Source organism: Xiphias gladius, chromosome 22 (assembly GCF_016859285.1).
Source record: "Xiphias gladius isolate SHS-SW01 ecotype Sanya breed wild chromosome 22, ASM1685928v1, whole genome shotgun sequence".
In the NCBI taxonomy this organism is placed as follows: Eukaryota; Metazoa; Chordata; class Actinopteri; order Istiophoriformes; family Xiphiidae; genus Xiphias; species Xiphias gladius.
The window spans coordinates 17,492,989-17,614,884 of record NC_053421.1 but is presented as its reverse complement, the minus strand read 5'-3'; the positions used below and the strand labels follow the sequence as shown (position 1 = coordinate 17,614,884).

At 40.9% G+C, this 121,896-nt stretch overlaps 10 protein-coding genes and 1 long non-coding RNA gene across 17 annotated transcripts; 3 read left to right on the top strand and 8 right to left on the bottom strand.

Annotated features, from left to right (window-relative positions):
• Positions 1-4,023: 4,023 nt before the first annotated feature.
• Positions 4,024-19,089, bottom strand: adar (adenosine deaminase RNA specific). Of its 2 annotated transcripts, none has more exons than XM_040117859.1 (16): positions 18,983-19,089; positions 13,849-15,631; positions 13,165-13,490; positions 12,397-12,592; positions 11,539-11,741; positions 10,893-11,028; positions 10,449-10,687; positions 9,943-10,099; positions 9,241-9,409; positions 8,881-8,974; positions 8,638-8,754; positions 8,313-8,440; positions 8,000-8,182; positions 7,721-7,833; positions 7,093-7,220; positions 4,024-6,276 (listed from the first exon to the last, which is right to left on the bottom strand). In XM_040117859.1, the coding sequence occupies exons 2-16, from the start codon at positions 15,499-15,501 to the stop codon at positions 5,952-5,954; spliced, it is 4,167 nt and encodes a 1,388-aa protein (XP_039973793.1). In that variant the 5' UTR covers positions 15,502-15,631; positions 18,983-19,089; the 3' UTR covers positions 4,024-5,951. The 2 variants fall into 2 exon arrangements, with proteins under 2 accessions (XP_039973793.1, XP_039973794.1); XM_040117860.1 differs by lacking the exon at positions 18,983-19,089 and adding an exon at positions 17,075-17,507.
• A 2,294-nt stretch (positions 19,090-21,383) lies between these two features.
• Positions 21,384-29,565, top strand: LOC120784373 (neuronal acetylcholine receptor subunit alpha-7-like). Its single transcript, XM_040118130.1, has 10 exons — positions 21,384-21,623; positions 22,981-23,120; positions 23,558-23,602; positions 24,114-24,223; positions 24,318-24,397; positions 24,663-24,830; positions 25,437-25,631; positions 26,078-26,164; positions 26,292-26,401; positions 27,130-29,565. Exons 1-10 carry the CDS (start codon positions 21,572-21,574, stop codon positions 28,015-28,017), a joined length of 1,875 nt encoding a protein of 624 aa, XP_039974064.1. The 5' UTR covers positions 21,384-21,571; the 3' UTR covers positions 28,018-29,565.
• A 2,079-nt stretch (positions 29,566-31,644) lies between these two features.
• snx27b (sorting nexin 27b) lies at positions 31,645-43,137 on the bottom strand. 2 transcript variants are annotated; one of them, XM_040118592.1, is made up of 13 exons: positions 42,806-43,137; positions 38,304-38,535; positions 37,687-37,879; positions 37,438-37,502; positions 37,245-37,349; positions 37,020-37,098; positions 36,444-36,607; positions 36,235-36,324; positions 35,580-35,729; positions 35,356-35,484; positions 34,484-34,543; positions 34,325-34,387; positions 31,645-34,199 (listed from the first exon to the last, which is right to left on the bottom strand). In XM_040118592.1, exons 1-13 carry the CDS (start codon positions 43,135-43,137, stop codon positions 34,155-34,157), a joined length of 1,707 nt encoding a protein of 568 aa, XP_039974526.1. In that variant the 3' UTR covers positions 31,645-34,154. The 2 variants fall into 2 exon arrangements, with proteins under 2 accessions (XP_039974526.1, XP_039974525.1); XM_040118591.1 differs by having other exon boundaries at positions 34,339-34,387.
• A 9,742-nt stretch (positions 43,138-52,879) lies between these two features.
• LOC120784257 lies at positions 52,880-57,321 on the top strand. Of its 2 annotated transcripts, none has more exons than XR_005706416.1 (4): positions 52,880-53,304; positions 53,859-53,883; positions 56,674-56,807; positions 56,949-57,321. It is a non-coding gene; the product is annotated as an uncharacterized LOC120784257 (long non-coding RNA). The 2 variants fall into 2 exon arrangements; XR_005706415.1 differs by having other exon boundaries at positions 52,880-53,256; positions 56,949-57,320.
• Positions 57,322-59,291: 1,970 nt separating this feature from the next.
• Positions 59,292-62,081, bottom strand: s100w (S100 calcium binding protein W). 2 transcript variants are annotated; one of them, XM_040117875.1, is made up of 4 exons: positions 61,912-62,081; positions 60,459-60,672; positions 59,892-60,040; positions 59,292-59,751 (listed from the first exon to the last, which is right to left on the bottom strand). In XM_040117875.1, exons 3-4 carry the CDS (start codon positions 60,030-60,032, stop codon positions 59,563-59,565), a joined length of 330 nt encoding a protein of 109 aa, XP_039973809.1. In that variant the 5' UTR covers positions 60,033-60,040; positions 60,459-60,672; positions 61,912-62,081; the 3' UTR covers positions 59,292-59,562. The 2 variants fall into 2 exon arrangements, with proteins under 2 accessions (XP_039973809.1, XP_039973810.1); XM_040117876.1 differs by having other exon boundaries at positions 60,459-60,554.
• Positions 62,082-64,523: 2,442 nt separating this feature from the next.
• On the bottom strand, positions 64,524-66,204 carry s100a10b (S100 calcium binding protein A10b). Its single transcript, XM_040117877.1, has 3 exons — positions 66,076-66,204; positions 64,916-65,070; positions 64,524-64,789 (listed from the first exon to the last, which is right to left on the bottom strand). Exons 2-3 carry the CDS (start codon positions 65,051-65,053, stop codon positions 64,631-64,633), a joined length of 297 nt encoding a protein of 98 aa, XP_039973811.1. The 5' UTR covers positions 65,054-65,070; positions 66,076-66,204; the 3' UTR covers positions 64,524-64,630.
• Positions 66,205-67,543: 1,339 nt separating this feature from the next.
• On the bottom strand, positions 67,544-69,785 carry krtcap2 (keratinocyte associated protein 2). Its single transcript, XM_040116885.1, has 5 exons — positions 69,633-69,785; positions 68,916-69,070; positions 68,614-68,677; positions 68,267-68,333; positions 67,544-68,139 (listed from the first exon to the last, which is right to left on the bottom strand). Exons 1-5 carry the CDS (start codon positions 69,634-69,636, stop codon positions 68,019-68,021), a joined length of 411 nt encoding a protein of 136 aa, XP_039972819.1. The 5' UTR covers positions 69,637-69,785; the 3' UTR covers positions 67,544-68,018.
• Positions 69,786-70,566: 781 nt separating this feature from the next.
• tmem107l (transmembrane protein 107 like) lies at positions 70,567-72,974 on the bottom strand. 3 transcript variants are annotated; one of them, XM_040118136.1, is made up of 6 exons: positions 72,676-72,974; positions 72,485-72,584; positions 72,285-72,352; positions 72,107-72,207; positions 71,211-71,307; positions 70,567-71,025 (listed from the first exon to the last, which is right to left on the bottom strand). In XM_040118136.1, the coding sequence occupies exons 2-6, from the start codon at positions 72,569-72,571 to the stop codon at positions 70,956-70,958; spliced, it is 423 nt and encodes a 140-aa protein (XP_039974070.1). In that variant the 5' UTR covers positions 72,572-72,584; positions 72,676-72,974; the 3' UTR covers positions 70,567-70,955. The 3 variants fall into 3 exon arrangements, with proteins under 3 accessions (XP_039974070.1, XP_039974069.1, XP_039974068.1); XM_040118135.1 differs by lacking the exon at positions 71,211-71,307 and adding an exon at positions 71,383-71,479 and having other exon boundaries at positions 72,485-72,974; XM_040118134.1 differs by having other exon boundaries at positions 72,485-72,974.
• Positions 72,975-73,478: 504 nt separating this feature from the next.
• trim46a (tripartite motif containing 46a) lies at positions 73,479-82,900 on the top strand. The gene is made up of 12 exons (XM_040116718.1): positions 73,479-73,719; positions 74,670-74,928; positions 75,577-75,727; positions 76,617-76,815; positions 76,902-77,048; positions 77,137-77,232; positions 77,734-77,987; positions 78,154-78,275; positions 78,378-78,707; positions 79,578-79,807; positions 79,942-80,009; positions 81,006-82,900. Exons 1-12 carry the CDS (start codon positions 73,660-73,662, stop codon positions 81,451-81,453), a joined length of 2,364 nt encoding a protein of 787 aa, XP_039972652.1. The 5' UTR covers positions 73,479-73,659; the 3' UTR covers positions 81,454-82,900.
• A 6,765-nt stretch (positions 82,901-89,665) lies between these two features.
• On the bottom strand, positions 89,666-93,884 carry slc50a1 (solute carrier family 50 member 1). The gene is made up of 6 exons (XM_040117697.1): positions 93,592-93,884; positions 93,268-93,345; positions 93,033-93,156; positions 92,761-92,922; positions 90,768-90,887; positions 89,666-90,664 (listed from the first exon to the last, which is right to left on the bottom strand). The coding sequence occupies exons 1-6, from the start codon at positions 93,657-93,659 to the stop codon at positions 90,554-90,556; spliced, it is 663 nt and encodes a 220-aa protein (XP_039973631.1). The 5' UTR covers positions 93,660-93,884; the 3' UTR covers positions 89,666-90,553.
• A 2,839-nt stretch (positions 93,885-96,723) lies between these two features.
• Positions 96,724-107,540, bottom strand: efna1b (ephrin-A1b). The gene is made up of 4 exons (XM_040117696.1): positions 107,274-107,540; positions 98,394-98,689; positions 98,104-98,292; positions 96,724-97,964 (listed from the first exon to the last, which is right to left on the bottom strand). Exons 1-4 carry the CDS (start codon positions 107,369-107,371, stop codon positions 97,843-97,845), a joined length of 705 nt encoding a protein of 234 aa, XP_039973630.1. The 5' UTR covers positions 107,372-107,540; the 3' UTR covers positions 96,724-97,842.
• Between the last annotated feature and the right edge of the window lie 14,356 nt (positions 107,541-121,896).

Below are 121,896 nucleotides of genomic sequence, written 5' to 3'. Positions count from 1 at the left end.
GAATAATCACTGTTGCCTTTAGCTACACAATTTAAGCAGGGAAATAATACACAGAACAAACACCTGAAATGTTAAATGTCAGTATGACGAAAATCCAAATAACTGGTTCCAATTATTTGTTGTAGTTAAAAATCCATCATAACATGGAAGTGTAGGTGATCAATTTTTCCATAATTCTGACTTTAAACTGACCATAAACTGAAATTGTTTTGTCAATTTCAGCAAAACCTTTTTATTTTATTATATCACTGAAATAAACTGTCTTGTTCCTTAATCTTTGTGTTGCTGCCAATGTGTCCTGTAATGACAATATATAACACTGAAGACACATTTTTACCAAAAAATTCCAAATTATTGGAATGGCTGGTCTTCTACTATTCTACATTTTTGGTGTATATCTTCTTTAGGCTGCTCTCATTGGACAGAATTCATTTACTTTTACTAATCCTCGGATTATGATATCTACCAAGACTAAGAGTCTACAGCCATGCTAGTGGCCCTGTGAGGTTTTAGGTAGGAACGGTGGTGCTTTGAGCTAAATGACAATGACAGAGCTGACATGTGGATGTTAAACAGCTATAGTGTTTATCATTGGTCACCATGTAATTTCAGCATATTGGCATCAAAACATTCCCTACTTAGCACTGAGCACAAAGTAAACTTAGGACAATTGGAATGTCCTTAGTTTTGCAGGAATTCGGTAATAAACCAAATTACTGGATACATTTAAATTTTGACCTGATGGTGCCAAAGTCAGAGGATCACTGAGAATATCTGTACAAAATTTCACAACAATCCATCCAATAGTTGTTGAGATATTTTACTAAGAAACACAAATTTTGACTTGATGGTGGTACTGGGGAAAAGTCTGTAGAGCTCCAACTCAGTTGTCTGCGCACATGGACAGGACCTTGATTAATTTGTGCCAATCAATCAAGGAGATTTTGAGATATTTCACAGGATAAGTGAAAATGTTGACCTGCTGGTGGTGCCACAGGAAAAGTCAGCAGATTACTAAAGTCATCATCCACTGGGCAACGTGAATATTTGTACCAAATTACATGGCAATCCATCCGACCGTTGAGATGTGTCAGTAAAAGCCAAAAACGTCAACGAGCTTGTGGCGCTAGAGGAAAAGTCAGGGGATCACCAAAGTTAGTAGGAGTCAACCTGTGGGGACCATGAATTTCTGATGAACAAAATTTCATGGCAGTCCATTGAAAATAAATGTCAACATATTTTGGTCTGGGCCAAAGGGGTGAACTGACCAACAATCGTTTAGACATTGTTTGGTTTGTAATAATCAAACTGTGCTTGTATTATTCAAGTGTGAGACCTTTATAAAGTATTTTATACTTATAGTATATTATTATACTTAAAGTATATTAGTATTAGTATTAGTTACATAAACACATAAAGTCAAAATATAAGCCAAGAGGCCATTCAACACCTGACGAAATTATTCCTAATTTACCTGCTACAGCAAAATGTGGGTCTATTTGTACACCTCCAGTATTCAGATTGTATAGCTGTACCATGACCTATGATTTTGTACCATAGCTGTAGCTTTGTCAGTTTTAGTGGCACACTAAACCATTACCATTACCACATTACATTATTTTGTAATAAGGCCAGTAAAATGGCAGCACAACAGTGTCATTTTGATACTATGACCAGTAACATGGTACAATCTTTGTGCCAAACTAAAAAATACCATCCATTACCTTCACAGTACCATGGTACTTTTCCAGGTCCCCTCTTTACCTAGCTTCTTCAAGGATCTGAGGCTCCATCCCCACCATCACACCTTTGATTACCATTAAAAATTTGTGTGTGATCTTGTGTTTTTTGTAGCGTAGCTTCTAGGCCATTCCTCTCCCCACTCAGCCTTCATGTATTACCCTCTTCTCCTCTCTCATTTATTTCCATTGGAGAGCATCGATTGGATCGTTTAAGCCCTACGGTCTGGAATAATATTTCACTCTATGCAGCCGTGTTCCCATCTTCCATCCTTCCCTCATTCGTGCTTTTCTCCTCTCCCTCTATCATTAGTCCCACTCTCCGAACATCCAAATACTTGACTGGAGAGACAGTATGAATCCAACTTGATGGGTTAAGATCCTGATTGAAACAGGCCCTCACTACAGACCATTTAGACAACACATGCATGCATTTATATGTATATGCACATGTTTTTGTCACCATTACTTACTTGAGAAGCTATAGTGATATAAATGCAATTATGGTTAGGAGCTGAATAATTTGATCCTAACTATAATTTAATATATGGATATTATGAAAATTCTTTTAACTACTATTTATCTTGCAAAAACATCTGTGAGTTTTTTGTTTTTGTTGGGATTCTTCTGCTCTGGACCCTCCTCCCTTGAATCAGACTGTTTAGGGCCTAACAATGCTGTTTAGGGCATTACAAATAAAGCTATGTATGAGGCACTACACTGATGGGCTGGCAATATTGCTGCCATCATCCCGTCACTTGACTGAAACTAATGCTGCCGAACCGGAGACAAGACTTGGCCTAAAACTGCACTGAACTGATTGAGAATTAGACATTGAATACCACTATTTGTTCCCAGGGAGACATCACACCAAGTGATGGCTCTAAATGGATTGTACAAATTTTCAAAGTGTTAATGCATTACATTATGACACTGCTGAAACAACGTGAAGTATCAGTACTATCCAGTATCATCATTGTACAACACATAACTAACACTTCTCACCGAATACACCAAGAATAGACAAATTCTTCCCTTCCATAATACTCCATTTTGATGCTCATTGTCATAGCTTCATTGGATTTGTATTTTTTCTTTTTGTATATATTGCGCTCCTTACTATTTTACTATTGATCTATTGTTCATTCTGTACATTCCTTAATCTCTCTCTCTATATATATATAGATATATCTATATCTATATATCTATATATCTATATATATATATCTCTATATATCTCTCTCTATATCTATCTCTATATCTATATATCTATCTATATATCTATCTATCTATATATATCTATATATATCTATCTATCTATATATATATATCTATATATATATATACATATACATACTTTATATGCACTTTAACTACAGTTTACACAATCTAATTAGATGCTAAACTATACTTGGTTGTACTGGTACTTGCTGAGTGCAATGACATTAAAGTTGAATCTACTGTATTATAGACTCTTACCAAAAAAAAAAAGTCGTAAACTTAAGATAGTCTATTAAAGATATTAATGTCCTAAACTCTTAATTCTAAAACTTGAGTTGGTCCACACAAGATAGAAGCAAGAGAACATAAACATACTCAGACTTGCACAGAGTGAAAATGAAAGCAAAATACAGTGAGAACCAAAATTTCATAAACTTGTAGATTTGCATAGTATGATGTGCTGGTCTATAGATGAATTAAGTGTTAGCACTGCACAGATTTTGTCTTGCATTCACCATGAATATCAGGTTACCAGGGGCTGATTTCATGCAGCCTTCCTCCATATGCATACACACATGCAAACCAGCCCCTGGGCCTTACGTGAGGACGTTTCCATCTGCTGATCCTTCAGAGCATTGCAATAGGCTGTGCAGCTATTAAGAGCCAGATTCAATCTAAACGCCACCCTAAAGAAAGTAGCCCCTGCTGTTAAAATTTGCATCTTCTACTAACTCAAACTTTTAGCCAAGAAAATCTCTTTCCAGTCATTATTTCTACATAAGTATAATCCATAGATTTATCATGAATGAAGAGTCAGAGCCAGCCAGGGGCGTTTCTGTGCATTACTGGTTGAGAACAACTCAACGGCCGCTCTGCCACAATAAATATCTATAATCCCCTCAGGAATGTTAAAGTCCCAATATCATTCAGAGACCTCATCCCCCAGGCAATGTTTGTACTCTTCTGGAGAAAGAAGCAGGTGATAAAAAAATATAAAATGCAGTAGAACAGAATCAAATGAGTGAATACCACAAACACATCACTACACTGAAACATTGCTACGTGTTTAATTTTTTCAAACCTTCCAAAATCAGTAAAAAAACAGCATACTCCATTAAAATATCAGGAAAAGAACAATTGTAGATGATTTACAAAATATATACATTAAACCTATACATATACATACACACACAGACTATATATAGATATATATATAGATTTTTAGATATATCTATATATATATAGAGATATATATATATACACACACACACACACACACGCACACGCACACACAGCGTTATACTCAAACAATCAAACAGTGGGCTCCAAAAGTCTGAGTCCATTGCTGACAACTGTACATTTTAATGATACATTTTCTTCTATTAATCCTCTTATTCAAATGCACATAGATCAAAAATAATGTCAAGTTTAAAGATGTGCAACAACAAGTACTAAAAACACTGGAACACCCCCCCAACGACATTATGCACTACTTTGAGAAGTAAACGATCTAACCAAACATCTGTGTTAGTTTTTGACAAATGAGTTACTGAAACTAGACTCAGGCTTTTGGACCCCACTATACATCTGTGTTCATGTATTTGTATATACCTGATGTATATGCTGCATCATCAATCTACATGTAACCAAATCAAGAAAAAACTACACTCTCCTTAACAAAACTGTCTTCACAGTCCTCAACAACTGGCAATGCAAGAGAACCTGAAAGCCCTTTTGTATACTGAGATGTAAAAACAAACAATATGCAGGCAGACTGCAGGCAGGACAGTAGAGACTTTCCAAGACTCCCTAGCATGGCCAGCTACTGATGACCTTAATGATAGAAGTGAAGGAAAACAAGGAGAAATACTGAAGTAACACACAAACACGCAATAAGAACAGAAATGTTGCACTTCTTGGAGGCCTTGACATCAGTAATTCTATATAAAAACACAAAAGCACAGAGAAATCGTGGGACTGATCGAAGGGCCACACTGACCTATGCTGTGCCAATGGAAACCATGGCAACAACATGTGGATGGATGGACAGCTGAGGATGTACAGTGAGTTTAAATCTTACAGCTGCTTTAACTCAGAAAGGGGCCTGCTCAAAGTCTTCAGAGTAATTACAGGGGCTAAAGCCTAAAATGCTGGACCATGACTAGTGATTAGTCACTGATTAAAGTAAAAGTTGGCGTTCATCTTCTTATGTACAGAGGAAGATTTTTATGTACACTGTAATATGGGACCATACTGGGCAAATACTACTTTCCAATGCATGTATTTCCATGCAGTAGAATACAGGGAGCAGAAAAAAAATAATAAGCACTTCATGACAAAGGACTTTGACTCAAAGTGAACTTAATTACAATTACAAACACTGCTACAGTGTAGAGTCATGTTAGGTTGAATGTCAGTTAGCAGCACGTGTCACCTACTCAAGCTCTTGTTACAAAATCATAAAACAAGCAGTGGTCTTAATACGCCAAATCATCCCATGCAATTGTCAAAGAACCTGCAATGCCAAGCACTACAATCACAAAGACAAACTGAAATTACAATCTGAAACGAACATTTAGTTATAAACAGTATAAAGGAGCCTGACAAAAACAGTAACTGTCTTGCAAGCTAAGACAACTCAGCTTTGTAGCAGTGTTTGTCATGGTGATTTACCGACTTCAAACTAATTCCTTTTTCATGTAGTGTTTACATTATTTTGAACACCCACTGAATCTATCCTAGCTCTGTCTGCCTACTGTGACCCCAGCTCACCCTTCCAGGATTGCCCTTGCCGTCTCCCTCTCATTTATTCTCACCCTTTCCATCACTCTTCCTCAGCAGCCTTTAACCATGTTCCATCGGAAGATACAGTTCTGGCTGCTGGTTACACATTGTTTGACTGTCTTTCCTTTCTTCACATCTGCCCCTGGCTTGTGCTTCTCTCTCCCCACGTATTTATATTACCCACTTAATAATGCAGCCTGCACTGTTCTACACTTCCTCTTGCTTGTACTCCATCGCTCCTCCGTTTCTACTGCTGCTGTATCCCACAGGGACACTTGCGTCATTGTTCCTGGTTCCCTCCCCTGCCTCAAAGCTCTTCTCTTCCAGCGGTTTGCCGATCCAGGCACCGTAGCCGTGGACGCTGAGAGAGCGGAAGAACTGCTGCTTGGCTAGCTGGAAGGACATTGCTGACATCTTGGCCTGGGCGTAGGAGGGCAGCGAGAGGAGATCTGTGCGGCCACATCGCTGGCACAGAGTGTGGAACAGACAGAATAAGTTGGACTTGGACACACGGGAAACGCCCAGTTTGTTCCTGCAGGGAAGAAAATAGAGGACCCCTTATTTGAGTGTTCCTAAAAAACGTGACACTCATGGAAAACATCATAGTTAGTCTGGTCTGATTATGCAGTGTTTCCCATTTAGCTTACTTCACTGCCTGCTGCTCACTCTTTTGGGTGATTAAATTAAAATTACATGAAGTTTTTGGTCACTTGACAGTTTTTACTTAATAAAACAGAGCACTTGAGATTATCCAAAATAAGAATGCTGCCAAGGGGTTTTCAGTTTGTGTGTGTTTTTTAAATAGTTTGTGCCTAGATTGCCACCTTCCATATTTTATTATCATAGAGTTTAGGATTTATTTGGGACACCAGTGCTAACCCAAATTGGAACTATCATAACTCATTATGATATCTTCAAATAATTTCTCTGGAACCAAATTCCAGGGATGTCTCCTCACAATGATATGGTGTTCGATCAATCCCACAGGATGATCAATAACTCATACTGATACAAAAACAAAATCATATTTCTGAAAAGCATTTTAGAGGCATATTGAGCTACAGGGTAAATCCATTTAAATTTGAAATCTCTGCTCAGGCAAAGAATTGACTTGGAACTGTTGTGGGTTAATACAAAGTTATCGTTAGCCACTAGATAAAGAAAAGAAAAAACAAACAAAAAGACAAAAACAAAACACTGAACAGAAGCATTACACTCCTTAAATAATACGTTTTTTAAGTGGTAAATAATAGACTTTACAAACTGAAGTTACTAAAGTATTACTAAACCATTTATGCTGCTATCAGAAGAGACAGAATTTAGTTTAGTTGCACAGTGTACTACATACCCATCCAGTTTGCCTTTGGTCCCGTCCAACACCTCTACACTGTGCTGGTCTGGAAAGCTCCAGTTCACACTGGATTCCTTGGTCTTGCCCGTGTGACGTGTGGAGTCGTACACACTCACCCTGCCCACCTACAGTCCAACCAGGTGGTGTGCGAGAAGGGAGGGGGAGAGAGGGCATATTTTGTTTAATCAGGCTAATTTAGCCCTTCAGTGTGAGTCAGCAGCTCCAAACAGAGCGTGTAAAATTAGTTGTGTAATGCATGTGTCAGTGTGATGGGCTGCGTCACACTGTGTGTCGATAAGGGATGGTAGTTTGAACCATTTTCACTGGTATGTAACTGAAAGCAATCAAAGTGTTCAGAAACGGGCTAAAACATGGATATATCTGAACTGTGCGTAGCTGCCAGCTTCTGTATTTCTCAGGCATTTTGCCCAGTGGTGCAACAGTCACCTACATGCTCTCCGCTAATTGATAGATGAGCCAAATTTAAAGAAGATGAGCAATGAAGAAACAGTTGTGCGGGCACAAATAGGAGCGTTTGCAGCTTAATTGATGAATTTAGTGAGAATGACCTCAATTTTCTTGATTAATATCCACACGTGACATTGCAAAAAAAATTTGTGGTTACCTCTGGGTGGTTTAGCATGAAGGGAAGAGGAAGACTCTGGGTGAATGCTTCACCATCTCTGGCCAGCCGACAGCAAACAGCACGTGTCAGGTGACCGTGGCTGTACAGATAGCCTAACAGATCAGAACAACAACGACAGCTTGTAAAACAGAAATTTGAGACCAGAAGTAATGTAAAAAGTGGGAATTCATGCAATTTCACGGACGTCAACTCTCATATTTGCCACATTATTTGTTCTCCAACTGGCCATAAAAATGACAATGCAACAGCATGTTTTACCAAGTGTGATGGACTTCAGGTAGATGGGATGCAGGAAATGGGTGAGCAACGCCCCCTGCAGGCCCAGCACATTCCAGCGCAGGATCTTATCACTGCAGCTCATGGTTCGCAGCCTCTCCCCGTGCTGGATGCCATCCCAGGTGGGCACAATGGCACTTGACTCCACTGGGATGGTGCCCTCACCTGGCAGAAACAACACCACACATATACAAAGGTCGCAGCTCTTTCTTACAGCGAGGAATCATTTGCTTCCTTGCAGGTATATACAGTACAATACTTGTGAAGACAGATGTGTGTGAGTTTCATCTCTCACCGTTCTCAACTTTGGTGCGTAGCTTGCCCTGCTTAGCATTCTCAAACAGAGGCTGGTGGCCCTCAACTTCATCCCCAGCCTCACTGCAGGACTTATCAAAAAGAGCCCCATCTCCGCAAGGTGCCGTGCTATGGGTACGATTAAAAGAAGAGACATGAGATATTGAGGTGACACACACCAAAGTGACATGTGGTTTAAAGAAGGAGGACTAAAATTGATCCAAACATGAAACATTGGCGTATGTGACTAACGGACAGGATGGAAATGAAAGATGAGAGATTAGGGGGAGGTGAACAAGGACAAAGAAGACATCTGATACTTCCACCTGATGTAGAGGTGAAAGGTGATGTCAGATTTGACCCGCAGTTTGTTTTTCTCCACTGGCTCAAATATACTGTCGTCTGCGCCATCGTAGTGCTTGAGCAGCTCACTGTACAGAAACCTGAGGGGAAAGGAAATGGCGAGTTAGACTTATAAATAATGTCCCATAGACTGGGACTGGGAAAAGAGCGGGGTATTTTTAGAACTGGGAGAGAAACATTGATAAAAGAGCAAGATCTATTTCTACCGAACAAATCCCCTTCTGGAGATGATTTCAGCGTGACAATCATTAACAGTCTCCCCTTTAAGGCTCAGCTCCTCCCCTTTAACACAGCGGTTTCCTGACAGAAAAAAAACAAAAACAAAAAACAGAAAGCAAGACAAGTTCAATGTCAAAGAAAACAACAATGCAGTGCCTCTCAGTTCTGCAGTGACCTAGTTCTGTTTTAGCTTTCTGACAGTGCATGCCTCTCAGCACAGAAATCCATATAACTAAACATTATGGAAAAAATGCAGAGACAACACATTTTCTTTACAATTCCTTATACTCCCTGTTTTTACCAGCTCTATTGTTTCATACGTTATATGCTAAAGATAATGGATATACCAGTTCCCAGGCTGACAACAGTCCCCAGGCCCTCCCCCCTCCTCATGACGATGGTGGCCAGAATCTTGCGTCCCAGAAGGCTATGCTGGATACGTGTGGTCAAGGCGTTGAAACGCTGGTGACTCAACATTGCTATCTGGTCATGCAAAGTGCTGCCACTCACTGGAAGCTAGAGAGGGGGATGTATACAGGACAGGATAGGCAAAACAGAAAGGAAATAAGTATTATTATATATTTGGCATATATGAAATTTATTTGACTGTGCAATCCAATGACAACTAAAAAAAAAACTATCAAAGAAAATTACATTTTTTGTGTGTGTGGACAATGAACAACATATCTAAGATAGGCCCCCTTAGGAAAAAAAAAAAAAGAAAATTGATTTATTTACTATTAAGCAGCAAATGTGTTGAGTTACATTCTCTGCGTGTTTTTCACTTGGTTATGTTTTAACTTGACTTATCCTATGGACATTTATGTTGTTATTTTGTCAGTGAAACAGTTTTGCTCAAGTGAGGTGGTGGGTCTACATGCAGGCATTTACGTGAGGTGAAGGTCAATCTTGTGGCACAGGTAATCGAGGTAAGCAAAACCGCTTGATAAGCCTCTGCTATTTCTCTTATTCCATTATGTACTGCCTTGTCCCCATGATGAGCCTGATAGCATGATAGAAAATCTGAAAACAGTGAAGAGTCAGCTCACCTCAGCCGGGATAAGCTCCCCAGTGCGAGCTGCCCTCTCAGCTTCTCCAATCAAAACCCGTAGAGCCGCATCTGCTGCTTCCTGTTTTCCCTGCTTCTTGTTGGACGCACAGACTGGAGGAAACCACCGTCCGCCCAGCTTAGCCTGGTAGGTGAACCTGAGCAGGAGAGGAAAAGAGAAAAGCAATGAGAGGAGGATGTGACAGGGGTTTTCTCGATCACTTTTAGAATCAAGGATCCAATGGAAACCATGGTTGGGCCATTAACACAAACATCCACTTGAGTATTTTCCTTAACATGTCAAGTGTAACTAAAACAACAGAGCTCCAGAGAAATTAGGCAAAAAGGCCTTCATTAATGGTCAATAACTTTAAATTATCATATTTTTCCTTAGGCATACAAAGATCATATTTTCCAAAGTACATGGTAACCCGGTCAATAGATGTTTTTCTCAAGTGTGTACATGTTAAACGTGTGTGTGCGTGCATTCATGCAGCTCACACATACTTAGGCTCATGCGGTGGCCCAGACTGCCCCACCAGGCGGATCTCAGCAGCAAAGCCCCGGGCTCTGGCGTACTCCAGAAGACCTGACACTGCGTTGTTGTTCAGGTGGTTGATAAGGTCGCCAACGCCTGCCTCATGTGCTGCTCGCAATTCGTCTGCAGTCAGAGGGGGCAAAGAGGGACATGTAGTCCCAGCACCACCACCATCACTATCACTGGAAGAGCCTAGGGGCAACTGAGGCTGGAAAAGAGAGATGGCAGTGGGGGGAGGAGAAAGAGAGAGAGATGTCAGCAGGGTTAAGCAAAGAGAACAGAACAGTATGATGGAAGTGACAAGATCATTTCTTTCTGCTCGAGTGATCTGTTGTTTCTCTGAAGTCATTCCATTTAATTTTGGGATATAAAAAATGAACAACTCCAGTGATTCTCTGCTTTTCACTCCACACCTTGTTGAGCTGCAATCTCCCTTCAGCCATTAATTCTTTGACAGCTTCCTCTGCTGCCAGCTGGCGTGCTGCCTTCTTGCTTGGAGCTGAGGCCTCAGGAAACAGGCTCTCTCCGACCTTCACCCTGTACATGAACCTGAACACAGGATAGAGACGGTGGAAGGGGTGGAAAGGGAGAAAGGGAGAGAATCATTTTGATTTGTTACTGAGATCAGATATGATGCCACACTTTGTTGAGTTACTCTTCCAGATTCCTGATTTATTACATCTACATAAAGCAGCAGATGTGCCAGGGTCACAATAACACAGCAGGGCCTACAGTGTAGTAGTCATCAAAACAGAAGCATACATCCTTAATAGAAAATTATTTGAGGAAGACAAGTCTGTATTGTATCTCCCAGCCAGCCAGCTGCCTAACAAAATGGATTATGAGCAGAAAGAGTGGTAAAGAGTAATGGACAGAGAAGGCATTGTGTCTTTGTCAGCTGACTACAGTACTGAGGACAGATTCAACAGAAATAGCTGGTTAACAGCTTCCCTGAAGGGGAAATGTATGACCATGGAGGAACTCAATTTAAGAACATGCAGTGTGGGGGAAAACAACATCCAATAGGACAGATTCAGAGGGAGGTGAGGAAGCCAGTACCTTGGGTCATGTGGTGGGCCTGCCTGCCCAGTGATGATGAATTCGATAGGGTTCCCGCTGCGCTGGCTGTACTCCATCAGGACAGACACCGGATTTTTCCCACCAGGCAGAGAGCGGGACAGGGGCTGGCGAGGTCCCTCCACCACCCCTACCTCTTCCACGTTACCCGACCCAAAAATTCCCCCCATGCTTTCAGCTGCCCGCTGGTAGACAGAAAAAAAGAAAAAAAAAAGCCTTTCATTAAAGCTTGTTTTTTGGTGGCTGTATTTTAAACCAAAATACTCTTTCATGAATTCACAGTTCACAAATAATCATATAATTATTACAATTACAATTTTTCTGTATTGAGTGATACTGTATAGTAGTGCTCCCTATTTACTACCGTTGCCCAACAAAATAAAATGAGATCAGCACACCATTCCTGTTCAAGTTCCACCTATTTGTGTTTGTGAGACAAAAATCTGTTCTGGTCTGTGTTTGAATTTACGGGGTACTTGTTTAATTTCAATGAAGTGAGTTATATTATTTATTTTTGTTAGTCACTTGGTAAGTTTATTAGACTTGATATCAGCACACTGTGCTGTTCAAACAGCCTGGTGCAGAATAATGCACAGTGGCAGCAGTTTGAATGACTCTTGTCATGTAGGAGCAGTCGGCAGAGCAAAGTGTCTTTGAACACAACACACCCACACACACACACACACACACACACACACACACACACACACACACACACACACACACACACACACACACACACACACACACACACACACACACACACACACACACACAGTCATGTGTGCGCGCACACACACAAGTTTTGGTATGATTCATACAAATTCATACACAACTTACACTGGCGTCTGGGAGTAGATCCATGACTTGGTCCGTACTGGCAGTATTGCCATCGTCCCCTGTGCTCGCTCCTCCCTGCATCTCCCCGATGAGAATGCGCAGGGTGGCCGCAGCCGCATCCTTTTTTGCAACCTTCTTACTGGAAGCTTCTGCGACAGGAAACAGCCTGCCGTTGAGCATCACTTGCATACGGAATCTGACAGAGGGAGAGAAAATATACAGATGAATATACAGATGAGATACAGTGATCTGTTAATACATGATTAATTGACTAGCTAAAATTCTGAGACTACTGTGTCGCATAAAACCCAGTAATTTCCATTCTTAACTGGCAGCATCTTATGTCTTTATTAAGGCAGGTTTATTTGTAACAGAATTTGAATCAATAGGTTTGTCATCAGGTTCTTTACAGAGAGTAACAAACATATGGGTGGAAAAACAAAAATGTACGTGTGGCAGATAATGAAACAACAAACAGCACTTCAAAGATCCAAGTTATGGAAGATAAACTTAAGCAAGTGATTGCTGTGGCACTAAAAACTAAGGTGGTGGCTCGGCTGTGACTTAATGAATTTAACTGATATAATTACATTGACAAAGACTCTGTATTTAATGTAGATTGGTCAAAACCTGATCCACTTAGTAAGGTCAACTTTAGTTCTGGTGCATCCCTAGTTAAATTTCAACATTGCGGCATGAATGATTCATTTACATTACCCCTTGTATCAACTGAAACTTTACACTAACAGAGTAGATCATATTACAAACCTGGGGTCGTGGGAGGGCCCTGACTGGTCAAGCAGCAGGAACTCGCAGTTCTGGCCCAGATACTGGGCATACTCCATGAGGCCGCTGACGGGGTTCTTCAGCCTCACCTCCTGTAATTTGGCCCACAGGTTCTGGGGAGGTGGGGCAGCCAGTGACACAGCAACAGTTCCCATGGTGTTGGCCTTCTCCGCTGCCAGTTTTTCAGCGTCCGTTTCTCTGCGAATAGCGTTGAGGAATTCTGGGATATCATCAGTGGCCCACTGTCCTTCGCTGGTCTCTTTGTCTTTACATGAGGTAAAGGAGGGGGGCTGAGGGGAGGACCTGGACTGAAAAGGAAAAGTAAAGAGGTGAAAGGGTTAATAAAATCACACAACAACTTCCAAGGCTGATAACCCCAGCTAAATACATACAGTAAAAAGACACTTCACATATTCCACTATTTTTCTTTTAATGCTATATTTCAACATTCTGGGAAATGGTTTGTTTTGGTTTCTTGCAGAGGGATAGATGAGAAGATGGAAAGCTTATTGGAATAAATCTTATAATTTGCTTTTTTAACATATGACTGCCTTGTCAGGTTTAATGTATCTTTCTAGATTAATAAGAAAGTAGTCAGTAGTCTGATTACTTAGTAGCATTAAATAAATACTAAGATACAGAGCTAAACACAGGAATTTCACCTACCGTTTCACTGTGACTTTGCTCCACATTCCATTTGTCTGGAAGTGTTTGTGGCTCGAGGCCTGGTATTGGTGGTAGTGCTGGTGACGTCAGGAGAATGGACCCTCCTCCCTTCGTCTCTCTACTGGCTTCAACCTCCATCTGACAACCCTCAGCTGAGGTGCTCTGTGCGGCTTTGAGGCTCCTCTCCATCCTCTCTCTGCGGCGGCTGGAGAGCTCCCAGGTGGGAGGGTTGACTTCCCCATTCTTAATAACTTCACCTTGCTTCTCCAAAGCATAAAGGGTGGGATTGACATGCTTGGCATTCTTAAAACCAAGATTTTTGGCTATGACGAGAGCAGTTGCCTCCCTTGACTCCAGGAGGTACTGCATAACTAGCTCCTTCTGGTCTGCCATCGTGGGAAGCTGAGGTTCCCGATCAGGGGAGCTGGTAGTGCCGGGATTTTGTTTATCTTCGTGCTTACCTTTTGCTGGTGACTGGGATTCTTCAGAGTCAGATGACTCTAAAGAGGAGCAGTAAGAAGAACTGGATTCTGTGTCAGAGTCCTCTTCTTTGGCCTGTCCGCTGTATCTTGCTGTTTCTGTTTTTAGCTCAACCTTGGCTTCAGGTTTTTGAGGGTGTTCTGACCTGTCACACAGATGGGATGGGGAACTTTGTACTTTTGAGTTTTGATCTTCCTTGCAGAACCTGAGAGGTTCTCTGTATACAGTCCACTCAGGAGGGAGGAGTCCTTGCTTGGAGGCTTTCTGTGAACGTTCCAAAGAGTAGAGGGCCTTGTTCACTATCTTTTTGGGCAGACGCAGTCTTTTGGCTAACAATTTTGCAGATATACTCTCACTTGGCTTCAAAGCAGCCAAAGCCCTGTGTACCTGCTCCTGGATGTCAGGAGTGAGAGTGATGTTAACTTTACTAGAGCTTGAAATTGCTAAGCTGCTCGATGCAGAATGTCTGTCAAACCTCTCTCCTCTGATGGGCCGGTCTCGATGAAGAGACAAACTCTGAAAACTATCACACCAAATGTCTGTCTGGGCGCACCATTGTCTGTTGGAGTACTGGTTGTGGTTTTTACCTTGTAACTGGTCTTGATTCGGGTATCGAGGGCCCTGAGGGCCTCGCGGGGGTGCTACAGTGGGGGGATACGCAAAACCCTGGTCCTGGCTATACCCACCTCTACACCTAGGGCTGCTGTTGGTGTTTGGATATCTACCGTACCCTGAATGGGGCTGATATGAGGAACTGGGTGGCCTGCCGGGTACCACTCCCCCTCCCCCTCCTCGTGGACTGGCTCTGAACTGTGGAGCCTCAGAGCTGTGTCCTCTCAGGAACTCCGCCTGTTGGTACTGAAATAAATTGGGATGAGGACTGGGACTGTGATTCTGATTATGTGAATTGATAAGGGGCACAGGTTTAGGGGCTGCTTTATTGTGGCTCTGTGTGGGTGGAGCGGAGGAAATGAATGAGGGAGCTGGCGGCTGTATGGACACCACGGGAGGGGCAGGGCTGTTGTAGTAACTTGAATATGGGATCTGCTGTGGGCCAGCTCTGGGGTAGAGTTGGGCTGGGCCAGGTCTGTTGTAATTTTCCTTGGCCTGGAGGTGGGTAGGTGGATTTATGTGATAGTGTTCTTTGGAAGGCCCTCCTCTACCTCTGCTCATAGCGCAGGGGATGAGCGTGAAGGGGGCCGGTGCAGCTGGCTGTCCAGCTTCTGTATGAGTGTACGTCCTCTAGCACAAACAGGAGACCCTAATGAAAAGTCAGGGCAGGTCAGTTGCACACTGAGAGCACCTGAAATACAAACAAAGGACAATGTCAGGAGAATATTAATAAACAGAAATACATAACAGTAAGATAACTGAATGGTGAAAAAAAACAAACAAACAAAACAGTCCGGATGGTAAGAGAAATTTCATTCCAGCCAATAACACAAGTTCGGGCCCTGCTGGCAAGCCTTCAACCTTTGAGTGTCCTCGGATAAATCAGTGAATCTATACCTGCTCAAAGGACAGTTTTTAAAGTCACCCTAAAAATCTTGCCTTCCTGAAGTGCAGTATACAGAAAGAGGACAACACAATATGAGGTTATGGATATGAAAAAAACATGAAGATTATATGCAGAGGACAAGCTCTGACACACACAAACACTGTCAACGTTGCTGTGTATATCTTCAGATTATACCTTAGCCAGTCTACAAGGATACTGCCGGGTGACATACTGTCTCCCCAAGTCACACTGAAACTTAATCCCAGGTTAAAAGGATGGTGATTAATAATTCAGACCTTCTTGTGACTATTCTGTTTTATTTCTGGCCTTTCAATTTATTGCTGGATCTTGATCCATGGGGGGGCACACACTGATGCAGAAAAAAAGGACAGTTCCAAGGGCATAAGAACGTAAAGGGCTACCTGTCAGTGATGCGCTGTGGACAGAAAACCATGCAGTTGCTAGGAGACAGTCCTGACTACCATGGTAAATTTTTGCAGAGCTATGTTAATTCCTTCCCTCCAAAAACATACATAGCAAAGACTGGAAATATTCCTTGAGTAGAAATGTAGATCCTGCAAAACAGCAAAGTTCAGAACGCCAATATCCTTCTATGGTACAACAAACATTGATTCAGCCTCAAATGTCATATATGACAACACTCAATAATGTCTATATCAGTGAGACTGACAACAAGGAGACATCCAATACTGAGTCAGGTTTCATCCCCTCTGGCCCAGTCAAATAGAGTTGAGCAGGCCCACATTAACAGAGAACATCATAGTGTTGGTTCATCACAGTAACAGGGGCCGACAGGGCCGACAGGGCCGGCAGCCCAGGGGCCAAACGGGGCTGGAACTGACTCATCTTGACCCTGATGCAAGGCAACAGTTGACAGCCAAAATAACAACTCTGTGTTTTTCAGAATCCACTGTCGTTATGCATCTCTCTGTTTTGAGCCTGGGCAGAGGCAGGAGTTAAAAAAAAAAAAAAAAAAAAAGTGAGTCAACTCTTTTGGATGCTTTAGACTGTCACGTCAAGAAATAGTTTAATACCACAATTTGATATTCAAAGTGACCCCTCCTTCTGTCCCTGAGACCTGTGTGTCCTTTGATTACTTAGCATTGCGGAAACGCAACCCGGTACGTGCCCCAGATCCGGCGCACATATATTCACACGTCCATGCAACACACCACATAAGCTGGTAGCACAAGGCCCAGCGGGCTCGAGGAGTTCTGTGGATCTCACCTACAGCAGTTCAAACGAAAGTGGCAGCGGCGAAAAAAAGCGGGAAGTATAACGTCGCTGCTCCTGCAGCTTCCCAATGATCAGATCAGACTTCAAAAGAAAATCACGAAAAATAAAAAATAATCTTGACATGCAAGACACGTGTCACAGAGCAGGCACGTAAAGTAAGGACGGACCCGGTGGTAGGCTGGAAATCAATAAACCCTCTACTAGGTTAATATCTCTGTTTTTTCCAGCGTCTTCCGCTTTGGATGCGCGAGGCCCTGTCCGCAGCTCTCACGATGTAAAAGCCAGAGAGGTCGCTCGCTTATAAATGCTGTATGCGGTGTTGTAAAGACTGCGTTGCTACGCTGTTACACCAAGGAAGTTTGGGAAAATCCTCAGACTGCCTCGTGTAAGTAAAAGGAAACTGGTCGACGGAGACAAAGCAAGTTTCGATTTCATTTCCGAAGAACGATAGGTTTCTATTCTGGGTCACGTGACCCGCAGAGGCGCACCAAGGGCAGCCAGATTGACACAGAGTCATGTGGGCAGCCGAGTATTTTAAGTACTAAAAAGTAAGGCTCTTCTATGGCCGTCTGTTAATTGTCATTCGTAAAGAGGTCGCTCTGCGGTCCAACTCAAACAATCAATGCGCCTGTGTCGCTGTGAAGCTGCAAGGACATCCTCTCAAATGCACGCTGTATACAGCACACTGGGGCAGAGGAGACACCACATGCTCAGATCCGGTTCTCACATTAAAAATACAACCGAGGAGGGGAAATGATGGAGACTGATAGTAATGTAATACATTTTGAGGGATGCGAATATCACAGCACAAAGTCGAGATCTAGCAACAGGATTGTGATAGGAAGGAAAAGCACGAGAGTACTATAAGGTTAAGGACACTATTAAACACAGGAGTGGCACAGACATATTTGCCTAAAAGAATAACATGAGCCCGTTTCGCACTTGGATCTTGCAGCATTGCTGTATTCAGTCATTACAATGTACACCGTTTACCTTACAAAGCAGTGCAGCAGGAGGCGTGAACCCACACAAAGGTACGGCCACATCAAAGTAAAAGTGATAACCTAGCATTTAAGGTTTAGTAATTACGCCCAATTTCAGCAGAATTATTAGCATAGGTAATTAGGAATAAATTAATTGTAATAAATCAAATCTGCGTTTCATTTCATTAATTTAAAATGAGGAGAATTATGTTTGACAGCCAAACGCTAAGTTGTATTACCAAATACTGGATACATACAGTTAATATTTAGCCATGTAGCACCAGCATATTAAAAAAAAAAATTCAGTTTCACATTTATGTATAATTGTTAACTTCATCTGGACGACACAGAAACATGCTATGATAAAAGTTGGACCGGATAACTAAGTTATTATACAAACAAAAAACCCCGAAACAATCAGAAAACACGTTAACGTTACATCTAGCTATTTGAGACTTTGTATAAACTGATGAAGGGGGTTAATGCAAGTCGGAAGAGATGGATACACTATTACTCATTTCAAAAGGGTAACATTATTTTAGGAGCGAGACCACCCTGGCTTAGCATTAAACTCTTCGCTGTTAACAAGGGAACGGTTGTTCTTTGAGGAAACGTACAGCTCTAACTTAAAAAAAAACAAAAGGGATGGACGAACTTAAAATGTTTAAAAACAGGGGCACACGTACTCAGACTTTGTGTTAAGGTAAAGCCACATTAAAGGACAAGATGTGCCGCTTATCCTCCCTTCTCCAGCTAACGTTAGCCAGCCTGCTAGCTCCGCACTGGCACTGCACCATTTCTAACTACCGCCTGCAGCACAGTCAGTTCACTGTCTGCTAACGCAAAACACACATACTGCTCTTCACCCAAACCACAACAGACGATTTAGAGACCCGTCAAAGCTTTAATCGATTACCTTAACTCGCAGTGTTTCGGCTCTGCAGCCCTTGTTGGTGTGAAATGTTTTTAATGCGATGATAGAAGAACAATCAAAGAACTGGTGCGAGCAGAAGTGACGCGTAACGCTGGCGACTGACATAAACAACTCCACGTCGCATGTGAGTGACGCAGCCGCATCGGCAAGGTTCGGATATACTTATTTGCAGCTGTGTCCTTGACATTTGGTATGCTTAAGTAAACATTTGAGGCACTAGTACTCTCTTTTCATACTGTACTTTTTACTCCACTACATTTATTTGGCAGCTTCAGTTACTTTATAAATTAAGATATTTACATACACAACATATGAAGAGGTTAAAAAATATTATGCTTTATTATAGATTAAACTACCAAACAGTGTATAGTAGTAGAGCTGAAATGATTAGTTGACTGAGAGAAAATTAATTGCCAACCGAAAGCCAAACATTTCATATTTCCAGCTTCTCAAATGTGATGAGTTGTTGGTCTTCTGTTCAAAAATTTTGATTTATTTTTAATAATTTTGAGGTTTGAGCTACTGTTTGGACAAAACAAAACAAGTAATGTTAAGGTGTCTCTTTGGGCTCTTAGTAATTTCTCACCATTTTCTGAATTTTTACAGACCAAACAATCAATTAATGAATTGAGAAAATAATCAGGGGATTAATCCATATTGAAAATAATCATTAGTTGCAGCTTCATATAAAATAGTTATTAATGAGCTCCATCTCAACCAGCTACAACAGTAAAATGAAGCTTAAACACTAATGCAAGAATAATAATAATATAATGTACAATAGTATAACAGTAACAGTCCATTTTTTTGCATTAGGTACTTTTACATTACTTGATACTTGAAGTACATTTTCCTGATTATACTGCATACTTTTACTTAAATAGCATTTTCTGAATTTTCAATGTAGGATTTTCCCTTGTATTTTTTACATTGTGTTATTAGTGCTTTTACTTGAGTAAAAGAGCTGAATACTTTACAGAGGGGTAAGCACTCAGTTTTCAAACTTTCATCATGTTACTGCATTGTGATACATCCATTATTATTCATTTATGTCGCTGAAGCAGGGTTTTCTCGTCAGTATACTTAAACTCAAATTTGCTTAATTGGTTTGACCATAGTAGTTAATATTTTTTTTATAAAAATGTATTTATATACAGCAGTTTGGTCTTTTTGGTGTAATTTCTAAACTACATGTATCCTATTTTCCTATTTTCTATTTTTAATGTGTTTTATTTATCATAGTAATGGTATGATTGCAGTTTTTTATTTTTACTGTGTCTGCTCGTCAGCCATCATTTTATGCTGCTTTTTAAGCACTTACATAAACCTTTATTTTGTTTTGTTTGTCAGATTTTACTTGAGAGAGACCTGACATTGCAGTGGGAGCAGTGATAGTATGTGAGCCCTGTATGCCTTACAAGCCTGCTCTGGCAGTACTGTATTTAACAAAATCAGCCATTCTGACCAATTAGCTCTTCCAGAGTATATGGGCCACACTTGCAGAAGCTCTGTTCCTCTGGGTTCTGAGAGTGTGTCAAATTCTTGGCATTTAATTTTCATTTTGCTAAATAATGCGGGTCTTATGGGTTGCAGCGCAGCAGCTCTGTTTCTGCTTCTTGTTGCTGGGAAAAAAATAAATTCAATTTATATTTTGAAATTTTGCTTTCTTTCACCATCCTTTTTGGTGCAGGCCATGGAATTGTCAGAGAATTTGGGACTCACAAAGAACTGGCCTGTAGTGCATATGAGCTTTTACGAGACCTCAGATTGTCTGGCAAAGTGACGTTTTGCAATTTACCAACATATCCTGTGGGTGTCAGCGTTACTCTGTGAATGTGCTGATGTCTGATTTGTCAGCTTTTAAACACAGCTGGATGGTGAAAAGGGACAGACTGTGATAACTTTGAAATGTTTGACGTTTCAATATCTTTCAACTGATTTAAAATGTTCTAGGTCACTAGAATGCTTACAAGAAAAATGTTTATTTCCCTCCTTCTATCCCCTTTCCAAGCTTTGAGTTAAAGACACCTAGATGACTACCACTATATAATCCCATCACTTGGATGGCTGTCCCTATTCATAAGAGTCCCTTAAAAATGCACAGCCCCTCTAGAGATCCATAAACCCACAAAAAAAAAACAAACAAAAAAAACAGCAAATAAGTCCATGGTAAAATGACAGAGAATGAGTGACTTGCAATGACAGATAAGTGCAGATCAGAAAGTCTGCAGAAAATGATAAGGGCAGAAGAGTGAAGGATGAGTTTGAGCTGTAGGTCTGGGTATGCCCAGCTCTCAGAGGCTGATTGACTCTTAACACACAGCATCTTCCTCTCCAGAGGAGTGTTCGTTTCACTGCGTTTCTCACCCACTCTGTCTCTCCTGCTCTGTCTTCCTCTCCCTTTCTCTTCCTTTCCCTGCTCTGTCACTGCTGGTATCACACACTCTCTCCACTTATTTTCTACAACCCCTCTTTTTCTTATTTCGATCTCTCTCTCCTTCTCTCATCCTCCTTTATCTTCTCTCCCTATTTCTCCCCATTCCACTCTCTGTTAACTCAGTTGAATGCAGTATGTGGCAGGCATTGGCACTTTGGCTGTTGATACTCACGACTCTGCTCCGGGGTGAGTTATTTTCATTGGCGCTTTAAGTGAGACTGTGCTCGAACAAGTGTGTGTTTTCTACGTGTACTGTATATACTACATATACTCTTTAATATCTGTGCAACTGAGCAGTCGGTTCCATATAACTGTGCACACAGCAGCTTACTTGGTCACTGGGAGAGTGTCTGCTGGTGTGCAGCCAGACAGAGAAAACAGATGTATTTTTATGATGAGCAAGCAACAGTATGAAATGTAATCATCTTTACCACAGATTCCAGTTGAGCTGTGCATTTTTTGTTATGTTATAGATAAGACAATATATAGATAGATAGATAGATAGATAGATAGATAGATAGATAGATAGATAGATATGCTGGAAGAAAGAGACGGGTGATTATGAGGCTGTTAGTGGTTTATTTACTATGGCTGGGCCTCATGGACACTAAGGACTATTCCTCTGAGTTATAGGCATACCATCTGTGGAGTCATATTTATATTAATTATGGCCTAGTTAGTGAATATAGATTTGACACCACAAAGTGACTACATTTTTCTTACACCATTTACTGTACTGTTTGAAAAGTTGTAGGTTGTCTGGCATTGTGGAGCTATTTTAAGTGTATAGTATATTTTTTAAAAACTATATCAGTGTGCCTCTTACATCCACCAATGATAGCTCCCCTCCACATCAAAGTGATTGCCTTGTGGAGAATGAATCAAGACTGAATTGAAGCCCTTGGTGGAGTTATAGGGAGAAGAGAGAAAGATACCTGCTTTCGTCGTCGTAAGTGCTGCGTCTGTCTGTCTGGGGTGTTTCAGTGTTTTGATGGCCTCACTATTTCCTGCATGGAATGAAACTGACACTTTTACAGCGGTGGAAAGACTCTGACTGTCTGCTGGTGATCAATCAGAGAAGTAATTGATTAGAAAGGGGCGGGATTTTCTCTCTGCCCTCCTCTCCTTTTTCTTCCTGCCTCCTCTCTTCTCTTTCTCTTGCAGATTTTCACTCTGTGTTCTCTACTTATGTCCTGTGTCATCAACAGCGCTATAGAGTATATCTTTAAAAATCTTTAAAACATTACCTCCAATTATACAGTATCCTGAAAAACCCATCCTCCATCGGAACATGTCTACTCATTCTCTCTGTGTTTCTTCTTTCATGCGTTTCATTTGTGTTTGTTTCTTTCATTCAGTTTCTACACCACTTTTCCCCAGACTCTATATCACCTATTTTCTGCTATTATCCTTCCTGTAGTGCTTTGTCATGGTCTTTCCCGAAAGTAAATGTCACTTTTTCTCTTGCTCTTCTTTTGTTTTTCTCCCATTTTCTACCCTCTCTCTTCCCCTACATTAACCTGCTTCCCCATCCCCTGGTCAGTATCAGTGCAGGGTCCTCACCAGCGCTTTCTGCTCAGGGAGCTGCTGAGGGACTACAACCCCATGGAGAGGCCGGTGGCCAACGACTCCCAGACTCTCACTGTTCAGCTCTCGTTTACTCTAATGCAGGTCATGGATGTGGTACGCATGGCATATAATTGTAGTGTAACAGTAACACAATACACACAAACAACAATTATACACCCAAAGGTTCACATTTTTTCAAGTCTGTATTAATACAATTCTCACATGCCCACATATACATTTAAAGAGTTATTGGTGTCTGTAATTGTTCCTGCTAATACAGTCCCGAGGTACAAATGCATTCTAAAATTCAGCTGAAACTAATGTCAGTGTGAATTAGTCAAATCAAATGGGTAAAAGGGAGGATAAGCGGCACATCTTGTCCTTTAATGAGATTTCCAGAATGGACAGGATGGACAAGTGTGGTAACTTAAAACTCCTTACATGTAAATGAAGGCATGGGTATATTGTCTTGAGACATATTTAAAAAAAATGTGAGTCTATCCTGAAGTAAATAAATTGCCTATCTTCTTATTTGCTTTGTGTTATGCAAGGATGAAAAGAATCAGATCCTCACCACAAATGCCTGGCTGCAGATGGTGAGTATAATGAAAAACAATAATAATGTGATATTGATCTGTGTAGTGAAATCTTTTTGCATGCCCCCCAACCCTATGCAGGAACAGATGCACAGTATCATCCCAGATGCCGGCTGGGTTTCAGCATCATGATAATGGTAACTTCAGCACGGTGATATTTGAAGACATGTAGACTTCAATGCAGATTTGTTCTTCCTTTTCAGGGCCAATGGACAGAGCTACTTATCTCAAGTCAAGTCATTCAGTCCCCTGGTTTAGATAAGAAAATAAATCCCCCAAAAAACCTTGTAATGGTTAAAAAACGAAGAAACCTCAGGAAGAGCAACAGAGGAATCCCTCCTCCTCTCTCCTCTTCCAGGACAGAATGTACAGAATAAACCGAAATAACAATAGTAAAATGACCTAATGGAAAATCAGAATGAAAGTGTGTGTCTAATCTATGTCTGTGTGTACTTTTATTTGAGCCTTTTTTGCTCATATGTAAAACCAGTCTTGTGCTTGTGTCTCCCAGCAGTGGTACGATCACTACCTCCAGTGGAACCAATCAGAGTATCCTGGAGTTAAGAACCTCCGTTTCACTCCAGACCAGGTCTGGACACCTGATATATTGCTTTACAACAGGTAGGTGGCATATAATCAAACACATACACAGGGGGTTCTGCTGAGCTCCAACCCATCATCCCTGACCCATTATCAATGTGTTACTATCCTTCAGTGCTCACGATAAGTTTGATGCCACCTTTAAGACCAATGTGCTGGTTAACTCCAGTGGCTTCTGTGAGTATCTGCCTCCAGGTGAGTTTTTATTAATTACAACTTGTCCTCAAATCCAAACTCCGTCTTCAGTCATTCTGCATACATAGTACGTGCATTACTCATGCTGCAGCAAATTAATTCTAAGAATGTTTACTGCAGTCAAATATTTTCCTCTCCACCTCACCAAACATTTCTAATAAAGTGCCCCCCCCCTCACATTATATCTTGGGATGATTTTACTTGACTTAAATATTACTTTCTTCCTTTTCACTGTGAACTATTTTCTCCTGCTCTGCTCTCCAAGGAATATTTATCAGCACGTGTAACGTGGATGTGAGATGGTTTCCATTCGACATCCAGCGTTGTGAGCTGAAGTTTGGCTCTTGGACATTTGATGGCTGGCTGCTGGACATCCAGATGAAAGAGGCAGATGTATCAGGATACATGCGCAACGGAGAGTGGGACCTACTGGGTAAAACATGCTGTCGAGCTCCTGCATGACAAACTGTGTTGCTTAGTAACTGTGCCATACACTACTGTAACTGTAAAGACCTAAAGAATAATTAGATTTATATTTAGATGTTAGATGTCAGATGTTGATTTTAGAAGAAGTCAGAGTATCCCTTATAAACATTTCATTGAATTAAAATTCAGTGGCAATGTAGTTTTAGCTTTGATGTCTTTATGTGCTTTTAGGCACTTACAGTATACCACAACAACTAATTCCTGCAGAAACAGGCCTTGATTTTTTAATAAGCCAGATCTGTCTTTCTACACTCGGTTTCAGCTCTGTTCAGTAACATCTTTTTATGATGTTGGTTGGTCCTACAGTGTGTCAGACTTTTCTTGATAGGATTTTCATTTCACAAAACTATACAACAACACTTATATATATATATATATATATATATACACACACACACACACACAAACATATTTATTAGCTACAACAAAATACACTTATATTGAGTTCATGAGATTGTTATGTGTTGTTGTCTTGCTTTCTAAACCCTCGGTGGTGTTTTCTGAATTATAATGTCATCTTTGCTGTGTCTGTGTCTGTCCCACATCCTCTAAGAGGTCCCTGGAGGTCGTCATGAGGTTTTCTATGACTGCTGTGCAGAGCCCTACCCCGATGTTACCTTCGTGGTGACATTGCGCAGGAGGACCTTGTTTTATGCTCTCAACCTCCTCATCCCATGTGTTCTCCTCTCCTCCATGACCCTGCTGGTCTTCCTGCTCCCTGCAAACTCTGGGGAGAAGATCAGCCTTGGTGAGGAATAGTAAAAGAACTGAGGAGAAGAACAGGGGTGGGAAACAAGAGATGCATCTACTATAAGACAAAATATATTTCTAGCTGCAAATTCTTTACACTTTCCTTGGGAAAGGATTCACTTATTTCACTTCATTTTCACTATTTAACTTTTCACTCACAACTTTCAATCGGTTATACAGAGTATGTATGCTGTCAGGAGGGCTGAGACGGAGGGAAGCAGGGACAGAGAAAAGACAAAGATAGAAAAGGCAAGAGGGAAGATGAGAGAGTAAAATCAAATGAATTTTCTTAGGAGTGTCAGAAAGATAGATGATTGTGGCAAGAAGTCAAGTGCAGCATACCAAATATACTGTTCCACTAAGCATACTCATGTACTTTCATCTCCTTCTCTCTTCTTTCTTCTCTGCAACCCACAACTCCCTGGTGTCTTGGTCTGCCTCCAGGCATCACGGTTCTGCTTTCTCTGACTGTCTTCATGCTGATGGTTGCAGAGATTATGCCTGCCACTTCAGATTCTGTACCACTAATAGGTCAGGTTTATTTTCTCTCTATGCATACGCGTGTATCTGGGGGTTTGGGGGGTTTTTGGCGGCACTGACATTGTTCATAGCGTACGGATTGTCAGCACCCTCTTGAGTGAAATGTGTTCTGTCACAGGTCAGTACTTTGCCAGCACCATGGTGATTGTAGGGATGTCAGTAGTAGCCACAGTCATCGTCCTCCAGTTCCATCACCACAACCCTAACAGTGGACACATGCCGCGTTGGGTGAGTTACAGCAATGATATATTTAATACTTAATTTAATTTAATTTATGGAGCAATTTTCTGAACAGTATTGAAAACAAAATTCAGAAGTAATTGACAAAATAAATCCAAAACAGACAAACCACAATAGTACAACATACTAAATAAAACCAAAATAAAACCAGACAAACTTACAGTGGTTAAAAACAACTGAATAAAATAGAAAAAAAATAACAGATAGCCAAATTAACTAAAATCAAGTGTGATTTGAGAAGTGAGTTAAAGGAAGACGCAGACTCAGTTAAGCAGATCTTCTCAGGTAGATTGTTCCAGCGTTTCAGGGCTTGACCACCCCTGGTATTGAGCCCTGAGTCTCAGATTACATTAAGGTTTGTAAAGAATTAACATTTTAGTAATATAGCTAGAGGTCTGGCCATGCAATGCTTCAAAAGTTTAAGATTAAATTTCAAAATCAATTCTAAAATGAAGAGGCAGCCAGTGCAGGGAAACTAAAACAGATGCAATATAGCCCCATCTATTCGTTCTAGTATGAGAGTTTTAGTGTCTTTAACACCAAGCACTGGTCAAATCTTTGCAGTGTTCTTAAGCTGTTAAAAACAAGACTGAACAAGCCTAATACCATTTTTATTGTTATTAAATGGGGTTAAAATGTCATACTAAGATTTTAATCTTAAATGTGCATCCGTGTCCTTTAATTTTCTCATCAGTATATGTCTCTTTGTCTGTCAGGTGCACTTGGTTCTGCTGCAGTGGGTTCCTTGGTTCCTGCGAATGAAACGTCCAGGCGAAGGAGCGGAGACTACTCTTTCCAACAGCCAGACGGGCCGTCAGATCAAGACCCTGTCCTCTCCTACCACCACCACTACCAACACGAACATACCCACCCCAGTGCCCTCCATCCTCCCGCAAAGCCTCAACTCCCTTCAGGTCAGCCTTGCCCAGCTCAACCACCCTCTGTCACTCCCACTGCCTCACCGGACCGGCTCCCAGGCTGCCATCCTCCCTACTCCCAGCCTCAGAGATTCCAGCCCCAATGTACACCCCCAGCCTAATGGTCATCTGCCTTACATGAGCCTCCAGACCTTCCAGACTATGGCAGAACTGCAGCCAGTTCAGAGGAGCAGAACCACCAGTCATGGGAGGGTTAACAGTGGACTAGGTGGAGGAGAAGGAGATGGAGCAGCAGCAGGAGGAGGAGGACCAGCTGCAGATACACCAATCCATCACCACCTCCAATCTTCCAAGTTTGGCAACCCCTTACTGGAACCTTCAGCGTCTCCAGACCCTGACCCATCAATCACATCCTCTGGACCCTGTGGTTTAGAAGCGGGGGCTGGAGCAGGGAGATCAGCTGCCACACATATCCACACCAGTCTGATTCAATCTGTGGCAGTGGACAACCAGCTGCAGGCTCTTCTGGTGGAGGTTCAGTTCTTAGTCGAACGTGTTCGTGAGCAGGAACGGCAGCTGAGTTTGGCAGAGCAGTGGCAGTTTGCTGCAGCTGTCATTGACCGCCTGTGCCTGGTGGGATTCAGTGTTTTCAACATCATCTGTACCATCGCTATTCTCATGGCTGCACCCAACTTTGGAGAAGCACTTTCAAAAGATTTTCTCTGAGAGCCTTCGAGAGAGAAGGGTATGTTAAAGGATAATACAGATAAGGATTTGTTGGAAGCACAATTACTGTTAATGACACTGGGACATATAACAGCAAATATTAACTATTCATTAAGCTGGATATGACTGTGGCACATATGGAGAGGACATGATTTAGATATATTATGGTTTATTTGATCGGATATACCAGATCATGCTCACATTTACTGTTCACAGATTCTTTTTTTGCAATGGTTTTCTATGAACGTTTCATTGATATTTGGATGATGGTTTCTGGACTAACTGACAAAACGATCGGCTAAATCCTCGACTAAATAATAAATGAAGGGTTTTGTGAATGAGGATCCTAAAGTAAAATCATCCCAGAACTGATGTGAAAACTGGAGAGCACAACTTTACTAGATTTGTGTACTGCCGTTGGAAATGCAAGATGAAGTTGCTCCGAAGAAAAACCTTACACTGATGTGCTGCATGTAAAATGGTAGAGCTTTTACACACGAGCAGGATTCCTTTAACATTTAACACTCCCAGGGTTTAATTGAAACCAACAAAGTTAGCTGTTTGCTGATCTTGCATTAATTGCAAATGGAGACACTTAGGCGGCTTTCTGATGACAACACAGACCAATTTCTCTGTGCTTTCTTGTAATAGACGGTTTCTCAAATATAAATAATACTGCAATACACACATTTTGTCACCGATGAGGGTTTTACCCTTGGGTGTAGGAGTTTCAATTTAATTTGCAATTTATTTAGTTTTCTCAAGGTTTTCATTTAATAGGATGTCCAAAATCATTGTCATCAATATTTTTCCACATGAATACTCAGTTACAGAAACTGAAAACTGAAAGAGTCATTTTCATTACGCCTGAAAATCATCCATGATGATGTTGGAGATTCATTTTTGCGTCACCTTCAACAGTCATGTTAGCTTCATATCATACTGTAGTGCTTACTATGAAGCAGACAATGCACTAATATCTGGGAAAGTAACCAGCTTACCGTCATAGGGATCTTTTCTATCCATTGTCATTTATCTTCTATAAAACTATACTGTGCAATGCTGATATCTGAAATTAAAAAGGCTGGACCATACAAGGAAGCCGCAGCTGAAAGAAATGCTTCAAAGCTCCAGTTTTTATTTGTAATGTGGAACATTGTTGTCTACCTGTGCAGGCAACGATAAGGTTCAGACTGCAGCGAAAAGAAAAATCATAGGTCATGTCAGCTTTCCAATAATCCTTTTTCACGAGGCTTTTTATCTTACAAACACACACCACTCATCCATCTTCCCACTCATGTATGCAGAAAAAAATAATATGTATGACCCCGGCTTTGAATGTACAGTAAATCATGATATAGATTTTGCAGAAATGTTGGACACTCGAATGCCAATAAGCTGTGACAGACTGAGCTGTAAACATTGTGAAATAAACTGTCCAGTCTTTTGTACTCTCTTGACATGCATTAGATTTGCTATTCGCTGGCAGGCCTCCCCCTCGATCGAAGTTTCAAAAAGGATGCAGAAACAGAGGGCAAGGAGGAGGGACGGAGAAGGAAATGAGCCAGAGAGAGGAAAGGGAAGACTGGGGCAATGAAGCACAGCAATGGAGGGGGGGAAATGAAGAACGAGAGATGGAAGGGAGGACTGTGCAGAGGCACAAGCTGAGAAGGAAAGGATGCAGAATGAAAGCAAGCACAGAAAGAACAAGGCGGTTGCATGGTTGAGAGAAACAGAGGATGGAGGAAAATGTGCTGAGAAAGCCAATAGGGACCAATAAAGTTTTTAACTGAATACTCATTAATGAGAGAGGCAGAGGAGGAGGACGAGGAGGAGTGAATCCCCTCTCCTCCTCGTCTGGGATGCTGCTGATTTCAAACTGTACTTAGACTAGCATTTTGGGGTGACTGGACATATATTCTAAATTGGCAGAGGGTGTCTATCAGAATTTTTTTGATGGATCTTGGCAAACATTCGCATGTAAAATCACTGACTCTGAAATAATGCAAAGACTTTGATGATTGAATTTGGCTAATTGGTATCTTGGCATGACCGTACCCAAACCCTCAGCCCTGGTGCTATTAATTTGGCTTTAAACTTTTTCATTGGAAGTACAATATGTGCCCACAGAGCAGCTCACTACTGAAGCAACTCACTGTGCATTTCAATGTCACACTGAGCTACTTTTGTGTGTAAAGCTGGTGGTGCTGCTGAGAGGTGCAGTACAGCGCAGGTAATAAATCTGAGACACCCTCCTCCTCCAGAAACTCACGCGTCCACCTGCTCTGTGTGGACAGCTCTCGCAGAGCTGTTTGTTCAGAGGTGAGAAGCAAACCGAGTCATACAAGCAGAGAAGGAGAGTGGGATGCAGAAATTGTGTCTTTTGGTATCAGGTGGCCACTGCAATGTGTGGCTGCAGATGACGCACAGATTTGCACACACATCCACAGACACATGTAGCGGAGTCAACAGAAACCTACCCGCATATCAAGTGGCAAAGTAAGGACCCTGCTGCAGACCCAATGCAGTGAACATGCATACCCCTGAAGCTCTCTGTCTCATCAGTTCTCACACACACACACACACACATTTTGCCATTCACTTACACTGCTGCTTGTGCAGTGCTGTCAGTTCTGTATTGGTTTTGCTCATGTGGAAAAAAACAACCGAGGGTGAGAATATAGAAGAAGGGAGTAAAACCTGAAATACTGTACAGTATTTTAATTGAGTTTGGTCGAATAAAAAATGTCAAAAAACTACTGAAATAAAAAATAAGACTATGACTACATAATAATTCTACATTTACTTGGTTCACCCACTCATTCCTGCCCTGTCAGCTTTTCACACTTTGATAGTGAGAAGGAATGGGAACATCCCAGACAAGTCGCCAGCCCATCATAGGTTTTTACACAGACATTCACAGTCCTCCTGACTGCCTGTTTTTGCAGTGTAGGAGGAAACTGTATAAAATCCACTAGTAAAGGTAGAATACCACACATACATACAGCAGGAACAAACTGAGACTGAGCCAATGTAATGCTCCTATCTTATTATTTAACATCTCTAAAGTTGAATTTTGAGATGTCAAAATCTCGATTTTAGCTACCATTCAGCAATACAATCTTTTTTTTGTTTTGATTTGGGGATATTTATATTGTTGTTGTTTTTTTTGTCTCTTTAATCATGCCTCAAGCTACACATCTGCGTGTAATGAAGGTTTGGTATTAAACTGATCAGCGCTGAAGTCTGATCAGGAGCGGTCTTAGTTTTTCAAAATTCAGATGTTCCAAGATTATATCCCACACCACCAACAGTCAATACCTATTAATTACTTGGTGAAGACACTTGATGCAGGTCGATATAAAATGGCTATTTCACTGCCTGTTGGGTAAGTGCCTCCCAGACCTCATTAAAAGATATTGGAGTTGGGGAGAGAAGACGAAGGCAATGAGTAGAGAGGAAAAAAGTAAACAGACACAAAGAGAGAGTGGGAGAATGAGGGTAAAATGACCTTTACAGGATAAATCTCGTGCAGCTCCCACATACCGGTGTTGTCTCGGGTTCCAACACACAATGTTAAATCTGATACCAAGACAACAAAAACTTTGCATCAATAAATTGGTTTATTTAAAAGAATATGTTACAATTTATTACAGTAAGCAACGTAACCAAACACTTTGTCTTAAATTTTACATTTCAACATGTCAAAATAACCTGCAGGTTGTCAATCTCTCTCTTCTTCTGAGCGTGACTCTTTGAAAGCCTGTCCATATCAGATGAAAAACTAAAACACAGAGATGCTGAATTTAAAATTGTATCTTACTAATATAAATAATGCAAGTGACTCCTGACTTTAGTCAGAATGAGAGAGAGAAGGTGAGAGAGGTGAGCCAAAGAGAGCACACACTTGAAGGTGGGCAGATAAGACGATGTCAGACAAATGACTGCTTCAGAAATGGCTCAGTAAACAGACAAGAATCCTGGGAAATATGTTTGGCCTTTAGGATTGCACACAGTCTCTCAATTAAACCTCTTTTATACACCCACCCAGATCTGCTGGGGCTCATTAATCACCCAACATGGCTTTTTAGAACAGCACCATCATCGTAACAAGCTCGCTTAGTAAGAGCCACTGATGTCAATCTACGACTCTTTACTGGCAGATAACAAAAATACTGTTAATATTCTCTTTACGAGCCAAATAGGAGTTAGGGCTGGGTGGTGATTGATTATCATTTATTGACATTCAGTGGCTTCATATCGTGATCACATAACCTTATCATTTTACAAATTTCTGTTGATCAACTTAATGACTCAGAGCAAGTTTCTATTAAAAATTACCTAGAAAATTAGTTTGTGAGGTTTTTGTTTTGCACATATGAAGTTTGGTCTCATGTAATGTATAGCAGTAGAACAAAGGTCTTTGCTTTGCCCATCAATTTGATGATTTTACATGTGATTTTGCATAAATTAACGATATGATACACAGCTTATTGATTTTGGGACATATCCTTATTAACATAATGATAATGATTTCAACCACATGACCCAACCTTAATAGGAGGGCCCATTAATTTAATTTAATTCTAAGAATTACATTAAGTGGGCTTATTTAGAGGGAAAGTTCATTACGTTACACTGCAGCTAGGTGATCAGTGGCTACCAAGCCTTTAGTGAACCTGTGCAGTGATCTTCATATTTATCACGTTGATGGAGAATGCAAGCTGCTCTTCCTGCACAGAAATAGAATCTGGAGTGCATGAGTGGTTTAACAGTACAGGAACGCACCAGCTACAGAGATAAATAGTGCTGGTTGGAAAGGCCATTTGAATTACAGGCCTATTATAAATCCTATGGGAGCTCTCAGAAACAAAGCAATCATGTCCAGCCAGAAAAGCAGGTAGGAAGAGGAGGACCCCTGCTGTTTTGTTGTGGTAATACACACTAAACATAGTGTACACTGCCACCTTACTGGTCAGTGCTCCACATCACTGCTGCCCTACAGTGTCTCAAAACATTTGCATGGAGAGTTAACCTAATGTTTATTCATACATCAAAGTTTGATGCATGGCTCTGCACACTGCACACACCATTTGATGGTGCAGTGCATTATCATACTGTAGTCAGTCAAAAATGAATGCCAACTTAATTAGGATAACACTTATTCCATTATTATGTCCACTACCTGCCTCTTAGGTTACATTTCCTACATCTGGAGGTTGCTAATACTTTTGGATAAAGTGCAACATTAATCTAAAGTTTAACATGTTCCTGCTCATGTGTCAAACCATCACAGCTGTCTGCTATGTTCACCCAAATCTCTAAAGAAAAATGTGTGTAACAGTCCTACAAAATGTCTGCTTTCTCTCTCTCTTCTCTCCCTTCCTCTTATGCCACATTACAATGTTAAGAGTTTTCTTTTATAAATGCAGATTTAGCGCCAAAAGGATGGAAATTTAGTATGTGACATGATTCAGCTATGACTTACATTCAGAGGGCCTCACTTTGGTTGGCCCTTAGCTTTCTAGGGCACCCTACACGCATAGCTAAAGAAGACACTGCTACTCTAATCTGTAAACTGAGAAGCTAAGTGTCTCCCTGTGGTCAACCCTCAATATTGCTGATCAGTGCTATCTGTGTTCCACTGTACCAGCACTAACAGCTTTCACTTCCCTTGTTAGTCCACTGTGAATTTCTTATTCAATTCCACTTCTTGTACAAGGAGGACTACTTCAGAGGAGGCTTCAAAGCTCCTTATTTGCATGTCACAATCCACCTCAAGTCCCTGCCAATAAGAAAGAGAGGCTTGCATGAATCTGTGGATCCACGTCTGTAGACGCCTCATTTCTTTTTGACAGTGCTCTGTCTAAATGCATGATTATGATGTGCTAGATTCAAGAGTTCCTGGTTCATGTGTCTGTAGCTTTTTATGATTCTGTTTATTGGATTGGTTCATTTGCAGATGTTCGTTTTGAGTGCATGGATCATGGGTAGTTTCTCAGGTTGTAGTTGACGGAGTGTAAATGATGGCCGCGTAGTTAATAGCCGAGTGTTGCTTGGTGTGGGGCTGGATGAGGGCCAAAACTGAGCTGAGTCGATGACGACGGTATGTAGTTAAGAGGTAACAATCTCCCTTCCTAGGTGCCTCCATCCCTTCTGTGCCTCAGCAGCTGGAAAATATTCTGTAACGGAAACAGCAATCAGGACAACAAAAAAACAATACACACAAACTCATAGTCAGAAAACAGAACAATTCACCCAGGCCATTCCTGGGTCATAGACTGGACAGAGGCAGGCAAAGCCTTACCTTGCCACACATACCATCTTTACTGCAGTTCTTATTGTCCTTGTCTGTAGCCTCCTCTTCCACCTGTACACACAGACACACAGAGGCAATGAATAAAGGACACAAGTAAATGGCTTTTAATGGAGTGTGTTAGTCAGTAAGCAAGTAGGTGGTCCTTACCTCCTTCCTCCACTTCAACTCACAGAAGACTCTCTCGAAGCACTCATGCATGTAGTTAAACTGAACATCGGCAGTTCACAGCAAATGCATAGAGAGAAACATGGATTTAGATTAAAAAAGACAAACAAGATCGGTCATACATATTCTACTTTAAAGGAGTAGTTCAACGTTTTGGGAAATTTAATATCCACTGTCTGGCAGAGAGATAGATGACAAGATCGATACTACTCTTATGTCTGTACTACACAAAGACTGGAAACAAGGGGAACAGCTAGCTTGCATCTGTCAAATGGTAACACAATACACCTACCAGCCCCTCTATAGCTTTCTAATTAACACGTTATATCTTGTCCTTACAAAAACCAGGGCATAAAAACAACAATTTGCTATTTTATGGGGGTAATGTGCTGGACTATTTCTTGGCTGGGACCATTAACTTCCTGGAGTCTCTCTGCAGAGAGAAAACAAGCATATTTCATAAAATGTTAAACTATTATTTGAAATTATAGCAGTACCTCATTTTTGACCATTTTTATTTTACTTAGACAGTTCTGCTGGGATGCAACAGGAATTCATATACTGTATATCCAGACACTTTAAAAAAACATAAAAGGTTGTTGTGAAGATTGCAGGCAATGGTTTGACAGTGTGATAGTCAGAAAACTGGTGAACTAAGTCATGATTCTATAAAACTGGAAACTACGAACAGGGCGATTATCCGAAACTTAAAATAAAATTCCTTTGAATAACCAGTTTTAATCTTCCCCATGATCCATAACTTCATTTTTTTAATGACTGCGGGAGCCCTTTTTCCACTAGAATACTACATATGTACTATATCGCATGTGTAATAATGTTTGTGTGACACTCACATATGGTGTAAATATCTTGACCCAGCGTGGCTTCTTCTCTCCCCGTGCATATTCAAAGCAGAAGGCCATGCCCTCTTCATCTGTGTCCCACCTCTGCATCTCCCCCCAGTCAAATGCAATCACTTGGTTCTGAAACAACATTGAGGATTTATTACACTCCCTCCATTATACATACAAGCCATGTTTATACAAAGTCAAACATACTAAAAAACAGTTGCCCTTGCCTCGAGTGTCCCTTCCTCTGTGCAGGCATGCAGCTTGAAGTGGTGGATGCTGATGGCTGTGATGACGTGGCCTTTACGTCGGGAGTCACAGGAACAGTGGGGGAATATGATCTCATTGTAGCCCTCGCAACCCCTCAACAAACTCAGATACTGAGACGGAAAGAGGTAGAGGACAGAGGAGACATGATGCAAGATAATTTTTTTTTACTATATTTTAAAAGACATAGTTCTGCAGTTGACTGAAGTTTAGATGCAGGATGTACTTTCTGATGTTTGATTGTAACTAATCTTTATAGCCATGAAGCAGAGTACAGTCAGGCACTATAGTGATTCTCTGCCGCCTAACTGCTCTGAAAATATTCGTCGGTATTTACCTGATGGGGAAGGTTTAATCTCTGCAAAGTGAGGGTAATATATTTATGTTTTAAGACAGAAGAGTTTTCTCTATGCACATGTTCCTAGCAGAGATTATCTCCATCCCCAGAAGACATTGTACCTTTTCCACTTTGTTATATTACACACAGTGAAAGGAGAGGTGGTGAGGGATGACATAAGACACAGTGAACTATAACAAGTATCTCTATCTATCTGTGTGTGTGTAAGTTACTCGGGAACATAGTATACTGTATGCTTTGTGGCCATATGAAAGACTGACCATAGACATCTTCTTCTGTTCTGCCAGCTTTTGCAGCTGATAGGACTTCTGCTCTGCTTTGATGAAGCCTTTCTTCACATCATCCACAGCCTGCAAAGACAGGATCAGATAGGGGACACTGAAAAAAACAAAACAAAACAAAACAAAACAAAACAAGAAAAACGCATACAAACACACACCACAAAAAAAAGACGGACATATGCACATACCTGGTGAAAAAAGTAGTTGACAGCAAGCTGGTTGTCATTGAGCAGAATCTCTTCTTCTGTGGTAAAGAGCCACTTGCGCAGGGTGAGGCAGGTTCCTGGGATGGCTGAGGTATAGTTCTGTACATACAGTTTGTGGGGGAACTCGTTCGGGGCAAGCTTACGCACTGCAGAAGAAAGCGCGAGAAAAACAGAAGAAAGGAGAGAATTAGATACTATTCTCCATTTAGATGCCCTTTTTCCAAAAAAAAAAAACCCCAAAAGACTGACATATACTTGTACCACACCAGCCTTGAGAAGTGACGACCAGCTGAAGTGACCAATAAGAATACTCATCTACAAAGGCAGTTAGGTATTCGTTTTAGATTATTTATAGGAGGAAAGGATGGCTATGGAGGTATCATAACGCTGATGAAAAACATGCAAATATCCCTTTCTGCTGCTCACTCATTAGTTGACATTGGCTACAAGTGAAGTCAAAATTTGTGTCGTGCTTCAGCAAAGATGGAAAACATTTTCAGTGTGGAAAAATACATGAGGATACACACAAACTCATGCCTGACTTATGTTCTTACTCACCGAAGGTGTGGTTGATGACCTCAAACAGGGCAAAGTAGCTGGCAGTTACACTGTCCATCCCTAGTTTCATTACCACAGCCTGAAAGAGAAAGAGAGAGAGAGAGAGATGGAGACAGAATGAGAAAGGATGAAAAGAGAAACGGACAGGAAAGCTTATGCAAGATGATGGTAATAGGGCCACGGTTACAATGGTTAATGTTTATAAAGGCCTGTGTATTTGTTTACCTGGTACACCTGGTCTGTGGTAGAGTTTTTGCGAACTCTGACAGTGAGCGTGGTTTTATCGGGCATGGCTATTCTCAACTCCACATCCGACACGCCATTATAGTTCTAGTTCATGAGAAGGAGAGACAAACTGTACAGTGAGTCACAGGCAGAGGACTGCAAAAACAGACAAAAATAGGTTTTTCTATATTACCTCATCTGATTCAGACAGAAACTCCTGCATGATGTCACTTTCTCCAATGACCCGTACAGAGCACACTGCAGATAAAACGCACAAAGAAATAACAGTGTTTATACAATGACATAAACTGTGTATTTATGAACTTTGGAGTTGACAATATTTCTTCCAGATCATTTCACACTTTTTGCCCTATTACTAAGCTTTTCAAAACCCAGAAATTATGATATTAATTACTACATTCTTGTAAAAGTTCTCCCTCACCTTTCTCCAAGTATTCTTCCAAGCCTCTGCGTCGTGCATCCAGTTGCTGCTCTGACAGGGAAAAAGGCCATTTCCCCGGCAGCTTGGGGAATGTATAGTTGGCAAACTCCCGCTTAAGGTTTTGGTGTAGGATCACAAACTCCCGGTAACGCTTGGAGCACAGCTGCCTGCCTGCCATGTACACATTATATACCTGGAAAGAGAGAATGGGGGTTGAGGCAGAGGAGGACAATGATGAAAATGAACACCCTAAAGCAATGACAGGGAGTTAAAGTCAATTGGTCTTCAAATTAAAAAATTTGAATACCACACCAAGGATTATTTATAATACTTAATTGGAACATTAGTCTGATCACAGGTCTGGAAAAGGAGTTATTAAAGACACGCTGAAGTTGTGGATACTGCAGTCAGACCTGTGTTGTGATCTGCAGCATCTGATTATAAAACTTGTTTGCTGACTTGATTTTCCTATTTTTCACCACTTCTTTGTTTACACCCTTACACCCTTTAACTGACCAGTCCTCCTATCTCAGCCTTCACCTCATCAATTTATGCTTCCAAGTTCATCTTCCCCCTCTCAATTAGCCATCTATCTAATCATCCACAAGTGCACCCACCACAAACTTTTCCTGGTTGAGCTCAGTGTGCTTGTAGCTAGGCACAGAGATGGGGACAGCCTGCTTGTCGGAGTAGTCGTAGCAGGACTGAGCTGAACCATCGTCCCCGGGATCTAAGCAGTCGGCCTCCTGGGGTGGGACGGGTAGCACGGCCAACACAAGCTCCCTCTCCCCAGCCCTGATCAGGTCCACCACCTGTTTATGGGTCGCTCCCTCTACATTCACTCCATTACTGTCGAATGGAGAAAGAGATGTAGATGTTAAGGGTGGCTAGTAATTTATTACATACTGCAATAGATCTTACTTAATCTTCCTAATGTTACCTATTCAGTTTTAATAAGACCACTACTTACATTGTTTGTGTCTATTGCACATATGAGACTGTTTTTTATATTGGACTTACGCAAACATATAAGAAAAATCTTCCAATATAATGCAACCTAATACACAAATAACTACAGCTTCAAAAACTGAACTGAATTTTGAAATTCTTAGCACAATGGATTGAAAAAATACCGAAAGACCTACATGGCACATAAATTCTCAAAGAAGTGGCACAAAGTGAATAAAAATAGCTAATGGGCTACAATTTGGAAACAGCTACTGTTTACGTGTGCAGAGAGACACGGGCTTCGTCTTCAAAATCACTCTGGGCTCACATCTCCCCCCTCAGGAATAAGACCTTTGGTTTATGACATTAGCACAGCTGAACATGAGCAACACTGGGTGTGTGCACTTTGGCAGCCGTGTGTCAGCGTCATGACAGTGTTGATGACAGTGCCGTAGCAACCTGACCTATAGTTATCTTTACCCAAAACAGCCACAGCATCTCTCTAAAAGCTCTCAGCATCACCTCTTGCTATTTCCAAAACTTTTTAAAACAAATTCTGATTGGCAAATAAAGTCAATATTTAAACCATGCCAAAATGAGATTAAGTAAATTAAATTATTCTGTACTTTATGTTTTGTGCTAATCTAATGGATTTTTGCAATTTAAATAATAGCATGCAAACAGTAGCATGGATACAAAAGCTGGCCAAATACGAAAGAAGCCAGCAGTGCATCAAATGTTATTTGTATAACCCGAATACTATACTTTTGGGGAAATCTTAATTGTACTTTGTGTGGTGTAAAGTAGTTATTCAAAGATAGGCTCTGATCTTCTAAAGCAATGGCTTCCTCTATAAGTTTTGCAAAATAGGTTGATGAGATAAATAATAACTAAAATGCTGTTTGAATATATGTTTAACTTCTGAGACAGATGAAACCCAATTCTCAGTTCGATTTAACCGACCAACCAAGCCATATTCTCCATTTCCACGCTGCCTAATACCACATACTGCCATCACTGTTTAATGGCTTAATAAGGCGGTAATGGTATGCAAAGACTTTTTGTATCCTTATCCTAATCATGTGATCCTCAGAGCATTCACATTTTGTATACGAACATGCCTACAATCTTATTGTGAGAGCTAACTCATATCCAGAGAGGCTAACAATTGTTTTACAATCTCTCCCTCATTACGGCTACTGAGGTGGACGAAGTATAGCGAATGCAACTGGCAATGTGGGAAACCAGTGAGGAATCGCATCCTTGTCAGCAGGCACAAAACCTGGGTGGCAAAAACTTATGTATTTGGAGGCAGCATGTGTGTTTACTCCCTCTCCAAGTCAGCAGTGGATTTAGCAGTGTCAAGGTCCTGCTAATTGATTTGCAACATTTCCCACAATTACCTAATATTTAAAAGAGTACTTTACAGATTTAGAACTGCACTTCGATAACACTGTCAAACTCTGAGTGGACAGTTTAAGAAAGCAAGTATCCAAGTCGATGGTTTAGAACCAGTTACCGTCCTTTTATATTCCAAGCATTCTTCTTCCTTGTCAAAACACGGTGACTATATTACCAACAATGCAACTCGACTGCCAACAGTTCACTTTATGCTAATTATGTTGCCCCAAGCAGAAATGAAGAGCGGGCCACAGAGGCCTGGTAAACTCACTTCTTTCTGGCTCCACACCCCCAGATTTGTGTTATTTTCAAACTTCTAACCTTCAGCCCCGACGGACACTGACTCAAGGGACATCACATGAGGCAATTCATCAGACTTCACTCAGCACCCTCTGATGCCACAAAAGGCTTTTTGTACAACTTTTTCACATATGAAGTAGGACTCACGAAAACCTGTAAATGGACTTTGACGTGTGCAATCAGTGGACTTCCCCTTTAAGTGCACTTTATACAGTATATGTCTCTCATAAAATTACCCAACCATTGGTGTATAACTGGATGCAACTAGGAAAGTTGCTGTCCCAAGCATAACATCCAACTGTCCAAAGGATGACAGACTAACAATTCAGGACAAGAAATGCTTAGGATAGAACTAGTGACTGACAGCTGATCTGTTATGTCATCCATTATGTCATGGCACAGCTTACGTTGGCAGGGTGACAGAGGGCTAAAGCTCAGTGGACAAAAGCTCTCTGATACGTAATAACACAACGGCAGGAAATAGCTACATGGGAATATGCAATCGAGCAAATAAAGGACCCCCAAGGCCCTCTGGGACCCACATAGCAAAGCTGAAACTAGTGTAGTAAGGAAAAATGACTCTGTAGATAGAAATATGCAAAGATGAATAAGGGAGACATGAAGCACAAATAAAACCATCTTGGATGTGTTGTAGGAGCAACAGCAAACATCTCTCCTACAACACAAAACACAGACTAAGCATTTTGGTTAATCTTTCATTCTAACAGCTTTATGACTATATTGTTTTATGTTGTGGCTTTTGCACTTGCACTATCAGCCCTACTGAGCGTAATAAATAGATTTAAAGAGAAATTTTCCTATGTGCCCCACAGGCAGTTTTTCTGTCTTTATAATTCAATGTAATAATTTATTCATTTATATCACTGCTGAAGAGTTCAGTGTGATCTGTTTTGTACTCTAAATAAGTACACATACACGTACATATGCATAAGCAAAGATGAACACATAAATGCACTCAATTGAAAGGTTAAATAATGCACATATATAGATTATGCCTTTATCATGAAGCGGGAGGCTGAAAAAAAGTTGTCACCACTATAGATTATCCTGCGTCAAAGGCTGAGAAGCAAGAGTTGTATGTAAATGTGCAAAGAAGTATTGATTGCATTGAGAATGGCAGAGGCTGTATACCACTGCAGGTAGTATGCAGGAACTCCACTGTGTGTATACTTAGCTACTATGCACATACTGTGCCTTAACAGGATGGCAAAACAGACCCATGCACCAAAGTCAAATCTTCAGCTGAATATAACGATGAATGTGTAAAGATCTAGCCACTTTGGGCCTGTCTTATCCACTGCAGGGGAGACACAGTAGAGGAGATAGTCCGAAATGAGGCCAGTAAAGCACTAGTAGTTGGAGTGTACACTGAGGCCGCATAAACTATGAACAAAAATGGTCAAAATAGCTAAATGAGGGATGAAATAAAGGGGCTGGCAGGCTTTCCTTATATACAATATACAAAAACGCATATAAATACATTGACGTTTGCACACAAGCACACATAAATAATGGGGTCACCAAACTGCCAGGTTACTGCAGACCATCCATTTACAAAGCAGTGTGCAAAAGCCAGCCAATGAGATAGTGAATTTTAGAGAGCAAAGCCAATCAGAATTGAACTGAAGGCATCCATCCCTTTCTGCATCACCTTATTCCACACACAGAGACACACTGAAGCACCAGTACTGATGCTGAGCTGTATGCTGCGTGATGCTGTCCATAGCAACAAGCACAGCAGATAATGTGTGTGTGCATGCTGGACATCCATAAGCATCAGCATGCACACACACACACACACACACACACACACACACACACACACACACACACACACACACACACACACACACACACACACAAAAGAGTGCTCACTGATATCCACATTAAAGCCACGTGTGGTTCATTTCCCAAACTCAGTGATGCTGATGGCAATGACATTACTTGTTTTAACCTTTTTGACTAATGTAAGCAAAGCACGCTGTACTGGATGCAGTGTGTAATGCAGAAACACTACACACTGCATCCGGTTAGGATGATGCGAGTGTGTACAAGGGATGACTTGAGAATGTTTGGCATGCTGTGGATGAGAGGAATAGGTTTCAGTGTGACGGGAATTCCTAATGATCCCTGGATCGTCTCTCCCTGACACACACAGACACTCCTTTCATTAGGATGAGCGGCTACTCTGCCCTGCAAGAAGAAGAGTGTGATAGTGCATGCACACACACACACACACACACACACACACACACACACACACACACACACACACACACACACACACAGTCTTTTTGGTGGCCGACGCTGGTCCCACTAGAGAGATAGTGAATGATGCTCACGGGTCCTGCTGGCCATGGTTTTCACTGACAATCATTCTGATATGAAAGAGTTATTCGTAGGCTACTTGTTATAAGCTTTTGGTTAAGATAAGACAGTAGCCACTTACACCTCAAGAATCCTGTCCCCCTTCGAAATACCGGCTCTGTCGGCGGCACCTCCCGGTAGAACAGCACTAACATGCTGCAGTGGAGCGTACAGTTCCCCGTTAATGCTCCGTAGTTGCCCTCCTTCACTGACTTGTCCCCGAACATTGAAACCATAGCCCGAGTCAGACTTCACTATCCGAACAAGCCGTGGGCCTGAAGTAACGGTGGTTGCCATCTGGCAGCCGCCGCCGGTGCCCGGCGTAGTGTTACCGCCACCGGAGCCGTTCCGGGAGGAAGGGTGAGGCAACGGAGGGACCGATGAACAAATTCCTTGTCCCTCGACGTCCGCCATTTTTCTACGCTATTTGTACCATCCACTCCAATTCAGCTAACCACAAATATCATACAAACATTAGCCGGTGGTAGCAGGCTAATCAGCTTGGCTAGCCAACTGACCGAGATACGCCGGGAAAAGCCGACAGAGTCCGATGATACGCGAGACCGCCCCGGGATGTGTTCCATGTCGGTCACCTCAGACCCTCTTTTGATTTTGAATAGGTGAGTTCCTAGGTAGGCATCATAATTGAATACAGACAAGCTGAGAGTCAGCTAGTGTTATTACCTCCGCAAAGGACGTTATGGTATCGCCGTTGTCTGTTTATTTGTCAGCATTACGCAAAAAGTACTGAACCGATTTGCACCGAACTTGGTGGAGGGATGGGGCATGGGACAGGGAAAAACCTTTTAAATTTAGGGGCAGTTCCGGATCAGTAACCATGAATTTGAATTTTTTTTCTCTGAGGTCTGGTGCATGTTTTTTTTTTGGACAATGGCCTTGATTGATTGATTGATAATGTAAATAATTGTTCATTACAGTCCTAAATGCAACAACCTTGCAAAAATAATAAGATTAATTATCCCAGTGTTCTGTTTTTATTGACATTACACCTTTGACCTAGCTATTCTGATTTAAAAGCAGCTCAATGTGGTATTAATGAATCAAGTCAGTAAAGTTGATTTCTGTCATCAAGGCTGATTTATCAACCATGCAAAGCAGGTAATTGCGCTGGAGGCCAAAAGACTCATGTTCATTTAATTTCAGTCAGTTATACATGATTTGATTCATTTCAAAATTGTGAAAGAATTTGCAAAGGTAAGACAGGTGCAACATTTTTACGTAAACTTGAAGCCCTGTCTTGTGGAGAGGCCTTGTGTCAAAATCTAGAGTTTCTCAAATGATGCATATCCCTAAATAAGTTTTGTTTACTGTAATTAAATTTATTAAACATTTAATTAATTCCAGGTAGTATCCAGAACAGTATTTCTGGTTTCTGTCTCTGCACAAATAAGGAAGTTTCCATGTGCAGTCTGCTTGTGCTCCGTCCTTGATGGAAACTTGGAAACTAAGGACGAGGTACAAACATTGACATAGGGAGGAAGCTGGGGGGTCATTAGCTCCCCTCTAAGAGGTTCGTCCGACCCTGGCTGCAATTGTCCTTCTTCGGCTGCGATGTGACAGCTGTAAGGCGAAGGACAACTCTAGTACTTTTTTTTGGATACAACTCTCTTTCACGCTTTCTACAGGTGTTTAACCAACTTTTCCTGCTCAGAACACATGATAATGACATGTATATTTAATAGATGTGACTGTAATGCTGGTGCAAGTGTGAGCACTCAGCTTTTTCCTTTAGTACAAATTAAATAAGACAAGAAAGTTTGGTAGCAATGTGGCCAAAGTATTTATTTCTGATAGCAGATCATGGTGAGGGCTGTTACAAAAGAGACATACTCTCTGAAATCAACAAGACCACCAATTTCCCAATAGAACTTTCAAATTATTCATAGGTTGACATACTGTAGATTGACATGTTATCCTACTCATGCAACACTTTACATATTATGTATCAACCATTTAGATAAAGGCATAAATGGTTTGTCTCAAAAAAAAGTATTTCATGGGGAGTTAAACATATATTTCCACTTACCTTTCGTCACATAAGCCCCTTTCAAACCAGTTAAACCAGTGTGGGAAAGCTACAAGTCATATTTGCATATAAGGATGCACATGGATAATCACAGGTAAATCCAGGGCTTAGCCCTGAAATCTTTCTTCAGTCATTCTTCCGCCTTCATGTTTGTAAATCGGGAGGGAAAAAACATATATCGGATTGCACTACATTTTACAGATGTGTCTAATAAATTAGCCAGAGTGTGTATGAAACTAATTAAAACAAAGCAAAATTTTAAGCAATGTACAAGAAACTGATCCTAACCTGTAAACTAACTGAACTGGCATTTTACTTCATTGTAGTGAAATACTCCAGGTGGTGAGAATTTCAGAAATGAAACAAATTCAAAAACAAAAATCTGTATATTTAAAAAAATGGCAACCAAGGCTGCATTAGAATGAGTAAAATTAAAATTAGCATCTGCCAGATTTTACAGCAAACAGAACAAAATGCTCCATCCAGTTTTGAACAAATATCCCAGGTGCTGTATGTTTAAAATAAGAGCTAGTAAATGCGTGGTAATTATCAGCTGCCACTGAATGAACAAACTGGGTAACATGTAAAGATATTTTTGACCGCTGACATTTTGACTTGTCATAGCAGGAAAAGCACAGGTGAAACAAATATTGTAAACAATGGCTCAGTTTCATCAAGTGTCCCAGTAAGCCATGACAGTGAGCCAGCATGCACAATGCCAGGACCCTAAAACAAGCTCACCTGTATGGAATGTAGCTGTTTTCAGTTTTATCAATTGCACCTGTGCTTTTTCTGCAGTGACAAGTTGTAATTACGGTAATTCGAGTTTTAATCCACGCAATGTCCTGTGACAAGAGTTGGTTGGACCTCTTTGGTTTCTGAGTGATGAGGCAACTAGAGAAAAACTGCCATGTGGCGACTGCTTTGTGTACTGTCCTAAATGGGAGCTTGAAAGTGACAAGATACAACTCAATGTTCAGAGGGCGGGACATAAGGGAGGGTTCATTAATGCCTAAAAGGTTAGTCCAACCATAAGCTGTTGTTTTGTCCTTCTTCAGCTGCGATGTGACAGCTGCAAGGCGAAGGACAACTCTGGTACATTCTTTTTGATCCACCTCTCATTCACGCTTTCTACAGTGCAAAGGAACACGAACAATAGGTCATTCTTCTCTTTTAAGACCATTTGATAAACATTTCTCATAGCCTTCACTTAATAAGCTGGTTGATTCCAGCTGCGAGACCACAGGGAAAGAAATTTGCATGACATTTTAGAGTGAAAAACCTAAACACGAGGGGGCAGCATTGGAGAGATGGGTACATAATAGCATGTGTAGTGGATCACCAAAAGGTGAACACTGTGTGAACACAGTGCATTATCTACTGAAATCTACGTGAACACGAGCGTAAAGATTACTTCGAGATATTAAGTCCTTTTTCTCACGATAGAATGAGCTGCTTATAAGGGTTGGAGACGTATTTTACACATACTTCCTGTAGGACACTGTAGTTTAAAACTCATACTCATCTTTTTAAGGATCACATGCAGACTTAAAGCTGTTTGCTTTTCCCTCAGTGTTGTTTCCTGTTCCTTGTGTAAAACTCCCAAACAGCGACATAATAGTGAAAGTTAACTATGGGATGGGTCCCTGAAAGATGAGCTAAGAGACTGCTGCTTCAGTTAATATTTATTTTAAAGATGATTAAAGGAAATTCTACCTAGTATGTGCAGTGGAGAGTTTCAGGCTCCTGAGTTTGTACGATTTGTATTTTATTCAGAAGCACACACAAGAAAACAATTTTAAAGTGTGACGTTATTCATTTCATTCCTTTATTAGTCACTTGTGACATTCACAATCAGTGATTATACACTCAAGGTCAGCACATTTCAAGTCTTTCAAGCCTACTGAACATAAGAACTCTCTATGAGTAATGTGTGTATTTAACCAACTTTTCCTGCTCAGAGCATATGATAATGACATGTATATTTTCTAGATGTGACTGTAATGCTGGTGCAATTTGGAGCATTCAGCTTTTCCGTTTAGTACAAATTAAATAAGGCAAGAATGTCTGAAAGCAATGTGGCCAAAGTATTTATTTTCTATTGCAGACTACGGTGAGGGCTGTCACAAAAGTGACGTACTCTGTGAAATCAACAACACCATCCTTGTTATCGTCCAGTTTTTCAAAGAATTCGTCCATTTCAGCTTTGTTTGAGGTCTAAAGAAAGAAATACAGGAGGAGTTTTAGTTGTAGATATTGTAAAAGATCAGAAATGTGGCAAAGAGGCATCCACAGCTCTGTGTTGCAATGGTACTACATCTTTTTTACTTACTTCTGCTCCGAGAAACTCACTGCGGAGCAGTTCACTGAGCTCTTTCTTGGTCAAAGTTTCTTTGTTTCCTTCTTTTCCAGCGTATTTATTAAAGACATCAATAAGTGTTGCCATTGCTTGCAGGATTCCTGACATGATGGCTGGAACGAGAGAATGTTGATGGTAGTTTAGCCAAGTGTTTATTTATTTATTCATTTTACAGGACTGGGGTAATGTGGTAATAATTATTGCTACATTTAAACACATGGGTCGGACTCTACTTCCCAATGAAATGACTGGAAGGGGTTGAACAACTTATTAAGATACAGACAGGAATATCTCTGGCCAATACTCCACCTCATATGTCTCATAAAAGGACTTGATCCTTTTACAAACTGATTCACTGCAGACTAAAATGATTATTTTTCTGTTCTCTAAGTTTCTCTCTTTTCTTTTTCATGCCATCTTTACTCTGTCTCAGGGTCTTCGGGAGTAAATACTACATCTCTAATGACTACTGTTGTAAACAAGATGCGTGATCAAGTATGGGTGGTGCAAGCTAAAGCTGTTCTAAAGCAAGTGAAGCATTGCCCTTCAGCATAGTGTGTTTACCCAACCAGTCTGCTTCTCAATGGCTCTGGCTTGAGGCGGTCACAAACTGTCCCCACTTGCTAATTTTCCGTTCCTCTCAATTTTCCCATCCCACTGCATGCCTTTAGATCTCTCTAACAACTTTTAAACTGTCATATACAGTTTGTAAAAGGAAACCGTATTGGCCTGGATTTACTGAATTCCCACCAATTTCCCAAAAGAACATTCAAATTATAACTGTTTTAACAATATCAATATATTCATAGGTTGACATACTGTAGATTGACATGTTATCCTACTCATACACTAACCACACCCAGAAGATCATTCATGCATCTCATTCCACAAAATGCTACAGACTATGTATCAACTATTTAGATAAATTAAATGCAAAAATTGTTTGTGTCAAAAAAAGTATTTCAAAGAGGATTTTAAAACATATCTCCACTTACCGAAGTTGTAAAAGTTGAAAACTTATGTAGATCGAGAGGGCAGAAGAGGGAGAGAGCTTTGAGAGGAGAGCACAGATACAAAGCTTTTAAATAGAGTTCAACACACCCTCTTTCTAAGCTCCCACCCATCATTATCTCTTTTTTGTTCATCTTGTCTTTCTTTCTTCCCTCCAGTGAAACTACCAAATTTTCAGTGCTGAAATCTACTGTTTCTTTTTTTTCATGTCACATTAGTGAGCATCTGAGTGCTTTTACAAACTGTACTTGTGTACAATTTAGGGTACTGTTAATTTACTTTGGTATTTTGGCGGGAAATACAGTTTTTTATACTTCATCTTACAACTGTAGTTACTAGATAAATTGCAGATAACAATTTTACATCCAAACATACATTAAGCTGTACTTATGTACGTATATATGTATTTATATATGTATTTGTATTTGATGTATGTATTTTATGTTTAAGGTTAGGTCATTATTCATAGAGTCCAATATTTTGAAGGCCGAGTTTTTTTCATAGTGGTATTGTTACTTTTAAGTTAAGGATCAACATATTGCTTTTACCACTGGCAGAATTTGGTGTAACTAACATTACATCGAACAATGAGCTTTACCAAGTTTCTGTTCAACTATGGCAAAATGGAACAGCAAATGTACGGACAAACTGTCTGTATGTCTTTCTGTACAACTCTTATCTCTTATCATTGAATTTATTCTAATACTCCATGTCAGCCAAACTTTATGACGCAGTGGCTTTTAACACTGTGTCCATATACAGCAGTGTGACTTAGGAGAAAGAATACAAACTATTATGATCTAAAATCTCCGGGCTTTTGCGTTTTTACTGAGAATCTCAGCAAACACAACTCGTCTTTTTACTCACAGACCACATGTTGCAACTGTGGGGTGCTGCTAATAGGTTATCACAACCTGAGTTGTGGCTGTGTGCTGGACAAGCAGTCCCGCTGGATCAGCGGATGATCCTCACAGTAAGGGCCTGGAATTGATTAGAGACACAGATGCCATTACATGCAGTAAGAAGTAGACAAACAGAGAAGGTGGGGTAGGTAGGGTCAGGAGATACTGTGATTCACTGGCAAAGAATGTTTGCTGGCACAAAATGCGTCTTAAAGGAACCGTTCTGCAAAGCTGATACTGTTGTCCCTTTCACGCAGACACACACACAAACATCTAGTGAAACATATCCGCTCAGTACATCAGCACTAAAAACGTTGTCATGGTGTCAGAATAATGAACCCTTTCCCAGTCAGGATTTCCTCAGACATTCGAACACACAAGGGACTGTGCAGCAGAACGATGTGCACAGAAGTTGTGTTTTGAGAATTCCTGTGGGGAATACAACTGCTTGTGGTAGAGTCCTTGTGAATTATCCAGTTAATTACAAGGGCAGAACAAAGTCTCAAACATTTACTAAAGCTACTTTGGGAATGATTCTCAACCATACTGTGTCCTAACTGTACTATTATTATCAATTAAGGTTAACAGCCCTGACACGAAACGTGCTTCCACTGTGCCGTTAGTTGTAAAATCAGCGGAACCAGTTAGCAGAAATGCTTGTATTAAATTAACTGTCTTCACTTTTGTAGGAAAGATATTGCTTGGATGTTTCCCCCACACTGTCAGTCTGTCTCTCAGTCAGTCAGAATCACATCTACTGAATGGATTGCCACAAAAGTTTGAACAGAGGTTTCATTCATTAAAAGTAGAAGTAAAAGCTTCATTTTTTTACATGAACTACCCCAGTATCACGAGCAAAAGTGTGCTGTCTTATTCTGATACTAACGATTTACTAAAATGTACTTTTTTCATGAGCAAACTAAACAATGCGGTGTATTACACTAATGCTGATGTTAGGGGTGGGCTCTATGTTTTTGGCAAAACAGGCAGCTGTTGTGTACTGTCAGCTCTCTGCTTTTCTGTTGGTAAGAAGGCCAGAAAAAAACTTTCCCCTACAACTCAGTGGTTGGATGTGTGCGTATGTGTGTCCAAATATGTGTTTGTTTATCCCGAGCAGAGAATTTCACAGAGGAAGTAGCTAAACTACTTTATGAAGTTTATGAAGTTCAAAACCTGCGTTTTTCTTGCTGTTTTGGTCGTCATTCTTTCCGCACCTTTTACACAGCTTCTCTGATCAATTTGCAGAAAAAGAAAAATCTGATGTAAACATAATATGAACAAATCATTCACTCCACTTGATCAACAACCTAATGCAGTAGTTTAAAGTATCTTGATCAAAAGCAGCTTATAGTCATTAAGCAAATCCACTTGTGCAACAGTGTGTTATAATCCTGTTGAGTTCATTCCATGACTTATGATGATTTGGCTGAATGTATTTCTGGAGAAGAACAATAGATCAAAACTGGAGCTTAGTTCTCTTGGCAAAACAATGCTGCTTATGCCATACAGCTTGGTTTACAATGAGTTACCACTAAGTAACAGGAAATATGAGACCTTCAGAGTACAACACAATGGAATCCAAGTTTGCTCAGTCTATGACTCTCTCCTTTTCTTTCTTTCTTTCTTTTGCCTTTAATGGTCTCTGGTTCCAAACATTGTCTCTGTGTTTTGCCAGTTTGCATTAAAACTGGTTATGCAGAAACTGTCACTGACAAGATGGCCAGACAAACAAACGCTTGGTGATTGGACTGTTTGCATATATTATTAACTGATAAACGTATTTTTACATGCTCAGGTACAGTAACATCCTCTTTGCATAATCATAAACTCCATATACACAGCAAAAGGTCTAGCTCCGTCAAAGCACCATCCATAAAAAGTAACCTCTGCTGCAAGCACTCTGTTCTGGCTGCAGCTGTTGAGTTTTTGTTGAGTATTTTAGGAGCTTTAAATTGTTCAAAAACCCACTGCCTGTTTTTGGATGTTAATTAAAAATGGATATCAGTCTGCCCTGTATGCACATATAGGTGTTTCCTTTGAAGGATGTAGTGACAGAAGTTTTGCGTACAAGCGACATTTCTCTTTAACTTTTGTCACATCAAATGGCTCTATGATGATTAATCAATTCTGCAGGCACAATCAGCCCGATCAAATTTTTGAAATTTCAGAGGAAATGCATGAAATTCTGTTGGTGTTTTGACTGTTGGACTGTTTCTGACCCTCCTATATAATGTATGATGTTATGATTTATAGGGATGAATTACTGTTTGTCAGTGAAGCATTTTTTGTTTCGATGCTACTGCAATGCGTGTTATTTAAGGAATTAAATTTATAGAATTAATCACCTGACTAATATAGGTGATGTAATTATTCTACACCTTAAATCATGCCCCTTCTTCTTTTTCGTCCCTGTTTGTCATTTTAGTTCTGTTTAGTTTCGCATTGAAATTCAGATCTGACATGTAAAATTGACAGTGATACCCCAGATGATTTTAATTAATTTGACTTTACAGCATACTCACAACATAGCCACCTGTGTAGCCTCTTGTAAAAGGGTGAGGTGTGCTCAGGTGATCCCTCTGGTGGGGCCTTCCGACAGGAAGATGAGCTCAACTGAATTAGACAAACTGTACTTGTATCTGCTCTCTGAGAAATTTCAGCTGCAGAGTAAATTTTACAGAAATTTTACAGAAATTTTACAGCTGCAGAGTAAATTCATTCTTCAAAGACAGATTTTGGGTGGAGTCTTATCAATAGTTGGAGGAGAAGATCAACATAATTTTCATCTATGTGTTCAGCTGAGACATATTCCAGCAGCACAAAAAGCAAGAAGCATGGGGAGGTTCACTTAAAGATGCTTTTGCTTCATTTACTTATTGGTAGTCTCCTCTGGTCTACAGGATAAATTATATGTCTTTGTGGAGTAGAATAGACATTAGAGTTAATGTATGCTTACACTACTTTTGGTATAACTTTGCTTCCTGAGCCAGTAATTTGGGTCCCTTGCAGAGCACTTATTAACTTAATTTGTCATAATGGGTTTACATAAACTATCTTAAAAATTCAGAATCTGGAAGAGGTTTCATGTCATTAAGTTCCCATATATTTCAATTTTGAATCAAAAGAGTTTATTTAAACTGCTGGAAGATATTCACTTTATTGCTTCAAATGGGAGGCACTAAAGAGAATGCAACAGGTGAGCTTTGGCTGTGACTTTCTAAGACCTTTGGCTGTGATTTAGTAAGTGGTGAGGGCAAGAATATCTAAAGGTCCTTCCCCAGGAACAAATTATAGTACCATCACTGAATAATTTCCTCCAGTGTTACATAACATCCTGCTATTATGCGGAGCCTGTAAACACAATCCTTCCCATTCTCTTTGGCCAACCACAAATGGTAAGTAAAGTGGTACATGAAAATGTCAAACTCAATATTATTTTAAGACAGCTCAAATACCATTGTTACTTGTGCTGCTTCTAGGCTGATAGCTGCTCTTATATACAGGTGCACTCCGAAAGTATTCAGACCCCTTGACTTTTTTCACATTTTGTTATGTTGCAGCCTAATGCTAAAATTGATTAAATGCATTTTTTCCTCTTTAATCTACACTCAATACCCAATAATGACAAGGGAAAAAAGAATTTTAAAAATGTTTTCAAATTTCTTAAAAAGGAAAAACTGAAATATCACATTGACATAAGTATTCAGACCCTTTGCTATGACAATTGAAATTGAGCTCAGGTGCCTCCCATTTCTCTTGATCATCGAGTCTTCCTAGAGCTGGCCACCTGGCCAAACTGAGTAATCGCGGAAGAAGGGCCGTGGTAAGAGAGGTGACCAAGATTTCAATGGTTACTCTGGCTGAGCTCCAGAGATCCTGTGTGGAGATGGGAGAAACTTCCAGAAGGACAAACACCACTGCAGCACTCCACCTGTCAGAGTTGCCAGATGGAAACCTCTCCTCAGTGAAAGACACATGAAAGCCCTGTTGGAGTTTTCAAAAAAGCACCTAAAGGACTCTCAGACTGTGAGGAACAAAATTCTCTGGTCTGATGCAACCATTATTGAACTGTTTGTCCTCAGTTCTTAGCATCATGTCTGGAGGAATCAAGGCACTGCTGATCACCTGCCCAGTACCATCCCAACGGTGGTGGCAGGATCATGCTGTGGTGGTGCTTTTCAGTGGCAGGGACCGGGAGACTGGTCAATAAAGAGGTATGAGGACAATTCCACTGTTTGAACCACAGTTCTCCCCTGAGCAGGGTAAGTGTGCTATCGAAACTTTTGAAGGATTCAGTTGCGAAAAGCGAACCCAAATTATTCTGTCAAAGAGTTTATTCAGTAATGCATAGATACCATAAAAATTCTGTGCACAAATGGCTCGGTCCGACTCTTTTGTGTAATCCTCTTTGTTATGGGTGTGCCCTCTGTGTTTTGTTCATAATAAATATTATGCAATAAATTCACTGTGTGTTGAAGGCTCGACAATTTCATCATGTTTCAAAAGATATTCTTTCTGTTTGAAGAGGATAAAAGAAGTTGGCTTTACCTCACACCATTGTTTTAAATTTACATACATGATCGCACAATTTGGAAAATGTTGTATTTGCTGTCTTCCAGCTGATTCCAGCCTTTGTGCCAAGCTAGAACATGTCATAAACATGTTGCACAGATGAAAACTACTAACTAGTATCTAGTAATTAGTATCTACTGTAGAACTGGCAGATAGTTTTCCTAATACAACTTAGGAAATACCCTACCTACTGTAAGTTTAAACCTACTTATGTTTAATCTTTGTTCTGTCTCTTTATTCCCAGCTGTGCGTCGGGTGCATCCTGTAAGGTAAACTCATGAAATTGATGTACTGTAGAAAACTGTCAACCTTATATTGTATATGTCACATATACATTTCAACGCTGAACTTAACTGAAATAGGAGGGAAGAAATCGAGAAGGAGCGACTTGTTAGTTACACCTCAGCCTAATTCAAAGGACTTGTTGATGGGTTGAGAATTTCATCGTTTGCTTTAGCAGACATCGAAGAGAGGACAAAACGTTTAGTTTAGGGTTGAGTTCATACCTTTCTTTTGATCTACAGACATGACGACTGAACTTTTTATATATCTGACTCCGGGTTCTGACTGGAGAGAGCTCACAGGCTTCAGAGCAGGTGTGTTCTGTTTATTCAGCTTGAGCTGGCTGACAGGTCCATAGAGGCGGTGCTTTCAAACAAATAGATGCAAATAGGCAAATATTGGTGTATTCATTCAAATAGATGTAAAGAAAGAGAGAAATGAAATGAGTTGTGGTGGCCATTACTTTAGAAACCAGACCAGACATTTCCAAGGAAGAAGCACCGACAGTGATATATCCATGATGATAGCCTAGCATATATAATATAACATCAACCGACCAAATAAACCCCCATAACTTGTACTAACTTTACCTTTTGTGGAGTTGATGAAAATCCACTTGAGTTCAATTTTTATATGTTATATAAAATTAGTTTTATGGACAGTTTTATGCCATCTGAAAAAAATGATTCAAAGAGGTTCCGATCTCAGCCATGCTTGTTTCCTTCCACACCAGTGACACTGAATACTACCACACATGCGGTGATTGCCATAAACACACAAAGATACCCACAGAACATTTTTTTACTTGAACTTTTACTGGTTTTTCCAACAAATAGAAAAATAAAGCAATATATTTTATCTACATACCAACACATGCATAGGCTGCAGAAGTGAATAAATGAGTGTATCCATATTTCTTCATTATTGACAATGCTTTAAAAGAAATTTCCAGCATTTTGGGAAACAATGTAAACTGTTGCCATAAAAAGTTTGAAAAAATTTCTTATCATTGGATACACTCTACACACACCTACAGTATAATAGTATTGGGTGTTTAAGGTACGTAAGTGGTATGTGGAATAGCACAATACACGCACATGCTCTCTAAACTAAAAACTCCATGACAAACTTCCATGACAGATAAACAGGCAAACATAATGCAGTCCCTACAAATTAAATTGGCTTTAGCACCAATTATACCACCAACTATACAGAAACAGTAAAAGCAACACCTGCACAATGTAATGTAGTCCAATACAAAAGTCCTTGTAATAAATACTTTATTTGTGAATTTTTAAATAGTTGATAATTGTAATGAAGCTGATTTTGCTTGTGGAAATGATTCTGTTTTCAAATAAACAGTAGTTTTTGTCAAGAAAACAGCAACATAAAGTATCTGACTTTAAAATGTGTTTTGCCATTAATGATTAATCAGCATGGGTGGCAAAAAATACATATTACAAGGAGAAATCACAAACCAATCCAAGCTAAAAACAAACTTTCAAAAATGTATTCTGCTATTATATATAAATATTGTACTAATAAAAAAATGAAATACAAAATAACTACAATGAAAAAGTGTTAACAAAAGGGTTAGCATTGGGGTTGCTAGCTAGTTCACTGGTGACTCTAAAGTCCCTGTTGGTTTGCATGAGTGTGAATGACTGATATGTTTACCTAGACTTTCTCCCTGTCCAGGGCATAACCTGTTTCTTACCCGATCTAAGATGGCATATGCTCCACTCTCTTAACTCAGGATTTCACTTTTACAAAGACAACCACACACACACACACACACCCATACCCACACCCAATGTCAAGTCAGGTAAAGTTTTATTTATGTAGCGCCAAAGCATAACAGAAGATATCGTAGGGAAGAGCAGGTCTAGACCGTACTCTTTACAATACTATTCACAAACACCCAGCATTCCCCCATGAGCAACTAATTGGTGACAGTGGCCAGGAAAAACTCCCTTTTAACAGGTAGAAATCTCGAGCAAGGAGAGAGAGAAAGACAAGCTCGGTGCATCATGGCAAGTCCCGTGGCAGTCTAGGCCTAACAAAGGCAAACATTTTCCCGTGAAGACAACACAAACCTGTTGTTCTGCTCTATCTATACAGTGTGGCACGAAGGGAATGGTGAAGCGGTTTTACTTTTGGGGCGTGGGCTGGACTTCCAGTACATGAGTCACCACGGGTGTTGCTTTGTATATGTATGTGTCCACGTGTGTCAGACATTGTGTGCCTGCTCATATAAAAAGAGGCTTTCTCCAGCAGTCCGATCTGGGCCAAAGCTGTTGGCGCAGATATGATCTCTCCTCACCTGGTGAACATAAACTCAAAGATGAGTACTGACGGAAAGCAAGACATGAAGGGAGAGAGTTTTGTGATAGGAGATAAAATAGGTGTAATGTTTTGAGGGACTGACCAGAACGAGTGCGAAAGAGCTTGACATGTGCAATGGAAATGGCAAAATATTGTCTGTAAACTGAAAGTATTATTATTAATATAAAACTTAAGAGTAATTCCTTACATTTACTAAAGCTTTATTCTGTGCTACTGCAAACACAAAATTGTCATAGTGTTGATTTTGTCCTTCTGGTTTTTACATGGTTAGCTCTTCCGTGAAAACATTAGTGGCATGAGAACAGACATTTCATTATTATCTGCAAAAATCTTTGCTAAAATTATTTTTTATTCATTCTGTATGTTTCAAAAGTCTGGTGCATCAATTCTTATTATCAGAAACCAATATCAATCTTTTTCTCCAATGACAGCTAGGGCTAGTATGGAACAGGCCATTCAAAAACATTGTGGATATGTTTGTGGAGTATGCTGATGGTGATGGCAAGTGAAATGAAGAGGAGGTACAGAAGCTGATGGAGAAGAAATTCAAAAAGCTGAGATTAAAGTAAGAGACTCAACACACTCAATTTACACGATAAAGATACAAAATGCACGCACATCTATCTATAACACATTCACCTGCTCACCTGCTTCATATCCTCCATTCGGATGCATTTCATGCTGTTAACTGTGACGTGTTCTCCAGGCTAAAATCAGCGCAGCCGGCTTTGACAAGGCCATGGGGAGGGTGGACAGGAACCGCGATGGGAGAGATCAACTTCAGAGAGTTTGCTATGTGGGTGTCTTTCATGGCCAAATGCTACTATCACAAGAAGACAGGCAAGGGCCAAGAAGGCGACGACTAAACAGAAGACTGGTGACACATGTGACGCTGCCTACACAGAAGCTACAGTAATTGATTTACATTGTTTCTGTGAATTGATTTTAAACATCTTGTCCCTTCAATGCAGGCTGAGAATGAATAAAAACTCTGTCGTTTCATTTGTTGTGGGCTTCTTTGTTTGTTTATGGCAATCACTGCATATGTGGTAGTACATGCCTTCTGGCTTTCTTCCCATCTGTTTTCAATGAAACCACCTATTTATGCATGTATTTACATCTATTTGTTTGAAAGCACCGCCTCTATGGACCTGTCAGCCAGCTCAAGCTGAATAAACAGAACACACCTGCTCTGAAGCCTGTGAGATCTCTCCAGTCAGAACCCGGTGTCAGATATATAAAAAGTTCAGTTGTCATGTCTGTAGATCAAAAGAAAGGTATGAACTCAACCCTAAACTAAAAGCTTTGTCCTCTCTTCGATGTCTGCTAAAGCAAACGATGAAATTCTCAACCCATCAACAAGTCCTTTGAATTAGGCTGAGGTGTAACTAACAAGTCGCTCCTTCTCGATTTCTTCCCTCCTATTTCAGTTAAGTTCAGCGTTGAAATGTATATGTGACATATACAATATAATGTTGACAGTTTTCTACAGTACATCAATTTCATGAGTTTACCTTACAGGATGCACCCGACGCACAGCTGGGAATAAAGAGACAGAACAAAGATTAAACATAAGTAGGTTTAAACTTACAGTAGGTAGGGTATTTCCTAAGTTGTATTAGGAAAACTATCTGCCAGTTCTACAGTAGATACTAATTACTAGATACTAGTTAGTAGTTTTCATCTGTGCAACATGTTTATGACACGTTCTAGCTTGGCACAAAGGCTGGAATCAGCTGGAAGACAGCAAATACAACATTTTCCAAAATGTTGTGCGATCATGTATGCAAATTTAAAACAATGGTGTGAGGTAAAGCCAACTTCTTTTATCCTCTTCAAACAGAAAGAATATCTTTTGAAACATGATGAAATTGTCGAGCCTTCAACACCCAGTGAATTTATAGCATAATATTTATTATGAACAAAACACAGAGGGCACACCCATAACAAAGAGGATTACACAAAAGAGTCGGACCGAGCCCTTTGTGCACAGATTTTTTATGGTATCTATGCATTAGTGAATAAACTCTTTGACAGAATCATTTGGGTTCGCTTTTCGCAACTGAATCCTTCAAAAGTTTCGATAGCACACTTACCCTGCTCAGGGGAGAACTGTGGTTCAAACAGTGGAATTGTCCTCATACCACTTTATTGACCAGTCTCCCGGTCCCTGCCACTGAAAAGCACCACCACAGCATGATCCTGCCACCACCATGCTTCACCGCTCCAAAATGAACTTTCCTTTAATGTATGGTCAGTAACGAAGAATTATAAAAAACCCATTTCCGCCAGGAAACAGTAAAACAGATTTTTGACTTTTAATCTCATAATTTTGATTTACTATGAACATTTTTTCCCCATCATGACAAACTTTTCATCTCTTTTCCCCTTTACTGGTGTTATTGAGCTTTCATAAAGAATATTTGGGCTTAGGTGAGGTAGAGATTACTGTATTAAAATATACTGTGCTAAAACATGCATAAACTTTATTTATTTTTTGTCTACTGTCTTCTTTTTTTTTTTTCATTATATGCCTCTATATGTCCCCCTAAGGAAAAACCATACCAAGAGGAAGGATTATGCCTAATTTATGCTTACACAATTTAACACACAAAATGTACAGGAGCTTTGCTTCTGGAGGCAGACCAAAATAGATTTACACACACATTTGTTAAGTATTCTGTATCTGGAAGGGGGGTTTAGTTCATAGAAACTCTATACATTTAAATTTTGAATGAAAGTAGTTCTTTTAAACTCACTTAAGTTGCATGAGAGAACATGATATGGTTGCATGGCTAATATTATGCTGTCAGATGCTCACTTCTATTGAAGATATTCAGTATTAAGTTATAGACAGACATTTCCTTTAATGAAGCACTGACAGTGATATGTGCACTGGAAAACACAGTGAGTGGTGTCTGCTGAATGTTTGATGAGCCAGTGCTTGTTTCCTTCCACAGCAACGACACCAGATACTTGGCAATGAAATATGCAGTGATTGCCATGAACAGCCAAGAAAGCCCTCAACAAATTAAATGTTATAGTTTTTATTCATTTTAGGTCAGTATTGAATGGAAACTTCATTGAAAACCAGGCTATGGACAGACAAAGACAATGAATATTACAGTTTGCGCACACGTCTATGACACAAGAAACAGGCTTGAGCTTCATGATAGATGTGCAAATGACTTGATAACAGCAGCATCTTTTTTCAAAGTAGGCAGTGTCACATATAACATCTACGTTGTGTATTTGCCATATGTATAAAATATTTAATATGTTATGGTGCTACAATCATTTTTAGGGTTTGAAATGAATCTTTAGTCCTCTTGTTCAACTTCTTGTTCTTTGCCCTTGCATTTCTTGCCTCCCTTGCCTATCTTCTTGTGGTAGTAGCATTTGGCCAGGTCACACACACATCGACAAAACTCTCGGAAGTTGACCTCACCATCGTGGTTTTTATCCAGCATCTCCATGGCTTCCTCAATATCATCTGCATTAATTTTACCCTGGAATATAGATTCTTGCAGTTAAATGATGAGCATGAAATGCACAAAAGCACGCGTGAATTTTGAATAAGAAGCAGGATAACATTATTTTTATGAGTAGATTTGCACATCATGTAAATTGAGCGTGTTGTGTCGCTTACTTTTAACTCAGGGCTTTGTACTTCTTGCTCCAACACCTTCTTTAACTCCTCCTTGCTTAACTGGCGTTTCCTGCCTTCATCATCAGCATACTCCAGAAATATATCCACAATGTTTGTGATGACCTGATCCAGACGGGCCATAGCTGAAGCTGGAAACAAAGATTGTTATTAATTTTACTGGTGAATTAGCAGAGAAGCAGGAGGAAATACTGTTTAAGTATACAAAATGTGGAAATTGAGAAAACAGTTATGAAGGTCTTTTCAGGCACTGTGTGGTTAGAGATGCATAAGCAAAGGATACAAAAGTCCGAGGTTCAAAATCAACCCTATATGAGGTTGCAAAGTGTTCAGAGGTACCTACTTTGTAGTTGCACAGTATACAAGTTTAGTAAATGCCATGAAATACTCATTAATAATATTACCAGTATACAGACAACATTCTCTCACTTCCAATGCATCTTTCAGGCTGTCTTGCAATTCATGCACAGTATCTGGATTGAAAGCTACTATTTTCACTCTTACCACAAAACTCCCTCTTCCCACATCTTGTTTTCCATCAGAACTCACCTTAAAGTTCACGTTCACCAGCTGAGGAGGGATCAGGTCTGTGTCCCCAGCTTGGTCCCAGATGAGACTGTTGTCAGACTGAGGGGGGAGCCTCCTCTTAAAGAGTAGACACATACTGTTTAACTCACACACAGCTGGGGTGATTCATTCCTGGGTAATGTGCCCCACTCCACCCAAATTATTCTCTCCTGCCTCGTAGCTGTGCCATACAATACTGTAAAGAGAGTACATTTATTAATTGCTGATGGACTTCTTTCATGTTTGTGCTGTACAGAGAAAATGCTTGCAGTTGTTGACACTCCTTACACGCAGATGGATTAGACCAGTTCAGGCAGGAAAAATCCTGTCTTTCATTGACGGGCTGCTCAGTGTAGCCCTCTGGAGAAAATATGACAGTAAATGGAAAGTTACACTGAGGAAGTTTCATTCCAGCCCAAAAATGGTGCGTTTAACTCATAGCCATTTGTGTGTGTTTGTAATCTGTGTCCAAGCATGTCTGTTTTTATCCTGTTTGCACTACAGTTTTGCTAATGTTCCATTATAGCAGGGCTCTTTCATTTCCTATTTGCAGTGTTTTAGAAGTTTTCCAAAGTTTTGTCAATGATGGAGACTACAGTATATCAGTATCAGTCTATAACTACCATCACCACATTATTATTTTTTATTTTAACAACTCTGGTTTTTAACAGTTAAGAAATATACAAATATAGCATTATTTCTTTCTACTTTTGGAATCATGTTAAATAAACTTTGGAATGCAAGTTTATAACTTAGATTGATCTGTGGTTGCTGAATAGATACATGTACGTCTGCCATCATCAAGGATCACAATGGAGACAAACTGATTACTTGATTTGTCTATTCTCTACACTTAAGTGTATCTGTGAATGTTCTACTTTAATTCAGCTGAACTAAATAAAATGAGCAGCATTTAAGCGTCTGCTGCAATACTGACTGTGTCTGAACTTGTTTGACTCTGACACAAGTCACTCCCATTCATCCTGCTCAACTGTTATGTAATTCGTTTTCCTTTTTCCATTTCCCTGTTTCATGGCAGCAGAAAGGCTGAATTCTCCTCTTCACTTCCCCTCTCTTGCCCTGCCTTCTATGGGTCAGTTCAGACCATATTACTTTGACTTATTGAATACTATCAATTTCACCTTGCAGGGGAGGGAAAGAAAATACAGACGGAGGATCATGTGGTGTAGATTTCAATAAAGAGTTCATCTTTCCACACTCTGCTGGTTGGGGTATGAGTTACAGTTTCACTGCTGGAGAGGTTCTGTAGCTCTGCAGTGGTAAGTCTGCATCACGACATGCATACTGTATTAGAAAGGTTACCTAATAAATAGAAATAGCTTTGAACTCCCTTCTTAATATTTGTTAACCATCTATTGTAACTTTTTTTAAGACTGATTTTTAAAAATAAAAAAATAGCAAAGGAATTCCTCACCAAATGCAGATAAATACTCTGGAAGATATGACTAAATTTTCTGTCCAACACCAGCAGTCAGCATCACCTCCATGCAGGTGAATCAGTGTAGAAAATCTTGTTGTATCTTAAAATCTGGCCTGATACCCTGACTAACCCCTGCAACATGAACTATTATAGAACAACGTCCTCCCTCGTTGAGTGGTGGGGGAATACTGAGAGAGCTGCCAGACTGTCGGAATGGATTTTAGGGAGTTTCAGGACATCTAGCGGCCAATTTAGGACTATACAAGACCTCCTGCTTAAAGGACCAATTCACCAGTTTTATCACCAACTTCAGTACTTGTTAAAGGCTGGTATATTTACTAAGCAATGACCAAAAAACTCTCACTGTTATTTGGTGAAGAATGATTAGAAATTAGTATCACTGCCACCTTCTGGTACCTTGTGGTAAACCAACTGTTTTCCATTTCCGGTCCCCCAGAAACTACTCCCTAAACAACAGCTCTGTTTGTTGGAAAGAATCTATGTTTTTGATAAAGTCCGGTCAGGTTTTTTTTTTTTTTTAATTTAAGACAGCACTGATACAGAATTCCAAAGGTTTTCAAATGATGCTGTTTAAATTTTATTCAACTACAGTCCTTTTGCAAGCTGTCATAGAAGTCATGAAGTGACAGGTTGAGAAACACAAACCTGAGACAGTATGATGCTGAAATGATAACAATAGCAACAAAACCAGCATGCACAAGACAGACATCAAGCATAAATAATGCAAAGTAACAGGAAAAAACAAAAACAACGATGCATCAGTATTATAACCACATCCACTATTCAGTGCATGAAGCCATGCATAGTAGTATAGAGCGACAGAACGTAAATGAACAATACTGTTATTAACCACACTTCACACACATTAGCAATACAGACCAATAAAACATATATAAATTAAATAATTTATGTATTTTATAATCATAAAAATAGTCAAATGTTCTGTATTCAAATGATTGACTTGGCATGATTTAACACTATTCTCCTTGGGCTTTAGTTTGTGTGTGTGTACAACTGGGACAGTCCTTTGCGGTTTAGTATCTTTTTTTGGTCAAGTAGTAGCAAGGTTGCACCGGCAATTTAACCTCCTCACCTGCCCAGCTGAACTACGCGGTGCTCCAGTGCTCCAAATCATTTCTCTCATTCTGTTATCATGCATTAACTCCTTGGTTATGGATTTAGTTGCTACGAGTGCTTTTCTTGCTTGTGGTGCTGACAGTATGTAGTCGCATCTTTTTGTTAAATGTGTATCCTCAGCATACCGTCCTCACTGTACGCCTGACTGTGGTCATGGACGGCATGTTTGAAAACTTCTTCCATTAGACCTTTTCCATGGAAGGACGGGCGTCCATTTAGCTTCCTCAGCTTCAGGGTCCTGGTGTTGTGCATGCTGGGTCGCGTTCACACTGTCGTGGCTTACTGGGACACCGGAATAAAAAAAGAGCTATTAGTAACATCTGCTGATTCTGCTATGACAAGTCAAAATGTCTGCTGTGAAAAAGACCTAATTAACACTCCCATAGCATACTGGACAAATCGAGTGTCTATTGTTTTAGACTGATTTGAATTTTTACTACTTTTACAGCATTACAGGCATGGATCCTTGCTAGATTTCTCTGTCCCGTTTGCTGTCTTTTCACACCCAGATTGCTAAGATGTGCTGATGGATGCCAAATATCCCACAAATCAGTGAAGAAAAGACTGAAAGTACAGTCAGAAACATTAACTTGTCTGTAAATGACTCCCTTGTATACACATACAACAGGTATATAGGCCTTATGAAAGTGTTCTTCTTGATTGATTGTTGGTCAGTCACCTTGTGCACTGCAGTGTACCGCATCTTTTGGCTCCACTTAAACATTGATTCAGCATTTTTATATAAAGTAATTTTCCTACCTACATCTGTGGATTTCCATGTTGGTTGATGCATTTAGAGTGAAGTCCCTGCAGGTACAGTACGTTCAAACCTGGGTTAAGCCTGCCAGTACCACATGTGTGAGATAAAAGAATGTGCCCATCAGCTGAAAACCCAGGGGAATGAGCGGTTAGGTTTCGAAACTGCAGGAGGGTCATGACAGAAACACCACCAACTCCAAAAAAACATAAACCTTCCAACTCCACAAAATTTTGTAAGCACTTATAAGTTTGCTTGTTTGGCACAATCCCTACCCTAACTCGTGAACTAATGACATAGAGGCAACCACCCAAGTTCAGGCCTTGGAGCACATATATCTGACACAAGCGTATTCCCATATCGAACGATTTGCATACTGTATAAAAACTGTTTGCCTTAGCTGAATAATCAAGCAGGATTTATGAGTGGAATTATGTAGATCAGATGTGAAGTCATCAATATTCACAATACTTTCTGGAGGTATTTTTCTAGCATTGGCAGAACTCTTCTAGACTAAAATGGTTCCAGGTGTTCATAAAATAGGTGGCACAGACCATTAAAAAAAAAAAAAAAACAACAAACTTTAGCAACAATTAAAGCAACCAGAAGACAGCGTCATCAACATTTAGAAAGAAAAGAGTATTTTATACAAAATAGACTAAGAGAGTAATCAGACAAACAGAAGGTGAAATCTTGTCAAAGGTAGTTTTACTTGTGAATCTGGCACGTTTGTGCTACAAACTTCTCTTTCTCAAAAAAAAAAAAACAACACAATTATTTCCCACTAATATTTGCCCATCACTTCTTGCCCTTCTGTGCATGGAGCACGTAACACTTCTCACAGGCCATTGAGAGACCGACAACGAGGGGAATGAATTCTTCAAAGTCCAACTTATCATCTTTGTTTTGGTCCAAATCTTTCATGATGCAGTCCACGACATTGGGGTTTTTCTGGCACTGAAAGAGAGTTACCGAGAGACAAGTACAGGATTTAAAGTTAAAGTAAGTGCAATAAGTTACATATGCACATTGATGGGTACTGAGGATAGAGATCAAATTTGATAGAAGTCAGAGGATCCTTACTGCCAAGAAGGAGGGTAACTCATTCTCAATGAGTTTTTTCAGTTCTTTCTTGCTTAAGGTCTTCCCATCGCTGTCTTGACCGGCATAGCGGTGGAAAACCTCAATCAGGGACTCCATGCTTTTCTCCAAATCAGTCATGGCTCCAGAAATGGATGCTGAAAGGGGAAAAGACAAGTCTTGAATTAAATTTCACAGGATATATACTTTTACTTCCATATAGTTACCTGAGAGCTGTTGTAAGTTACTTCGCAGAATAACATTTTACATACAGAAAAGCATCAAGAATGATCATCTGCTATAATTTCAACTACCAAGCAATTTATAAAAACAGGCTTAGACCTCAATCTGCACCTGGACCACTTACAATATTCAAACAGCTTGCTTTTATATATTAGAATTCTATATATTGGAATAGGAATTAACTGAAATAGAACTTTCTATTATTTTTCAACTTTTACTTGTGCCAAATGTATAACTAACTTTTCAAGAATGACTAACATTGAGGCATTGCTACATTAACTTTTGCAAAGGATAAGGCCGCAATCAAGCAGGAAGTTTCAGTCAGTACTTCATCCAAAACTAACACATTATTAAGGGATGATGTCTCTGTTGGTTTACTGGCACTGAAAGCAAATTCTTTGGATATTAGCCATCATTTCCTGGCACACTAACCGAAATCCTTATCTTTAGGATCCCACTCTGCTTTTCCCTCTGCCTCTCCCTTCAATTTGCCTTTTTTTTTTTTTTTTCCCTTTTGGCTTGAGCTTCAGAAAAAAAAAAAAAAAAAAAGTATACATGTATAGCTTACGGAAACTAAAGACAAAGAAAGAGTGAAATAACTTAAGGGAAGAATAACAAACAGAGGGCCAGTCGCTACTTGTCAGAGGAGTAAAGTGCTACGTAATGCGCCAACAACGCACATGCCCACCCCAGAAAACATGCTGGTGTTTTACAGATTGAATTTAAACTTCGGAAAAAAAAGCAGCCTTTGCATTTAGCCTACAAAAAGCCTCAAGCTACATCCAGCATTTGAGTTGAAAAATCTTTAGCCTCAAGAGGAAATTGTCCGTTTTGTGCATGAACTCAGGCAACTTTGAAAAGAACACGAGACAACAACGAAAACCGAGGAGCAAGTGTGCAAATAATTATAATGGGCTTACCAGGTCAAGGAAAGGCAGAGACGGTGCGTTGAGAGTCAGTGAAGAGTGCAGGCCCTCACTGAACGACTATCCAGGAATTTATTGTCAGCTAGGCAACGCCCATATATGATGGGAGGGAGAGGGAGGGCAACAGGAGGCAGAGAGAGAGAGAGAGAGAGAGCAAATACCATCTCTAGCCATGTTTTCCTCAAGACTGTCACCACAAGACATACAGAGATGAATCCTCAACTTTCAGATGTGACACGCTTTCTGTTAACACCATAACAGCTGTTCAAATACTTTACCTCTTGAGTTTTAACACGATGTCATTTCTGAGACAGAGATGTCCAGCACCAACTCCCATTCCCATATCTAGAAAAATTAAAAAAAAAAAAAACCCCAAAACAAAACAAAGCCAAAGACGACGTGTCTGCACATCCAAATCATGTTCCAAATTTTGGCTCAAAATTTTGTTGCAATGTTAATCATCATCAAATAATTAAAGTGACAACAGCACAGCTAAATGACTGAAAGCAGTCAAATAACGCACACATCTTCATGTAGGATGCTGGGACATGTTGACTATAGGCAGGCCTGGGACTTTATAATAGACTGCCCGAGTCAAGATCTTTTGCCAAAATAGTGATCTTGGCTCCTGTGGCTTCTTCTGATCCAGCCTCCTATCACATGTATTTCCCCTAGATATATTTCACACACACAAAAAAAAGTTAAACAACTATATCAAATAATTTGTAGTTTCATTCCAGGCCTTGTCTGATTACAAACCCGCCAACTCAGATGAAACGGATTTAACACTTTGATTAAAATGAGATCGGCAGTTAAGGCATATTAAACATCCTCTTTAAAGCCTTTATTTATCTAATGAAGTTTCATTCTCATTGTCAGGAATGCCCTGTTCACACCGACATAGTCACACCTGGAAGCGGACCAGAACAACCGGTCTGATCTGTTGGCCACTGAGCAGCTCCTCTGGAACTGTTGGGAGTTTAAGACTTGCTCATTATACCATGGTTTGAAGCGTGCGAATACTGGTCAAGCCCTTTTCCCTAACTTTTAGGCTACCACTGCCCCTTTAAAAACACACATAAAAGCAAAATAGAGCAAATATGAACAAACCAAATCTACAAACTATAACAGAATTTTCGACATAGGCCTATGTATCTAGTTACCTTTTATCACCTCACAAAGTGTCACCATGACAGGATAAGAATAAACAACCATCATCTTCCCTCATTGAGGAAGACAGGGGCAGCATGTCTGGCCCAGGACCATGAAGCAGCTTTGGTTGAGTTCATTTTTTCATTTTTGTTGGAGAGGAATCCAAGCATGTTACGGTTTCTCCCTGCCTCATCTTTCCCTAAACAGTTGTCCATTAGCTCACAATTCTAAGATAGCACCACACCTAAACAAACAAATAGACTGACATTTGCAAACTGAATAGGGTTTGACAGACAAAAAATACATTCAATGTCTTTTACACAGTTTAATTACAAAATGAATTAAACAAAAGAGCAACTTGACGTGCTGATGAATTTACAAACAACATGATGGGATGTATGAATCTCTTTGCAACCAGTGTAAAAACAGTGCTGAGGAAAAGGTTTTTAATGGAATGTAGATAACTGTTTAGCTGTATTTTATGGCCGTACATACTGTATACCAAGAACACTTCTCCATGATTCAAATTTGAGATCACTGTTAAAAAAAAACAACAAAAAAACAATTTCGTTATAATGGTTACAAGCCCGTAATCACTTAAATGATGATCAGTTTCCAAGTAGTATTCCCAAACCAAATTTTTGAAAAGTCTGTAGAAATACACCAAGGGTCATGGATTGAAGAAATTATTGTGACAAAATAGGCAACTGCTGTGTTGCACTGGCCATCAGCACCTGGATAACATTGACTGGTTAACTGGATTCAAGTGAGATCTGTAAGACTCATCAGTTCTTCCTCTTGCCCTTGCTGGCAGCCTTGGCTGGTGTTACTGCGGGAACAGCTGCTTGGTAGAGGGCGGCAGATACTTTGTTGATGTAGTACAAGGCGAAGAGGGAAAAGATAAGGCTGGACAAGAAGAAAGACAAAGCAATGGAATACAATTAAAAATATAGAATACATCTAGTCATTAGTTTAACTGTGTTGCATGAAGCTGGAGTAGGTATTTGTGCTCTACAGAGGTACTGTCACTTACCATGTGGTGACACAGACACGGTGTACCAGACCAGAAGCAAACAGGGACAGGCACAGGCACACCAGAACTGGAAGATGAGAGAATGAATAATGCTAGTGAGGAGCACAGGACTTATGTTATGGCCTTTTTACAGATAAAGATTTACATACTGTTCATAAGACGGTATACTAAAATCACTCACCACATGTGTATTAAAAGGGTTAACTTCTATCAAGAAAAGGCTGGCATGGCTATGTTTGGATATGCTTTAATAATCAAGAATGCTAATGTTTCTGTGTAAACTGAGCTGACATTAGGCTAAAAAACACACTATGCATGAGTTTTATTTCAGTGCCATCACAACTTACTCTCTGGGAAGATCTTGGCTTGGAATCCCTTCCCAAAAATCAGGTTTTCCAGATTATTAAATGCCTGGAAAAAACGTTAAGGCTGGATACTACATGATGGCATTCATTTCTATCAATGTTACAGACCTTCTTTTTTTTTAAACTAATGCTACACCGTGCTGGGGTTTTAGTACACAAAGTACAACACTACTAGAGGATGTTAAATAACAAACAACTATCTTAAACAATGCATAAAAATAATTAACAGGAATCCTATAACATGGATTAAAGCAGTTCAATCCTTAATGCCACCAAAAGGATACAGTGAGGGAGCAGATGAAGAGGACTGAGCCCAGGAAACCTCCCAGGATGGTGAGCCACTCAGTAGATCCCAGCTGCTTACTGAACATCTGCATCCCAGCAAACACCAGCACTGACAGCAGACTGGACAGCACTAGAGAGGTGCCTGTGTTCACCGCTACAAAAAGGCCAGGGATACAGTATCATCCGAAAAATATCAGGCTAGTCCACTTATCGGAGTCAATGGTATTTCATTGACAAAAACTTGACTAGATACAATAAGAATTACATTGAGCTTTTCCTAATAAGAACAGGTTTCAGCTTGAGAGATTTGTTTTCGGATAGTGAGAGCAGGTGCTTGGAAGACTTTTCTGCATGGCGTCATCATCTCAGCTACAATATCAACAACTCTTTCTAACGTAACGCCACGTCAGTGTTCGTACACAAACGTTTCCGACACATAGCGGTTAGCTTCATGCTAAAACAACCCCCGTTATCAAAAAGAAGCCCCTGCCAATATAAAGCTCTACATACACAGTAAAACCAAGAACGGATATTGTTGCTGTTTAAAAGAAGTGGCATGGAGTGGACATTTCTGCTGCTATCAGTCACCTAGCATAGCATATTTCTGAACGTTAGCTTTACCGTAGAACTGGACGCTAACATCTTAAAATATCTATGCAAATACAAACTTGCTTCGTAAAATTGCTTGGCCAATACATTTATCATGCAAGACATACCCATGATTCAATGTTAAATTAGAGTCCTTGAGATGAAACAGAGGTGAATTGGATTTAATTTCGGTGAGCCAGCGAGATGTACCGGCTCTAGGAACTAAAAACCTCACCACCCGGTCTAAAAGACAGGTGGGACTAGTGGGCGGAGACAATGGACTCTTCTGCTTCATGTCATAGAAACTCCATATTTGTCAGTTTTGACCTGGAAAATATTCCCCTCTTTTCAACACTACACAAGTTATTTTTCTGCGGACTTTCCCTGTAGGAGAATCTGGTCTTTGCAGTTATTTACATATAACGATATGTTCCTTTGTCTTTACAAAAGGAGGTTGTCCAAAAAGTTACAAAAAAATATCCCTAACAAGATTGTTACCACTCCATGGCACATAATGATTCAGTAAGACTTCATTCAAACATTTCTATTCTGTAAACTACTTAAAAAAGGAAAAAGAACAACAACAACAAAAAATTCTGGAAGATGTGATACTGTGAATTTTCTTTTTGTACATTAAAACCACTAAACCCCACCGTAAAAGAAAGCTGAGAATATGTGCTTTATCTATAAGGTCTTTATTTAATTATCCTTTCTTCCATTGTTTTTGTTTCATTGTGTATTTTAGTGCTATAATTCTTCCTCTATATATTGAAACATTTGTGTTATTTAATAATATTTGATTGACTCATAAATGTATTAATGTTTGCCAACTGTACGTGCCTTTGCCATTCTGTACACTCAACTTTTACTAACTGACCATCCACATGTTTGAATGGACATTGGATGAAGACCATAGTTGTGGTAAGGGTCTGATAGGCTTGGTGAACGAGACAGTATTTGTACACGCACTGTGAAAAAGGTGTGTCTGGGAGGCAAAAATTGACCGGAGTGCCAAAAGGGTTCAGAACAAAATGAAAAGACAACCATTGACAGTTTAAAAAATAATTTGTAAAAAATGTATTTGAGATTTAAGTAGCATTCTAAGATTTTTCATAGAAATTTGACAAACAGACAGAGAACGACAGAAAACCACATCAATGTTTACTGACAAATAAGCACTTATTTCTTGACAAAGTTACTAAAAAATTGCAACTGACATTCTGGTACATGTCCTTTCTAAGCTAACCACTCAGACATGTTAAAAATAAACACAAAAACACAAATATTCTTTTGCATCTATATCATTTAAAATATATAAAAATATAAAAAAAAACATTACAGAGGGGGAGTGGCTTGTATATTCCTTTGATGTTTGTTGGTTTTGCTGTTGATGCACTTGGAAGATGTCAATACCCTCACTCTTTTATAGCACTTGACCTCACGACTGTCTTTCATAGTGGCTTCTTCTTCAGACCAAAAACAGCTACAAACAGAAGAATCTCCACAAAAGCAGGTAACACACTAGAGAGAGACAGACAGAGAGAAATGTAGGGAGAAACATTAAGGACATAGCCGCAGTACAAACCTGCATGTGTGTTCATACTTAATAATTACTGATACTAAATTTTTTATTCTTTGTCTCTCTGACTTTGCTGTCTTTACTACTGCAAGCACACGCACACACATGCACACACATGCACACCAACCTGCAGACTGCAAAAATAACCCAATATGTCCAGCATTCCCACTTCTCAAACACAAAGAAAGACAAGGAGACGGATGCGCTGCAGTGGACAGCCAGTGCTGGGTGAAATAACTGTCAGGGAAAAAACAATTTTGGAAAAATAAACACACAATATTAAGTATATATACACTAACCTGCAAATGGCAAGGATCCACCAGTAGATGTCACACTGCCACTGCTCAAATAGAAAGAAAAGGAGAGCCACTGAGGCACTGGCATGGACTCCTGTTGCTATTGTAGGCAAAGAGGCAAATATACAAAGCGTGGAGTCATGGAATTGTAACTGAAGACCAGACTGACTTTTTAATATCACTTATTTCTTTCCCTTTTTTTATACTTTGATATATTTAGAGGGCTTCTCAAGAGATATTTAATTTGGTACTAATTTTGTAGCTTATGACAAGGCTTCTAGGCCAAAATGAATTGCTACCTTCCATTCTCAGTCCAGGAAGAAGACGCCTGTGCAGTTGCTGCTCTTATCTTATGCCTTATCTTTTTTCAACATCTCAGTAAAAGTGCACAATTATTTTTTAAAAAGATGATATTATTGGCATTTTTGCATTTATTGTTGATAATGAAGAGTCAGACAGGAAGCAAAGGGGGAGAGAGGGGTATAACCAGCAATAAAGATCACCACCTGGAATCAAACCAGGGACACTGCAGTTATGCGGCCTGTGCTGTGACCAATCACCTACCATGGCACTCAATGGGATATAATTTTAGACAAAAACATATTTACTACTGAGCTCCCCTGTTGATGGATATTAGTTTCTGTTCACCAATACATATATCAATAATATTATCATCATATATCAGTTATCATCAGTGAAGGACCCCCTATGTCACTGTGAAGGATACACAGGAGACCTTGGCTGCAGTTGAACATGGACACTCCTGAGAAGAACCCAGCCAACTCTATAGCAAACAGACCAAGGGTGACAGCCAATGCTACCACCAACCTGAAACAAAGAGACACGTGTTAGAGAGTGTGTTTTTCTTACTTTGTATGTGTTATATTTGTCAAACGTTTTCTTACTTTTTGTCTTCACTGTTGTATTGCTCTTGCGTGAAATCCAAAGGCAAGCAAGCCTTTACGTTGTTTTCCTGTAAAACCAAACGTTACAAACAGTTCAGCAAGAAAAACACAAGACGAGTGATTATTTGTCAAGACATAAAATCACATTTAACTTACCACAAGGACTTGGAATACATTAAAATGTTGTCTTTGTCACTCACCCTCGACCAGAAGATAGTGATAACGATGACAAGGTGAGCTATGATGGTGAGAAACCGTGCTGGAACGAGACTGCTGACAGCCGACATGCTAGGGCTGCAACTATTTACTCAAAGGCAGAAAACGTGTGAATTAAAATACACTACGCAACTAGTGCCAGGCATGCAAAAAGTATTCTTATTTCGTTGTTTACCGCAGTTGGGTTTTCCCAATGTTAAGTTCCAGTGTTTTATTAATTTAGCAATTAGCTACGGTACGATAATTTAGTTAACTTTATCCGAGACGAACACAAACAACATTGCTCGAAGTTAAACTTAAGTTAAATGCGGATAAACTGATTTTAGCCAACTGTTCGCTCCTTCGACCAGCATTAATGTTCATTAACTACAATACACACGAAAGTCACGTTGATGCTATTAACGCTAAAGACGGTTGCTACAACAACCGCCGAGTTGGTGCATTCTTTATAACTGACCGGGCGAGCAAACAACATTCAAAGGTTCCGAACACGGACGACAAATTGAGCGAGGACTCTTCGTGTTTTTTTTTGGCCTTCAAATTACGCAACACTGCCATCTAAAGGCAACGCGAAAAACTGGGCCACAAACAATTTGGCATATGGAAATTTTAGGTTACGGAGGCACACGAAGAACCCCCGAAAAAAAAAATCAACGACCAGGAGGCTGTTGGAGGGAAACTGGGATGAAGCACGGCGTTTCAAAAAAAATACACTGTTCTTATAGTAAATATCCTGCATCAAATGTTATTATACAAATATTATGATTACACCTGGCGTGATGTTTTCGCAACATCAGATATGTATAAATTAAAATAAAATAGCTATTGTTGTAATTAAATACCAAGAGCTATTCTAACAATGTAACATGTTGATAGTTCCTTGGCCAATGCGGCTGTGCCTGTAGCCTAGCTCCAGGCACCCCCCCCATTTCTACGACGACTCTTTGCTTTGAGACAGACAACACATAATCAGCGTGTACGCAACAGCACACATCGAGGACAGAAGACCACCCAGAGCAAATCTGTAGTGAGGGTCCACCAGTCCAGGCCTATAGGTTCGTCTCAACGTCTGTGCGGCTGACACAACCTGCACTTCGGCATTTTCCACAGAACAGAGGGTCTCTTCGCCGTATCGCAGAGACGGTGGCTTCGTGGAAGCATGGCAGAGGCGGAATTACAAACCTTTACCTCTATCATGGACGCGCTGGTTCGCATTAGTGTAAGTATGACGCTCATCTTATTATCTTTTTTATTTCCACCGCTCGTGCCAATTTCAAACGAGGTATCGCATCCTACATGTATTTTCCCCTCCATTTGTACATTTAATCACAGAATTTTTTCCCATATTACCTCTCCACCCCTCCGAATGCACAGGTAGCGTGTGTACTGAAGGTATGTGAGGCATTTCTACCTTTAGGAGATTTTTTTTGTGGCATCTATTGAATCAAAGAGAGATGGCTTGCTCTTTGGCCAAGCGCTAGCGCTGTTGGCGGAGGCAAGAACGCAAATAAAAAATGATAATGCATTGGATGTTTCGTGCTTATAATCAACAAAATATGCTAACAGCGGCCGTAAATGCCTTCTTACGGGCCGCACACGATGAGAAGGCAGAGATGACGCGCGTTGTCATAGAAACGGGATGCTGCGTTTAGCAGCTGCAGCACTGGAATTGGGCCGACACAACCAGTGATACACGTGAGATACCGAGGCCGGCGGCGACAAACTGAGCAGAAACAAAAACTGAAAGCTGCGTTTATTCTATTGATTTGAAAAGCTTCCCTATGGGATAAAGCCCCCATACTCTGCTGCCAACCATGGTATCCTTATGCCAGATCTTGCTAAGCTAATTCTGCTTCAGAATTTTTCGGAAGGAAAAGGTGAAACGAGATGCCTCCAATCATATTAAGGGAGACGGGCTAACACCTGAAGTAGTGGAAGGTTATTTTCCTTCTACATTTGCCCTCCCTGTGCTCTGCATACCCAACAACAGCCTACGTAACCAGTGTCTGCAGCAGCTCCCTTTCTCGCTTTTGACTCCTACACATCTCATATACATTTTGTTTTCAGGTCACAAAAGGTGCAGAATTTAAAGAGAAACAGATTTTTTACTTATACCAGTGACTCAGCCTTTATCTGGTCTGACTCCTCGTTCAATTCTCTCTTCTCCAGTCTAACATGAAGAGTATGGAACAGGAGCTGCATTGCCCAGTGTGTGATGAGATGGTGAAGCAGCCCATCCTTCTGCCCTGCCAGCACAGTGTGTGTCTGCTGTGTGCAGCTGAGGTGTTGGTACAAAGAGGTTACCCTCCTCCAGAACTCCCCCCGGAGCCCAACTCACCGGCCTCCACACCCAACACTCGCTCCCCACGACAGGCACGCAGACCCACACCAAGGACCCCCGACAGCCTGGAAAGGGTCCTCAGAACAGGTTGAGAAAGGATGTGGAGATTTGGTTTTTGCATGTGTGTGTTTGGTACAACTGGTTGGGAATTTTAAGTGAGCTATTAATAAGCTTTTCGCTTGTGCGAGAGCAAAAAAAATGGTCTGATCTCAGCATCCTAGTGACCAAAGAGTTACGTTATGATTTAAAAATGCAGAGATGATGGTGTGGTGTGACGCCACCGTCCTCTTACCATCTGACTTTCATAAATGATCTAGCTGACACAGTAGCTGCTTTATCCTGCTGTACACCCAGAGTTTTATGCACTGATTTCATGACTTATTTAACTGCATGTAGAGCAAGGGCCACAGAGGCAGAGAGTCAAGGAGGCAGAAGAGGCAGTAAGCATCTGTCGAGCAGGTGTGCTTTCAGAGTGTGTGTGTGTAAGCAAACAGCATTTCCTCCGCTGTGAGCTGACCTTTATTTATTCCTGTGTTGTATGTAGATATATGAGGGACAAACAAGAACTCTGCTTTTTACCTTTTCTCACATGTCCTTTTCTCTTAATTCTCCATTTAAATGTCTATTCATCTACATACAAATCTTCCATTCTACAAACACTCACTTTGTTCCCTCTATATCTCCACCCATTTCTTTTTGTCCTTCATCTCCACTACATCTGTGTCCTTCTCCCAGTGTGTGGGACGTACCCAGGGCGAAGGCGGAAGGACGCGGCCCCTCCCCCCATGTTGTTCCCATGTCCGTCCTGTCAGCAGGACGTGGAGCTTGGCGAAAAAGGCCTGGCAGACTGTCTCCGCAACCTCACTCTGGAGCGTATTGTGGAGAGGTGCGCATATGCACAAACACCATAAATACAGTGTATATACTGTAGCAGACAGAGTCACAGGCACAGTCAGGTGTAGTCAGGGCTTACACTGCTGTCTCGAATAAGTCCTATGGGGTGCTGTTATTTCATCCGATGATCATCATGAGGATATTAACAGAAATCAGAAACAGAGTAATCAGGGTTTTAGAAAAAATACCTTTAACCACTACTGCAGGCAATGAAGAAAGGTAGAAAATTAGGGGCCAAGTCAATACTGCTTCATAAATGAGACAGGAAATCATTTGCTGGAAGGAGTTTCAATAATGAACCTTTGCTTCCAAGGCTAAGCCTAAGAGGAGATTGCAGGAACAGATAAAAAAAAACTGCAGTGTATGACAGCAACAACTCCGGTAAAATGGTTAATTTTAAAAAAAAGTTAAGTCGGCCAAATGTAGACTGAAATACTTCACATCCCTCTTAAATGTTAATCATTGTCTTCTCTTATCAGTTCAAATAGTGAAGATCAAAGTGAGAGGAGCTGCTTTTGAAAAAATGTTCTAACATGGGGAGAGAGGTTATGGGGATAGGCAGTTTCCCAGTTTCACACGCAGCAGTTTCATGAGTGCAGCTGCTCCGTCCCAGCAAAGTGGTTGTTTTGGTCAGGACAGTGTGACGTTGCAGGCTTTACTGCGCAGAATGCACAACAAGGCAACTGCCAGTGATGTATCCAGGTCAGGCAGTTACACAGTTGGACTCCTAACTACTGAAAAGAAAGCAGGGCAAACCCAGATGAGCTTAATCTTCCCTCTCTCAAGTTTAAAGGACTCCTTCTTTCTTGCTTTCTTTCTTTGCTGCTGCAAAATTGCCTTACCCTTACCCTTATCTCCCTGTACCCCTATCTGCCCTCTAGGTACCGGCACACAGTAAGTCTGGGCAGCCTAGCCATCATGTGTGGTTTCTGTAAGCCTCCTCAGTCTCTTGAGGCCACTAAGGGCTGCGCTGACTGCAAATCCAACTTCTGCAATGAGTGTTTCAAACTCTACCACCCCTGGGGAACGCCCCGAGCTCAGCACGAACACATTCTACCCACCAACAACTTTAGGCCAAAGGTTTGTCTGTTTTTGTGTTTTATCACATGACATACAGGAGCTTTTCTTCTATTGTCATTGTGCCATAATCCTCCTTTGTGCTCTAGGTCCTAATGTGCACAGATCATGAGCAGGAGAGACTGCAGTGGTACTGCCGTAACTGCCAGAGGTTGCTGTGCCCAGTTTGTAAGCTTCGACGTGTCCACCACGGACACAAAGTGTTACCTATAGCACAGGCCTACCAGGCCCTCAAGGTGAGTTTGTGTGAAGTCTGCTTGGACTGTGTCAGGGTCCTGATCAGGATCCAGCTTTGAAATGTTTACTTGTGTTTTTGTCCAACAGGACAAGGTCACCAAAGAAGTCAACTTCATCCTGGCCAACCAAGAGACAATACAGAGCCAGATCACTCAACTGGAAGCTGCCATCAAACAGATGGAGGTGAGCTAGCTTTTCTGATTTGCACTACCTCTGCTTTGTCAAAGCACCTCTTTCGTCAGTATCTTTGTAAAAGTGCAACATGCATACACTATGCTGTGGTCTACACAACATATCATTATTATTATTTGTATTTTATTTAACAGGTTGAAAGTGAGTGTTGGCTTGGAATTGAATCCATGTTTCCTTGCAAAAAGCAAAAGTTTTGACACTAATCAACAACACTCTTGCTTGGAGGAGACTACATTTTTATTGTCCTTTAATACAGTGGATATCCATCCCCAGTCTCTCCCCTCTCACTTAGGGGACGGATAGTATTAGAGCGCCCACTAGAGGCCTGGGGCTCTACTGCCATGGCACACCCCTCTGCTGGTAATAGCTAAACCATTGTCTCTGTGTCGCCATTCCTAATCTGCCATTGTCTCTTCACTCAGTAGCAAGAATCTGTTTACCTTATCATATTTTCTCCCCATTCATCGGGTTCCTCTCTCTGTCTTTCTATAGGCCAACAGCGCAGTAGCTCTGCAGCAGCTGACCCACTGTATCCAGGAGCTGGGAGCAGCTGTAGCCGAGCGTCAGGGGGTTTTGGCTCTGGCCCTGGAGGGATCTCACAGCTTGAGGGAGGAGGCCCTGTCTGCTCAGGTCTCAGAGAGGTGTGGTCTGCTGGAACACGGGGGCCTGATGGCCTACACACAGGAGCTGCTCAAGGAGACCGATGCGCCCTGCTTCGTACAGGCTGCCAGAATCACTCACAACAGGTACCTGCAGCAAACACACAATCAGCTGAATCCTAAACTTTGGAGGAATTAATCGGTTAGACTTGGCTTGTTGACATCTCTCTGTTTTCTTTCTTTATTTTGTTTATAACATTTTTGTTTCCTTTTTTTCTCTTCTTCTTTTTGTCACTCTGTCTCTCCCCTCCAGGCTGATGAAGGCCATAGAAAACCTCCAGTGTTTCTCTCTTGCTGCTGATCCGTCCTTCAGACATTTTCACCTGGATGCATCCAAAGAGGTCAAACTCATCAACAGCTTGGAGTTCATACGTGGTGAGCTTCTTTGTGCCCGTAATATGAACCCTTCAAAAGTGAATTTTTTTTGAGGTCAGTTAATGTAACCTGTATCCCTCCATTGCTTTCTTTCATCCACAGCCCCACTGGCTCCAGTCATTGACACTCAGAAGACATTAGCTTATGACCAGCTGTTTTTGTGCTGGCGCCTGCCCCAGGACTCTGCCCCGGCTTGGCACTTCTCTGTTGAATTCCAGCGACGAGCAGGAGGAGCTGGAGCCACATGGGGCGGCACCAGATCCCCTAATGCTTCAACAGCATGGCAACGCCTTGATGAAGTGAGAGGGACCAGTGCTGTGATTGACCGACTGCAGATGGACAGTGTTTATGTGCTCAGGGTGAGAGGATGCAATAAGGCCGGGTTTGGAGAGTACAGTGAAGAGGTGTACCTCCACACTCCACCAGCACCTGGTGAGATATGTAGCGCTATTACATTACATTATCGATTTTTTTTTTTTTTTTATGTTTTACATTTCGTTCACTACAAAAAAAAGTCTTCACCTTCCCACTCTTCAAAAACAAGTGAGGCAATTTCTTGTTTCCAATGCATGAATTCATGGATTTATAAGAAAGGAGTGTACTGTAAATAGATACAAGAATAAGTAATATGCCTCAAGATTGGGATTGTTTTAAAAGTTGTGAAACAACTTGGTTTGAAACTGTTGGCAGATACAGTATTTTAATATGAATATATTTACCAATTTTCGTTATTTTTCAATTGATTCACTAATCTTGATAATTCTTTTCTCTCCATCCCTTAATTTCCTCCATTCCCACTTTTTTTTTATTTTAGCATCTTCACCAAGTCTTCTTTTTTTGTTCTGCATTCCAGTTTCATCCCAGTCAGGCTCTTTCTGCTTCTGTCTTTCTTGCTACAGGTCTGTCTTCCTGAACTTTCAAAAATTCTTTGTTTATATTGTCCATTTTTTCTCCTGCTATTATTCTACATAGTCTTCCATTTACAAAAAAACAGTTAATCAAGCACTTCATTATCTAATCATCTGAAACAATATATAGTTAGAGTGAATGTTACGCCTACTCTGTTTCTCATGTTTACTGTTAAAGTCACTTCCTATTTTCCTCTTGAATACACCTTTTTCTCTTGATCTGCCTCTTATTCACTGTTCTCCTCCCACTCTTATTTAGCTCTTTTTCCATAATGTGTTCAGACTTGCTGTAGTCTGACTCTGTCTCAGCTTCAGGATCTAATCCTTCCTCCCTCCTGACCCCTCTCCTTTTACCTACCTTGCTGTCTCCCTCCCTATTCAACCCTCCTCCCAGTGTTGAGTTTCTCCTTGGACTCTCGCTGGTGTTTGCATGCTGACAGGCTGGCACTGGGTAAAGGCCAAACCTACGCCCGCAGTGTGCCAGGTCTCTCCCTCCTGCAGGCTGCTGACCGCACGCTCACTTCTTGCCACTTGACTTGTGACCTGCTAGTGGCTGACTTGGCTGTCACTCAAGGCAGACACTACTGGGCATGCTCTGTGGAGCCTGGTTCGTACCTGGTAAAGGTGAGAGGAAGTTTTGTGGGTCAGTTGTTTAGCTATTATATTGGCCCGTATATATGGAATTAGCTTTCCCTTACATGCTAACTCAAAGTGGAGGTGACCAAAGCTTTCTGTCTTTCTGTTTCTCTCTCTTGCAGGTGGGAGTAGGGCAGGAGACTAAGCTGCAAGAGTGGTTCCATCTCCCTCAGGACATGGCCAGCCCTCGGTAACTAAGTCCTACTATCTTAAATATGCGACAGACTTAAGAACCCACAAGCCTGTTTCAAAAACCAAACTTTGTTTCTTATGGCAACAAATATAACGCACTGAAAAAGAATTGCAGATGTGATTGGTATTTAACCCTTTCAGATTTATTGATAATGCTCCTGTTGATGTGTCGCATTCACTGACGTACCTCCTATACAGGAGATTAAGGGCCATGCCAGAATTGTCACTTTCCACATACTTACATCAGGATTCATTTATTTTTTAATTCATGTTTGGGCCCCTCTTGGGGAAGTGGAACAACCTCTAAATACAACACTGCATAATATCTGCGGCTGTAAACAGAGTTGATGAGAAATGTGAGACTGAAACACAACAGTAAAGTTTTAGGTCGTAAAAAATAAAACATTGAGCTGAAAGATGCTCAAATGCTCTGTGGAGCTGAGGGGAACGGCAGGGTCGGGTGATAACTGCCACTAGGGTTCAACGAGTGAAAGTAACCCTTGATAACATCAGAAGAAGAACTTACTCACTTTTTGATTTTTGCTGTTTTTTGGGGTGGGTTTTTTGCACCGCTAAAACATGTTTTATCACAAAATTCTTTAAAAAAAATATTTTTTCACTCTGCTTATGTCAGCTGTGGTTGTTCCTGCTTTGCTGTCCACTGCATGGTTTAAACAACGTCCCCTGATCAGATCATTACATGAAAATGCGCACTCACATACTAAATTTGGATGACAATACCAGAACTATACAATCTAATAGTATGTGTTAGGAGCTGTTCCAACAGATTGGTCACAGTAGGGATGTCTTTGAGGGGACATACTCAGACCATTCTCTGATATTAAGGTAGCGTCACAAGTGGAGCGTTCTCTACACATCTTCTGGTCTTACTGGATTTAAACATAAAGTATTAGATACATTAGGTACATTTTCATCCTCACTTAGCTTTTCTATTGTTCAGCCTAATTTTCTCCTCCCCTCTGCCTCCCCCCAGCTGTGACCCAGATAGTGGCCATGACAGTGGGGCAGAGGACGGCCAGGACTCCCCTCCCTTCTGCTTCCTCACCATGGGCATGGGAAAGATCCTGCTTCCTCAAGGACATGTTCACAGTCAGAGCCAGGGGGACAGCCAGAGCCATGGAGGAGTGCACTCCCAAAGTAGCGGCCACAGTAATCTGCCTCACCGTCATACTGCTCCTCTGCCACCCCGACTAGGAGTGTGTCTGGACTGTGATAAAGGACGAGTCACCTTCTATGATGCCCACTCGTTGCGGATCCTGTGGGAGGGACATGTGGATTGCTCAGCTCCAGTGTGTCCGGCCTTCTGCTTCATTGGCGGAGGAGCCCTGCAGCTGCAGGATCTTGTGGCCAATCGGAGCATTGACGAGCCGCTGCCACGGAGGGTGACCATCCAAACACGAGCAACAAATCTCAGCAAATAAATAAGGAGACAGTTTATGAGCACACTAAGAGATCAAGATGAAGGTCTGTCTCATGTCTCTAGAGTTAAAGGTGGTTTATATTCACCACTTAATGTGAATGGATAATTAATGGCCTTTGATACTCGATTGAACTGTTACTGCTAAATATGATTACGTTTTTCCTTTCAGTGTGATTTTTGAGATCTGACTATAAATACCTGATGTTCTTTTGCATTTGCACGTGAAAATATCAAATCTCTCTTTTGGCTTGATTTATTTAATTTTTTTTCCTGCTCTCTTTCTCCTTGACTCTGGACATTGTGGCTGAAGTGATTTTAGACTATGCAGAATTCCGTTGACAGGGTTGGTCAAATACCTTTACAACGAGTTAAAAAAATTGATTTGCAGTGTAAGAAAAATCTGCCCTCCCTTTACACTTGTCTTAGTTTGTCCCATAATGACTGGACAACAAAAGTTGCATGCAAGTGTAACTAGGATTCATAATTTACATACATATGCAGATAACTGACTGTCACCTTGTAAAAGCACCTCAGATGTACTGTATGTCCAATTTTCTATCTTAATTTTTTATGTAGCCTCAACAAGTGTTAACAATGTGTACATAATGCAGAATTGGAGAATAGGTATATTCTTTGGTTGTTGAATTGTAAAGTTCTGCTGGCTCATGTCAGGACCACGTGTCTCGGTGTCTCGACAGTCCCACTTGGAATTTCTATAGTCACTGTTTTGCATTTCAAAAGGACTTGTGTGGCATTTCGGCTGGGTAAACATGCTAAAAGCTGCCACAGTGTTTTCAGATTACAACAGAAATCACAATAAAAAAAAAAAAAAATGTTCTCATCATGCTGGTTGACTTACAAAGATGTGAATACATTTCAGTGTTTTACATTCTGACACAAGTAAAAAAAATGTTGTTGGCCTATTTGTTCAGTATTAAACTGTGGTGTTTGAGTGACTTGCGCGTATATTAGTGATCAGTTAGAGGAAGTGGATGAATGACAAGGTAAGCAGCTGAGGTAGATCTATTTTAAGAGCTCCGGTTGACTTTAAATTTGACTTTTATTCTATAGCTTTTGTTCTTCCTACTGAAACTGACAATAGCTCATTTACAGATTGACTAAGGTGATTCACAGTTATGTTTAGGGAATGTAAGAGCCCAGTTTGGTATCATTTCAATGCAAGAGATTGTCTATATTGTAATATTTTCAAATCAACTGGCTCTGACTGTATTTTGATATATAATATGATTTGATTTTCTGGTGTGTGTGTGTGTGTGTGTGTGTGTGTGTTTGTGAGCTCTGGCTGTGACTTTCATGCCTTTAATAACTTGTGTAGACTCCTGTACTTGTGTTACAGCACAGCACTTGAATGACTTTCGACTGTAGCATCTCAGAAATCAGAATCTACAAATTTAGACTTTGCCTTGCTGGCAGAATGTTTCAATCTTTTCATGAGAAACACAATAAATGACTGATAACTGTAACATGGAGTCACTTTGTGTCAAATAATGATCACAGTAGGAGCTGTATATTATATATATTATATATATATATTATATATATTTGTATTTACGGTATTATTAGTAAAGGTTGCCTTTTTTTCTGCTCTCATGCAACAAAAACTGCTGGAAACAGGAGTGGCTGTTTTGGGAGCAGTCCCATTTTTATTATTTCATCACTTGCTCTCCTGATACAGTTTCTTTAGTGTATGTCCTCCCTATTTTTTTTAGAACTGACAGACTTTGAAAGTCTAATCCACCCTGGCAATCACAGAGAACTCTCTTGGTTGTAAACCACTTATTTTCATCATACCTGTCATGTTGCCAACCTACAGCTAAAATTATAAATGCGTCAAATTGTCGCGTGCTATTAAGTTGTCACATTTTAACTGATTGTAAACACCAGAAAAAGCAAAAACAGACTTGCTGTTTAAATGTCACGTAAAAACTGATGTGTGAGTGCATGGTGCCAACCTGCATGTCAGGGCAAGGGTTCCCTAAATCTTTCCAGTGTACCAGAACTGCTTGAATAGGTAAAGTAGATGTTTTGTGCCACGGTGTTTAAAAATAATAGTCCTGTTCTATTCAGAAACAGGACACACTTTAGTGAACCTGATACAGAACTACCGAAAAAGAGAGAGGGGAGCTAAGAGCTCAACATCTGGGTTATATGTGACTGTGAGACTTAGCAAGAGAAATGAGCCGGTAGATGAGCCAGTTGGACTGGTAGTAAGAAACTTGTTTTAACAAGCTACTATTACCCCGGCAGTGACAAATAGGGATTTTCCACAAAGGTTAAAGAGTTAAGTATAGATATTGTGTAAAGCCAGAATGATTGCACATTTGTCATTATCTTTTTAAATGAACAGGGAGCGGTTACAGTCAAACCAGGGTTGGAGCTTTTCTAAGCATAACCTGTCTGCTGCAGCAGTTTGCAGTAGTAAAGGTTTGCCATTAGGGGGCGACATTGTTTGTGCTTTGATTTCCCCTACCTTCTGTAAAAAAGGGGTTAGTCAGCAGCAGGTGTAAGATGGGTCAACAGTGACTTGTCTGGCCACAAATCTCTGATGACATGTCAGACATTGCAAGTTAAAAGCTTTCAGCCTCTGTTTGGTTCCTCTGAACTAGTCTTTGTGCTATTCACTGCGTTATGCCTGGAAGAATATCTCACTCCCTCTCCTTGTTTCTCCCTATTTTTTTTCCATTTTTCATACTTATTTAATTTTTAGTGATAATGTATATAAATAAACATTCATTAAAATGGGCATGTGCTTCGATCAGCCAATACTAACAAATTTTCATTTGCAGACCCTTGACAGAATGCACTTGCAAAATTCTGGAGTTTCTCATACACTGCATTAATTACAGTTAGCTACATTACATTTACACCGCACATAACAAAAGTGACATAGTAAAAAAAAAAAAAAGGGACAAAGAAAGCCTCCAACAGAACAAAACTGCAAAACCTACATTAATAGTACATCGGTGCCCACTATAAATCTAAACATGGTTAAACTTGGACGCAAGATGTGCCATAGACAAAGCATCGACTTAAGTGTTTTCTCCCTCGTCTTTATTCCACCTCCGCAGGGCTCTGGTCCCAGTGTGGTTGCATAATTTCCTAGCTACAGCTAAGTTTAGTTTACATGTGTTTACCTGACAGAACTCCTCCCCACAAAAGTTAGACCAGTGTTTTTCTGTGTTTGCAGTCAAACATGTAGGCGTGAAATTCACCTACATTTTCATCTGAACTTTCTTGTGTTATTGACCTTGTAAGTGATTTCGTGACGGGGATATTTGATGGAGTTAGTCAGAGGATAAGTTGAATAAGCAACCAAGTTTAGAAGTTTAGAATTTCTGATGAATACAGATGTAGGTGGAATTAAAAGATATTTTACCTATTTTGTTTTTCTTCAAATATTTCATACATCTAAAGATTCTCATTTTTTAGGGTTAAAACCCACTGCCACCGACTGAGATTGTCTGTTTGGAGTCGTTGCCTGTGATTAAACTACAGTATTTGAATAGCCAATAAAGTTTTGTTTCATGCGTTGGCATTGATTGAAGCAAACTGATAAAAATACTGAGTGCCATTTGGAATAAGTTCCACACGTAATGAGGTTTAGCGAACTTTCAAATGCGCATACAGTGCAGGAAGCTGCGGAAGTGCTTGGTAATGCAAGCACAGACTCCAAGTGCCCTGAACAGCTGTGTCTCCTGTCTTTCCTTAGCATCTCTGCAAATCACAGCGGACGTGTATGTCCGGCATACATCATACACACATACACACACTTTCCCCCAACATACAGTAAAAGCCCCAAAGTCACTCTATAAGTTCCAACTGTGGTTTACACTTTTTCCAAAAGAGAAAAAGTCTGAAAATGTATTTAAAAGATGGATCTAATCCAATGGTATAAGTTTGTGAACATCACCAAAACTATTTTTGTCTCCAACTACACTGAATGCCCCCACACATCAAACTCAATCAAATCCAAATCCACTTTACATGGTTGCCATTCAAAACACTTCCAAATCCACATTTCCAAACACACACTCTCACACAAACACACACACACAAATCTGCCACATGTGTGTGTTCGGGATGGTTGCCAAGGTGTGCAAGCATGCTCAGACAGGACCAAAGTCTCGCAGACTCTGTGAGTATTTATGTATGAGTGTGTGTCATTTTTAGACTGGAAAAACATTAGCTCTCTGTCTGCAACTATACTGTGACACCTGTTTGGCTTGATTTTTAATTGTATTCTTCACAACTATAACCTGCTTTGTGGCCTTTTTCACTGTACAAGTATTAGAAATTATTAAAGAACACGACTAAGATTATGAGGTTTGTGAGTTCCATGCAAATGTATTTATTTAACTTTTGTAACCAGCAAAACACAGTGATAGATACAACTTTATTGATTGAGTTGAATTAAATATTGTGCTTCTCACATGTAATGCTGCTGTCATCAGGTCCACTGATTTCAAGCCCAATTGTTAAATCTGAAATTTGAGTTGTTAAATCTTTGAAGTTCTGCCAGTAAAACAGAAGCATACCAGACAAATGATTTATATCAAAGGTGAAATGCATATGTTCATTTTGCTGACAGTGTTTTGGTCCATAGGCTGTCCTCTGACAGCTTAATGACTAGCTGTCCACAAATCACTTCACTCACTGTTCCCATTCTGAAGGGCCGCAGAAGCAGGAGAAGGAGGAAGAGGAGGAAGGGGGAGGGGGCAAAATTATTTGGAAGACAGAGACAGGACATGCTGAACCACACTCAAACCCTCAGGACACACCGGAGGTTCTGCCTGTTAATCTATTTCCGTGGCAGAAGTACAGAGCAAAGGTCTTTTAGCACCAACTGGCACCAGTGAAAGAGCTGAAGAGTCACATTTTTGCATGTGTGTTTGTATTTGTATGAGAAAAGGGAAGGTGGTCTTTGTGTGTGACCTACGCTGTAGTTCTCATGTGAACCCCTCAGCTGTGCAACCTCCAAGCTCTGAGGAGAAACATGCTGATCATAAAATCCAAAGGCGGAGAACTTGGTGAAACTGGAGATAGAAAGTCACTGGCTGCTCCCTGCACATGGTTCCCCTATAGATACCTACAGCACCAACTGCATTTACAAACTAGGGAGTGCATGCATATGCATGTATACCAATAAAAAGCTATGACATAAAGCTTCTCTATGAATCTTAGGGCAACATTTATGTACATTGCTATGTCTGTCAGTGAAATCTCCTGCATATCCAAAAAGCTTGAAGTGTTTTTTTCCTTTGGTGAAAGAACTCCTCTGCTTGTAAAATCCATATAAATCTTAGACTGGCTGACAGTTTCACAATGCAGGCCTTATTATCACTGCAGATGATCTGAGTGTACAAAACATGGCAGTCAACTGTGTGATCATTTCATAAATGAAGACGCAGGAATGTGGGATCACCGAGTCATTTTTGAGGAGTGAAGGGTGAAGGAGGAGACTGATGAAGTCAGCAAGAGAAGGGGTAAGATGGCAACAAAAAACAACAGTGAGAAAGAGATAAATGAGATGGCAGTATGGAAGGAGAGGAGGAACAATAGCTGTCCATGGGAATAATTAGATCAATAAGTCAAAGGAGGAATGTGACTGTGATGGGTGAGGGGTCATCAGGAAAACTGAAAGAAGCACATTCCTTTTTTCTCTCGTTCTCTTCAAAACAGCAGCTGGGACAGGTGTGCTTTTACTGATGGCAGAAAGTGCACAGGCTGCTTACTGCCTCCCAGTGTGCTTTGTTTATGCTGTGTGTGTGTCTGTGTGTGTGTGTGTGTGTGTGTGTGTGTGTGTGTGTGTGTGTGTGTGTGTGTGTGTGTGTGTGTGTGTGTGTGTGTGTGTGTGTGTGTGTTTATATGCTGAGTATGTGCACTGTCTGGCTGCAGACTGCATGCAAGCAGAGACTTTGTTGTGTGTAATTACCAGGGAAGCAAACCCCATAGATCAGAGTTCATCCATACTGACAAAAATAGACATCCGAATGCACACATGGTGTTTGTTGCGAAGAGACTGTTACAGTGTCTGTGTAAGAGACAACATGCTGTACATACAATGTGTGGACGCCTAAAGGATGTGTGCAAAAGTCAGCTTGTGTGTGTCTGTTGTTTAAGGAGACAGTCTCTACTTCAGGAAACAGAGGGATCCTGTTTGTGAGTTGTACCCATTGTTCAGCTGATTACACCCCCACCCCACACCCCACTCCGCCCCACACATTAATACACAAAACATAGGCCTCATGTTACCATTTGGCTGTTGACCATAGACCTGTACACATCAGCGTAAGGGTCGGGCTTTGATTTCCTGCCTAACACTTGACACGTTGTCTCTTCACAATAAAATCATAGTTTCTAATGAGGGGTGTGTCGAACCAGTCTGTCTGACTCCATGAATTGTCCTCCCAACCTTATTGATGTCTGTCTCTTTCACCCAAAGAATGGACAACAGCTAACACTCCCTTATCTTCTCCTGGACTCATCATTTACTCATTTTTCCTACCGCCAAATTCCCCCACCTTCCTTTTCCTGCTATATGACTAATTTCTATTCACAAGGCCCCACTTTATCACTGTACCTGTTTATCAGAACATGCTGTTTTATATTTCTAGTCAAGAGCAGACCTGATGACTCTGACTCACTCGTTTGCACAATCCTGTCCCAATTGTTTTAATAAAACTTTTTTTATTGAACTCTCCCACTTAACAAAACAAATCCATGGAATTCCATTATTCTTGTCCCAAGTTTGACCTTTTTCTTTACTTTTCTTTCTTTATACACCTTTCCCTTCTACTTTTTCATCTCCTGCTCACATTTTTGTCACGTTAGCGGCTAGACATAGCAATGTCGTTCTGTAGTTCACCACTTTGGTCCAGACTGAAATATCTCAGCAACTACTGGTTGGATTGCCATGAAATTTTGCACAGACATTCATGGTCCACAGAAGATAAATATTACTGTCTTGTGTGATTCCCTGACTTATCCTCTAGCGCAAGCAACAGGTCAGAGTTTTCATTTATTTAGTGAAGTATCTCAACAACTACTAGATGAATTGGCACTGGATTCTGTAGAGACATTCATGGTACCCATCGGATGAATCCTCCTGAATTTGGTGATACCCTGACTTTTCCTCTAAAGCCACTATGAAGTTGAGATTATTGCTTATGGGTGAATAGCCATGAAATTTGGTAAAAAATTGCTAACATTATCATCTGGTCAAACTTTATTTGTACAGTACTTGGGTTTATGACTGTACCTAAAAAGCTAATGATATCAGCCTCAGGTGTACTTTGTGTTTTGTGCTAATTAGCAAATGTTAGAATGCTACCACATTACATTAAGAAGACAAACATCTTAAACATTATACATGCTAAACAGTTAGCAGTGTCACTGTGACCACATTAGCATGCTTTCATTGACGTTTAGCTCAAAGCACCATTGTACCTAAGGACAGCCTAACAGCTAGCTGTTAGCATGGCTGTAAACGCTTGGCTGTAAACACAACTACAGAACTACTCTACTACTCTACTATTCTTGGCCCTGGTTTTATTGTTTCCTACCTCTGTCTCATTTATACATTATTCCTCTCTGCCTTCTCATCTCCTGCTCAAAGTTTTCCTTTTCTTTCTAGTTCTTCCTTTCAACTGTAGCTAATTATCTCCTGCTCCCAGTCTTCTCAGCTTAGCTTTTCTCCTGCATAACACTCAATCCCAACACAATACTGTGTTGTGTCTGTGTGTGCTCTTTCAGTTGTAGGCTCTTTGAGCTCAGGAAGAGAGGCCAATGTTACACACACATACACGGGATGAGAACCTCTGGCGTGGCCTTTCCCACCACTGCCCTCTCTGTATCAACATACTCACACAAACAAGCTCATTTGCACTGCTGCACCATCAAACAGGCTTTTGTCTCTCTTGCACAGCCACCCCAATCACACACACACACACACATACATACACACACAGTTAACCCCACACATCTGCATGTAAGCTCATTACTGCATCCAAAACAAAAGCCTCCAGACTACAGAACCATTCCTCCTATTTCAAGTGTCAAGCGCGGCTTTGCTGGGCCTTTGCTGCTGAGCAAAGGCCAAAAAATGTTTCATTTTCATCTTGTTCAAAACTTTATATCCAATAAGCAAATAAAAGTCATTGATGGGTAAGATAAAAATTTATTTACATAGCACCTTTAAAGATCTTACAGCCTTCAGAAGTGAGTGAATTAACAATGCCACTCAGCTGTTTCATTTGCATAACATATGTCCTTAATAATGAGAACACAAGCACAATTTTATTACCCATGACAACCAGCCACCAGAAAAATAAGTATCATTGATTTTCATAAACAAATTTGATCTTGGATATAAGCCCAACATACACATCCTGTATCAAAAAGATTCAGACACAAAATATATAGAAAACATTTCTGAACATATATAACTTACTGCCACTTATTAGACTCAATATTTTGTCTACGTGGTGATACAGAAGCATAAGTACCAACTCTGAAGAGATACAGCATGAAATCATCATCACCTCACCAGGCTGGAGGGGGGGGGGGTGATATAGTACAGCGTTCCATACTACACATGTACCAGGGACCAGAGAAACTGTATGTAATATTAAAATAGCAGCCAACAAGTTACAATTCCACAAAATCTTTGGCTCGTATGAAGTGAGGAGGATTCCGTCCAATTCACTGTGAACAGACAGCAAGTTTGTTGGTAGATCAGTAAATGCCATTGATCTTTAATGGCAAACATGACCTAAAAGAAGGCACTTGAAAGATGAGGAGACACAGGTCACAGGTTTAACAAATAGCTGCAGAAAAAGGAACAACAGCGGAATTGAGAACATCATAATTTTTCCACCGAACTGCCTAATTCTGTATACCTCCCTGAAAAGAACAAGTCATCAAACACAAGACATTATCTCCATTTTATAAGTGGTGTCAGCCAATGACAGTTTCTCGTCATGTGACTATCTCACTTGATTAAAAGGACAAGACGAGTGATGGGAGAGCTTTGCTGCAGCCAACAAGTCTGTCATCTCTTTCTATTTTCTTAACCATCGCCCTCATATTATCTGCATAGACTTATAGGTAGGCGAGCTTTGATTGACAGACGCAAATCTCCAAAACAGATAAAACCTGATGAGGCTGGTGAAGATTCCAGGCGTGTTTGGAACCTGGAATGAACACAAACAGAAAGAAAGGGGACATAAAATGGATAGTAGTTTTTATTTCAATCAAGAAACACTGTTGAAAGCTGTGTTTTCAGGTGTGTCTTACCACAATATAGTAATCATTTAGCTGTAGGCCATAGAGGACCCAGGAGGTTGAAGTGAAGAAGGTGGCTACACTCAGAGGGAAGGACAAGCACTGCACATTACCACTACGCACTATTTCTACCTAAAAGAGAAGAGAGGAAGAAGAGGACAGCAACAGTTAGTTAACAAATAAACTTCAAAGCTGTATTAATCAATGTTTTTATATTTATAATGTGTAATTTGAAAAGAGTCACTTGAAGTGATGAACAAACAGAATTAACACCCAACTCTGCAGTTCCCCTCAGCTCTGTGGAGCATTTTAGTTTCTTTCAGCTCGTTGTTTTGTTTTTCCAGCCCACACTTTATTGCTTTGGTTCAGTCTTATCAACCTTGTTTCCAGATGCAGCAGGACGCTATTTTAAAAAAAACTTTGATAAACCAACTGCACACTACCTGCAACTGACCAAACGGCAGTGGGATGAATTTAGGGACTACCTGGAGGACACAGTGGAGCATTTAGCAGCTAAAGAGCCAGATATTCCCTCAGAAAGTGATGAAAAACAGTGCTAGAGGAAGAGTGAATATTAGACTTACATGTGTCAGGTGACCAGAATGATTCCAAATATATACTAATGCTGCTCTGTGTCTGCTAGATGTGTATGTCAGCAAGTGTTTGCTAACACACTTGCCATATCAAGTTAATAATGATAACATATCAATGGTATGTTTATAGGTTGTTCCGCTGCCAATGTTTAAATGCAATGTTAAAGGAAAGATGGCCGTTATGAGGATGACTTTAGGTTTACTTATTCTGTGTAGTGCCAACATCATATGATGTAAACTATAAAGAGAAAAAATGTAACCAAGGGGATGAAGCACAAACAGACAGAGTGAGAATAACAGGAAGACACAGATGAGGGAAAGAAAGGCAGGAAACTGACTGGGGGTCAATTGGCGCTGTGAGGCAGATGGGGGAAGAAGACAAACTATCCTGTTTGTCCTCTAGACAGTAGACGGAATCAAAAGATGATATAAAGACACCAAAGGAAAGACAGAGGACAGGGGATTTATTCCTGCACTGGTAAATAGCTGCACGTGCAGAGTTGACATGAAGAAGAGGGCAAAACATTTGCTGTTTACAGATATATATACTGAATACAGTTACTGTTTAAGGGGATATTGAGAAGTAATGACATAGAAAGAGCTTAAACAACATACTCAGTGTTTAGAAATAACAGGTCCCTACTGCCTCCTAAAGACATGATTTGCAGGATGAATTCCTATTCTAAGAAGGTCTGTTCTTTAAGTGGTAAAATTAACTCTTTAATTATAAATTATTAAAACTTTTTAGGTTTTTGCCATTTTTGGCTGGACTACAGCAGCGGGGCCAGGCCTATAAACAAAAATGTCGCTGGCTAACTGACTTAGTGATGAAGTTACGCCATTGGTCAGCCGGCTGAGTGTTGGAGTTATTGGTCATTGCTCTTTTAAATGAATTGGCGCAAACAGTTTCTATTGCGTCATTGGGGGGGGGGGCAGCGTTGCCAACCTGGCGCCTTTGTCGTTAGGTTTACAATCTATTCACACCCCGTTAGCAACTTTTCTTCACAAAAGCACCTAGCGACAAATCTAGAGACTTTTAGTTCAACCGTGATATAAAACCGGATTTTTGCTTTAGAAAAGACTTAAAAGATATTTCATTTATCACAAGTGTTGACAGTTACTTTTCTGTCCATCAACTAGTAAATTGAGCGACTAATTCTTTCATCACTTATGTATAACAATTTGATTTTGTGCATATTAGCAGATATTTTCTGATAATGAATCAACATTTTTTTGTGATAATCATGACAGTTTTGTTTACATGATCCATCTGTAATTGTATTGCAGATTATAGCACATTGCATTTTGTCTCTGCATTGTCTATGAGTCCAGTGAGAGGAGTAAGTTCACTGTGTTGACTGTGTATCTGCTGTCTACATGCTGTGTTTGTCTGTAATGCATATGAACTGTACCAGGTCGGTGAGTGGGGACAGGTACATGCTGACGGTGACCACGCTGCAGGTGAAGCCGAGCTGGTTGAGCCGACTGTCTCCCTCAGGGAGAAACGTGGTGAAGTAGAACCAACCACAGGTCAGCACCGTCCCTGCTGCAAGAGTCTCTGACATCACCAGCCTCTGAACCAAACACAGAGGGAGTTGCTGAGAAAAGGGTGTGAAGGGCTTTCATATCCTATAATATGATGGATCCAACCTCAGTGGGTTGTTCTCTGCAGATCCACGCTAACCTTTTGTTTTGTGTAGTTGAAGTACATGATGATGTAAAGGAACTGGAGGAGAGCACCAATAATGTTGACCACGACAATCGTCTGTTCCCTCTTCAGAATGCCATAATACAACCAACCCAGGTTACTATGGAAACATGACAAGCATCAGATGCGCCAGGCACAGCAGGACAACAATGGCACTTAACCGACCATAGTCAAAGATCGAGGACTGTGCAAAAACACACAACACACTCACTTAAGACATGTGGTGAGGAAAGGGAGAAACTGGATATTGTCAGCACTTTTGGATTCTCGCATCTTCTTCAGGTCGGTCCTAAAAAACGCGCGCGCACACACACACACACACACACAAACAAGTAGACAAAGCGAGAGTCAACACAGTTACAGATTCTTATGAAATGAAACTGAAGACGCGAATGAGTTCACACAACCAAGCAGCCATCTCCAAAATTCATCTCACTGCCCTCTTGTTTTCTGCCAACCAAACTGAAAGCAAGAGGAGGAAAATAAGAATGCAAAATTGCCATGTTGCATGTCAATAATCATTTACACAACTTACAGTCCAGTCGAGAACATCCCGACTGTGAACACGATGCAGGCCCATGACAGAAGCGGCAACAAATCCATAGAGCGGGAGGAAAACTGATACACCACTCGGTTTTACGTGCAATGTCTGCTTTTAATCACGAACGCTTAGATTGCATGAAATTACAGATGGACTAGAACGATGCTGACGCCCTCCTTCTCTCATTGCATTTCCGTGTTTGCAGTCAGTGTACTCGGGGTTTCTGCACTATGATTGGCTATGTGATAAAACACGTGGGGTTCGAATTCTGCTCTTCTTCTTCTTCTTCTTCTTCTTCTTCTTCGTGTTTTTTTTTTTTTTTTTTTTTTTTTGGATGATTGCAGTACCGCCTTTTAGGTGCATACCGCTGTCAACCGTACCGGAGTATGCGGAACAGGATCTAGTCCAGCGGCGCTCTGTCGTCCGGTGGGGTGCTGAAACGACGGCGTACGTTGCGCGTCACGTCATCACGTGGGAAGGCGTCGACGAAGGCTGGTGGGTTTTGATCTCATGTGTATCGGATGAAGGACTGTCGGGATTCGGTTGCGCTGCGACGCTTTGTGAGTGGGAGTTAAAATTAGTTGCACTAAACTTTATTCATCCAAACATTCAGTGGATTTAAATACTGGATACATAAGCATCACTTAACAAAAAGGGAAAAGAGGAGGCATGATGAACAGACTGATCATTGGATAATTGGATATCTGCGTATTTTAGCTGGGATCAAAATAGATCTATATTTTTAAAAAATGTTGAATGCGGTTTAAACTATATCGTTTTACGAATATGTTAACATGTAATGTGTGCATGCATTACTTTGATATCAGCACTTTCTCATTACATTTAAGGTTCCTAGCCTGGGGGTCAACAGACGATTAAAGGGGCATTCCATGGATTTTACACACGTAGTTTATTCCATGACATTTGGGTCTACATTATTCTGTCAATCATATATTTGTTAGACATTTGCAACACTAAACTTATTTTCTTTAATAAAATGGTGGAAATGCCCTTCATTATTCCCTGAAGCCCAAGTTAACATATTGTAATTGCTTTGTCTGACCAGCATTAAAACTGAAAGATATTCAATTTACTATCATATTCACATTTGAGAAGCTGGTAGCAGAGAATTTTTTTTGGCATTTTTGCTTAAAAAATGATTTAAATGATTAATCAATCATCAAAATGGTTGCCAATTATTTTTCTGTCAATCTGTTAAATGATTAATCAACTAATCATTTCAGCTCTAGAGTAATGGCTGGTTTCTGGTTGCCAGGGGAAATACTGAAATTGACATGAAAAGTGGGGGTCAAAGGTTCCAATGAAAGTTGCTGTTAGGTTGCATTATTTGATCTTGACCATTGTTGTTTTAATCTGTCTTCTCTGAGTTCCCCATTCTCATGGAAGTGCACTACTAAATTGCTGGAGTATCCCTATAACAGACTAGAGCGCAGAAGAAACATATTTCTGCTACATTGAATTTACACAAACGATCACAAGCAGACAAAGCCTTGGTTCAACGGGTCACAGTCCATAAAAGTCTGGAACCAATAGTTTACATAATTACAGATGTGTGTATGTATATATATTTATATACATATATACATATATATTGGTTTTTCAAAATTCAAAATGCAGTGTTTTTACTGTTTAAAATTACAACAACATACTCAGCTGGGGTTCACCATTGTGATGATGCATTTCATCCCACATATATAATTTTTCAGCTACTCAGTGAAGTATTCAGGTGACAGAGTGTCATTTCATGGATATTACATATTACAATTAAGATGACAATTAATTTTTCAAGTTGGTAATTAAAACATTAAACTCCTTCTACCTTCCCATTTAGCAAAGTTCAGGTGAATTTAATGCTAATCACCTAAAATGTCCGGGGTAGATGAGGCTTTCAGCACCATCGCATTGAATCTCTTGCCAAATACCCTTTCTCACTCATTTATCTCAAACCATCTCTCAGACCCTTAAACAACAGTCTCTGATGTATATTTTTGTCATTCCCCATCCTTCATTTTCTTGTAGTTCTTTTTAAGTTTGGATCTGTTTGACATTTCATTTTTTCACTTCATTTTTTACGTCCTTATTTTTGACATCAATTCTTTACAAATGCTGGACAATATTAACTTTCTGGTTCATATTGGATCATTTTGTTATTAAATTGTAAGTAACTGAGTTCTGCTAATGCTCTTTTATTTCTATGCAAACAAAAAAATTTAATGTAGGACTTTAAATAGATACAGTATATGCAAGTGAAGGATTTTATAGCTCTTTGCACATTGCTATATGACATCATGCTGAACTGAGCAATGACAGTACTGTGCATGCTGCCATTTTTGATCTGTTCCTTCAGGCACAGTTGAAAGTTGTCCTGCATTAAGCTACTGTACAGATACATGGGTGCTACATTGCAACAAGAATTCTGAGACTGTGTGATCATCTACAGTGAATTTAAACTGTGACGTAATTATGGAAAAACAAACAATTCCATTTTATGTTCTGGTTTTGAATGTATATGTTGCATGGTTTTACAGGGAATGGGGACTTTTGACAGTTTTCAGTCAGCTCTGAGGTTTGCAAGTATGTACATTTGTGCGCTCTGCTCCTCTTCATTCCAACATACCACTGTGTAAATGAAGCTTTTCCTCCAAAGAGGATGTACAGAGTAACAAAGAGCAAGAAAAAAAAAAGTGTGAGCGAGGAGGTGAGAGTGACACCTTCACACCCAGTTGTGAGTTAGCTTTTGGGCCTCTCTCCCTGCACTATCCCGCAGTGTCGCTCCTTCATCGTCCCCCTCTCAGTTCCCGTGTTTGTTTTCAGGCTCTGAAATCCAAGCCAGGGCAAGCTGTGTCACAAGGGATGAAAGACAGAGAGGGCAGAGAAGAGGGGATGAGAAAATACAGGTTGGAAAAGACCTGGGGTGGAAATCTGAAGGGGGCTGGAGAGATTTCATCAGGTAGGAGATGGATAGCTTTGCCAAAATATTGTGTCATCCATCAAAATCTCAATGGGCTCAGTGGGATTTCAAGCTCCAAAGTAGCTCAATGCAAAAATAAATTTCACTAGAGCTGATAAAAACCAGACAGATATTTTTATTACATCACAATTTTTTTATTTCACTAAAGATTTTTCACATCTTAAAACAGTTTTTATAGTTTTCTCTATGTACAAATTTACATATAAACATTTACAATATGACACAAGTATGTTTAACAAGAAAAACAACTGTAAATATATTGTGGGAAGTCCCTTCAGTTTGAGGTTTGACAATGTGCAAGTGGGATCACATCTGCAAACATCAGCCAGTGTACCATACCTTGATACTGTCTAGACAGCAGAAATAAGTGAAGAACCATAAGTACTGAAGAAGCTCAGCTCACCTGACACTCTGCTGCTAGTTTTAGGTTTGATCAGTTTTGTTCTCTTGATCAGTGGGTCCCAACCACTTACATGTCAACATATAATAGATTACAGAGGGATTATAATTTATGATTTACATGAGGTCCAAATTAATACTGATGCAACACAAGTTGGCTGAGAACTTACTCGTTTTTATTAAACAATTTGTTTACTTGTGTTGTCGTATAACGGAAAATAAATACTTTCTGCACGTTTTACTCTGCAGTACCTGACTCAAAGTGTCATCTTTTGTGTCGGTGATAAATGAAATAGTGGTGCTTCAGCAGAGACTTAAAGAGATGGGAGGGAGCTGAGTGCTACATGACAAAAATCCTACATAATGTATACTACTTTGGCAGTAGCCGACAACATTTCCAATACACAATCGATAATTTCGCTACATGACGAGCAAGAAAAATGACACTGACGGTTTGAGATCAGTAATACAATGCACAGCTGTACCAATGGTATGAAAATCTGAAAACATAAGGTATAATAATGAGGATAATTTGTTCCTCGTCATTTTCAATCTGACATTAATTCATATGGTGTTTTGATCAGTTTGCTTCCAGTTTTGTTCATAATGACTGAAAAAAGCGTGCATCTTAAATGGTCAAAAATGAGAAATCTGTCCTCGTAATGAAGTAAGAAAAAATGTTTTTTGAGGTCTTCTTCTTTGGAACGATCCACATTCCGCATTCACGCAAACAAACACACACTGACAGCACTGTCCATGCTGGTATAAAAAAATCTGTATAAAAAAAAAATCTCGGAGTGTTCATGTTCCCAGTGACCAGCATTGGGTTAGTAATGTCTCTTCAATGGTCAGCCTTAGTGTAGTATCAAGGCTAGTAAGACTGGGATCATGGTAAAGAAGAGTGAAAAGGAAACCAGCTGTGGTCCTGAACTGCCGATACTCCTCTGGACGTTTGGCTCCATCACAGCAGGGTCATCTACAGAAAGAAAAGGGAGGGTGAGTCAGTTTCAGATTTCATCATTCAGGCCTGGTAAACACACCCAGCTGAACATGTCTTAGACAGCCTGCTATGACTATTTTGCCATTGATCTGGTATTTTGTAGAAGAATCCTCACCTGCTGGGAGGTGGTTAGAGGGGTTGTGCACTCCTCCGGCAGCAGGAAACTTCACTTTTCCTCCGTCTAAGCTTTTTCCTGCCTCCTCTGCCTTGGATTTGTCTGAGTGAGTTTTTCCAGAGCCTTTATTCCCGACTACATCCACCCTCAGCCTCAGACAATCCTGGCCATGGTGATGCATTGGTTTGGCTGCAAAGGTCAGACAGAGGGAAAAGTTTATTACAAGAAACCTTCTCAAGATCACAATAAGTTGATAAAATTGCCAGTGTTACAGTATTAATGATACTTACAGATATAATAATAGCTCTCTCCCTGTCTGAACTCCTTGCCCAGGGTGAAGGGTGTGAAGCGCTGGAACTTCTCAGAGAATTTCTCAGGAGCATGGGGAGCAAAGGGCCGCGAGCACTCCCAACGGAGCTGGTCAAAGGAGTGAGGTTTACACACCTCGTAGTCCTCCCTCTCCACCATGTACAGCACATAGCGCTCAGCTGCATGCGATGAAACCTCACCATGGGTGTAGTGGGGGCAGATGATGTCCAGATAGTCGTTGATGCGCACTTCCACAGTGTACTCATCCCACAGGAAGCTGCAGGGAGACAGGAAGAGAGAGGAGGTTACTGACAAATGTCCTCATCCAGTAATGTTCTGATTTTACAAAATGAAAAAAAAAAAAACATGAATTATAGAGGCAGATATCATCTGTTTTGCACACGTGTTCAACACACACCCTGGCTCATAGAATATACGTGCTGAGAATAATGAATAGGGCTCATCACTAATAGAGACATGCAGCAACCGAAAACAGACTTACTCACACTAATAACATGCAGTAACACATGGGTAAAGCTAGTAGACTCCTATGTGAGGATGTGTTGACGGGTTTTGGTGTGCTCTTGTGGAAACCTGTGACTGCGAGAATTAGAAAAACAGCCTGATCAGGCTGGACTAGTTCACTGTGTTTTTGGATGAGAAAACACACCTAGATTCTCCTTAAGCCCTACCACCATCCTACGCACAAACCATTTTTTTCTCTCTTCCCCTGTCTTGCCTTCAGCAGAGACTCACTGCTCCCCTGCTTACAGGTAGAAAAGAATTTAAATGACAGCTCACCGGCCCCCCACAATCCGGCTCTTCACTTTCACAGCAAGTCCACTTTTCTATCTGTACAACTCAGTGACTCCTTCTGTCATCTTTTTCGACTGTTCTAGTCTTTGTGTCACTAGTTTCTTCACCTGGATGTTTGTACGTCAGCTCTGCAGCTCTTGATGTGACTGCACACCCTAATTTGCTGTCTCTATCTGTATCTCTGTCTCTCAATTTCTCTCCGATTTCATCAAAGACAGAGACACAGTGTGTGGAGACAGCCAGACTGTCGCTCTCTTTCTCCCTTTTTATCTTTACCCTTCATTTAGTTTTATGGCTCTTTTTCAGCCTTCCCGTCTCCTCTTTGCTCACTTCCTATCCTTGTTTCCCCGTCTCCTAATGAAGTATGGAGAGATGGTGAAAAATAACTATAAATCCTGCACAGTCTCACTGCACATTTGTGGTAATGGTGCTCACTGAGAATACAAAAGCAGCATTCAGGGAGTTGTGTTAAATTTTCACCCTAGTAGAACTTCTACTTATGGTTAATAAATAGTTTCACTCAGTGAGTCATCAAATTTGTTGAGGCAATGAATGAACTTTAACCTGGTATCTTCACGTTTAGTTTCACATTACTAGTATTTTCTCTAAAATAAAAATGATGCAATTGTGCTATGCTGGTACATGTGATGTACGGCTGACTGGCATGCTGTGAGATCAGCCAAAAGCCAGGTGGTGAAGAAAGACCGATATTTGCATATGACTCTGTTTACATCCTCAGGGGTAAAAAGAAAACTCTAATCTACCAATTTAGGCTGCGCTTGAACTGAATGACTGCTTGTGTATGCTTGTGTTTATGTCTTAGCATGTTGTAGAAAGTGAAAGTGGCAAAACAAATAGCTCCTGTGTGTCTGCCCTTGTGTGCTGTAATTGTGTGTGCCCCGGCATCAAAGCATGTTGTGGCTCCTGTTGTTGTGGCTCCTGTTAGAACCCCCATGGCCAATTCACAGACACACTGGCTCCAAATGTGGGCCCCTAACCCCTCCTCCCTGCCTCTGTATGTATGTGTGTGTGTGTGTGTGTGTGTGTGTGTATCGATTAGCGCTAACGTACCTGTCAAAACATGCTTTGTTGGCTGAGCACAGTTCTACACTTGTTATCCAAGGCTAACAGGCTGATCACCACCCACCACTTACAATTACTGCTCTCTCAGAAAGGGTTCTTTGTAAGTGTGTACACTTCTGTGTAGGTTTGCACGCTTTTACCTGTGTGTTTATATGTGTGATAATCCAGGGCAAGTGTTTCAGTGAAAGGAAAAAAGAAACATCTGTTGCAGCGTAATTGGCCAAATAATCTCTGCTCTCATCTTGTTCCTCTCTTCTCTGTTTTCTTTGAGTAAAACCAGTAATAACAGAGTTGGAGAAAACTAGCTGCTTGAAGATCTCTAGTGGTTCCCTCTGAAGTAAAGAATAGTTTCAAATTGTATGGGATGCACCTTTTTCCCACACTGTCCTTGTTAGTGGCCTGGCTGCCCTCTGCACGAAACGCAGGCTTGTCAAAAGCCAGCAAAAACAGATAGATTCTGTTGCTAATTTCATTCATGGCTCACGCTTTTAAGAAAACTCTCCTTTTATCCTTCTCTTCACCTCCTCATTCCCCCCTCCTCCTCCTCTCCTCCATGGGTCTGGCTAATTAAAAGCTGTTAGGGGTCTGGGGCCAATGTGTTCTCTTGAAAAAGAGGGGAGGAGGACTGAATGGGGTGTAATTATACCCTTTCCCTCCCCGAAGACAGAATGCTTGAGGCTACAGGGCCTCTTCAACCCCTGTACCTTACCCCCTGCGGACCTTTCACTGCCCTGAGTGCTGTGGATGTGTGTAATAGGTGTGCTCATATGAGTGTCCAGATTTGTTTATGCTGGAATGACTCTTTTTTTCATGCGACCACGAGTCAAGAAACTGGGAAAACCCTGGCCCCTGTTGAACTTGGCCAGAGTTTTACAGTGCAAACCCCTGTCTTTCACTAGTCCTCTTGTTCCATTTTCCTCACACTCTCTACCTTTACGTCTTCACTCATCAAAGCTCTCAAATGCTGGAGACTTCCCTGCGTCTTCCCTCTCCACTGACTGGCAGTTCTCGGGAGAGTGAGAGTCGCATTAATGTGATAGCGATGTCATATGTGAGACTGAGAGCCAGGTGTGTGGGTTGTTACAAACCTACTTTACACACAACTTCTTCTTCTTCCCGTGTGGTGGTTTGTTTGTGTGTGTGTGTGTGCGTGTGTGTGTGTGTGTCTGTGTGCATGTTTTCATGGGAGAGGGATTCTCTGAAGACCCTTATCCAGGGCGTCTTATGCCCCAGGCTGATGAGCACATCTGTTTATCAAGGCCTACTACAGCCTCTTGTGTGTGTGTGTGTGTGTGTGTGTGTGTGTGTGTGTGTGTGTGTGTGTGTGTGTGTGTGTGTGTGTGTGTGCGCGCGCGTGTGCGTTTGCGTGCATGGGTTTGTGTGAATTCTTGAATGTGACTGAGGTGTGGGTGAACAGCGAAGGTTGAAGGTGGTTGTTTCTCACTATGGAGCTACTCTAGCTTTTGCGTCAGTGGGCAAGGTGTGTGTGTGTGTGTGTGTGTGTGTGTGTGTGTGCGCGCGTGCGTGTGTGGTGGGGGCATAAAATAGTAAAATAGTTCTGGCGCCGGTGGTTATGACAGTAGGTGACTTTTTCAACACTTGGCTCTCCTCACTGGAGCTTTGAAGTCTTGCCATTGTTGTTGCACTGCTCCTCTTCTTTTCTTTTGTTCCTGCCATCCCTCTTTCCTTTTCCCATTCTCTCTGACAACCCTGCCATTTCTCCACTTGTCCCCTGAGCTCACACTGGTTTCGGTCAAACAACTGACACAGGAACTCTGTCCTCCACCGTCTCTCTGGGGAGCTTTTCAAACTGGCAGCTGGGTCAAGGGGTTAGAGTTCAGAGTCGCAACTTTTCACACACACTACCATCTGAGTCAGCACAGAAGATATGTGTTTCACACACACATACAAAACACTCACAGAACGAGTCAGCACCACTGAAACACTAAACAGATGCATCCCCCCACCATTTGCTCCGCAGGTAATCAGTAGTAAGTGTGCACACACAGGAATGTAACAGCGGGGGCCTGTGGTTTGGATGGTTTAATGTGTTCTCGCAAGGCACACTCATCAAATTTCCAGTTGCACTCCCGCACACTTTTACTTTGACATGTACACTTAATACCCTATTAATTTAATGTGGTATGGCAGATGCACACCTCCTTTCACACAGGCTGAGAAGCTGTCTGTGGTTTTAATGGATTTATCTGCTCACTAGTGGGATACTCCATTGAAGCCAAAGTAATATACACTGAAAAGTATTTCTATATTAGCTTCCAGTGTAATCTACCGTCATTCCTCCTTCATGTTGTTGTCTCGCAATAAGAAACTCAGTGGTAATTCATCCTCCACTAGGCACCGATACACATTTCTGTTCCTATAGGATTATAAATTCAGCACAGAAGGCTGCAGTTGTTAGTATTTTACAAATGTGTGTATGTACCTGTATGTGCATGCCCCAATTTGATGGTTGAAACACTGAGAATCCCTTTGGCTCTAGCAGGATGAAAGCTTTTAAAAATGTCAAAACTGCCTTTTCTCACTTATTCAATTCCAAACTTCTCCCCTCCCTTCATCCATCACTGTCCACTCTCTCCTCCCTCCGTCTGCCTCTCCTTTATTCTTCCAAAATTAGCCCACACCCCCTCTCCCAATCCCCTATTTTGTCCTGTCTCTTAACGCTGACATAATATACCAGAACTCTTCATCCAGGCTAATTTCTCAACACCAATCCCTTTCTCTAGTTCAACCTTCTTTCACCCTGCACCCAGGCCCCTCCTCCCCTCTGCCCCAAAATCTTTTCACCATGTCTCCCATTTTGCAGCCTCCCATTCTGCCTGTGATGAATAGAAGAAGGCCAAATGGTATCATGCTCGGTTTAATATGTAGGGGGGGGTCATGGAGAGTTAATCTGTGTGTCTCTGTCTGTCTGGCTGGCTGAGAGAGAGGGAAAAAGTTTAGTGACTTCTAAGGATTTACATAAAATGTTCAATTTTTTAAATCTGGAATAAATTTTGGATTAACTGATGCAAAACAAAACATCCTCGAATACTTGAGCTGCAGACCATCTGTTGTTAATTCTGCCTTCTGCCCTTTAGGGGGCGATGGTGGGCTATGAGTGGACAGCAATGCCAAAGTATGCCTGAAATGCTGTGAATGAGCAGTGGACACATGGGCACACACACACACACACACACACACACACGCATGCTTGCCCACACATACTACAATAACATAGGCCTCTCTAGTGTTCGCAGAGCCAGGGCTGAGAGGTGCTCTCTCCTTCTCTGGTGGAAAACTACTGGGGCCAAAACAGAGGGAGGTCTGTGAGAAAGAGGGGGAATGATGGAGAAAGGGAGGGGGAGGGAGGAAGTCTGGACCAGAGATAAGGTAGCCAGAGGAAGAGCAGAGAGAAAACAGAGGTACATGGATACTGTGATGGGGGAGGAAAATGTCTACAGACCTGAAACACAGATATAAAGTATGTACAGTAGTTTATAAACAGCATTTAGTCACTGAAACTCCCAGGTGCTGCTGTGTGCTAAGATGCGTGTAGGTATGTGCATACACTTATAAGTGTGTTAGGTAAGAGGACAGTTATATCAGCAGGGAATAAACAGAAAGCCCTTTGATACTGAATGGGGAGGATTCATGGCAAGCTAAAGGGAGATATCCTGTAGTGCTTGTAATTGATTGTTCTAATGCAGGATAGATCCAATCCGGGAGATTATGGTGGGAATGATCAACTGTGACAACTACAGGTTTATTATATATATATTGTAACAATTACACAATAACCCATATAGAGGATGTAACAAGATGAAACAGAAAAATGTTACATCACAGGATCACAGAAGCATAAATATATACAGAATGAATCCAGCAGGATAATGGTTTTGTGTTTATGGGTCAGATGGTCAGATTACAAATCGTCTGTAATCTATGACAGTGTGTGTGTGTGTGTGTGTGTCTGTCTGTGTGTGTCTGTGTTCCCATTCTGGTGAGATTAGAGGACAACAACCAGACGGGACATGGGCTGGGGAGGGGTAAATAATGAGCAGAAAAAGAGAGACAGAGAAAGGGAACAACGTGTATAAAAATGTATGAGTTGAAGGATGTGGGAGTGGGTTGTGGGGGAGTGAAATCAACCACCATCCCCCTAAACTCATCCTTTAGGCCACATGTACAGTACGTGTCAAGGCAGGCCTGGCTATCACAATAAGAGCAGAAGGCAGACAGAGCCAGACACAGACGGAGATAAACAGAATATTACATTACACCAAAGCCCTGATAAAGATATTTGCACAGATACTGGGAGCATGAAAAATAAACCGAGGCTACTAGAGATGGATGAAAGCAGATAAATAGCACAGAGATAACAGACAGAAAAGAGACAGTGGAGTAGAGTTTTAATAGCATCCATTTCTGTGCAGAAAAGAATAGATCTTGAATGTACTTGAATCACTTAGTATAGAGATGGAGGGCTTAGGTGCCACTGGCCAGTCTGGGAGGAGACCCAGCTGTTAATGAGAGGAAAAACCAGTGAAGATGGAGAGAGGAACAGACAGATTCAGCGACACACACACACACGCACACACACACACACACACACTCACAACGTCGACACAGGCAGAGACACGTAGTTAAAAACAAGACCAGACCAGACTGTGAAAAACTTTTCCAACTGTCATGTAGGAAAACTTACGCAAACACACACACAAACACACCCAGAGAATCAAATCCCTTCTGTGATTTGAAACACACGTTTAATTCATAATCCTTAACTGAGAAGTTAGTGAACACACACATATATACTATATATTGTGTTTAGAGACAAACAAACACACCTAAAGTCCTTCCAGTGCTGCACACCTCTATACTCCCCAACAGGAATGGGCAGACTGCTGCCATCTGGTCACTGTCCTCCACCTAAGACAAATCACTGCTACTCAGAATCAGACCGAGAATCAATTAGCATCAATTATCCACGGCTCGCTGCTGTCAGAGGCCGTTGATGGATCATCCACCGAGCAGGTGACCGACTGATCACTGGGGATGGTTTGGGGCAGGTGGGCTTTTAAGTCAAACCGGAGGAAACCCGAAGACAAGAGAGATGAGGGGGAAAGAGAGGACAAGAGAAAGGAATTAAGAGTGAGGACAAGAGAAAGGAATTAAGAGTGAAGGGCAATGACAATATCTATTGTCATTGTTAAAAAATCTCTGTCAGTAACTTTCTGAGAAACTCTATTTCCCTGTACCCCTCAAAGTGTGTGTGTGGGTATTTGAAAGACAGAGAATGAGAAAGGGAAAGGTCTTGGTTCAACAGAAGATAGAAGCAGAATAACCACCACTGAGCGCATTCATTTACATGTTTGTGGTGTGGGAATTGTTGATGATGTGTGACGTTAATGCCTGTCTGTGTCAGGGTCTATGTTTAGCCATCTAGGAAAAGGGATTAGTGTTATATCATATTGTTATATTATGATTTTTCTTCTGGTTACGCAACTCCCATTTGACAGCAGAAATAGTCCAGGGTCAAATGAGATAGAGCAGACATAAGATCTGACTTATTGCATTAGACCACCCCCGTTCTCTCTTTCTCCACCTCCCTGCCGTCTTTTTGTGCCTTCTTTCTAATAAGAAAGGCTGGTACACTAAAACTTGGAGCTCCTGTTTCCTCTTTTATCCAGTCTTTGCCAGAAAGACTCTGGTCTCACATTTTCCTTCTGTGAACTAACCTTTCCCTTCTATCTCACCTGGGCTAGAGTTCCTCCCCTCTGTCTGCAGTAAGTCAGGTGTAAAGGTCAGCTGAATCGAACTCGGGTCGCCGAATCACACATGGACTAACCCATGACATAAGCACTGCTCATGCCGAAAGGACTTCCCATTAGACCCCTCATCCAATTATAAGGACAACTGTTTTCCTTTTTAGCCCTGCGTCTATTGTCATTGTTAAAGGGCAATTAGAGAGCCAGTAATGTAATCAAGACAAGGCTAAAAGGCTATAATGGATTTTGCCCTTGTTTCGCCTCGGTGGCGGGTTTTAATCGACCGATCTCGGCAGCAGAGAAGCGGTTTTCAGCCCCGGTATAAAACAACACTGACTTTGAAGCGTCGGGATCACCCGCTCCACGCTAAGAGCTCAATAAATCGCGCGGCGATATTGCGCGTCTGTCAAGCTCCATCGATCCCACTGAGTGCTCGGATCGCATTGCATCTCTGACCTCAGAAGAAAAATAAATAGCAATATGTGCCTCTCTCTCTCTCTCTCCATTTGACTCACGCACACTCTCACTATCTTCCCCAATGCAAAAAAAAAATACTGACTGAGTCTTCGTGTGGCATCTGTATGAAACTGGTAATCAAGTTAACCTCCTGCGATGCATTTTCATTAATAGACTTTCCATGACATACACACTGTACACACACAGGTGCAGACCCTACAGACAGCCTCGCAGGCCAAGTTCATGCCTGTCAGTCTATTTTCTACTATTAGAGCATGTCTGTGTCTATGTGTTGCGGTTAAATATAGTGGTGAATCTGTCCATCTGTCTGGGCATCCGCTCCCAATCTTCTGCTTCTACCCCCACCGGCTGCTTCTGTATGGTCTACTACTCTGACCACAATCCTGTTACGCGAGTTTAATGGTAGAAAGAAAACCTGACTTTTAACGTCACGTGAATGAAAACAAACGAGCTTAGTTGTAGCTGTTTAGGAGCGTGAGCGGCCCCGGGGCCACAGGGGGACCATACGGACCAGGGGATGAGATGTGTGGAACTGTAAGAAAGCACAAAGTTACGTACACTCTGCCCCTGGACACATCGGGAAACACGCGCAGCCACGCAGACGGAGCAGCGTTTGCTCGGTCCGTCTCAACTACTCACACGTTAGACCACTGTCCCACCGCGGGCACACAAACATGCGGGATACGTACACCCACAGAAGCACAGATCAGCACTCACTTGGGATTCGAGCTGTTCCAGTAGACGCTGTGTCTCTCCGCGGAGGTGAACCGAGCACCGATGCTCAGCGCCAAACACAGCAGACCCATCAAATCCATAGTTGCTCTTCTCCGCGGGAACCTCGACAAGTTCAGCTGGTAAACGATAATGTAAAGCCGCTTCTGTTACCGAAGATCTGAATGCGTAAATACGCGCGCGGCAACCAAACGTGGCTGCGACGGTCCTGCTATAGTAATAAACACAGTTCAAACTGGCGGGGGTGAGCCAACACTGTTCAACTCCTGACTGGTTCACAGGAGCCCGACTCGTCTGTTTTGTCTGGCGATGGCTCCACCCCTCGAGGTGCCGCCAGCCAATAGCAGGGACGCGATGGGACTGCCCCGCCCGCCGCAGCCAATGGAGACGCGTCCTCCAGCTGCCTCAGACCGGGCATACAGAAAAACAGAAAAACACAAAAACAACCTCACCACTAGAACTATAAAACACCGTAGAAGCCTAATGAAGCAAGTCAAGTAGCCAGTATATTTGGGTGATGAAATAAGAAAGTTCTAAACAACAAAATTGAAAACGTGAAGAAAAAAAACCTCACTACTGATCACTCATTACACTGAAGTTGGTTAAAAAAAATCTGATAGATATGGCAAATACTAGGGTACAGACTACTTGGATGGTTTATTCTATAATACTGTATTATTTTATAAACAGATCATATGTTTTGTAATAATATGAATTGAAATAAATGTAGTTTAGTAGAAAGTAAGATATTTCCCTGTGAAATGTAGTGGAGTATAAGTATAAAGCAGCATTAAATGCAAATACTCAAGATTGTACTTAATTACAGTGTTTGACCAAATGTACTCAGTTACTATCCACCACAAAAAAATGAGCTTATAATTCTGTTCCTACTGCCATCGTCCTAGGTTGGTTTCTGCTGTTGCTGGTTTTGTGTTTTATGTTGTAGTGTTGTAGCACTGTAATGTGTTTTTGCTGGGCTGTGTTTAATTGTTTTGTCATGTACTGTTTGTTGCAATTTATTGTATTGTACTGAGTTGTTGTGTATTGTAATGCGGTTTGTCAAGTTTTTTGGAATGTGTAAAATTGCGTTGTTTTGCACAGTTTTTTTTCCACACCGGGCTGTAAATATGTTGCTGCACTAATGCTGCCGAGACAGATAACTTTTTTAATGTATATTGTATACTGAAGAGCTTTTGGCTCAGATTGCCAAAATTGTTGTTTTTCAGTCATTTGAGAATCCTCAGCAGAGAGGAGTGTGTTCTTGCAGGCTGTTGTTCTCTAGGCACGTCGCTGCACTGATTACGTTTTGTCAGATAATAAAGAATTATTACCATTTTATCAGTCTGTCTAATCTTGTGGTCTCTGCTTAGTCACGTCGCCAGACAAGAAACTTTAGAAAACAACCTCACAGATGGATTGGATAAAGTCCAGACCATGGGGTGTCAGCAGGATTGTGGCCCCGGCAGAGGGCTTCCCTCGGGCAGGGATGGAGCACCGGCTGAGTTAGGTGGTTCAGAGCTTCAGAGCTGCATGGAGGCAGGCGGGGGCATTGTGTGTGTGTGTGTGTGTGTCTGTGTGTCTCTATTATATGTGCAGACAAACTGAGTGTCTGACTGTCTCTAGGCTTGGCTGGGCAAGCACACACACGCCCTGGCATTCTGAGAGGATCTCACACACAATTACACACACACACACATACACACACACTGACTGTGGATCCTGTAGGCAGTGGAGGGTTAATCACATCTGAGGCTGCTTTTCCATTCTATAATGTCTACCCAAAAATTAAGGAAAAATGAGGAAGAAGAAATGTGAGGAAGTGACATAAAGCGTGATAAAGAATAATGGGGACAAGCAGTCAATTTAACAATTTCTGACAGCGTAATTAAAAATTCTAGTTCATGATAAATTTTCCTTATGCAAAACCTCTGAATCATTTTGTCTCCAAACAGCTATTCCTGCAATGCCCAACTTTTTTCACTAAGCTCTACTGACATTAGAAACTGCTTTAAACATACAGTATGTATTGATTTCCTCTAAGGAATGACTGAAATGCAAATACTGTTCCAGCAGCTCCCACTCTAGCCAGTGATTCACCGGCTTCAGACTACCAGCAACGGGAGCCACCAGTTTCTCACTCATACACAACACTAGGGGTGACTGTCAGAGTGTCCCTCGTTGCCAGCAAACTTCCGCTGCTCATACATGGGATCTCCTCGTGATGCATTCATCACACATAACCAACCGTGTAGCAAGACCAAAACACAGATTTAGAAAATCACAACCCACAAATGTACCTCCTCTCTGCTGATGCAGCCAAGAGTCAGATGGCTGGGATCTCCTATCACACACATGCACATATACTGTATGCATACTGTAGCCATACATACTATGTATACTATACTATGTACACAAACACATAGACATGAGTGCAAACAAACGTGCAGGTCTTCTCTACAGGTTCTTTTGATAGTGTTGTTGCCGGCAGAAAGCACAGATGACTCTCTGAGTGAGACTTAATCCTCCAACAGCCCATACAGACGCACACAGATGCAGACAGACAGGGAAGACCAGGGTTTCTGTGAATCACAGTAAAGCAGAGAAAACTAGATGGCTCAAAAAAGCAACTCACAGAAAAGTGTTTGCGATGATGGAAAGCTTGACAGTTCTAAAAGTGGATTAAAGGAAGTTGGGGGAAGACCTGACATCAATACAAACCTTTCAGCAAACGGAAACCAGTCTGTTTATTTTCTATTTTCTGTTTACTTGTCTCCAGGCTTCACAGTATCTGCCACAAATTGCTCAACATGCTATGGAAATCCCACAATTACATAACATACATACATAACAATTAAGTAAAAGAAAACACAAAGAACATGTGGTACTGCCTGTACCTGGCAATGCCTGATTTTCTTTTTCTACCGTCTCAGCCAAATGCAAATGCATTTTTTTTTATGGGAGGGGAACATATAGGAGAGTTTTGGAGTGAAGAGATCCATAAAACAAAGAACAGATGGTGTCAGAGGGAGAGAAGTATTAGCCCAGCTAGAATAAATGTTTTGATAAGAGGGGTTAAGGATATGTGGGAGACAGTTATTCAAAAAAAAAGACTTGAATCCCCTCAGCCTATTAAATTTTCAGCCTTGCTTCTCTCTTCAACTCCTTGCTCTCCACTCTCATCCTGTCGGCCCCAGGCAGGGATCAGAGCTGGTCAGGGATCTCTGTCTTAGGATTTGGAGAGGTTTCTTCAGAGACAGACACACAGAGAGAAAAATGAAGCAGGAGTTTTTAATAGAGAGGGGAGAGAATAAATCAAAATGAGGTGGAGTGAAAGTTTGAAAAGAACACAGTGACAGAAGGGAGTTACACATGTCGATAAAAGACAGATGGAAACACTGGGCGTCGACCATGCCGAAATATAACAAGAACCAAACAGGGATGATGGAGAAACTGCTGGGTCGTTGATCAGGTGAGTGTATGAACACATCTGCCCAAACAGAGGCATGTGCTTGCACATATTTTTATTGGAGTTTAAATATGTGTAGGAAGGCTACGATCCCCGCCACTGCCCATATTGCTGCATTCGGAGAAGCGAGATGTTATCCTGTTGATTACCTTTAAGCCTCGTTTTTTGTCCCGTCTTTATCACGTCATCACCCACTGTGCCCTCGAGTCTCTGCTTCGGCTGCCTGACCTTTCCCACAGAGAATAACCATAGCTGGCGCTGGAAAAAAAAGATCAAATGAAAGATCAACATTATGGTACAACGAATAGGGTATAAAGGAGCTTAAAGGGGCTAAATCAGGGTAATATGCTACTTAATGACTAGTTGATCACAGATTGCATTTCAAATACTTGCCTTTTGTTCACCCAACCTCTGTCATTACCGCTAGCTTAGGCTTGTTAACACTTGGCATTGTTTCATCTACACATGGACAGCTTGTCACCCTGCTGCCCTCTGTCCCTTTATCCCTAGCCTCCTGTGGGCCCTTGGCCCTCTGGCTCATAGCGGCACACTCCAACAAGCTGTTCCTTCTCTGTCACCACAAAGGCATGTCTCCCTGCCACTATTCACACCCATTCATCTGCATACAGGTGGTCCCCCATTCAAACCCAGGGAGGCACACTTCTGTTTAATCCATGTGCCTAGATTAGGCCCAGCGGGAGGGCCAATAGTGATTCTTGCAAGGACAAGCTCATAATAAGGTGGTGTTTCTTCCCTGAGCGTCTTCTGGAAAGCCGCCATGGACGCTGAGCTGTTTCCAAATGTGCAACACATAAGCTAACAGGGTATCAAAACAAGCCACAGACATGCATACAAACAAACTAAAACAATGTTGCATGTGTGTGTCTGTAGGGGGTAAATGAGCCACCTCCCTCACTCCTGGACTTACACTGTCTCACTATTCAGACCACAGGAATCATTAACTTGCCCAGTCAACAGGCACACTTCACTTGTTCGGTCTCTCCCTGCTGCTCTGTCCTCCTCTCTGTCTCCCAGGGACTCTCACTCACATACCCACGCACACACCCACCGATATACACACACACACACACAGAGAGAGAGAGAGAGAGAGAGAGAGAGAGAGAGAGAGAGAGAGAGAGAGAGAGAGAGCAGCACACAAAAGCACAAACAAGGCCCAGTGAAATATTTAACCACACTACTCAGCTCACATTGCCTCAACCATCATTTGTCATACTATATCTGCCTCTTTGCCTGTTCTCCCGGCTCATCGGTTGTCTCTGCTGTCTGTCCTTCCATCTCTTTCTTCTGTTCATCTGTTCAGTTATTTCCATGGAACCCTCATCAGCCCCCAGAATGTTCTGAGTACATCTCTCCGTGATTAGTTTACCTTTTCTTGTTTTCTTTTCATATTGACTAGCTCTTGAGCATCTCACCCTCCCTTTACTCTGTTTTATACTCATTTCTCCTTTTCAGTTCCTTCTTGCCCTGTCTTGATGTGGTCCGGTTTTCCTCTTGCTGCTTGCCCCCTCCCCTCACTTGCAATCTTTTCTTACCCCCCTCCTAACAAGTACCTTAGGCAGTGCATTTGTTAGGAGAGAATCCATTATCCTCCTCCATCCTCCCACCCTCTGTCCTCTTTATCTCTCTCTCTCTCCATTTCTTTCTGTATCCTTTCTCTCTGTCCTCTCTTCACATGCTCCTGGCCCCAGCCCTATATTCATTAACATAGTGTTAATGATCCCAGATGGACTGACACGTACTCTATGGGGGCGAAGTGTAAGTGGCTTCTTCCAAGGGTGTGTGTGGGCGGCTGTGTGTGTGCATGCACGGCTGTTGGGTATATGTGTGCATCATTGTGCATACATATGTGCATGACTGTGTCTACATGTGTGTGGGTACATGTGTTCATAATCACATTTGAGTAAGAAAGAGATTGCTTATTTCTTTCCTGCCAGTACAATGCTCTGTTATGTTGCCCTTCCTTTGGAAAGCCAACAACAGAGTTGGTCAGACAGTAACTGAAAAAGGATGTAGGTTGATGAGGAATTTGTTCTGCCTTTGAACATAAAGTGAGAGAAAAGAGTTGTGACATTCCTGTTCTTTAACCACAAAGTCAAAGTAATTTAAAAAAAGACAGACATTTGGCAAACTGAACACAAAATAAGCAGCTCGTAAAAGGAACAATTTAATATTTCATCACTTAAATAAATGACAATAGCTTTGTCATGCATTCATACATATTGCTTATTGGTAAAAGTAAGATTTCACAACTTTGGGACCAGTTTCTCAATATTACTATTACACGGTGAAGCCTGATGAATCTCTAATTGAGAAAAAGCTACTGCACGATTTTAGACATGTAAACCAATCATCAGTTGTCAAACAGTATTTTGCCCCATAAATACTGTAAAGCCATGTTGCTCTCATATAGTAAATGATCAGAATGACCTCCTTTTTCTATAAATTCTGCTCTACATGCCCATTCTAATATGTCTCGACTGTAAAGCAATAGCTTGACATTTTGGGAAATAAAAATGCAGTTTCCGCTGGTTGCCTGGCAACCTAATTGTGACCACAATGCTCTAGGAAGTCACTGCACCTGGCCAACAAGTAGTCCAGCACACACATTGTCATTTTTAAACTTCGGTTTTTGTACAGGTAAAACGAATGAGATACAACTTGTTAACCAGTGAACTTCAGAGGTGCTGGTAGGTGGATTTTGTTAGCTGTGGACCAGACTGGCAATTTTACCCTGTTTCCAGTCTTTATGCTAACCAGCTGCTGGCTGTTGCTTCATATTTAGTGGACCGATATGAGAGTGGTATTGATCCTTTCATCTACCTCTCAGCAAGAAAGCAGATAAGCGTATTTCTCAAAATGTCAAGCTTTCCCTGTAATGGTTTGGGCCACCCTAGTTCCAATTCAGGGAAATCTAAATGCTACAGCATGCAATGATATCAGACAATAGCGTGTTTCCAATTTGGTGCCAGCAATTTGGGGAAGGCCTTAAACGTGTTTGGTATGTAAATGCTTGACTTGTCTGCCCACACCCTTGACCCCAACCCACCTGACACCTTTGGGTCAAATTGAATTGGACCAGTGTTCCTGTAACTGGATGGGAGCAAATCCTTTTAGCCAGGCTCAAAAATTTGGTGGAAATCCACAATTCCAAAAGTCCAAATTTGACTTTGTTCCCGTGTCCATATATTTTGGTAGCTAATGTTATAGCACATGTTATAGTTAAATGTACTGATATATCAGTGATTGAGCAAAACCATTTTAAAGTTATCCTTGGACTCATAAACATGTATGTTATGCTAAATGTGTCTGTGGGTAGGCCAAAAGGATCAACAAGTTAGAGAGGGCAAGAAGTTAAAATCCTGCTGCTAACCAAGTATAGGTCTTGTGGTGCACAGGCACACATACGCACAAACACACAGAAACGCACAGAAACACGCACACACTGCTAAGGTTACAATGTTACAGGTGCAAGGGCAAAGTGCATGTATGTGTGTCATGGATACGTTAGCATTCTCTAAATGCATACACACATTACTTGACCCCCCTCCAAATATAGCTTACTGCATGCTCACTGGTAGCATAAATTCCAACTTACACACCATAAAACCAAGTTTCCATCCAACTTCAGCCAAACAGCAAAACATACCAAACAACTCAACTTTACCTTTGAGTCCTTTTCTGCGGTACATCTTTTTCTCTCTGTGCCTTCTGTTTTCTTTTCTCGGTAATTCGTCCAGCAATGCTGTTCTCTCTGCCTCCTGTTCTGTCTCTCTGTTTTTTTCTTTGTCTATCACTGGCATGGTCACGCTCGTTGCATAATGGCAAAGTCACTTAATTATCAAGAATGCTCAGTCTAGCACTTTCAATATCAGGGGACTGTCACTGTTTCCTTCTACACGTAAACACACTCAACAAAGACACTCGTGCACATACGTGCACACAAAATCATTGTGTTTATCTAAACAATCATCTCTATGCCTTTTGTGTTCTGCTGTTGAGCAGAAGCGTGGCATAAAGCTAATGTGCCACTAGAAAAACACCTGTAATGGCAATTACAGAAAACAACTTCCAGTGTAATACAGCCAGATCCACCCACACTCAGCCACACGCATTGAGTTATCATGCTCCATTGTGCTAGATTTCATATGCAGGTTTTTGTTGCAGATTTTTGTAGTTTCACACCATCGTGAAAAGATCCCTGATATCTCATTGTGCAAATGCTGATAATGATGAGGATGCAAAAGCGAATCTCTCAGAATGTTAGTGCAGATGTGACTCTTGAAGAGATTATCTAATGAGAGACTGGAAATTAATTTAGAGAACACAGTCCATTAATAATTGATGCACTCTCCAGTCAAACAGGAGATGTGTGTTTGTGTGTGCACCTCTTGGCAAAGAGTGGTCACCATGGTGATCTGTTAAACCAGGGTCTCCGAAATGACACAGGTGGGCGGTAGCAATGTCTAGTCCAGCGATCACACTACCACACACAGGCGATATGTGCACACATATCGGTGGTGCGGACTTAATATTGACAACGTAGTAGAGTTACATTATCTTTGCAATGTCTGCTATCAAACCTATTGGTTATGATATAAGTATACCCACCAACCTGATCATCTAGCTCTGGGAATGTGGCACCATGGCTACAGCAGAGCAAGGGACTCAAGTGGTCAGACCACTTGGGCTCTTACTACCATCAAGGACACCAATCTAATGTCCTTTCTGAAATTTTCATGGGCTTAATCACATTAAGAGGAGCTTACATTTTGCAATTACATACATATTACAAAAGTTGGGCTTTTGAAGCTAATACTGATATTTTTTTAGATTGATGATGAAATTAAGTCAGTGAATAAAATGTTAGCATAAAACAGAGAAATTTGCCTTTACCAAATATTTCTACATGCTAGCCACCTGAATCTAGACACAACCATAATCTCTACCTAACACCTATCACAGATAGTAACCCCTAAACCAGTATGAGGACCCATGAAAATGTCCTCATAAATTAAAATGTCTCCATTATATCAGTTACCTGTCTAGTCAGTCCTCACAAGTGTATAGGAGTTAAGCGAGACTACACACAAGCACAAACACACACATGCTAGGAGGTTTGGATGGTTTATCATGGCAGATGGATACATGCACAAAGTTCCTGTGGGATTTTCCACAGTACGGCCAAACCTGATCAGCAGAGAGTCATCCACACACACAACAGACAGGCATGTTCACTTGAGTGATTTTTTGTCTCACAGGCACTGAAATGATCCAAGTTACCTAGGTGTGGGCAGGTTGTGCATCCAGCAGGTGATGGGTTGAGGGAAGGTCAGGTCAGATTTTAGAGGTTATTGGGTGAGTTAAAACAGGCAATGAGTGAAAGTTCAGTTGGGGCGGTGTTCCCCTCCCAAGCTCTTAACAGCTAACAGATGGTGTCCTCTACAAGAATGGGCTAATGGAATAAAATAACCTGATTCGGTTAGACACATGCAGAAACACACACCGATACTGCAAAGAAGAGGCTCATGGGGTTTTGAAGGATGTTTTAGAGATCATTCAGTTGCAAAAGAAAGGGAGGTTCTTTTGGCGTAGCCTTTTCATCAGGGACTGAACTCATTCATATAAAATGTTCTTTTCTAATGTGGGCCTTTATAGGAATGTCAGTTCATAACCAAGATTTCTTAGTAACTGTGGCATGATGCACAATCAGTGCACTCTCAAAAATGGATGTGATGGATTGTAATAATTTTTGCAGAATGCTTGTCCCGTGATCATAGTTGATCTTGAAAAAGACAGTACGGGTGGAAATGAATTAAAAACAAAATCAAAACTGGATGGATGCATGCAGACAAAATGAAGACTGTGTTCATATCTGGCTCTGTCCACTGCCATCTGCATAGGCTTGTTGGCCAAACCTGTCGAATGTTTGCATATTTTCACACGCGGAATGACAGATTCTGTCAAGCCCCAGATTTGGGTGTAACACTGATTTAAGATTTGAGATACTGAATGATTATCCAATAATAGGATTATTATTCTTATATCCTGTATTCATTTACAGTATAATTTTGAACTTAAACTTCTCATGTGTATATTGATGTTTTATGGAAAAAGACTTTGTGAAGCCTCAATTTGAAGCCTACGTACTCTTCCCTCACCTGGTCAAAAATGTCTGTACAGTGGAGGCGTGTAATCTAATACAGCCTTCTAGCCGGAGGTCAGGTTAGGGATACACTTAAGGGCGGGTCAGGGGGTTATACAAAGAACATTCAAAGAACAGTACTGGATGGGATTACTTAGCTCCTAAAAGTCTTTATTGTTACTCTTATACGATTAAAACCAATTGCTTTACTGTGTTGACGTCTTTGAGGGAGGATAAGGTTTGAAGAGGAGGCCTGGTAATTTAGGTTATAACACATTTAAGGTCAAGGGCTCTTAGCTTCAAAGAACTATGAATGATCACTGCAAACTCTCAATATTTGTCATTTAATCTGTACAGCACGTCACTTGAAAAATCACACATCTGTTAATGGTTTGGCTTAAACTGGAGAGGATGTAGAGAAGGAGAAGTGGAATATTAGTATGAATCCTGTAGCGTCTCTGAGGACCAATTTTATGGTGCACGTGGGACCTCTTTCCTCTCCTTATTCCTCCCCATCAATGGAATAAAAGAGCTAATCCCATTATTGGATATTATACTTAAGTGGGTTAACGTCAGTGGGTATGCCTATCACAGGGATATGTTTGGGTGTGTGTGTGTGTGTGTGTGTGTGTGTGTGTGTGTGTGTGTGTGTGTGTGTGTGTGTGTGTGTGTGTGTGTGTGTGTGTGTGTATTCAGCTCACTCTACAGTGTGTTCTAGTATGAAAACACTGTGGAGTATGTCAGTATATTGGCCTAAATCAGTCAAAGAAAGGATTATGGTAAAAATGTTTATGGCAAACAAAATGCTCTCATGCTCCTATCAACATCATAGCAAAAATATTGTCTGAGGGCTTGTGTGTTCCAAGTGTGTGTAAGTATGTTTGCATTAGCAACATGTATATGTGTATTTCATACACACAAACTGTGAGCCGGGAGAACAGGCAGAGAGGCAGATATAGTATGAAAAACTGTTTTGTTTTTTTTTTAATTCTTTTTATTGCTCTGAGGTTCTGTATAAATATGTACTTCTGCAGCTGCCAGTGGGTACATGGAAGATTGCAGAGTAGTTCAACTAATTAGATAAAGTAGAAATTACAGTTTGATGAACACCACATGACCCAGAATACATTAGAACTAGTCAGTACTTGGGAACAGGAGTTGAAACAGTGGGCTAGAACTAAGGAATAAAGTGCTGCTGGAGTGCTAAATGGATTGCTAAAATGAATCAATTTACTGTTGAAACACTTATAAGTAATGGATACATTGTTGAAATACCTAAATGCTTTAAATGGTCAGCTAATAGTTAGTGTTGACATGTCTGGCAAAATGATTGGGAACTACTGATGTAATGTATATAAGATGTCCCTCTTTCTGTGGGTCATGGATGTGTGAACTTCCCCCATACTGAACTAAAATTTCTCCTCACAGTTTTATCTCTGCTATGTGCCGTTCTTTCTCTCTTTGTATAAAAGAAAATGATCACTCTACGCTACAAAATATTACTTTTTAACGTTACCCTGCTTGACTTAAGATGATTTCCAATTCATTGGGAGCCACGGGTGCATTTAGCATTCATGTGATTCACCAACAACACTGATATGGATTTCAATAAAATGTCAATGGTTGAAATTGATTTGTAATGCCGGCCTCCACATTGCACTGTTTATTTTGGGAGCAGAAAAACATGGTATAAATAAAATGCAGAAAACTTGGAATTTCATTAAAGTAAACCTTGTGGATGATATGAATGCCAGATTAATCAGTGAACCCTGATGACTTGGAAAAGCACTCAAGTCAAACTCTCTAAAGGTTGTCATATTCTGCAAGGTGTGTATGTTTGCTGATAAGCAAGTCAACGTTACACTGCCTTTGCAATTGCAGTTTTTGCAGAGACATTTGATGTGTCTTTTATGTTTAAAAAGAGGGAAAGAGTGTAGCTTGGCAGGTCCAGCAAACATTGCAGTGTGTTTGTATAAGCTGTATGGTCAATATAGAAGTTCTCAGAAAAATCTTAACTGCAGTCCTTCACTGTTGTTACCTCACTGTGGTTCAGGGCTGTACTCATGTACTCACACTACTCTCTCTTTCTGTTACACTCACACACACATGCACACACATGTGGTCATGGGACTACTCCCTGTAGTTTTGCGTCACCTCTTTGCTGGCCTCCACTCCATTATTACCATACTGGAAATAATTCCCTGAATACTGATGGCTGCCAACAGGGTTGCCGGTTCAATTCCCACTTCAGCTGTTTGTCTTGTATTTCTGTGTAGAGGCAGGGCAGAGAAATGGACAAAGGTACCTAATAGGCCAGCTCAGACATTTCTAATTACAGAACAGGACGAGAGGGCTGTTAATGCACTGTGGTCCATTCAGACTGACTGCTATAATTACGATCAGGCAGGATTCAGCCTGGCATACCCAGGCCCCAATATATGGCTGAGGTGTTAAACCACCCATGGCTCTCATTAGAAGACATGAGCTAATGAATGCACTCCACACACATACACTGGGAACACACACAAACACACACATCATGTCCAGAGTTCATTGTGCTTTTACTGCATTCTGGAAAGCTTAATTTCACACTTTTGCCTCCAGTGACACACACAGACACAAGCACCCTGGGAGGGTGTGATTTTAAATAGAGTTATTATGAATGGTGCTGGGAAAGAGCCAATTAAGAGTGTGTGATTCTAATTATGCCATTCATTTTACTGCGCACCAGTCCATAGGGGAACCAGAGAGCACAGGAAATTAGCGTGAGGGAGAAATTTAAGGAGGAAATAAAATGGTGGAAATAGGTAAGAGAAGAAATGTTTCCAAAGATATAAGGAAATTGGAAGACTTAAAAAGAGAGACAGGCAGAAAAAGAGAGAAAGAGGGAGAAGAAAAGAGAGAGCAGGATAGAAGGATTGGGTGAGGGTGAAGGGGAGTAACCTGATCTCTGTCCTGATAAAGCCAAATTTATTTTGGAGGGTAACAGAAACAGCTCCGTGTCACCACGCAGATCTACAGGGCCGGGGAGAAGAGGACCAGCTGAGCCCCATTCTGTCAAAGAGAGTAAATGAGGGAAACCTGTAGATTGGGGAGCAGGAGGTACACTATAAAATAAAATGTCAGATTAGAAAAGGGGCTAATATATTACAGCAGTGTTGATAAGAGGAAGGAAAAAGGAAATATAAAAAGGGGATAGAGCAGTGAATGACTGAAATGTATGCAGACAACATGAACCAGCATGATTGATTTGAGATAACAGAAAATGCACATGGCGAGCTGTTGCTTGGAAAACTGAAATCAACATAAATCAAATGGCAGTGAACAATCATGATTACAAGGGCCAAATTGGTGATGTCAACTCAAAATGTCAAGTCAATGAAATCCCAGTTTTTGAAACACACTCGCACACACAGAGCATACACTGTCATCAGAATTAATGGTCTCTGGGGCCTGTGGGGTGTTTTTCCAAGTGTTTGGGTGGGTTGAATGTGCCTCGGGGTCGAGCCATGGGGTGTTTGACTTGTTGATCTAGTTCGTGCTGTTGGCAATGTCAATGTTTTACTAGGATTGGTGTTGACTCTTCTGTGGAAAATGACTTAATGTGTAGACACAGCAGTCTAAACAAGAGCAGCATCACTCACATTGTCTGTCTGACCCAATAAAGAAGAGACTGGATGAAAAAAGGGTGTGTACACATACAGTATGTTGTACTTGTCAGTGTGCATCCAAAGGGACTGCGCTGACCTACATCTTACTGTCCATAGTTTCAGACAACTAACAGTAGGCTAAGCCCTACTTATACACAACATTACGGACACCTACTGCAGCTTAAAGGATGCTGGCGCCATTACTACAGTGTTAATACAGCTGTCGGAGAAAATGGAGGCTCAACATTTGCTAGTGTGTAATAAACAGAAAAATGGTCAGGGGTAAACTGTATTTAGGGCAGTTTTTTCAGACATTCAGCCCTGATCTCTGTGTCCTTAATGCACTGTCCAGTCCACCAGAGTCTTCGCAAATTAAGCACTGGCTATTACAGTCAAACCTGGATCGGACTGCTTGTACTCTGCGGGTCAGGAGAATCAGACGGATTCAGACGGACTGAAATTTAATTGACAGATGCCTGGGAGACAGAGAGAGCAGACAGTAAGCACTGTGTCTCACATACTGTATGCATCAAAAAGCCATATTTCCTTGTTTCTGTCAAGCCTGAGTTGTGGAGAGATGAAAAGATAGGAGAGATTTATACAGAGAGAGAGGGATGGATGTAGGGATTGAAAGAGGGGGATAGGGTGAGTGTGTGGAGGTTTGCAGATTGTAATTAGGTCCGGCTTCTGACTGGCCAGTCAGTCTGGGTTACCTTGGCAACAACAGGCACAGCTGGGTGCTATTATGGGATGTATGGATGTATGGTAGAATTAGTGATTTCTTACAAGCTGCCAACACAGCAACACAAACACTCATGAGAATACAGTCAAAAGATGCCACTGAATATAATGCTGCACATCTGGGTTATTAGCAGAAGGAATCATGTATGTGAATGATCGCTCACTGCATGCTCGTGTTAATGTGATGTGTGTATATCTGTCGCTCAGTCACATGAGTAAGTCTACGTGCGTTAGGTCATGGTGAACGCTGTATGTATGAGAACTATTACCTAGGTGTGTTTGTGTGCACCTTATTTGAGAACAGATAAGAAAGTCTTACAGAAAGTGATATAAAACAAGAGAGGGAGAGCCTGTATGGTTGTACTTGTTATCATAACTCAATAAAACTTTTATCTTATAAGTGTGTGTGCAAAGTTCACCTCTGTTTCTCAAGATTGAAAAGTGGGGTTGTTTTGGCGAAACAGACAGTGTGTATTGTAAACTCAGCTCTGAAACTTTTCTCTCTGCTTGTTTGGCTGAAGAGAAATCCATTTAAGTCCTACCGAGACAGACAAAGCAAAGCTCACAAAGCCTACACAGGCACTATTG

What these genes read in the sequence shown, in the direction of transcription:
- adar (XM_040117859.1), bottom strand. Translation starts at nt 15,501, where the DNA reads ATGAGCAGAGGTAGAGGAGGGCCTTCCAAAGAACACTATCACATAAAT. An exon ending in GGGCCACCGCATGAGCCTAA is followed by an intron (nt 10,100 to 10,448) that starts GTATGTGTGAGC and finishes TCTCCTGCTCAG; the next exon opens with GTTCACCTACCAGGCTAAGC. An exon ending in ACCTTTCACCTCTACATCAG is followed by an intron (nt 8,441 to 8,637) that starts GTGGAAGTATCA and finishes TCGTACCCATAG; the next exon opens with CACGGCACCTTGCGGAGATG.
- LOC120784373 (XM_040118130.1), top strand. Translation starts at nt 21,572, where the DNA reads ATGTGGCAGGCATTGGCACTTTGGCTGTTGATACTCACGACTCTGCTC. An exon ending in ACTCACGACTCTGCTCCGGG is followed by an intron (nt 21,624 to 22,980) that starts GTGAGTTATTTT and finishes TCCCCTGGTCAG; the next exon opens with TATCAGTGCAGGGTCCTCAC. An exon ending in CTGTGAGTATCTGCCTCCAG is followed by an intron (nt 24,398 to 24,662) that starts GTGAGTTTTTAT and finishes CTGCTCTCCAAG; the next exon opens with GAATATTTATCAGCACGTGT.
- snx27b (XM_040118591.1), bottom strand. Translation starts at nt 43,137, where the DNA reads ATGGCGGACGTCGAGGGACAAGGAATTTGTTCATCGGTCCCTCCGTTG. An exon ending in TCAACCAGGAAAAGTTTGTG is followed by an intron (nt 37,880 to 38,303) that starts GTGGGTGCACTT and finishes CTCTCTTTCCAG; the next exon opens with GTATATAATGTGTACATGGC. An exon ending in TCAAGATATTTACACCATAT is followed by an intron (nt 34,544 to 35,355) that starts GTGAGTGTCACA and finishes GCCGATGTTCAG; the next exon opens with TTTAACTACATGCATGAGTG.
- s100w (XM_040117875.1), bottom strand. Translation starts at nt 60,032, where the DNA reads ATGGCCCGTCTGGATCAGGTCATCACAAACATTGTGGATATATTTCTG. An exon ending in TACAAAGCCCTGAGTTAAAA is followed by an intron (nt 59,752 to 59,891) that starts GTAAGCGACACA and finishes TCTATATTCCAG; the next exon opens with GGTAAAATTAATGCAGATGA.
- s100a10b (XM_040117877.1), bottom strand. Translation starts at nt 65,053, where the DNA reads ATGACTGATTTGGAGAAAAGCATGGAGTCCCTGATTGAGGTTTTCCAC. An exon ending in AGTTACCCTCCTTCTTGGCA is followed by an intron (nt 64,790 to 64,915) that starts GTAAGGATCCTC and finishes ACTCTCTTTCAG; the next exon opens with TGCCAGAAAAACCCCAATGT.
- krtcap2 (XM_040116885.1), bottom strand. An exon ending in TCTTCATCTGCTCCCTCACT is followed by an intron (nt 68,678 to 68,915) that starts GTATCCTTTTGG and finishes CGTTTTTTCCAG; the next exon opens with GCATTTAATAATCTGGAAAA. An exon ending in CGTGTCTGTGTCACCACATG is followed by an intron (nt 68,140 to 68,266) that starts GTAAGTGACAGT and finishes CTTCTTGTCCAG; the next exon opens with CCTTATCTTTTCCCTCTTCG.
- tmem107l (XM_040118135.1), bottom strand. Translation starts at nt 72,571, where the DNA reads ATGTCGGCTGTCAGCAGTCTCGTTCCAGCACGGTTTCTCACCATCATA. An exon ending in TACAACAGTGAAGACAAAAA is followed by an intron (nt 72,208 to 72,284) that starts GTAAGAAAACGT and finishes TCTTTGTTTCAG; the next exon opens with GTTGGTGGTAGCATTGGCTG. An exon ending in CTGCAGCCAAGGTCTCCTGT is followed by an intron (nt 71,480 to 72,106) that starts GTATCCTTCACA and finishes TGCCTACAATAG; the next exon opens with CAACAGGAGTCCATGCCAGT.
- trim46a (XM_040116718.1), top strand. Translation starts at nt 73,660, where the DNA reads ATGGCAGAGGCGGAATTACAAACCTTTACCTCTATCATGGACGCGCTG. An exon ending in CAGCTTGGAGTTCATACGTG is followed by an intron (nt 78,276 to 78,377) that starts GTGAGCTTCTTT and finishes TTTCATCCACAG; the next exon opens with CCCCACTGGCTCCAGTCATT. An exon ending in CCACACTCCACCAGCACCTG is followed by an intron (nt 78,708 to 79,577) that starts GTGAGATATGTA and finishes CCCTCCTCCCAG; the next exon opens with TGTTGAGTTTCTCCTTGGAC.
- slc50a1 (XM_040117697.1), bottom strand. Translation starts at nt 93,659, where the DNA reads ATGGATTTGTTGCCGCTTCTGTCATGGGCCTGCATCGTGTTCACAGTC. An exon ending in GGGATGTTCTCGACTGGACT is followed by an intron (nt 93,346 to 93,591) that starts GTAAGTTGTGTA and finishes CGCGTTTTTTAG; the next exon opens with GACCGACCTGAAGAAGATGC. An exon ending in TAAATGATTACTATATTGTG is followed by an intron (nt 90,665 to 90,767) that starts GTAAGACACACC and finishes TGTTCATTCCAG; the next exon opens with GTTCCAAACACGCCTGGAAT.
- efna1b (XM_040117696.1), bottom strand. Translation starts at nt 107,371, where the DNA reads ATGGATTTGATGGGTCTGCTGTGTTTGGCGCTGAGCATCGGTGCTCGG. An exon ending in AGAGAGCTATTATTATATCT is followed by an intron (nt 98,293 to 98,393) that starts GTAAGTATCATT and finishes TGACCTTTGCAG; the next exon opens with CCAAACCAATGCATCACCAT. An exon ending in CTCTAACCACCTCCCAGCAG is followed by an intron (nt 97,965 to 98,103) that starts GTGAGGATTCTT and finishes TTCTTTCTGTAG; the next exon opens with ATGACCCTGCTGTGATGGAG.